The sequence below is a fragment of the Notechis scutatus genome, chromosome Z (assembly GCF_049901735.1).
Source record: "Notechis scutatus isolate UNSWTSFEM ecotype Mainland chromosome Z, rNotScu1.2, whole genome shotgun sequence".
NCBI lineage: Eukaryota > Metazoa > Chordata > Lepidosauria > Squamata > Elapidae > Notechis > Notechis scutatus.
This window is the reverse complement of record NC_142025.1, coordinates 32,984,282-33,128,460: the sequence shown is the minus strand read 5'-3', so window position 1 is coordinate 33,128,460 and position 144,179 is coordinate 32,984,282. Positions and strand designations below refer to the sequence as shown.

Sequence of the window (144,179 nt, the reverse complement as noted above, 5' to 3'; positions counted from 1 at the left end):
TCCCAGGTCTCACCAAAGATCATCTAAAAATGTAATCAATGCAGTCTCAATACTATATCTCAGTCTGAAACCCAACTGAAAAGCATCTAGAAAATCTGCTTCCTTCAGCACCCTCTGGATATCAAAACAGACCACCTCAATAAAAAAGATAAAGGTTTCCCCTGTCCAGTTGTGTACGACTGGTGCTCTTCTCCATTTCCTAGCTGAGGGACCCAGCATTGCTCAAAGATGCTTCCATGGTCATATGGCCTGCATGGTACGCCAAGGTGCATGGAAAACTTACCTTTCCACCAGTGGTGGGATTCAAATTTTTTTACTGCCAGCTCTGTGGGTGTGGCTAGGTGAGCATGGCCATGTGACTGGGTGGGCATGGCTGGTTTTTTTTGTTTGTTTGTTTTGCAGTTACCCCCACCCCACCCATTTTGGGGGCCTTCTGGGCCTCAGAAGAGCCTCGGGGAGGCATTTTTGCTCCCAGAAGGCTTTTCTGGGGCTCAGGAAGAAAAAAAAAACCGGAGCATGAGAGGGGCATGCAGCAGCACCCTCCACACTTCATTTTGGGGCCTTCCTGGCCTCAGAAGAGCCTCTGTGGGGGGGGGGGTTTGCTCCTAGAAGGCTCCTCTGAGGCTCAGGAAGGCAAAAAAATGGAGAGGGGGCTGAACTCCATTTTTTGCCTTCCTGGGCCTCAGCAAGGGGAATCCCGGCACAGCTGATCGTATGACAGCTGATTGTCGGGGAGGGAAAAAAAATAAATGCTTTAAGGAGCCAGTGCCAGGTGGGTGGGGTGAGCGAGCATTGAGCGGGTAGGGCTAGCGAGCCAGCGGTGACCAGGTGACTGTATCAGGTATTGCCAGCCAGAACTTACTACCGGTTCAGCAACCCACACCAAATCCTTGCTACCGGTTCGCCCGATACAGTGCAAACCGGCTGAATAAAACCACTGCTTTCCACCAAAGAGGTAACTACTTACCTTTGCATGTTTTCGAACTGCTAGGTGGCAGGGCTAGAATGGGTGCTCACCTTGTCACTGTATGCTTGGGTCTCAAACTGCCAACCTTCTGGTCAAGAAGCCCAGCATCTCAACCGCTAGGTCCCTATGCCCTTTACTTTCTTGGTAACCTTCCCATTAAAAGGAATACAGGATGAACTATTTCATTGTCCGTAGAATTGGCTCAAGTAATTATTTACTCAGTAATTACCTGTTTAAAAGTCAGCAGAACCATTCATTGGGATTCCATTCACCACCACCTGAGTCCAGCTGATTGTAATACACAGGTGGTTACATACTTACTTCAAGGATTCTATCCATTTCCTTAGGGCCAACAGGTTTGAACTCTTCTAGATAATCAAGCCAAACTGCATTTCAGTCAATTCCAAAAATCTGCTATCAGAATACGAATCAAAATTTATCTGACTTTATTCAACAGATGTCTTCAATAGTTTTCATCATAATCTTGCAAATGTTCCATTAGGCCCATTCAGAGGAATCAGGTCACCTTGAACGGAACCACTGGCTGGCTACCTGTGAATACAATAAAAATGAAGAATCTTTACATTTTTTTGTTCTGACTTCATGAGGTTAAATTGTTTAATATTAAGTTTTTAATCTGTAGTTAATTGGATTCTTTCTTTGTTTCCCTCCAGCAGGACACTCTTTCACCATCTGGGGTTCCTTTGAAAGCCAAGGAACTCTCTGGGATCCAAAGATATGGAAAATTTACACAGATATGGTCCAATCTAAGACCACAGTCTCCTCTTTTCAAACAGTACCTGGGGCCTTGACTGAACCATGCATCAGAGCCTTAGGGACAATCCAAGTTATACATGGAAATAAGTGGGGGTCCATTAGTGTGAGGCCACAGAGAACTCCAAGGCTATTAGAATGTGAACTGACCATAATCAGGATTTACAACATCCTTCAGGACTAAATCACATCACTGCCCCAACACAAAAACAAGGATTTATGTGTGATTGTTGTTGTCTTCAGTAATGTAGTTCAGGCCTATATTTGCCATGGCCTGACTTATATCATTAACTCCTAAATTGCGTCAGACTCAGATTCCAGGAAGGCAGATTAAAGTCCCCCAATATAAGTCCAAAGCCAATCCATTCATCAAGCTCAACTAGGGAAGCTACTATGTAGAGGAAAATATGCTACAGAGGCAGTAATTTCCCCTAGTCTCTAAAATTCAAAATTATCAATAGCGTCTCCCAATGAGTTTCTTTGAATTTTTTTATTTTTTTATTTATTTATTATTTGATTTGTCAGTTGCTTACAAGATACAGGTATAAGAATAAATATAGTTTTGAATACATGAGATAGATCCTTATAAGAAAAATAAAAAAACAATAGGACAGGGACGGCAGGCATGATTAGTGCACTTATGCATGCCCCCATAGGTCTGACTGTAATCCCCCTACCAATTCTGCATTATGATTATGGCTGGTGATATACTCAGAACCAAAGTGAGAATTTCTTTATGCTAACTAGGTTTAGGTAATTAAGTTGAATTGAATTGAATGCTCTATTTCAGGGGTCCCCAACCACCGGTCCCTGGACCGGTACCGGTCCGTGGAACAATTTCTACCGGGCCACCGGTTTGCTGGGTACCACCATCTTGTTTTGATGAAAAAGTGCTTCCGGTGAGCTTTTCCGGGTAGAAAGCGGTGTTTGGGTGCTGAAAGAATCCTTGCGCCTTAGTTTCATCGGGGAGGGGGGGCGGCTTCGAACAAAACTAAGGCGTGAGGATTCTTTCAGCACCCATGGCAAGGCAAGCCAAGCGACCGTCCCAAAGCCATCGCGAAGCCCATTGACACAGGTACAAAGGAGGAGTTGAAGGTGGCGGGGACAAGCAGGGGACTTGCCATGCGTGCCTTGCCATGCGTGCTGATGCCGGTACCGGGCCACGGATGATTTTGTGATGCCGGTACGGGCCGCGGATGATTTTGTGATGCCAGTACCGGGCCGCGGCACAAAAAAGGTTGGGAGCCACTGCTCTATTTGACCAAGCATGATTAGACACTCAAGGAATTTGTCTCCTGTACAGAAGCACTCAACATACATGCAAAGTAACAGCGAGAATAATACTAATAACAAAAAAAATTAAAGAGGGAAGTAAGTAAGATAATAAGGACAAGTTTTCAGTAGGTAATTTAAAAGGTCTTCAGAGATATTTTTTACTTGATAAATACACTGCTCAAAAAAATAAAGGGAACACAAAAATAAGACATCCTAGATCTGAATGAATGAAATATTCTTGTTAAATACTTTGTTCATTACATAGTTGAATGTGCTGACAACAAAATCACAAAAAAATATCAATGGAAATCAAATTTAGCAACCCATGGAGGTCTGGATTTGGAGTTACACGCAAAATTAAAGTGGAAAAAAACACTACAGGCTGATCCAACTTTGATGTAATGTCCTTCAAAAAAGTCAGAATGAGGCTCAGTAGTGTGTGTGGCCTCCATGTGCCTGTATGACCTCCTACAATGCCTGGGCATGCTCCTGATGAGGTGGCGGATGGTCTCCTGAGGGATCTCCTCCCACACCTGGACTAAAGCATCCCCCAACTCCTGGACAGTGTGTGGTGCAATGTGGCATTGGTGAATGGAGCGAGACATGATGTCCCAGATGTGCTCAATTGGATCCAGGTCTGGGGAACGGGCGGGCCAGTCCATAGCATCAATGCCTTCATCTGCTGACACACTCCATCCACATGAGGTCTAGCATTGTCTTGCATTAGGAGGAAACCAGGGCCAACCACACCAGCATATGGTCTCACAAGGGGTCTGAGGATCTCATCTCGGTATCTAATGGCAGTCAGGCTACCTCTGGCGAGCACATGGAGGGCTGTGCAGCCCCCTAAAGAAATGCCACCCCACACCATTACTGACCCACTGCCAAACTGGTCATGCTGGAGGATGTTACAGGCAGCAGAACATTCTCCATGGCATCTCCAGACCCTGTCACATCTGTCACATGTGCTCAGTGTGAATCTGCTTTCATCTGTGAAGAGCACAGGACGCCAGTGGCAAATTTGCCAATCTTGGTGTTCTCTGGCAAATGCCAAACATCCTGCATGGTGTTGGGCTGTAAGCACAACCCCCACCTGTGGACGTCGGGCCCTCATACCACCCTCATGAAGTCTGTTTCTGACCGTTTGAGCAGCCACATGCACATTTGTGGCCCACTGGAGGTCATTTTGCAGGGCTCTGGCAGTGCTCCTCCTATCCCTCCTTGCACAAAGGCGGAGGTAGCAGTCCTGATGCTGGCTTGTTGCCCTCCTACAGCCTCCTCCACGTCTCCTGATGTACTGGCCTGTCTCCTGGTAGTGCCTCCATGCTCTGGACACTACACTGACAGACACAGCAAACCTTCTTGCCACAGCTCGCATTGATGTGCCATCCTGGATGAGCTGCACTACCCGAGTCACTTGTGTGGGTTGTAGACTCCGTCTCATGCTACCACTAGAGTGAAAGCACCTCCAGCATTCAGAAGTGACCAAACCATCAGCCAGAAAGCATAGGAACTGAGAAGTGGTCTCTGGTCACCACCTGCAGAACCACTCCTTTATTGGGGATGTCTTGCTAACTGCCTATGCTTTCCACCTGTTGTCTATTCCATTTGCACAACAGCATGTGAAATTGATTGTCAATCAGTGTTGCTACCTAAGTGGACAGTTTGATTTCACAGAAGTGTGATTGACTTGGAGTTACATTGTGTTGTTTAAGTGTTCCCTTTATTTTTTTGAGCAGTGTATATGTTTCTTCATTCAAAAGACTTGTACTAAGAACTGGTTTGTAACCATGCCCTAAAATAGTCTGTGTGCTTACTGAGGTTTGAGTATGAGTAGACATACTAGTACAAAACAAAGCTTATATGGTTACAGTTTCAGCTTTCTAAGGCGTTGGTTCCTTTGGTTATTGTAGTTATATTTCTCACTCAGACCACCATCAAAATAATTTTTAGTTGAATTCTAAGTTCCTGGCCAATGCCATTTTCTCTAACTAAATTTTATTATATCTCCTTTATCTTATTCATTTTATAACTTTTAGAAAGAAGCTAAAATTGTAGTTCTAAGTACAAATATCAGGAAATAAGTCCCATTGGAATCCATAAGATAAGACAGTAGCACTGTTGGTCCTTCCGGTTTGGGCTTCTTCGGTGATGGACCGAAATCCACAATCGTGCAGTTTCGATCCGTGCTCACTGTCAGAGCACCCTGATCTTTTGGATTCGGGACTGAAGCCACCCCGTAGAGGTGGTGAAGAGTGGGGAGACCACCAGCTGAGTTGAGGGGAGCCGCATCTCTCCTCCTCGGCTGGCCATTACTCCCTTTCCTGAAGGCGATTGCAGCTGTGATCAGAAATGGCCACCTCAAAGAGGAACCCGACTAGACAAGATTGAGCAGGAAGGAAGACAAAGGGGAGAGCTTGACAGACTGGGCTAAGTAGAGACAATATCTATGCAAGGTACCCTAGAACTAAAAGTATTAAGAGCGTTATTCCTAAAAGAAGATTTTTAAAGCAGCAGAGAAGAGAGGGGAAAAGGAAAAATTATTTTTTTTCTTTCTCACATTGACAGTTACAATCGGATTTGAATGTTAAAAAGAAGAAATTTAAGTAAGAAATTAATATACTTTGACACTAACAGGTAATTTTAAACTGAAATTAAAGTGTCAAAGAGAAAATAAAGATTTTCTGGATACTCTAAAGCCCTCAAAAGGAGGAAAGTGGGAGGAAAAAAAGACAGGGTGGAACTTGGAAACAACAGAGTGCCACTTGGAAATAAAAGGAATTAACAGTGAAATTTTAAAAAGACTTCCAAAAGATATATTGTAACTGAAACTTTGTTAAAAGATAACAGAGCCTCCGGGAAGGAAAAGTGGAAGAAAGAAGCAAGAAGAAACAGTTTTGGATTACTTGGTTATTTTTGGAATTTTGGGTGTTGGATTTTTAGCGGTTTGAATTAAAATCAATCGGGTGGTTGTTTAAAAGTGTTTAAAATGGCAGTACTCCTTGAGGAATTGAAAATGGAACTTTAAAAAATGAAAGAAGAGTCACAAGAGGGAGGAGGATCCTTTGGCTTAGCACTTCAATTCTTAGAAATGGAGATTTTGAACTATGGAAAACAACAAATGTTTGAAGAATAAGAAGGGTTGGACAAAGAAGAATACATCTTTAATGATCAAACAATGCAATGTGGGGCAAAATGGAAAAGGGGGGGGAAAGGAGTTAAAAATTCAAGATTTGAGGAAACAACTAAGAAAAAGAATAGTTGAAAAGTAAACACAACATTAGGAGGAAGCAGAAGAGAGGATTACAGAAGGGAAAATCAGAGAGAGGGGAACAAAAAGGGTGGTGAGAAAAAAAGAGGGGACGAAGATTTTACAGAAAAAAAGGAAAAAGATTTTACAGAAGACAATGTTGAAAAAGCACTATGCAATCTAAAACCATCTCTATATATTGGACCGGACGGAATATGTGCCTACTTCTTAAAAAAGCTATCCACTGCCATAGCAGAACCTCTAAGCATAATCTTTGAAAAAATCATTCAGGACCAGCTCCTTGCCTAACCTATGGTCACAAGCCACGGTCATCCCCATCTTCAAAAAGGGAGACCCCCAGCCTAGTTGAAAATTACAGACCAATCTCCTTATGCTGTGTCACCTGTAAAATCATGGAATCAATTATTAACCAATCCATTATCCTCCACTTAGAGACAGACAACCTACTCTCTAATAAACAATTTGGTTTCAGAAAAAAACTATCCTGTAATCTGCAACTCTTACACTGCAAAAACATATGGACTACACAACTCAATCAGGGCAAAACAATAGACGGAATCTACATAGACTTCTGTAAAGCCTTTGATTCAGTGGTACATGACAAACTACTCCTAAAACTAAAATCTTGTGGTATCTCTGGACAACTGCATCACTGGATAGAAGCATTCCTGTCAAATAGACACACAAATGGTCAAAACTGGGAGTGTCCTATCAAATTCTGTACCTGTCAATAGTGGTGCCCCCAAGGCGGTGTTCTAGGACCAACTCTCTTCATGCTCTACATAAATGACCTCTGTGATCATATTAAGAGCAACTGCGTTCTCTTCGCTGATGATGTAAAGCTGTTCAATACCACAAACAATACTGCTACCCTTCAAAAAGATCTTGACTATGTATCAGAATGGTCAAAGAAATGGCAACTTCAAATCTCAACCAATAAATGCCCTGTCTTACATATTCAATTAAAAAAAACAGAAAATAAAATACAAGCTGAATAGTCAAGACCTTGTGTCAGCTGGTGCTCCATTCAAAATCCAAATAAGAAATACTTAGACTCCTTTAATCAGAGAAAAGATATCTTTTACTGGAAATCAAGTGGTAGCAACAAAATAATTCTGAATCTGAGAAAATGGGCGCATAAATCACATATACAAAGTAATGGCAACGTTCCCACTCCCAATAGTTCAATTGGTTTATCCAATTAAAAGTTGTGTATATCATCATGTGGGCATCTCCACGTGGTGATGAGGCTTCTGTCCATTGACCTTGACATAGATTGATAAAGAGTTGCAGCTGCGCATAGCATAGAATAGAAACCTAAGCAAGAATGTACCCCCCCCCAGTTTATACAGTTCTGGTTTGTAACACCTCCAGCTCACTTCCCATAACCATTCTCCCCCTCCTCCCCCCATTACTTATGGCAGCCGAAATATGCAAAGCAAAGGGAGAAAATCTTGAAGGCTGACACCTTGTTGATGATCCAAGCTCTGTAAAGGACCTTGGAATATTCATCTCTTATGATCTCAGTGCGAGAGCCCACTGTAACTACATAGCCAAAAAGGCATTAACAGTTGTTAACCTAATCCTACGTAGCTTTTTCTCTGGTAATATCACACTACTAACTGGAGCATACAAAACATTTGTTAGACCAATACTCGAATACATCTCATCAGTCTGGAACCCACATTATGTATATGATATTAGCACAGTTGAGAAAGTCCAGAAATATTTCACAAGAAGAGTTCTCCACTCCTCTACTCGTTGTAGAATACTTATGCCACCAGACTTGAAATTCTAGACCTAGAAAACCTTGAATTATGCCATCTTCTGTCTGATCTAAGTATGGTATATAAAATCATACATTGCAATGACTTACCTGTCAATGAATACTTCAGCTTCAACCATAACAACACAAGAGCACACAATAGATACAAACTCAAGGTTAACCGCACCAAAGTTGATTGCAGGAAATACGACTTCAGCAACAGAGTGGTCAATGTCTGGAATACTCTACCTGACTCTGTGGTTTCTTCCCCAAACCCCAAAAACGTTAACCTTAGACTGTCTACTATTGACCTCACCCCTTTCCTAAGAGGTCTGTAGGGGGCATGCATAAGCGCACCAACGTGCCTACCATCCCTGTTCTATTGTTTCTTTTATTTTTTCTTATATATAACCATGTCATGTGTTCATAACTATGTATATACTATTATCTTGTAAGCGATTGACAAATCAAAATAAATAAAATAAATAAATAAAGGGAGAATCAGAGAGAGGGAGACAAAAAGGGTGGTGAGAAAAAGAGGAGAAAGATAAAAAGGAAAAGAAGTTATAAGGGACAGAAACAGGAGATAAAGAAACAGGGGAAACGTATAAGGATTAAAGGTATTAGCCTACTTAAAAGACATAGAGATAATGGTTAAAATATAAATTAAAAGAGAGGATTCTGCAAGGGTAAAAGAGATAGTGTTATATTAGAAATAGTAATGAGCTAGAAAATATGAAACATAGGTGATTAAAGTGAAAGACAAAACTGGTATTGTTATGTAATGGAATGCTTACTAATAATTAAATGTAATAAAGAGAGACAGGGAATAAAAGTAAAAGAAGTGGAAATAAGAGGAAGGAATGAAAATACTTTAATTGTTCTTAATGATTTATAAAATACAATTGAAAAGAAATGTGAAAGATTTATAATAAAATCAATATCAGTTGCCAGGATGAATTTGAATAGAATAACCATTTTATTCATTATTTTTATATATTTTTTCTTTTTTTAGAATTAATGTGTATTCTTAAGGGAAAGTACCAAGTGGAATTCGGTTGATAAGAGTTATATGATATGAAATAGATATTTGGAACTGAATGTTATAATTGTATAATATATAATATATAAATTAAATTGTATAATATATAATATATAAATTAAAATGTTTAATGAGATCTGAAAGGATGATAATTATAAGATTTAAAGGTGACACACTCTACTTGGTAATCATAGAGGAAATCTTGCTTTTTAATGCCTGGAAGGGGAGGGAAATATCTTTTTTTTCCTTTCCCTTTCGGGATGATGATGGAAAAAGAATATATGAAATTGTAAACAAGACAGACAAGTATAATGACTAGAAAAATATAGAAATTTAGAAAAAGATATGAAATTAAATTAGAAAGGAATGACAGAATCATAAAGTAAGGTTGAGAAAAGTAAGGGAAGGGAAAAATTATTGAGAAATTGATAAAATAGTGTCAAGATATAAAATTGAATATATAAGATGAATATGTAACTGAGATTATGTCTGTATGGAGATGTGATAACTTGGAATCATGCTGTTCTCAAAAAAAGCTGTTTTATTTTCATTATGTTTTGTGAAAACCCAAATAAAACTTTTACCAAAAAAAGAGAGAGTAGCGCTCTTCTTTCAATTAATCAAAATTGGAAAATACAAAAAGAATAAAAATGAAGACATGTCATAGTATAAGCTTACATTACAACTCTAGTTTTTAGCTAGAGATGGGTTATTTAATGTCCATTCTAGAACAGTGAAAATATCAGAGTGTATATTAAGTCAGATTAGTGTATATCAGATCCTGGCCTTCTCTTTCACACTCATATGAAGCATTTAAAAAACAGTGAAAATAACAAGATATTTTTCTAAAATTGATCGCTATATTTCAGAGAGCTTCTATTCAAATTTTGCATCACTTTTCTATAGTAGTAATCCTATCTGATTGCATGATGCTGAGTGTTTTGAGGGCAGTTAGTTTTTTGTGGATCGTTCTGGTTTTATTTTTTTTAACCAGGATAGCTGTTTTTCATGGAACATTGCTCTCTACTAATTTGGGACAACCTGTTCTCTCATTAGTGGTAATTCTTATCTCACCCTTGGCTCCTAGAGTTAAGGTAGTCATTTCCTGTTCCTCTCATAGTATTGTTTAGAAGGTACCTTCCCATCCTATCATTGCAATAATATGTAAGCAAGGTGGTAGTTATTGGAGGAAGTATTTGGTTTCACTTTACCACCATTTTTGAAAACAAAAAATGTTTTAATGCAGAAAGATTTGTCTCATTGCAGCTAGAAAATTTTGCAGCCAAAAAACTTGGTTTGTGGCAACCACTTAAAAGATTTTGCAAATGATCAAAACAAACAATGTTAGACTACAGTGGCTGCATATACAGAAGTTATAGAACAACATATTTAGAGGGCAATAGAATGGGGGAGGATGGTGTAGATTTATACTAAAAGCTCTATTTAGCTAATAGCAAAGACTTTTCTATAGGTAGTAGAGTGCATGGCTGACATACCACAACATACTGTATGGAATAGGAGGGATTTTAAAAGAATTTAAAATCGTCAAGTGAGCCTCATATTAACTTACCAATTAATTACTGGTGCTTAATTTTTAAAACCAAAAGTAAGAAGGTTGTCCTTAAAGAAGCCCTGTCTCTTAATGTAAATATTTGAAAAGTTAATATTCTTTAAAATAGTTATAGACTTGCTGTATTATTATTTTTTTTCATGCAAAGAAGAAATGAAATTAAAATAGTGGTAAGCAAGAACCACAATGGCTTGAGTGGTGAAGTATGAAAGCCCTGAAAGTAAATCAGCAGTTACTCACTAACCTAGGCAGTGCTTCTTCTTCACTGTAATCTTCCTCATATTGTATAGAAAATAAGGAGATAGCAGAGCAGGGAGAATACAATTCTAAGTTTCCATAGGGAGGATAGAATATACATATGTTGAATGAAATGCTTGCAATAATTCCCAATTTAAAATATCAAGATGTAATGGGCAAAAGCATGTTAATTATTAATTTGTAGAGTTAGCTACAGCCTTATACCACCAAACTATTTCTGATTGAGGACATTACCAGTTAAGAATTCATTACAATTTACTCTATTAGTTTCACAAAAAATGTTTGCTGTAACAATTGCAGAGTTAAATAAATGGTGCTACTTCACAGTGTTGCTTGTTTTGTTTTGGTATTTTATATTATTTGACTAAACTGTGGCTTGTAAATCATAGTTTAACTATAATCTGAATTTAGCCACTTGTTTATTTAACAAACTATAGTTAAGCAAAGCAAAGCTGTGAAGAGTTTAAACCAATTAGCACTCAATGTTCTATAGCAATATTCTTGCTTCTTGAATTATTAATGTCTTCTCAGTAGGGTGTTGTGAGTTTGTCACTCTCTCTTCCTTGTTCATAGGACTGCAATTTCTGTAAATAATGGTTTCTTTATATGTTCTTGGTATTTAACATGTTTCATGCCATGCACATTTAAACATTATAGCAGATCTATTTTTAAGGCAGGGCTCAAAAGATTTCTTTTCTGGTTGAACAGGTTCTTTTTAAAAAAAAACATCCTGAACTTGTACATTTTTATGCCAAGGTTTCACAGAAAGCTTGCTCCCATATGCATATAATTACAACTGCAATACTCTTGTTAATTCTACTGACATATTAATATTATACAACTTACTCAATAATATGCTTGTGTTTTCAACTTTTTCAAATGGCTTTTTATTCCTATATGATAAGATGCTCATCCTGAAACTTCAAAACCACATATAATGCCGAAAAATTATGTCTATAGCTCTATGTATTGTTACACAATTGTAACTTTTAATGTGATGGAGAGAAAAATTGTTCAGTACAGGAATCATTGTAACTCCATGTTGTAAATGAAATATTATCAATTTAGGTTTTGTGCAATCTTTAACAATTAAAATATATTTAATTAATTTTTATAATGCAGTAACTGGATTTATGTATAGGCCCTTTTGAAAGTTGAAATATTTATACTGAGATGACTGAGATTACTATATTATCTTGTTTATGTTATAATCACATAATGTATCCTTTATGTAACATCAGAAAGTTGAGCCAGAATAGCTATAAGTTAACCAAGGTCCATCTAATTAATTTTCCAACCATTTTGGATTCACTTTGTTTTGGCTTGGTTTTTGTATGAAAAAGGTGGTAGCTTTTTTCCAAGATTGAAACATTCTCTTGAGCTTTCTAAAACAATAGCTTAAAATTCTCTTCTGAGGGTAGAGAACAGAAAAAATATTTGGTTTTGGGAACTGGAAAAAAAACCCTTGAAACTTATCAATTAAATGGAATTAATCAAATAGTTTAATTTAGCTGCCATAATCTGTGCAAAAGCAAGCATAGGCTTGGGTACACTATTTTGATGTCCACATTAACTGTAGCCACTTCAGCCACAGGTCAAAGAAGCATATAGTGTGTAGTAGCTACAACATTGGACTAGGACTACTAGAGAGGCTGTGCACCCTCTGCTGTGTAAATATATTGGGTGATTTGGAATTAATTTCTCTCAACTCAACTTCAGATGTTTGTTGGTAATTTAAAAATGAGGAAAGGAATATTGTGTATGCTATCTTGAGCTGAAAAAATATAAACACAACAATATTCAAAGTATTCAAAGGACCAGTATATATTTCAACTGTTAGCATGGGAAAATGGCCAGACAGAAGGAAGAGAGGGGGACAAGATTGCTTGGTTATTCAAGGAAAAGCCACAGAATCCAAGTCTTTCTCGAGCCCTTTTTTTCTTTTCCTTCCTTGAGTATTGCAGCAACAAAGGCACAACTATCCTTATCCACTGAAAAAATAAATCTAGGAAAAGGGCTAGTCCTATGTAATAATAACAGATTCTTTCTTAAAACTGTAATTTCCAAAATTAAAATAACTGTGATTAAGATCATGAGAATAGTCAGGATGGATCCATCTTGGTGGCTTCTTAAGGGCAAAGCCCACTTGAAAAAATGCAAAGGAGTTCCCTCAAACACACATGCATAAACAATTAACTATTGGCCTTAAGGTCTATTCTTCCAGGAACAACAAATTTCTCAGGATGTTTATACCACGTGTCACCATGAACTGACCTTGGTATATGTGGAAATTACATTTTATTCATTATTGTAGCTGTTGATGAAAGAAATATATTTTATTATTTCTTCTTTACATGTCACAAGTCATTGTCACTATATTTAATTACATGATCGCCAGCTCATATGAATCTAAATGTATAGAAAAACATGGATTATGAATAAGGGATAATTATGTTTTTCTGAGGGAGAATAAGAATGAACACAAGCTAAATTTTGAAGTTGGTCCTGGAGTTTAATTTAGTTTCTTATATAAATCCAGAAATAATGAATGAATGATAAACAAGACAGCAAGTCTGTCATATTTATGGCTAATATCATGCATGGTTAATTTGTATAACCATGTGCATTAGAGGACATTTTGTTCTATCAGTGCAATTTGAAAATACTGATTTTTCAAAATATTTCATTGTCATAAAATTATAACTCAAATTAATTGTAGCTTCCTACATGTGTACTTGTAATAATCTTGGTAAAGAAGACTATTTGTATTGGATGTCTGGCTACATTCTTGCATGGTTATATCCATGTCATCAGCTTTCAGTTTTAGATATGTTTAGTATTTTCTCTATTTTTCCTGCTCTCCATCAGTGTCATCTTCAGTAGATGTCAGTGAATTTCTTCCATCCAAAGGGCTTTGTTTGATTTCTACAGCCTTTTTCCTTTTCCCTTCCCCCTTTTCTTTCCTTTCCCTTCCTTACCTTATATTTTGCTTTTAACTTTTCCATGCACATCCTTTTGATCCCATTCTTTCCTCCTCACTCTTTGATTATACTTTTATATACAGTGTGGGAGAATTGGTTTTCATAGTGTAACTAGTCTGCTATATATACTGGATATTGATTTTACTCATAGTGTAACTAGTCTGCTATATATACTGGATATTGATTTTACTCTATGTGTCCAGTCCAAAAATCAATATTTCAGTAGACTGAACAGAATGCGTACAGTGTAATGGAGCTCTGCCTTCTAATGCTACATGCAGGGGTCCTCATTCAAAGATTGAGGTCAGTCACTAAATGGAAATGTATTTTCTTAGTTGTCTATTTCAGAAATAGCATAAGGATCAACATATAAGCTTAAAGTTGTGCTCTACAAAATATATCACAGAGCTCAAATTACAGAACATATACATATTTTTTCAATACACTGTTGATTTTTTAAAAGAACTTTATTGCATTTAAATAATAGCTCTCTCTCCCTTCATTTCATATATTTAATTTGCTCTGTTAAATTATTGAAAGACATGGCAGAAATGCAGAGGAAAATTCCATAATTTGGCCATTGAAGGCTATATAACCAGAAATAATTTTGGTTGAGTGCCAAGACTGGGATTTATGCCAAGAAAATGGTTTGTAAAATTGCAACCTAGATTACATATCAATCCTATGTGTGTATAGCCTGATGTGAGTTTTATTGAATACTCCTAGGCACTGCAACCTATAGTACATGACTTAGACAGAAAACATGTGCATTTAGCCAGGAGAAATCCCATTAAACTGAGGTAAACTTTTTATTTCTTTAAGACACATTAGAGAGGGTTCCACACTTGTCACTGAATTTGAAAACTGCACATCTTTTTGGACCATATCTACTGAAAATATTTATATGCAAACTGAATATATGTTAACAAAACCTTTTCATTTTCAAATTGATATTCAGCTTCCCTGAGCAATCAAAGAGAAAATAAACAGACTCATGCACTTATTCGTTAGCAGATGATCCCTTGATCTATCCCATATCATTGAAGGGACCTCTAATTTTTAATAACTTGGTCACCATTCTTTGTTCACTGACTTTTCCAAAACAACGGCAGGTCATCCATTTTCTTTTTTGTCTGTCTGTCTGTCTTTCTTTTTTTTTTTTTCTTTTCTCAGAGAATTGAACAGAAGAGCAAGTACCACATTTCTTTTTTGAGATGCACCCTTTTGACATTCAAAGTTTCATACTAGGCAGATTAGCCCGCCTGTTGCAATACATCTGCACAATCTTTTCCAAGAGGTGGTCATGCTATCTGGACATGATAGGAGTTGTGGTTCAACATAGCTGAAAGACATTAGAATAGGAGATTTTTTTGTATCCTTTTAATTTCCTCCCACTCACTCTACTACCAATAAATAGGCTAGATGTAGAATATAATAGATAAATGTTTAAGGGAAGTATTGCAAAAGAGTAGGTAAACTTCCACTTTAACCTTCAGCTTCACACTTCAAGTCCTCAGTAGGTGAACACCTTGCTAGGTGAAAGTGCTCTCTTCTGCCTTCACAATACTCAGTTGACCCAACCAGAGGATCTCTTCTATCTGATGGAGAGCATAAGAAGTGGCTAGCAATCTGTGAGCTATGTCACTTGTTCTTTTCTGATAACTGCAGATAGTTTCCTGATTTCTTGGAGCAAGAAGAAAAAAAATGTCACCATGAGAGCAAGGAATTGGGAGAACACAAGAGTTCTTACTAATGGGAAATAATCTCAGACATAGGCACAGGATTAATGCTGCAAAATAATCCCTGTATCATTTCCTATGATACAGCTGAACCAGATCTGATGTCCAAAGAATTCTTAGTATTGGGAGTACGAGTGCAGCACCAGTCCCAAGTCAAGGAACCTAGAAGGGGCCTAAAACAAAAAGATGAATAAAGTCAGTACTAAGTAGTAGTTGAGGAACTTGAGAATGATAGCCAAAACATTAAAAAATAACTACAGAGAGGTTATGGTTATATTGTTCAATTTATTCTATTTAATTTCAGCTTTGTGGTTGATAGGTACCTTAAATAAGTAAAACAATCCATTCAAATACCTGATTACTCTGATCTATGTCAATTCTAGGTAATGTCTGTCTCTCATGACTCCTGCCTTTTTTGAAACAAGTCCATTTACTTCTATATTCAATGGAAAACTGGATTTATCAAATCTAATCTGGGTTAATAGGTTGCATTAAGACATGTTTGTTTCATCATGTTTTTGAACCATAATAGTATTTATTTGACATGCTAACCATAACATGTAATTAATACATTACAATATCTGGATTCACATATTATCCTAAGTCCAAAAAAACCAGATGATATTAGCGTTCATGAAATATATCCTTAGTAATTAATTTTATCCAACCAGTTCTAGTAATGAGATCTTTGTGATAAACTGAAAGATTATTACATAAAATCAAATTGAGGAGCAATAATATTCTATGTTAACTATATAAAATTAATGCACAAAATATATTCTGGACCAAAGCTAGAAGGAACATAGCTATCTTTCTAAACATTTAACCAATGTTGCATCAAATAAATACTGTTTTCAGTGTACGATAAGTAAAGGAATCTAACCATTCGGAATGTCCTGCCAACAATTTCCTCCTGTCATCAGTTTCTTCAAATTGGATATTGGGAGGGTCCTTGGTTGCCATGGAAATTCAATCAGATTGCTGTGTTTCAGCAAGACGCCAATAAAAGCTCCTATAATGCCAATAAAAGCTCCTATAATGTTGCCAGGTTTACTATCCAATCAAGTAAATAAACAGTATAGCTTGTTTTTCCAGTGATTAGTCCTCTCACCCATTCTTTTTCCAAAGCTGAGCTTGCAATATTAAGGTCATTGATATATCTTCTTGCAACTGATTGAAATAAGTGGAACATAATTGGGCAGAAATAAACCAAAGTTTAAAGCCCTAATGTATATGTGAACGGAAGTTGTGATTAATTGTTGCTTCACAATGATGCAACAAAGTCTTTTAAGGGTATAGAATAAGCTTATTAGAATTTCTGGGATTCTATCATTAAACTCCTTATGTGATGTGATGTGATGTGATGTATGTTATGTTTTGTTATGATACGATATGATATGATATTTCATTATGGATCCAGAATATAGTAATTGGCACACATTGGTTAAAATTTGTAAGTCTATCTGCTTTAAATATAGATCCATAATTATAATATTACATCTAGTAAGTTGAAAAGCATATCTATGGTTAAATTTTTTATCTATATTGCTGCCATAGATGTGCTAATGAATTATTACATAAATAGAGGATTTGTCTAGCGCTTTCAGTAATGGCATATTGGATAATTTCTATTTAATTTAATAATTAATTTTAATAGATGATAGATAGATAGATAGATAGATAGATAGATAGATAGATAGATAGATAGATAGATAGACGGAGGGAGGGAGAGAGAGGGAGAGGGAGAGGGAGAGGTAGAGGGAGAGAGAGAGAGAGAGAGAGAGAGAATTGGGTATTAAACATTATCCACAGACGTTTTATTTCTAAAAGCTATTTGCAGATAAAAATATACATGCAGATTGGAGGTTTTGTTGTGGTCAGTGTGAAATTTCATTTGGATAAGTAAAATAAATATGTAAAAAGAGAATTAATGGAGCAACTTTATTGTTGAATACAGCAAAAGCCCTTTTCCAGTATCCGAGTGAAAAAAAATATTATCATCCACACAGTTGTTAGAGCATATGAGTTCTGGTTGTCCTTAAAGGATGCAAACTTTCTTCAGTCAACCTGTGATAAGAAACTGAAGAAAGTAAACCTAAAACTTGATCCATCTGGATAAAGAATTCACACAACTCATGACTTATTAACTCTAGTTATTATGGAAACAATAAATGATAAGTCTGGTAAGAAAAATGTTCTTTGGATAACTGGAGAAAGATTTTAAGGTGGAAAAAATAAAAAATAAATCAATTTAATTGAAGAATATACTTATATGTATATTGTATTCTATATAGAAAGGTTTATTTCCAGGGATTACTGTCCATTCACAGCAGAAAAAGTTCATCTTTCTCCCTTCTTCCTTCCAGAACTGATGTTGGATATTGCCATTGGTCATCAGTGAGGTCATCTAGTCTAGTTCATGATACAGGATTACATGATTCAGGAAATTGATTCAGTTTTGCAGTGTTTTTAGTTATAATTTTGAGAGCCAATTTGATAAACTAATACATAGAATCATAAAGAAAACTCAGTTTGTCACAGCAATTTCTACAAGAGAGATAGAGTTTCAGTTTTGGTTTAATTTTAGTTTATTTAGTTTATTTTTATTATTCACATATTTTAATTCATGTGTTTTGCTTTGTTCTGAAAATCTTTCATCACCCAAATGGACAGAGTTTTACTGTAGCATAAAGTCTACAAACAGGAAATTTTGCTATTTCACTCAAAAGGAGGAGTCAAAGTTCACATACAAGTTCACAGCTACTGGTTTTCTACCTTTGTCCTAGTTTGAATTGTAACCACTATGCTATTCTGTTTGGAGACCATGAAGTTATTCCACTTAATGACTTATTTATTTTACATACACACAAATCAGTAAATTCACAGTAGTTCATGCTTTCCAAGAGCCTATTGTTGCCATGTAATTCCAAAATCCTGTTTGACAAGTTTGGCCTTTATTCTTAGCGCTTGCCTAATCCAAATGTATGGTTTTTGTTAAGTAGTTGATGATTAAAGATATAATAAGAGGTCTGTCTGATGTGGTTTCAAACAGAAATGTTTCCACTTATTGTTAAAACTGGATTAAAACAAAAAAAACCTTTCAGATCAAAATACTAACACATTTCATAGAAATAATACTTCACTATCATTCTTACAGTGCATCTTTTATTATAAATTATGGGGTTGATCATGGATTTGATCCTGTCTTGTGGCTATTTTGAATGTCAAAGAATTGCGGTGTCACACAATCTTCAATGCTAAACTTTTTGTCATTGGAGGTATCAGAAGATGGTTTCCTAAAGTAATATTGAAATAATTTTTATTGCTCAACTCGTAGCTTATGTTTACATTTGTTTTTGTCCATTCTTCCAGCAGACAGATATTAAGATATGGTTTGGTCCATGGAAATAGAACATTTATATGCTAGTCCACTGTCAACTAACAGTTTGCCAATGAGATCTAATATTCCAGGTATGATTCTTTTCCGTCTTTTTTTTATTCTTTATCTTTTACAGCAGAGAAAACTTCAGGGGCTTTCTTAGGAAGTTGCCAGGAGTCAAGACAAACTCAAAAGAACTCTCTCCAAAAAATGGAAAATGAATTCAAATGTAGTGTTTATGTTATGATCATTCTCTGTATACGGTGCTAACATGTCACAACTCCTAGCCTGTTTTTGCTTTGCCTCCAAAGGAATTTTCAAGTTTATTTTGAAACTACTATCTCATATTTTTCCATATTAGTAAGAATGTGGATTGGAACACATAGCCAAATAATTGAGAACCATTTTTTTTAATGGAATTCAAAAAAAATTCATAATATGTCATTATGCAGGTCTTAAATCAGAGGATACCAGTTTTATGGGAAGTACTTGTCAAATAGTAATTAATATAGCTGACCGAGGACATGTGATTACAAATGGGAATAATCTGTTTTAGCAATAAGCACAAGGATTGTCACTCCAGGACACTTGTACTACCATGCTTGGAAGAGTACGTGCAACTATTACAAGTTAGCATTATTGCAGTTGTGTTATAGCTTTGTGCAGTACAAAGAATGCAAGAAAAAACAACCATAATACTAATAGAGAGAAGATTCCTACATCTATCCTAGATTAAATGACTAGCTTATTTCTGGCCTCAGTTTAATTAGTCAGTATTTTGCCATCAAAGTTCTATGTAGCCTATAGTAGCTTTGCAAGCACAGTTCTTGTTTTCCTTTCCAGTTTGGTGAATAATACTAGTTTCATCTTGAAAGCCATGGGCTTTTTCTATTAGATTGTCAGTGATAAAGTAATGCTCATATCTTCTTGGAAACTATGGAAATCAAACATTTCCTGTTCTTATATAGCCACTTAAGCTTCTCAAGCATGATGGTTATAGTGTTTCTTTTTAAAAAGTTTCCTTTATGTTATAAATATTATATTATATTTTCCTTTCTTTTATACTAGAAATGCAGAAGCACACACAAAGATACACACACATACATACCAGACTACTCCCTGTTCTAGCAGAGGCTGCTCCTATTTATCTCCAAATATTTTGGATTTCTGCTCCTATCTGTTAGCAAGCCTGGACAATAGAAAAAGATTGTTAGGCACTGTATATGAAGGATTGTCTACTTTTGCATTATGAGATTATGTCCTAATTTTGCTGAGAAGTAATTACCAACAAGTAACATGGGTTGCCTCTTTTAGGTGGATTTATTTTGATGCACAAAACTCCATCTTACCGAACAAGTATATCTAATGATCCAAGGCCATAGGGGCTCAATTCAAAATCTTCATTGCAACCTTAGGGCCCATCCTTAAGTGGTCACCAGCCTGGCCTTTAGAATGACATTCCCCATAGGTCAGTGTAGCTGATGATGTTTTGGAAGTGTTTAAAAACTTGACTCCCAAGCCTTGGGGTAGGATGTGCTTGGAACTTTGATTGATTGTTCGATTCATGGTTGTTTAGAATTTTAGGTTCTTTTTATTTTATTTTATTCCATTTTTTGTGTTGCCCATGAAGTACTCTTTCTGGAGTCAGACAGTTTCTAAATCAATCAAATAAATAAATATGTAAATAAATATTGATTTTAGCATCACAAAAATAGTCGTGCTATACTTAATATAATTGACAGCCTATGCCCCAGTGGATCATCCTTTCAGAGATATTTCTTTACCTAAACAGAGAAACAGTGTGACCAGATTGCTATTGTGGAACTCAGCCTCTCACTTCAGTTTTGGTGACATGTAAACCACATACAGTATAGCTGCAATAGATATTGTCTTATTAGAAGGTTATTAAACTCATTCTCATAGCTCATTATTCTGTGTGCATAATAACATAGTCCCGTTAGTTTCTATTCATCATTTGGAGCTAATGATGCCAGCAATTATTTCTATGAGGAAATACAAGTTATGTATTGAAAGCTGTCATAGGAGTGAGGAATGTCTGAAATAATTTGCAAACCATTTTCTCATTCTTTCAACATAATGTGCCATGATGTCCTGTTTTGGTGGTGTCTGATATAATGACTGTGACTGGCAATTTGTACATTAAATTTTCTTTCATGTTTAAATGTTCGTCTCCAGTTAGGAACAATGAAAATGGAAAATGGAAATATCTCAAATTTGTTACTTTGCAAATTGAAACAACACAATGTATAAGTTACATTGTTGTAATAGTTTCTCTAATAATTCAAGAATTCATGTTGAATCCCATTATTATAGAGTACACTCATTTTCAACTTGCCACTCTCTTGAGGATACATAAAGTAAATTTGAATATATTTGGATTGCTGATTGGGATCTGGCATTAAATGTCTGATATAATAATAGATTTGCCCTTCAATAATCACAAAAAGATTTCCTCCATTCCTTACTGGAAAGACTTCTTTGGCACAAAAGGATGTCATTTATAGAAGCAGTTATATTCTCTGATGTTCTTCCTGAACCTTGTTGAATTAACAGATAACAGATAATCAGAGTTGAAAGGGACCTTGTAGGTCATCTAGTCCAACCCCCCGCCCAAGCGGGAGACCCTACACCATTTCTGACAAATGGCAGTCCAATCTCTTCTTGAAAGTCTCAACTGATGGCACTCCCACAACTTCCGAGGGCAAGCTGTTCCACTGGTTGATTGTTCTCACTGTCAGAAAGTTTCTCCTTGTTTCCAGGTTAAATCTCTCCTTGTTCAGTTTCCATCCATTCCATTCTGTCTTGCCTTCTGGTGCTTTGGAAAATAAGTTGATCCCCTCTTCTTTGTGGTAGCAGCCTCAAACATTGGAACACTCCTGTCATGTCACCCTTAGTCCTTCTTTTCATTAGGCTAGACATACTCAGTTCCTGCAACCATTTGTCATATGATTTAGCATCCAGACCCCTTCGTTATCGTTATTAAGATTTTTAAAAACTTTTTCATGGGGTGGGAAACATAGGATGGGGGAGAATCAAATATTTTTAAACTTTATTTTAATTGTGCTGTTTCATTTTGGAGCTTTCTGTTATAGTGGGTGTTCTGTACAGTCAATTAACATACTCGTAAACCCCGCGTCGTGATTGGCTAAAGCGCGCGGCAACCGGATTGGCCAAGCGAGCTGCACTGATTGGCCCGTTGAGAACCTCCCGCGACTAGATGGCCGGCATCACCCCGCCCGCGCCATTCAACCCGGCTACCGAGGACTGGGAATCGTACACAGACCGATTCCTAATGTTCCTCGAGTAGCAACTTGAAGGACGCGAACGGACAGAAGAAAGGGCCGTTTTCCTGACGCACTGCGGGCCCGCGTGTTCAAGATGGCAAAAGCCCTCGCAAAACCCGCAGATGTAAAGGCGATGGACTGGGCCGACCTTGCACCATTACTCCAGAACCACTACGCCCCCACCGTGCCCATCCTCATCCGGCGGGACGAATTCTACCGGCGGAACCAGCGGCAGGACGAGAGCGTCAGCGATTTCATAGCCGACCTGTGGGACCTCGGGGGCCTGTGTGAGTTCCAGGAATTGGACGACGTCCTCCGAGACCGCGTGGTCCTAGGTCTCCGGGACCAGGCACTGAAGAGCCGCCTGATGGCGAAGGGCGACATCGACCTCGCCACCGCCATGGCGGAAGCTTCCGCAGCCGAAGCCACCAAAAAGTCAGCGGCCCGACTGCGGAAGGCAGAGAACGTGGACCGCGCCGACAACCCCGAGGCAACCCGCCAAGAGACCACCACACACCACGGGGACTTGGACTCCGCCTTGGACACCCCGGAAGAAGAAGAAGACGTCCATCGGCTCCAGACAGGATGAGACCGACGAGATCAACGAGGTCGTAAGTCGGGGACCCAGTGCGCGGGGTGCGGGGGCAACCACTACCGATCAGAATGCCGTTTCATCTACGCGACCTGCCGGCATTGCAATAAGAGGGCCACATCGCCCGAGTCTGCCGACTCAGAAAAACTTACAGCCCCCGCCGCCGAGAACCGAGCAACTGAGGCGAGGCGACACCCCCAGGCACAGAGCGCCAAGCCGACAATCGCTGGAACCGAGACAACCGGGCGGCGAAGCGGGAAGACCGCCAGAGGAGGAAACCCACCAGACGGTCACGATTGGCCACGCCGAGACCACCGATGCCCGAAAGGTCTACGTGGAAGTGAACATCGGCGAGCCCTGCCGGATGGAGGTGGACTCCGGGTCCTACCTCTCCATGATCGCCTGGAAAGAAATCAGCGGCTGGTGCCAAACATCCAAAAGGCAGGGCTGGAGAGCCAAAATTGGTGGTCAAGGACTACCAGGGGAACCGAATCCCCATCATCGGGGCCGGACAATTTGAGGTGACCTTCAAGGGCCGCACCGCAAAACTTCCCCTGACAATCGTGGACCGGAACCGACCCAGCCTCCTAGAACTCCAATGGTTCGCACCACTTGGCATCGAGGTCACCGGAATAAACCACATCGAGGAAGCCAACTGGGAGCAGCAGCTGGCTAAGGACTTCAAGAAGTATTCGACGGCACCCTAGGCAAGTACCGAGGGCCCCCTATCTCCTTCAGCCTAGACCCAAACATCGCCCCCATACGCCTAAAACCGAGGCGGGTGCCTTTTGCACTATGGAAAAAAATAGACGAGCAGCTTGACAAGCTCGTCATACAGGGGTTTTTGCAGCCAATTGACCACACCCAGTGGGAGACCCCAATAGTCACCCCAGTTAAGCCAGATGGGTCAGTAAGGATCTGCAGGGACTATAAGGCCACCCTCAATTGCGCTTTGCAACAAAGCGCCTACCCCGTCCCAGTAGTGCAACACCTACTTCACTCACTGGGGGGGGCAAAGTTTTCGCGAAGCTCGACCTGGCGCAAGCCTATCAGCAGCTGCCGGTCGACAAAGAAACCGCCGAGGCACAAACGATAGTCACCCACCGGGGAGCGTTTCGTTGTAACTGACTCCAGTTTGGAGTCAGCGTGGCCCAGCGATTTTCAAAGCCTCATGGAGAGACTACTGCAGGGGATAAAAGGGGTGGTCCCTTACTTCGACGACGTACTAGTATCAGCAGCCAACCGGGAAGAACTAGAGGGTCGCCTAAAGGAGGTACTTAAGAAATTCAAAGGGCCGGTCTAAAAGTGAAGAGAGAGAAATGCCAGCTTTGCACAGAGCAAGTCGAGTTCCTGGGGTACCTCCTAGACCGACATGGCATCCACCCGACCGGAAACAAAATAAAAGCCATCAAGGAAGCCCCCATCCCCAAGAACAAAACAGAGTTGCAGGCATTTCTGGGACTGCTAAATTTTTACAATGTATTCTTGCCCCAAAAGGCGACCGCGGCGGAGCCTTTGCATAAACTCCTGGATAAGACGGCAAAATGGACCTGGGGACACGTGAGGACGCCGCATTCAGGAAAACCAAGGACCTGCTAACCTCGGATGCCGTCCTCATACAATACAATGAGACTCTACCCCTCGCTGTCACATGCGACGCCTCACCTTTTGGCGTCGGCGCCGTCCTCAGCCATACCCTGCCGGACGGAAGAGAAGCACCTATTGCTTTCTTTTCAAGGACACTTAGCAAACCAGAAAGAAACTACAGCCAACTGGACAAGGAAGCCCTGGCCATCGTTGCAGCAGTAAAGAAATTCCACGAGTACCTTTACGGCCGCCGATTCACCATTATCACGGACGACAAGCCGCTGCTGGGAATCCTGGTGGGGAACAAGGCCACCCCGAACATCCTATCCCCCAGGATGACAAGGTGGTCCGAGTTCCTCGCTGCCTACGACTACCGGCTCACACACCGCCCCGGTAAGACAATCACCCATGCAGACGCACTGAGCCGCTCACCATTACCCGACCTCGACGACGACCCGGCCCCACGACGACCACCCTCAGCATAGAGGCATTGCCCGACCTACCCATAACCACGTCAGACATTGCCCGAGAGACTAATAAAGACAAACGTCTGGCGCGGGTATTGCATTGGGTAGAAAAAGGGTGGCCGGAAAAAGACAACGACGAATCGTTCAAGATATTCCGAAACCGCCAAACAGAACTGTCTTTGCAAAAAGGTTGTTTGTTATGGGGGGACAGGGTGGTCATACCAGAAAAACTACAAGGGAAAGTATTAAAACTTTTGCACGAAGGACACCCGGGCATCGTACGAACAAAAGCCTTGGCCAGAAGCTACGCTTGGTGGCCAGGCATGGACAAGGAAATTGAGGCTTGGGTGGCCGGGTGCTCACGCTGCCAAGAAACCAGACCAAATCCCCCTGCCGCGCCGATACTAGAATGGGAGACCCCCAGGGGACCATGGTCCAGAATACATATAGATTTCGCCGGCCCCACAAGAGGAAACACATTCCTCATCACGGTGGATGCTTACTCCAATTGGCTGGAGGTAAGCAACATGAAAACCACCACAACAGAAGCTGTCACCAGGGTACTCAACAAACTGTTCGCGACCCACGGTCTCCCGGATGTCATCGTGTCAGACAACGGGCCCCAATTCACCTCGCTGGAATTCGAAAAAATTCCTAGCGGAACGGGGCATACGACACGCACTGACAGCGACGGCACATCCGGCGGCCAATGGTAGGGCGGAACGGATGGTTCAATTTACAAAGAAAACCATCCAAAAAATCGAACATGGGGACATACAAGAAAAAATAAATAAAATGCTCCTAATACAACATATAACCCCTAATACAACGACAAACAAAAGCCCTGCAGAATTACTGATGGGGAGGAAACTAAGGTCCCCACTCGACAGACTGCACCCCACATACAACCCGGAAAAACCCCCAGACTCATCAAGCAAACACCGGGCATTTGCACCAGGCGATGCAGTCTATGCAAAAAACCTTACCGGAGACCCACTATGGGTACCGGCAACCATAACCCAACTAACAGGCCCCCACTCCTACAGACTGCAAACAACGGACGGACAATCATGGAAACGCCACATCGATCAGTTAAGATCAAGGGCAAGAAACACAACCGACACGCAAGCAAGCACAGGCAACCCCAGTAACACAAACCAAGGGGGGAGGGAAGATACAGGGGGCCAAGAAAGAATAGAAAATAACCAGCAATACTCACCAGGTAACAGCCAACTCGAAGCCTCACCAGGGAGAAGCAGCCAGGCCAGCTCAACCAGCCCGGAAAGACCAGGCGGGAGAGGCGAAAGTCGCAGCTCGACCAACCCGGGTAGACCGGGAGGGAGCTGCAATGACAGGCCCGGCAACACCTTCCAGGCGATTCCATCGACGAGGCCAAGAGACACAGAGGCCCCGACCGAACTGGTCGAAAGCCAAACAACAACTAACCTGCGCAGGTCCAGTAGGCAGGTACGAAGCCCCGCCTACTTACAGGACTACGTTATGTAGGACCGAACCAAGAGGGGAGGGGTGTTCTGTACAGTCAATTAACATACTCGTAAACCCCGCGTCGTGATTGGCTAAAGCGCGCGGCAACTGGATTGGCCGAGCGAGCCGCACTGATTGGCCCGTTGAGAACCTCCCGCGATTGGATAAGCCAAGCGCGGGAGATTCAAAGCGATGCCATTGGTCGCGGCCGCCGCGGTTTGGAAATAAATAGCTGCAGTTTTTCCTTCCAATTTTAAGCTGTAACCGGAGCACAATAAAGAGCTGAAAATAGTCACTGACTCCGAGCTTCCTTCCTGCGCCGGACACGACAGTGGGGGTCATACCTCATTCAAAGGCATCAGTAGTTCAAAGGCATGACTGATGGCTTAGAACAGAGGTCCCTGATCTTTTCTGAGCCAGAGGGTCTATATAACATTTGGTAAGCTTTTTGCTGATGGTTGAAAATCAAGGCTGCCAGAGCTTATCATTTCACTGTGAGGTTGCTTTTGAAAGTACCCTTAATTCAGTCTGTTATGTATTAGCTCCTGCGACTTAACAAGTCAAGGATGAAGTTGTGATGCAAATACAAAAATGCCAGATAGTGTTGGAGCAGGAGAGGAGCAATCTAGCTAAAAACATCTCTGTGGTTCAAGGGCAAACTATCCCAACAGACATTCATGACGTGCATGAGATTACAGAAGAAACCATTAACATAGCATTAGCTTTCTCTTCCAGCCATTTTAATGGTGACAATAACTTCTAGACCTTAGAAACTTTAAGAGATCTGGACTTTAATTTTCAGAATTCCCCAGAGAAAAGGAGGAGGAGGAGGAGGAGGAGGAGGAGGAGGAGGAGGAGGAGGAGGAGGAGGAGGATTGGAAAGGAAAAATCCCCCTCAATTTATAGTGGCTCTAAGAGCAGCTGGGGAGTATGGTTTCTCATATATTTTTTTGAGGTTTTTAAAATTAAAAAATAGCATCTCATCAGCTTCAACAAAGGAGGTTGGAATATTAGCAAAGATAGCTGTTCTCAATGTAGTGTAGAAGTTTCACATTTTGCTGATCATCTGCTACTGAGTAACAGAGACATTGGGATCAATGGCCCATCCTTGTTCTATGTGTATTATGCACATGATGCATATACAGTAAAAAGGAACAGAACTTGGATGTTGTGGTTGCATCTAACTTTTTTAAACCTGTTTTATGGACAGACCTGCATTTACCCCAGGATAGCAGTAAACAGAATCAAATTAGCTTGTCATCTCCTCTAACTCAACAGGATTCCCAATATGAACACCAGCTTATTTCTATGTGCTCAAGGACACCTTATTAACAATCCCAAGCTTGGTGGGTTTTTGTACATTATTTAATAGCCTGTGGTTCTCTTCAAATGGAAGAGACACAGTGAGAGCAATCATGATAAGGGAATTATAAGGCCATTTAAAGAATGGATGATGCCATAATTTGCCAGATACCTTACTGCTGAAGCAGACAATGCCTTCCTCAGGACACCTCTTGCCCATTGCTTTTCTGTTTTTCCTTATCTAGGGGAACCAGTAGAATTATACTTTCAAATTTGGATGGTCGATATGCAATAGTAAACCCAAAGATCAGAAGATAGTACAAACCAGATTGATCTGTTCTAAATCCAGAAGCTAAGTCAATCCAGGCTTGCTTAAAACTTGGCCAGGAGACAACCAGAGTGTCTCCTAGGCTTGGAAGAAAGAAAGCTATGGGAATCATTTCTATACTTGTTTATGGTGCAGTCCATATGGTCAGCTAGAATTGCATTTTATTTGCAGACATCTTCACTTGAACAGGCCATTTCAAATTGCTAGGTAAGCCCAATTTCCACTAGGTGGCAGCATTGTTAGCATTACTGGATCCACGGCAGTCCCACAATATTCAGAGCAAAGACTATACAGTTTAAATGTAAACGTTATGTTGGACACCTTTGTGGGCATTGTGATGTTGTTTGGATGAGGATATTCGAAACAACTTTTTAATATAACTGTAGAGTATTTAAGAATGTGCTTAAAGATATCTCTCTAATCAATAAAATATTGATTTTATGGACTAGTGTAGCATAGCTGACGGTGATATCCAGATTTTATTTCAGATGGCAAAATCCAGATTTTATTTCAGATGGCCAGGAGTCATAGAAAACTCAAATATTTTGAGCTAATTCAACTGTTCTCAACTAAAAAAAAAGTAGAAATGTAGCACATGTATTTCAAGGTTGCAAACCAAGATTTCAGATTTCTCTTATCACTCTTATCACTGGATCATTGGACTCTTCACCTTGACAAGCTGAAATTAATCTTTAAGTTGCTCATCAATCTTTTTTTTTAATTTTTTTTTAAAAAATTATTGGTTTTTAAGACAAACTTAGACAAACAAAACATAAAAACATCAAGCCATCTTTTTTTAAAATAAATAAATTTTATTAATTTTACAATTAAAACAAACAAACAACACATACAGGAATGAAAGAAAAAAAAGAAAAGAAGGAGAAGAAAATAGAAAATAAAAATAGAAAGCAATTAAAAACATTCTCATCTTCAACAGTTTGTAAGATCTTTTTTTTTTAAACCCTTAATTTATGCCACACACACACACCTAATCTTTACATATCACTGCTATGGGTTTATCCTATCCTCTTTTGCCTTATAGTGTAAAATTTATCTTTGGTCTATCCATTTGTACCAGCAATTCCAGCTATTGTAGTATATTGAGGTGTCTTTATTTTTTAGTGCCAAAGTTAATTTGTCCATTTCTGCACAACCTGAGATTTTTTGAATGATCATTTCCTCTGATGGAACCTGAGGCTGCTTCCAACATTGGGCAAAGGCTAATCTGGCCGCTGTCAAAATGTGTATTATTATGTTTATTATTATTATTAGCTTTTTTGGATATTTGTTTGTCAAAGATCCCTAACAAGAAGGACTTTGGTTTGTATTCAATCTGCTCTTTTGTCATTTCTTCCAGCCAAATTTTAATTTTCTGCCAATATTTTTGAGCTTCTGTACAGGACCACCACATATGGAAAAAAGTTCTCTCTTTTTTTTTGCATTTCCAGCAATTCGGACTCATATTGGGGTGCATCTTCGCTGATCTTGAAGGAGGAAGGTGCCATCTATAAAACATTTTATAGGCATTTTCTTTATATGCTACTGAGTTTGTAATCTTATTGTTTCTACCCCAGACCTTTTCCCATTCTGTTAAGGTGATGCTACGTCCTACATTCCTACTCCAGGCAATCATGTTTCCTTTTACAATTTCTTCTTCTAATTCGACTTCTAATAAATAATTATAATTTTTTTTTTTTTTGCCTGATCCTAATAAAAAAAATTTGCCTGATCCTAATAAAATAATTGCTGGAGTTTATTATTGATTCTGAATTCTTTATTGTCCTGTTTGTATCTACTTTGAATTTGAAGGTATGCCCACTGATCAATTTTTTGTCCTCGCTCTTGAAGTTCTTGCCTCGATTTCAAATTTCTTTGTGTATCCAATAGGTCCTTATATTTAATCATTTTGGTGATATCCGGATTGTTTGGGTGGATCATTGCCTCCATTGTTGAAATCCAGTTTGGTACTTTTAAATAGTGTTTTTTCCGTATTTTCTTCCAATTAGTTGATAATGAGTCTCTGATTAGATGTCTGTGGAAATATTTTTGACTAGTTTTCCCTACATTCCATAAAAAAGCGTGCCACCCCCTCTGCAAATCATGGCCTTCTAAAAATAATATTCTCTTGTTAGTTAAATTCACCCATTCCTTCAACCATACTAAAGAGGCAGCAATATAATACAACTCCCAATTTGGAAGTGCCAGTCCTCCCCTGCTCTTCATATCCTGCATTGTCTTTAAATTTATTCTAGGTTTTTTTCCTTGCCAAATAAATTTAACAGTTATTTTGTTGAGTTCTCCAAAAAAAAATTTGTGTACTTTAATTGGGATCGTCTGAAATAGATATAGAAATTTTGGAAGAATATTCATTTTAATGGCAACGAACCTGCCTAATAATGAAAGTTGCAACTTACCCCATGATTCTAAATACTTCTTTACCTGTTGCATCAATTTATCATAATTATTTTCCTTGAGTGTCTTACAATGTGCTGTCAACCATATTTCTAAGTATTTAACTTTCTTTGTCACTTGTATTTCCATAACTTCTTCTAGTTCTTTTTTCTGTTAAATTTTTAGTCATTAATTTAGTTTTCTTCCTATTGATTTTGAGTCCTGCTACTGCTCCAAATTGTTCTAATTCATTCATCAATTTTTGTCCTCTTTCTATTGGTTCCTCAATGAAAAAAATCATATCATCCGCAAATGCTTGCAACTTATATTCTTCTTTCTTAATCTTTAATCCTTTTATATCTGGGTTCTGTCTAATTCGCATTAATAATGTTTCTAATGATAATATGAAGAGCAGGGGTGGGAGTGGGCAGCCCTGTCTGACTCCTTTTTCTATTTTTATTGGGCGGGTATATTCCCCATTTATTATAATATTAGCTTGTTGTGTATTATAAATAGTTGTTATAATATTTTCAAATTTGGTGCCTAAATTCATATTATAATTTTTTTGGATTAAAAATTGCCAATTTAAAATGTCGAAGGCCTTCTCTGCATCTAAAAACATAAGTGCAATTTGTTTTTCGGGGTGAGCTTCATAAAATTCTAAGACATCTAGTACTGTTCTTAAATTGTTCCTAATTTGTCTGGTTGGGAGAAATCCATTTTGGTCTTCATGTATATGCACGTTTAGCATTCTTTTTAGTCTGCTTGCTATAATAGAAGTAAATATTTTGTAGTCAGTGTTTAACAGTGAAATCGGCCTATAATTGTTTATATATCAGGGATCCGAATCCTCCTTCGGGATCAGCGAAATCAATGCCCCCCTCCATGAGTCCGGCATCCTGGCTGCCAATAAAACATCATTAAAAACTTCCACCATAAGAGGTCCAATTTGTTCTGCAATTGCCTTGTACAGCTCCCCTGCAATCCCATCTGGGCCCGGGGTTTTGTTGTTTTTCTGGTTCTCTATTGCTGATTTCAATTCCAACCAAGTAATGTCTTTGTTTAATAGTTCTACCATTTCTTCCCCAATTGCTTTATCCTTCACTTCATCTAAATAGTTTCTTATTCTATCCTCATTAACATCTTCCTTTTTATATAAATCTTCAAAATACTTATGGGCAATTTCTTTTTTCTGTTCTATCTCCTGCTGTATATCCCCCTTTCCATCTATTAGCTGATATATCATCCTCTTTTCTTTCCTTTTTTTTAGTTTATAAGATAGCCATCTTCCTGGCTTATTAGCATGCTCAAAATAAGTTTGTCTAGTCAAGTTCAAATTTATAATCATTTTCTCTTGTTCAATTAAATTCAATTTGTGTTTAGCTATCATTATCTGATTTTGCAATTTTGAATCCTTTGGGGTACTAGAAATTGAGTTTCTAGTTCCTTAATTTTTTGTTGTAATTTATTTTGCTGGGCATATTTTTCCTTATTCCTCTTGGCATTATAAGAGATTGTTATACCTCTTATTACTGCCTTCATTGTATCCCAAATGTTTTGTTTCGTAGTTACTCCATTATCATTTTCCTTTAAGAAATAATTTAATTCCTCCTTGAGTTTGTTAGTGTATTCTTTTTCTCTTATTAATTGAGTATTTAACGTCCATCTTTTCTTTGGTTTTTCCCTACCCTTCCATATTATCTGAATTGGATTATGATCTGCCCATTCATTAGGTAAAATTTCAATCTCTTTTATCTCATTTCCCCATTCATTTCCCCATTCATCCATGCCATGTCAATTCGTGTCCATGTTTGATGGGGATTTGAGTAGAATGTGAATTATTTTTTCTCGGGGTGTAATCTTCTCCATATATCAGTCAAATTTAACTCCTTCATCATCCCCCTACAAATCTTGGAAAGCTCTCTTTTCCCCCCTTTATTCGTCCCTTCATTGCTGTGGTCTTTTTGATAATCAGTAATAGAGTTGAAATCTCCTATAATACAAATATTTCTTTTTTCCAATCCTACCATTTTTCCATAAAGATACTTAAAAAACTCTATTTGATCTCCATTCGGGGGGTCGATTACCACTAAGAGAATTGGGATGGCATTGATCCAGATCTGCAAAACCAGAGTTCTTCCCTCAGAATCTGACCATATTAACTCTGCTTTCAAATCCTCTTTAACATATACTGCAATCCCTTTCTTTTTTCCTGTGTCTGCTGGTGCGGTAAATAGCTTCCCTAATTTCGGACATTCTAAGCGTTTTTCATCTGTTTTCTTTATATGAGTTTCTTGTAGACATATTATATTGGCATTTTGTTTGATTAGTTTAGCTAGTATCCTTTCCCTTTTTATCGTTGAGTTTAAACCATTTATATTAATTGATAGTAGTTTTTTTTCTTCTTCCATTTAATTAATTCTGTTTCGCTCTTTGTCTTGTAACGACTCTGATCTCTCCTTGTGGCCAAAAGTGTGTAGTTTCTTCTGTCTCCTGATGTAAATGAGTATTTCCTTGATTTCCTACCATTCCATCTTTATTTTTGTAACAACCATGATCTTCCTGGGAGCTTGTTTCCAGTTCCTCCTTACTACTCTGGTCTTCTGGACCCACCAGCCGCTCATAGAATTCCTGGGCCTTTTCCATGGAATCTATTTTAATTTTCCTTTCTTTCCAAGACACTAACATCCCTTCTGGGATTAGCCATTTAAATGCAATTATTTTCTGGTTTTAAGTAAGCTGCTAAGAACTTGTAATCTCGCCTTTGTTCTCTTACTCTTCTCAGTATCTGTTTGAGGACCAAGATTTCTTTCCCTTTGTACGTGATTGTTCCATCTCTGGACATTCTATAAATAATATCCCGGACACTCCTTCTCGTAAATCGTATATGGACTTATGGTAAATCGTATATGGACTTATGGTAAATCGTATTTTGAGCATTTATGGTGTCTCGCATAATTAGTGCTAATTAGTGCATAATTAGTGCTAACTTAATCAAACTTCCTTAAGATGTCATCTTTGTCCTTTTCCAATAATCCAGCCAGTATTTCCGCCATTAGTTGTTCCAGGTCTTCTTCTCTGGATTCCACTACATTTTGGAATCTCAAGTATGTAGCCGTCTTGTCCATCTCTAGGTAGACCAGTGAGTCCTCCATTTTTTTGCTCGCATTCTTTAATTCTTCATCTACCCTTTCTAATTTCCTTTCAGTTCGTTCAGTCCTTTTCTCTACCTCTTTTGTTGTTGCTTCATTTTTCTCCAAGGCCTGCTGTAATATTCCAACTTTGTCCTCTACTTAGAGATGTCCGCTTTCATTTCTGCTTTTAATTTCCCCATCTCCTCTTTTAGTTCATTGATATCTGCTCTCGTCTCGTTATGGTTTTTCATCATTGTTTCTTGCAGCTTCATCATCGATTCCTGTAGAGTCAGCAAGATTGATTGGATGTTGGCATTCGAGATATTGGCTTGTTTCTCTACTGGTAATGTTTCTTCTATGGTTTTTTGTGCCATGGGCAAAGTTGTTGCCAACGTAGTTGTTAGTGTTGTTAGTGTTGGGGTGACCTTCCTTCCAGTTTTCAGAGCTGTAGTAGTTGTGGAAGTCATTTCTTTTAAGATTTGTTTCTGTTGTTGAACTATATTAAGTATATTATCCCAAATTAACATTCAGTGTTATAATCTCTATGTTAAGATTGACCGGTATCTAATTACTTAATCTATCTATCTGCTGGGTAGCTGTGTTCTTAATTGGTTACTGGAATATATATATTATTTTAGATCCAAATTCTAAATCAAATATATAATTTTGTAGGGTCTGTGCTCAACCTCTATACTTCACTTCATGTAATAAATATTTATATAATAAATATATCAAATCCAACTATATTTAAATATTAGAAATCTACATGTGTATTTATCTAACTTTATCTTAAATATTAAATATTCTTAAACACAGTCAATATTACATTCGTAATTATGGTCACACAATAAATTGTAATATTAATATATAGAATATATATTAGTTAATTATTAATTAACTAATACTTAATGTTCTTACTATTTCCCCTATATGTCTAGTCGAAATATAACTATCACTATCATAAATCAATTAAATCAATTATTTAACAATCTAATACAACAATCAATATTCCTTTACTCAGTATGCATATTTATAATCATTATAAAGAGAGAATAAAGAAAGAGAGATAATTCATCATAACACCAAATAGTAAAGAAAAAGGAATAAAAAAAATTGATCAAATATATACAGAAAACAGGAAGTAAAGGGAAAAGGGGAAAAAGGAATTTAGAGGTAAGATTTTGATTTTCTGTCTCTAAATTTAAGAGCTTTCACTCCAAACGCACCGGAAGTGGGGAGGTAAAAATGCTGAATAATGACTGCAGTTACACGGTATCTCCGCTCATTCGAAAGCTTCCAATTCTGCTTTTTATCTTAACGTTCCTAAGTTCAATTGGTTTTCTTCAGATGAAACCACCTCCTCAAATGGATCAGTATTCTCCCAAAGGTCTGTTAAGTGGTTTATATCGGTTAAATCAGTTATATTGTTACAACCACTTCAGCGTTTCTAAGTATCACCTATGGCACCGCGCTGTCTCTTTTCCGTCAACTTCGATCTTCTTCCCGTCTCCGCTTTAATAAAGTCTATCAGCATAAAGATCAAATGGAATAGTCTGAATCCTCCACGACTTCCAGGCTCTTTCCAGACACTAGCCTCCTAATCTCATAAATTTCCCTTTTTCTCGTTATTGTTCTCACTCTCTCCTCTGTCTGCCAAGCCCTTTCACTTTCACTTGTCTTGCATCCGCTTTTGGCCGCTTTCTTTTAGGGCTCCAGACAGACACTTGTAACAGTCTAATACAAGTCTATGACATCTTCCATATACATACATACAGTGTGTCGGTTGGTTTACAAATTGTTTTGTGCTTCCATTTCGTAGTCTTCAATTACAATTACATTGTATATAGTCTCATATTTTCTATCAAATATTAAATACATTAATATCATTGTTAATCAATCATTTGACTATACTTTTATTCATTCATGTTTTATGAAATAATCCATATTTTACTTAATTTGTTTTATGACAGTTCATATTATCATCTCAAATCTATCCTACAATCATTTTGTAGATATAATAAGAAAAGAATACATCTTTATATATTTATTATTTTCTAAAGATCTACATATTTCATTACCATGTTTTATTGTCTAACTATTGATAGAATAGATCCCAAATTTTATAAAATTGTTTATCATCTTGTTCTCTGATTTCAAATGTCAATCTACTCATTTCAGCACATTCCAATATTTTCTTAATGATTTCCTCCTGTGATGGTATTTTCTCATTTTTCCAGTTTTTGGCAAATACAATCCTAGCCTCTGTTAATACATTTACAATCAGGTTTTTCAATTCTTTACTATATATTTCAGGTAAAATTCCCACTAAAAATATCTCTGGTTTCAAGTCTATATGCTTTTTTGTCATTTTTTCCAGCCACGTGTGGATTTTAATCCAATATTTTTTGGCATCCGCACAAGTCCAACACATATGGTAATATGAGCCAGGTGTCTGATGACTTTTCCAACATTTTTCAGATTTGTTCTTGAACATTCTTGCTATTCTTGTTGGGGGAAAATGCCACCTGTAAAACATCTTATACAAATTTTCTTTATATGCTGTTGACATTGTCATTTTATAATTTTGAGACCACAATTTTTGCCATTTCTCTAGATCAATCCCATATCCAAAATTCTTCCCCCAAGCAATCATTGTTTCTTTAACTTGTTCTTCTTCTAGTTTAATTTCCAATAAATATCCATACAATTTTTTAATCACGTTTTCATCAGTACCTGTCAAAATCTTATCCAAATCAGTCAGTTTATCGTAGAAACCTTCTGTTTTATAATCTTTATCATATCTTGAATGTATTTGCGCATATGAAAACCAATTCATCTTTATACCTTGTTCCTTTAATTTTTGCATAGATTTAAGTTCACCATTTTCATTCATTATTTCACCATATCTAACAGTTTGTTCCTTTTTATATATTAGAGGATAAGAAAATGCTTCAACAGTCAATAGCCAGACTGGAATTTTCAAATAACATTGTCTTTTAGTCTTCTCCCAGTTTAACCACAGAGACTCCCGTATATAATGTCTTCTAAAACAGGGGTCCCCAACCACCGGGACGCGGACCAGTACCGGTCCGTGGATCACTTTGCACCGGGCCGCAAAGAAAATAAAAATTAAAAATAAAATAAAAATGGCGGCTTTCTTCGCCTTCGGTGAATGCTGCTGGAATCAAGGATCAAGGACACAAATGAAAGAAGGGGAGGGAGGAAGCAACCAAAGCCTGTCCTACTCTCTGGCTCAGTGGCTTCAGTTTCCTCCCGCCTCGTTCCTCTCTCAGTCGCTCTCTCGCTCCTCCACCAGCCCAGGAAGAAACTGCTTCAAAGAAGCCGGCAGGGGCTTTTCCTGTTGGTGCAGGTCCCCCGAAGCGCCCGTTCACCCCCACCCCGCCGCCAATCAATCCAGGTTCAATCCAGTGCTCCGTTCTGCCTGCGTGCCTTCGTTTCTGGTTGTTTCAGAGCAGCTTCGGCTGAGAATAATAACTATTCACCTCTTTTACTCAGCCGAAGCTGCTCCGAAACAACCAGAAACGAAGGCAGGCAGGCAGGCAGGCAGGCAGAACGGAGCACTGGATTGAACCACGGGCGGCGGGGTGGGGGTGAATGGGCGCTTCGGAGGAGCTGCACCAACAGGAAAAGCCACCCTGCCGGCTTCTTTGAAGCAGTTTCTTCCTGGGCTGGTGGAGGAGTGAGAGAGCGACTGAGAGAGGAACGAGGCAGACACCTGAGGGATGAGGCTGTGGGAGGGAGGGAGACACCTGAGGGATGAGGCTGAGGGAGGCAGGGCCGAGAGGCGGGGCTTCTCAGCCATCCTGCAGGGACTTGTCCTGAGCCACGGAGACAGCCGTGAGCCGCCGCCGCCCAGTGCTCAGTTTTGAAGGCGCTCCTCAGCCAGGCGCAGTTCCTGAATCTGCAGCTTTTAACCCTCCGTTTTAAATGTCCCAATAGAAGAGAATATCTGTCGGTCAGGGTTGCAATGAGGAGGCATTGGTGCTCCCTGAACTTGGTAGTTTGCTGGCAGACGTTTTATTACCCGACTAGGTAATAACATCAGATGTTACCTAGTCAGGTAATGAAACGTCTGCAAGCAAACCACCAAACTCAGACTCCCCCCCCCCCGGTCCTTGAAAAAGTGTTTCTGCGTGAAACTGGTCCCTGGTTCAAAAAAGGTTGGGGACCACTGTTCTAAAATACCCCTGTGTTTTAGTTCCTTTATACCATGGAAAAGCATGCCATCCCAACAACAGATCATGTCCTTCTAATGTCAACAATCTAGTATTTCTTAATGTTATCCATTCCTTAACCCACATCAGATTTGTAGCTTGGTAATACAACTCCCAATTAGGCAAACCAAATCCTCCTCTTATTCTGGCATCTTGCAAAAGTTTTAACTTTATTCTCGCTTTCTTACCTTGCCATATATATTTCAACACAATTTTATTTAAATCCTCAAAATAATCTTTTCCAAGCCTAACTGGAATTATTTGGAACAAATATAAAATTCTGGGTAATATATTCATCTTGATTGTTGATATTCTCCCTATTAATGACAGTTGTAAATTTTCCCATTTTGCCAAATCTAGCGCTATCTGCTGTTTAAGTTTGATATAATTATTCTCTTTTAGTGTACTACATCTTGCTGTCAAATATATCCCCAAGTACTTGATGTTATTCATGACCTGAATTTTCAATAGAACCACCAGTTCTTTCTTTTGTCTTGATAGCATATTCTTTGTCAAGATCTTTGTCTTATCTTTATTTATTTTCAAACCAGCCACCTTTCCATATGCCTCTATCTTTTCTATCAATTTTGATGCTGTTTCTAGTGGGTCTTCTAAAATGAAAACCAGATCATCTGCGAATGCTTGCAGCTTAAATTCTTCCTTTTTAATTTTCATCCCTTTTATATCCTTTTCTTCTCTAATATTTCTGTTTAGCACTTCCAAGGTTAACACAAAGAACAGAGGTGATAGTGGGCACCCTTGTCTTGTTCCTTTTCTTATATCAATAGAGTCTGTCAGTTCTCCCTCTATCATTACCTTTGCTGTTTGCTTATGATATATAGCTTCTATTGCTTGAATAATTTTTTTACCAAAGCCCATCTGTTCCAACATGAATCGCCAATTCACATTATCAAATGCTTTCTGTGCATCTAGAAATATCAAAGCCATTTGTTTTTCAGGGTGTGCCTCATAGTATTCCAAAGTGTCCAATATTATTCTCATATTGTCTTTAATTTGTCTCTTTGGCAGAAATCCATTTTGATCAGGATGGATAAAATTGTTTAAGTATTTTTTAAGTCTTTCTGCCAATATTGAAGCAAAAATTTTATAATCTGCGTTTAGTAAGGAAATAGGTCTATAGTTCTTGATTTGTAATGGATCGGCCTCCTCTTTTGGGACAAGTGTAATATAAGCTTCTGACCATGATTTAGGTATCCTCTTCTTTAACATAACTTCATTCATAACTTCTAGCAATGGAAGGTTCAACGATCCTTGTAGTGTTTTATAAAATTCTGCCGGGAGTCCATCTGGGCCTGGTGCCTTTCCATTGTTTTGCTTCTTGAGTGCTTCAGTTAACTCTATCATCGTTATATTGCTTTCTAACATTGTTTCAATCTCTTTAGGTATCTGGGGTAGATTAGCATTCTGTAAGTACTGTTTAACTCTTTCCTCATCAATATTCTCTTGTGTGTATAGTTTCCCATAATAGTCTCGTATGATTTCCTTCTTCTCTTTACTACCATAGCAAACTTGGCCTTGGTCGTCTATTAATTGCAATATTTTCCTTGATACTTTCTCCTTTCTCAATTTATATGCTAACCATCTACCTGGTTTATTTGCATCTTCAAAGTAGTTCTGTTTAGCACCTCTAATTTTCTGTGCTAGTTCTTCTTTTTCTATTAGACCCATTTTATGTTTGGTTATATCCATTTTTAACTTAATGTCCTTTTTCTGTGGCATTTTCTGTAGCTCTTTTTCGAGTTCTTTATACTCCTCCTCTAATGCCTTAGAGGCTAGTCTTTTCATGGTATTTCTTTTCCTTGTATAGTCTATTATTATCAAGCCTCTGGCATATGCCTTCATTGTATCCCATACGTTCTGCATTGATGTATCTTCTTTTTTGTTTTCTCTAAAGAAGAAAGCCAGTTCTTTCTCCATCCACTGTGTGAAGTCTTTTTCCTTTAATATAGTATTGTTTAACATCCATCTAGATCTTCTTCTTTGTCCTTTCCATTTAATTGTCATTGGATTGTGATCTGCCCAAGTACTTGTTTCAATATTTATTTCTTGAATATTAGCTAACAATTCTGTTGACATCCATATCATATCTATTCTGGACCATGATAAATGTCTATTTGAATAGAAGGTGTATTGTTTAGTCTAAGCATTTCTTTCTCTCCATGTATCTTTTAAATTTATTTCATCTATCATTTTAAAAAAAGATTTAGGGAGGGTCTTTCTGTTTTGCTTTGTTGTTTTCTGTGCTGTGTAGTCCAGTTTATTATCTACAATTCCATTAAAATCTCCCATCATAACTATATTAGCATAGTCCAGTTCAATTATTTTCATATGTAATTTTTTATAGAATTCTTCTTGATTGTCATTCGGGGCATAGATTGCAATCAGGAGTGTTTTCATATTATTGTCCATTATTTCCACCATTAGTATTCTTCCATCATCATCAGTATAGATCAATTTCGCTGGGATAATATCTTTAATGTATAAAACCACTCCTCTTTTCTTGCATTGTGTCAAAGAAGTAAATATTTTCCCTAGTTTTGGCTGTATCAGCAATTGTTCATGTTCCTTTTTGCTATGTACTTCTTGTAGGCAGATTATATCAAATTTTAATTTCTCTAATTTATGGAAAGTTTTCCTTCTTTTAACAGCCGAGTTAAGTCCATTTATGTTAATTGTAATCAGTTTTTTTTTTCTTCCATGGTTATATTTTGTAGTTAGGTTTAGCAGCTCTCGTAGATCTTGGTTCACGTTGTTCTTTGACTTCCACCTTTCCACCTACTGCACCTTCTTTTTCAGTCGCCATTTGGCAGTCCTCTTGGAATTCAATTAGTGACATTTCTTTTTCTGCCTCCTCCTCTTTCCCTCCAATATATTCTGTGTAAAATAATTCAGCTTTCTCAATTGAGTCAATTCTATGTCTCTGTTCTTGCCATGTGAACATTAAACCTTCTGGAATCAGCCATCTATAATTCACCTCTTTTTTAAGTAGCATTTTGGTCAGAAATCAGTATCCTCTTCTCATCTCTCTCACTCTTCTGGGTACTTGTTTCAGGACCACAATCTCCTTGTCTTTATATTTCAATGTTTTCTCTCTTGCCACTTACAATATTTGCATTTTAATGGCTTTCTTTGTAAATCTAATGTGAACTTCTCTTGGTAAGCTATTTCTCATTGCATATCTTGTGAAGACTTGATAAACCTCATATATTCTATCCATCATCTTCTCTTCAGTTATTTCCAAAGCTTCAGCCAATATTTCTATCATTATCTCAGCTAGGTTTTGTCCCTTTTCCTCCTCTATGTTTTGGAATCTAAGATAAAATTCTGATCTGCCCATCTCCCATCCCAACATCCCACTTTTATCTTGTTCAACCACAGTTAATCTGCTATCAATATCTCCAATCTTCTTATCTGTTTATCTTCTTTTTCAATTTTTTGGAATCTCTCATCATACTTCATCATCATTTGTTGAATGTTCTCCACCTTTTCATCAGTTTTTCCTGTTCTTTGTTCAATGTTCTCTGTTATCTTTTCAATATTCTCTGTTCTTATTTGAATATTTTGAATTCCTTGCATAATCATCTACAGGGTCACTTTTTCCTGTTCTTTTTCTTGCTGTAACATTGTCTGTATTGAATGTTGTCCTCCAGATGGTGAAGAGGAAGAAGTAAAAGTTGAGGAACCAGGGACTGTTAGTTTCCTACTCATTTCAGACAATTCAAAATCTTCAGGTTCTTCTAGACCTTAATCCACTTGTGAAATAACCAATTGTAATTCCAAGTAAAAATAGTGGGGAAAAAGAAAGCAAATAGAAACAATAATAATAATAATTTTAAAAAAAATTCTTCAGGTTCTTGTATACCTTAATCCAATCGATTGGTTAGATAGCAGTAAAAACTCAAAAATGGGAGAAAAGACCATAAATACACACAAAAAAAAAGAAAAAATGGTTAAATCCTGAAAAAGGCGGAAAAGTAAAAAATAAAAAACTAAAGAAGAGAAAAGAAAAGTTCTTCAGGTTCTTCAACACCTTAATCCAATTAAAAGGTCTCAGGTATAAAAGGATGCATAAGAAAAAAAAGAAAGCCAGAAAAATAAAAAAAATAAAAACCAATATGGAAGGTAAATAGAAAAAAAATACAAGGGAGGGAGAGAGAAAAAAGAAAAGAGACTACTCCCTTAAAAAGAAAAAAAAGGAAGGAAATCATTAATTTCCTTTAAAATAAAATGCAAACATAAAAATTAGACTTCAAAAGACGAAAAGAAAGAGAAAAACAAGTTCCAAAAGGCCAAAAATCCAAATAGCTATTACAAAAAGTAAGCTAGTAAGGAGAGGGTTTGTTAAAGTAAGAAATAGCCCAGCTTAAAAAAAATAAAAATAGCATACTGCACCTTGTTTGGTTATCCAAGGGTTTTGTTAAAATTTATAATTCTCTTCTCCAGAGTCTTATCATCTTTTTTTTTTATAAACTTCAACACCAGACTCCAGTTATTGATAGAAACCCAGAAGAGCACTTGCAATAATACTCTCCCATGCTCTTCCCTCTATCTTATCAAACAGCAATGCCCTTGAAAAAAAGTCTCAGTTCTTTCTCAGCTTTGTCTGGTCAGGAAGAAAAAGAGATAGAATATTTCCAAGCCTCTAGTTGGCAGTGTTACAAAGTTTCTTCTGCTTTCACTTTCCCCCTCCTCTTCTAAACAAGATATAATAAAAATTAATTAAAAAGGGAAAAAGATATTTAAAAAGATGACTAAAAGGGAGTCTCTAGCCTAGAATATTATAAAGTCAAAAAGGAGAGAAAGAATAGGTGGAAGAAGAAGAAGAAAAACCAGTCCAGTTTCAAAATATAAAATCATGTATAGAAAATCCAGCACAGTACTATCTAACATTCTCCTGATATAGGTCACTCTGCAGCAGTCAAGCCATGCAAATTTCCCCCATGGATTTAATTCTCCAGCAGTGTTGGATCTTTCTCTCTCTCTCTCTTCCAACCTGCCCCCCACCTTGAGGCTGGAAAGAAAAGGCACAGCCATGCAAATTTCCCCCATGGATTTAATTCCCCAGCAGGTTGGATCGCTCCAACACACTCACCCTCTCTCTCTCTCTCTCTCTTCCTTCCACCCCTCCCCCAACCTGGAGGCAATGGTCGCTGCAGTCATCCGGCAGAAGCACGAGCAGCAGCTGCTGCTTTTCTTCCCGGGACTTTAATGCCTAGGGTGACTATGAACTAACTGAATGGCTACATTGATACCCCTGTGTAGCTACTCGGTTAGTTCCTAATCCGCCTTTCTTTCCCACCGTCAGCAAGCCACCCCTCTCCCCCGGCTTTGGCCTTACCTTCAAGTTGCAGGTCGCGTGGTTCTCTGCTTCTCAGTCAAAGTGAGTTTTGCACAATGGTCAGCAGGTGGGGGAGCATGTGGGCGGAGCAGCCTTATTTTCCTGCACGGCCCAGATTAATTGCTTTTTGAGGCCATTTCTTCTGCGGCCCACCAAAATTTTGCTGCAGCTCACCAGTTGGCAACTGCTGATCTAAACTATTTCACTGAGCATTAGGTTGATAGCAAAGTTGAAGTTGAGATCCACCAGGCACTAATTGTCACCTCAAATGGTTGCTAATGTGTTGCCCTACCCTCAAGTTATTGGCAGTACCTCTTTGGTCATTTTGGTTTTGGCTATAGGAGATATCTACCACTTACTATGCCTGATCAGCCCAATATATGCCCGTTTTTATTTGAGTCATTGCTGACTTCTCATGGCTTCTAATGGACAAGTTCCTGCAGTTTTCTTTGCAAGATTTGGAAGTAGTTTTCCACTGCTTACTTACTATGGCTAGGAGGGAGTGACTGACACAAGATCTTCCAGAGGGTTCCATGTCTAAACTGGGACTAGAATTCACAGCTCTCAGTTTATAGCCTGGTGTCTTAACTACTATAGAGAGCCCTCAACTTTCAAATATAATTGAGCCCGAAATTTCCATTTCTAAGCCAAGGTAGTTGTTAAATGAGTTTTGCCCCATTTTACAGTCTTTATGCTACAGTTGTTAAGTGATTCACTGCAGCTATTAAATGAATCATGTGTCACAAAGAAATCTGGCATCCCCCATTGCTTGTTGGAAGCTAGCTGGAAAGGTTGCAAATGGTGAACTCATGGCCTTGGGGTAGTACAACTATCATAAATGCCAGTTGCCAAGTGCTCAAATTTAGATCAGATGACCATGGGGATATTGCAATGGTAATAAATGTGAAAACTGGTCATAATTCACTTATTTCAGTGTTGCTGTAATTTTGAACAGTCACTAAATGAATGATTGTAAGTCAATGACTACCTGTACTCTAAACCAGGGGTCCCCAACCACCGGTCCGCAGACCGTACCGGTCCATGAACAAGTCCTACCGGGCCGCTGGCTTGCTGGCGCCGCCATCTTTTTGATGAAAAAGTGCTTCCGGTGAGCTTTTCCGGTAGAAAGCTCACCGGAAGCACGCTTTCATCAAAAAGATGGCGCGCTTAGCGCTTCTGGTGAGCTTTTCCGGTAGAAAGCTCACCGGAAGCACGTTTCATCAAAAAGATGGCGGCGCCAGCGCTTCGGTGAGCTTTTCCGGTAGAAAGCCATTTCTACCCGGAAAATCTCACCGAGCGCTGGCGCCCATGCATTTGATGAAAGTGCTTCCGTGAGCTTTTCCGGTAGAAAGCTCACCGGAAGCACTTTTTCATCAAAAAGATGGCGGCGCCCAGCTGATGCCGGTACCGGGTCGCGGCGTAAAAAGGTTGGGGATCACTGCTCTAAACTGTCTCTCACTTTTCATATAGTTGAGTCATATTCATATGTGATTATTTTCCCCTTTTTGTTAATGCATTAAATAGCTATCTAATGTCCAGTCTAAGGTAATATGGGGTCTCAGTTCTAAGTTGTTTTCTTACTGATTAGGTTGATAAATTAAATAAAACTATGGGTGTGGGTGTGCTGTCTTATATGTTACGGTATGTGAATCCAGTCATGGTTTGTTGTGATGCTTTAACCCTATCAATTATGGCTTTTTGAACAAAACATATTTAATAAAGTCTTGGCTGAGAAGTAGACAATTAGAAGTCGACAATTATGTCATGATTTCCCTTCTTTCTGTCTTCTTTTTGTCTTTCATATTACAGACATACATGATTCATTTTATTTTGCCTGATGAAGAATTCTGAAGCATTCAAAGGCCTGAATATTCCTTTTCTAGATTTTTATCTGTTTTGTTTGATTATAATTAAATATTTGCGGCACTACTGATATTGGATTTTTTTTAGCTAATCAAACACTGATATCACTGGGTTTTTTATACAACCCAACTTAGAATTATATTTCCATATTAAGAGGTCTGAGTACCTGGAGCTTCATATATACCAATAAGACAAATCACCTTGATTTGATTTGAAATATTTATTTTTAGCTGTTTGTAAAGAATGTTGTGTTCTTTAATTGTACAACTCCTTTTGGGATGTTATAAACACAAAATACCTTGTGGGAAGGAAGCTACATCCCCATGGTGGTTAAACATAGGCTACAAACTTGCCCTGCCCTACCAATCTTTTCTTCTCCTTCCATGTCTCCAGTTTTATCTAAGAATAAAACCGACTCAGGGAGTCTTTAGTTACACATATTAAAGCAATGTTTCCGTCTTTATTCCAATAACACTCAAATGCAGACTAACAGTATGTAAATGTTGCTTGATTTTGTCAGTCTTTACTTTGGAGGGAAGAAAAGTGATTGCAGTGGTTGGGATGAAGACAGATTAGAATTATTATTCTAATAATAAGAGTTATTTCATCAATTTTCTCCTGACTCAAAAAGGACCCAAAGGTGCTTTTTTTCAAAAGGCAACTGAACTTTGTTTTTCCTTGAACACATTTTGCTTCTCATCCAAGAAGTTCAATTGCCTTTTGAAAAAAGCACCTTTGGGACAACCATGACTGAATGACTGAGAATCTCCATAGAGACTCAAGAAGGTGAAAAGTACTTATTGGGGGAAAGGCCCGAAAAATGTATGAATTATCTTGGATCTTCTATCTCTCACTTTTCCTTCAAAGTAAATACAATGATATTAATATGATCTACCTTAGGTCAGATAGACCATTTCTTGCATTTTCCAATCTACAGATTGAAGATCAGTTACGCTGCCAGTGAAGAATTATACTCTGCCATAACTTTCTGTGAGAATCAATGATACACCCACTGGAATGCTGACTGGAAACAGATGCCGATTGATGCCAACGGGGCAGATGCATCATAATTACTATGGACCTTCACAAAAGCGTGTGTATCAATTCACACACAAGTAGAGATGAAACAGAGACCTTATACGGTATATTTCAAGTGCTCCCCTCTCCCCCCAAAAAGTTTGTAGAAGGAAACAGAGTACAGAGTGTGCATTTACATCAACTTCCTCTGTCTTGTGCTAACCAGCTGACTGGATATTCTGGCTTAAGCTGACTCACCTTAATGGCACAAGCACCGCCATTCAAGAAATGGAGTGATACTGCAACAGTGTTGGGTGTGAGCATCAAGAAAATCCCCAGTCCACAACTAAGGCAGCTGAAAACCTATTTAGCTGTGCTAATTTTATGGTAGTATTTTCTCTTCAATATAATTTGTATCATGGGCATGGTCTAGTATGCTTCATCAATGATGTATACAATATTTGCTGATGCAGCTGGATTGGGAGCTATTGGCAACTTTAGGTTGCTGTATATTTGCCCTCTGGCCATTGTGGCTTAGGTTGCATGAGAGACCAAACATCTGTTTTTCACAGTAATTGGCTTGCATAATATCTGACTGAGTCTTTCCAAAGCGCTTGTCAAGCCTTACATAGATTCCATAGGAGTCTGCATTTCTTTTTTATTTTAACCAGTGCTGGGTGTTACTTCTGCCACCACAAGTTTTCCATTGCTTCTAGCAATATGTTAAACTAATTTTATTATTTCGATTATGATGCAAAATTTGCCAATCCCTACTCCATTTTGCCAAATCCCAGGATATTTGCATGCATTTGTTTCTGTGCTTGTTTGCTGTCAACATTGCCATTGCCAGCATAAATTGATGATGTACAATCAATATGATATTTGTTCACTACTGATAGTGGCCCTTCATTTCACTTCACACTCTCCTTTTGCGCCTTTTAGTCTGATAAAACCAGTCAGAGATGTAAAAGTAAGGAGAAACAGAAGATGCAGAAGGTCCTCACAACTCTTCCTTTGTTCCTTTGACATGTCAGTGTTCAGAAATATCCCAACTGAGAGGTTCCTTGGAATCCATTAGTTGGGCAACTTAACAGATAGGTACACCTGCAATTAAAGGCACATGCCTACACTTGTCCCACCTCACATTAAGAAAATGTTTGTGTTGTGTCTGTGTTCCTGGCAGCCAGGCATGATTAGTGAGAGAGAAAAGAAAGCCAGGGGGAAATTAACTTTCCAGATGTTGTCCTACATTAAGGCATAAAGGATAGCACAATTTTTGCCAACTAAAGAAACAAAAATCTCAGAGATTTCAGAAAGATGCCTTTAATGCAAATCACAAGTAAAAACAAAATCTTCAAAACAGGCTGATTTATGAGTCAGTGAATGTGCAGTCTTTCTTACCACAGCCCCCACATCTGTATTGTATTGTCTCTTCTCACATAAAATGAACACAATGCTGAAGTGTACGATGATATACTTTTCTGCTGTTACAAGGATTAGTGATTACGTTTTAATATATTCATCGGGCTTTCTCCTTCTGCTGGCCACCAGACAAAAAATCCAAGGAGTGTGCAGGTGAGGACTATAAAAATGTTTGAGTATCTTACGAGGAGCCCTGGAAATATTAGATGGTACCAAATAGGTCCAACCGGTCTTATTTCTCAGACCAGTCAAGATCAGTCAGATGCTGCCATCTGCTGTAGTCAGTTAATATGAATATTATTAGGGAGTAAAATAATGGAAGTAGCCATAATTGCTTTTGATGGATAACTGATGTTACTTAGGTAGCACTAAATGGAGACTGGTTAAAATCATGGTGGTTTGGACTACCCACAAAGTCTTCTGTTGAACATCTAGGTTTAAAAACTTCTGATTGTCACTCTCTGGAGAGGAGACAACAGGACAATTCTTGCTTTCATGCTGCATGCAGAGAGGTCTACAGAAAGTCCAAATAACTCCAGCTAAATCAGAAAGGGTTTTGACTTGATCCTTGATTTTTACCTTAAGTAACATATATATGGAGGTATCTATGGAGCAGGTATATCTGGAGTTTTCTGGAAAATTAGGACAAGTTCCCATCAATAAGCTAGTAGAATATTGTGGGGAAAGAAACAGCAGTCAAAATACTTAATTCTTTACCTATGATTACTAGGAGGAAGAGCCAACAGTCGAATACTCAGTGGGACATCAAAGTATTTGCTATAGCTGTGCATGCATTATTTTGGTTGAATAATACAGACGATCAGGTTGCAGGTTCCTACGAAGACTGTTTGAGACTTCAAATGAGCTACTAAAGACCCACAAGGCTGTGGACTGATTTAACTGCCTGTGAGTATCCAAAACAAGGTACGTGGGGACTCCTGGGAGCAGCAGGATGGGGTTTGGGGGTTCTCCGAACTGCACAGAATCTTAGCTAGGGGTTCTCCCGAACCCCTATGAACCCCCAGCAGCCCACCCCTGCAATGCAGCTTGTGCTGCAAAGGTGTTACGTGCACCATTCTTTGAGTGTCCAAGATAGCTGATGCAGGAGCATTCCGTACTAACTGAACTTCCAGAAGCTTTTTCAAGAGTAGCCCCATGTAGAGTGCATTGCAATTGTCAAAATGGGAATAACCTGGACATAAGTGATCCATAGATTATGCAATGGCATTATGATACACAATATAAAATTGAGCAAAGGGCACAGCTACCATGACTCCAGGAGGACTCCGAATTACACACTGGCTCCATCTGGTAGTGCAGACCCAAGACCAAAATTGATAAACTCCCAGAGGCAGAGAGGCCTGCCCCCATCAATCCATTTTACAGGGTTCAGATGAAGTCTGTTGTTCCCCATCCAGGTCCCCACAGTTTCCAGATACCACAAAAGAATGACTATAGTATCACTCACTTGACCTGAGATGAAAATATATAACTTGCTATCATCAACATACTAATGATACCTCATACCAGGTGATTAATTATTTCACTCATTGGTTTCAAGTAAATGTTAAAAAGAAAGTTAATGAAGAAAATACTAAGCCCTTCCACACTCCACAAAGCAGAGGCATTGAGCTGGATCTCAACATCAATTGGGACCAGTCTCAGAGGAAAGAGGTAACCAGCACAGAACTGTGCTACTCATTCCCAACTCCCTAAGTCAGCCCAAAAGGATACCATGATCAATGGTATCAAAACCACCCAGAGGTCAAGAAGAGCAAGGTTGGACACACCAGCTCCATCCAACTCCTGCCAGAGGTCATCCATGAGTGCAACAGATGTTATTTTTGTCCCACATGCAGGCCTGAAACCTGATTGAAAAGGGTCAAGATCTTTCCTCCTATTGCTCTTGTGTTGCAATGCCACCATCTTCTCGGTCACCTAAAAAGGCAAGTTGGGTGACTGGCTGAGGAGAATCTGAGTGACTCTAAAAAGCACCGCCGGACAGCATTCTGTGGATGACATAAGAACGGAGGAAGTATTGGCACTTTTGTCACTCATACCTCCAGGAGATAGGCCTTAATAGAGACATTCTAGCTCCTGTTTGGTCAAATTTGTTCCTCCTTGTCCTCCAGCAGTGCTCTGGGCATCTCTTGATGCTTTCCAGTTCCCTCAAATGCTCCATGAACCATGGGAAGTAACGGGACTAAGAGAAACCACACAAGCACAATCCTGTCCAAGGCTTCAGCCATTCTCCTATTTTAGGCAACTACTGGAGCCTCCACAGGACTATATTCCAGATCAGCAGGTATTTCCACCAGCTCCCTTTGAAACCAATTGAGTCCTTCGCTCACCAGGAGTGGACCAATCAAATATGTCCAGTCTCATTGTGAAGGAGGTAGCACAAGAGAACTTTCTACACCCCTCTGCCATTCTTCTGTCCTTAATTATTGCTCTTTTTGTGGGCACATTCCTCAACAAAGAACTGAGCTGCAGTCTTTTTTTTCCCCATTTTGTAAGAGTTCCTTCTGGTTGTATATGGTTCTAGAAGCATTCTTGGAAATGAAGATCCTAAGTCAGAAATCAGAATAAAATTTTATCTCTATATGCAGAAAATCATTTTCTGAATCTGTTTAAGTCAATGCTAAATAGTGCTGTTCTGATTTCTAAATCTCCCAACCATAGTAGCTAAGGTGATGGGTTTGTTTCTCTGGTGTAGCTGCCATTTTACTTCTCCCACATTAAAATAATGCTCAATAAAGAAATAAAGAGGGGGACCAGGGCAGAAATACCCTCAAGGACAAGGGAAGCAGAGCTGCAGCTGCAGTTATGTATGGTAAAAGAGCTAACATTTATTAACTAACTGCTGGTGAGAGGCAAAATGATTGAAACTGACAAATATAAAGAGATTTTCAAATAAGTAATAAAAGCCTGGTGGACACAATGAGGACAACGTTGTATCATCAGGTTGGACAATTAGGGTTGTCAAGAGTGTTGCAGTAAAATGCAAGTGGGAACAGTCCTTCATTTATGTTTGACTTTTTAATTTTAAAAATCTAAAAATCAGTTAACCTATGGCAATTTAGCTGAAACACCTTCAAGAAAGTAGCTATGGATATATTAGTGGCTATAGCCATCAGATTAGGAACCAGCTATTAATCAATATTTCAAGAAAAAGGCAGCCCTAGAATTGAAGAGGGGGAAAGGAAAAAATAATTACAAATGATCGGAGATATTCAAAGTTGTTTGTCTCGGCAACTCCCAGATAAGTTTCCTGTAATCATAATCATTCATTGACATGCCCACAGAGAAGCAATATACATTAGGACTAGCTAGATTACCTAGAAATATTGTCCTGCAGTCAAACATGCCCTATGCATTTAATTTTAGTCACTTGATTTTTCCCAAAATCATTGTGTTTTGTTATTCTAAATAAAACCAATAAGGTGTATTTTCCAAGATAAAACAATAAAAGACTATAAAAAATATTTCATAAAAATTATAATGAAAAATTTTATCTCATGGTGTTAACCTCCTGGAATGTCACTGAAAACAGTGACTTATGATCCATTTCCACACTTAAAACCATTGCAGCATCTGGTACCATCCCCCCTCAGTCCTGAAGTATGATTGGCCTCAATTCTATTTATCTAATAAATTGATTAATGAATTAAATGAATAAATAAAAAGCCACTGAAAGCAAATTGTAAAGAAATTATGCTAGGATACTTCCAATTCTTAAGCTTTTTTAAAAGCCTAACTCCAACCCTATCCAAAAAGGGGAAAAATGAATAATGTCTCAAGTTGTATTGAGGCTAGGATAATGTGAGTTTGAGAAAACTTCCTTATTCTTCAGAACTCCTGTCAAGTCTCACATTACCTGTATGAATAGGAAATTTATGAGACCACAGAGAGTAAAGCTCATGAGGGAAAATTGCCATTATGGTCTTGCAAAAGAAGGATGTATAAACCTGATTACTTATGCTTTGCTTTCCATTCATTTCCATCATTAGAACAAACGTCACTGGGAATGTTTAGATTAGAGGATGCTAATTCTGCTATTGTTAACATATCTCAGTGTAAGACTCAAGGAAAAAAGAGCTCCACATGGATCAACATTTAGCACCTGAATGTACATACTGTGCTAAACCATGCTGTGCTTAATCATGATTTGTTGGATGTACCACAAATGATTAGGGCCACCTAATATGCGGGGAGATAAGCCATTATAAGCTACAGTGTCTGGATTCATGCCAAATTCCAAGGTACAAGCCACATTTTAGCATGCCATGTTATATAAATTCAGTCAATAATATTGTGCATACTGTATAATTGTCCAGACAGTCTTTGACTTGACTCTACTCATGGCTGAGCATCTGCAAATCAAAGTGCCTTTTGCTAATTTTGACTAGACAAGTATCAGTTGCATCCTTTACTGGAGAAACATGGAGCATTCGTGGTCATTTATGCATATTAACCTTTAAACTGGGTTACTGAAGAGATGGCCACTACTAAAGAATTCAGAAATTAACTACCATAGATATGCTTAGCTTAATAAAAAGAAGTCCAAGGAGATGTGATAGCAATATTCCAATACTTGAAGGGCTTTCATGGGGGGAGAAAGTGTTGACATTCTCCATAGCACCTAATAAGACAAGAAGGAATTGGCAGAAGCTTGGCAAAAGGAGATTCAACTGGAAATAAGGAGGAATTTCCTTACAGTGAGAACGGTTAAGCAGTGGAAAAGCTTGCCTCCCAGAGTTGTGATGCTCTGTCACTGGAACTTTTCAAGAAAAGATTGTACAACCATTTGTCTGAGATGGTATAAAGATTCCTGCCTTAAGAGTAGGTTTGGAATAGAAGACCTCCAAGGTACTTTTCAATCTTATGGTTCTATGAAACATAAGCAAAGGTATATAATTCTAGTGTCATTTTGATTTGCACTGATTTTGAACTTAGTACTGAATTAAATTTAAATTAATTAAATTACATATTTATTTTCAGCAGTGCATAAATAGCCATTCTATTTTCAGCTTCTTCTATTACTATATTTGTTTAAAATCAAAGAGAATTATGTCACCTCACTTATCTGTGGCCAAAAATTCAATATGAAATCCATTTCCTTGCAGAATCCATCAGCTTTCTGATTTTGAATATTTCTGTGATCTTCTAAATACCACAGAGAGAGATTATTATTTTTGCAGGGTTGGTCATGATACAAAAGGATATCGTCACCCATTTGCCTGCATAGTCAGACAAAACCAATCTTTTAATTGTAATATTACAAAAAGCTACAAGAGTACCGTACATTTTTTCCCATTTTTACAGTGTAAAAATGTACTTTTTTGTTTAAGGTAATAGCAAACATCTACGATATTATCAAGATTCTAAAATTGTATGTTTTATTTATGAAACTACAGATAAAAAACCATCAATAGATACTGATAATCCCTGAATATAATTTTCAAGAAGAATATAATTGAAATCTTTTTTTCACCATTTTTTATCATCTCTATAAAAAACATGGCTTTTTGATAGGTATTGAACAATGTGTGAACAAGTACGCTATTCTTGTTGTCCATTTAATATTACCATTCAAATGAAATCAATGCTTTGGGATTATTTCATAGCTAAACCTACTTTCTTACACTGAATTCTGATGTCAACACATTATTGCATGGTATTGTCCTTAATTGGCTGCCTCCATAGTCTCAAGATGAGATACTGTAGTTAAAGGAAAATAATTATTATAAATCTTTGCAGAAAATATCATAACTTCAGTGTACTAGGTGCAAATCATATAATAACATTCAGTATTCAATATTTTGAAAATTAAAGAAATAACTTTCTATTGTCAGACATTTATCCTGGACTATTGTGAGACATTTATCCAGTATAAATTCTGTACATGTCAACATTTTCCAAATGTTGAATGTTCACCATAAGTATATCATTCACTGTGAAGCTAGCAGATGTCTTGAGTCCATAATTAAAGGATAACATGTGATAAATTTAGTATGTGCATATCCAGGTTCTCTGCTTAAAGTCTGTATTGTTTGATTCATCATAACATGTTTAAATAAAGTAATTAAATTCTTCCTCATTTTTAATGTTATTTGAGCCCTTTAATATGATTTGATGAGCTATTACAGTTGTTACAGCTGCTAGTTTTGCCCTCAATACTGATTTCACTTATGACCTCAGCCAAAACAAGATTTAAAGTTGAGATGATGTAAGTGAATAAGGTTTATTAAATTTATTCATGGGGCAATTTAAATAAGAATCTGCCGAGGTTAGAATAAGATCCGAATGAAAAATGCATTTGATTTATGGACCTGTCCATTTTAAAGATTTGTATATAGCTTAGGATGATTAAGTAAGAGACAGACCTGATTATATGAAATATGTAATTTTTGTAATGCAATATTGGAAGCAAGCCACTAAACAGCAACAGCATAACAATGACTGGTCAAATATTATTATTAAAAGAGAACTGCATAGCTGGAATGCAGAGTCATGAGAGTATTGAATACACAAGCCTCTGTTCTTTTGAATCTCATTTTCTAAAAAAGGTAGAGTGACATGTTTGAAAGAAAGCGAAAACCTTTATGTCCTGACAATGAAGCAGTGTATTCATTTGTTTGTCTGCTTGCTTATCTGAGCCACAATAATTAATTTCTGCTGTTTGTTTCATTTTAGATATATATGATACATATATTCATTGCAAGGCCATGTACCTTACATCAAAATTTCTAAGGCTGATGCAATGAATTTCCAGAAATATTATGAGAAAGAAATGTAAGAGTCAATTACTGTACATTTTAATTATTGTTTCCTAAAATGGTTTATTTATATTTTTTGAACATTTAATACTTTAGGAATAAGACAGATCCATTTAATTCTTATCCATCCTGCCTCTGGATTTTTTATCTTTTGGAGGGACCCATTTTGCTATTTTAAGGGAAGGGAATTTTTAAAATTCCTTTTTTATGTATATGTTGTCAGCCATACCAGTTAGATCAGACAAGAAACAAGAAGATGAGTTGATTCTACTTTATTGTAAGGCAACATTAACAGAATTTTGTTAGTCTGAAGGTACAGTTATTTATTTATTTATATTTTATATTTCCTCTTCCTCAAAGAGGAACTCTGAGTGGTATACAAGTACAATATCAAAATATAAAGCAGTATATGAGAATTAAAATGTTCAGTTAAAATTTAAATTTTAAAAGATTATAAAATTGTGAGAAATTTCAAAGAGGAAAGTTCAAGGAGCCAATTCAACCCTGTTAAAAATTGGTAGATAAAGGCCAAGGAAGGCCTCTTACAGCACCAACCTCTTATTGCATGCTTCTTTGGGCTTCCCATGCAAGACTGCAGAGCCATGTTTTCACCTCTTTTTAGAAGGCCAGGAGAGTGGGAGCTCACCTCAACTCCAGGGGAAGAATATTCTATAGGATGGGGGCATTGGCAGGGAAGGCTTTCTTCCTAGACTCTCTTCCTGCCAGTCAGAATTCTTTGGCAGACTGGATCTGCAACATCCTTCCCTGCTTGTTCGGATGGGATGATGTGATAGGAAAAAGCCAGTTTCAAAGGTACGCTGGCCCTATGCCATGAAGGGCTTTATAGGTCATAACCAACACCTTGAAGCAAACTGGCATCCAGTGCAGTTAATGGAGCAGAGGTGTTACATATGCTCAGGGGTGGGATTCAACCGGTGTTACTACCGGTTCGGTACTACCGGTTCAGTACCTACGTTTTGCAAAAGCTATGACTCCAAGAGGAACCCCCAAGTTGCACATTGCATTTGTCTAGGAGAGTACAACCCCATCTAAAACGAAAGATGATAAACTCCTGGATACAGAGGAGCCCATATACAGTCCCTGCCTCTTACCAGGGTTCATCTGAAGTCTATTTTTCTCTATCCATGCTCCCACAACCTCACAAAGAACAAATGTAACAATGCATCACTCACTTCACCCTGGGCAGAGACTGTATAACTGGCTGTCATCATCATATGAGTGATACCTCATCCCATGGTTATAAATGATCTCACCCAGTGGTCTCATGTAGAGGTTAAAAAGGAATGGACAAAACACCAAGCCCTGTGGCACTCTGCAGAACAGGACAGTGATTGGGATCTCACTCCCTATTAAAATTGACTGGGACTGGTCTTGGAGGAAGGAGATGAACCAGCAGAAGAATATGCCACCCACCCTCAATTCCCAAAGTCAGTCAAAAAGGATATCACAATTGATGGTATCAAAAGCCACTGAGAGGTCAAAAAAAGAAAGGGCAAATGCATTACCTCCATCTTGTTCCTATCAGAGATTATCCATGAGTGCGACCAATGCAGTTTTGGTCCCATATCTGTACGTGAAACGTGACTGAAATGGGTCCAGACAATCCAATTATTCCCCGTCTCCTTTATAACCTGAGAAATTAAAGGACGTCTCTTCTGACATTTCCACTATCCAGCTGCAGACTATGCTGCTTCTTACCTGGCTGTTCTTTATGAAGTGTCCTTAGGCCCAGTCTTCCAAAGTTCATTCTCATATGTTATTACATAAGCGCATATATAGTGGGAAAAGGAGAAAGAAATGGACAATCATCCAGAAATACAACCAAAGCATTGTAAGCCAGGAATAGAGTATGCAAAGTGTGTTTTAAAAAATTAAGATGTCAGTGATAATAAAATGAACAGTATTTCAATCGTAACTTTTTGGCAGCCATCTTAAGGTGTTTTTTTTTTAACCATGCCCTATAGACACCCTTCCTAGGAATGGATTTCCCTTGACTGAGAACCTCGAGTCAAGACAAATGAGGGAAGTATAGCAATAGCAATAGCACTTAGACTTATATATTGCTTTATAGTGCTTTACAGCCCTTTCTAAGCGGTTTTACAAAGTCAGCATATTGTCCCCAACAATCTGGGTCCTCATTTTACCCACCTTGGAAGTATGGAAGGCTGAGTCAACCTTGAGTCTGGTGAGATTCGAACTGCCAAATTGCAGGCAGCTGGCTGCATCAGAAATAGCTTGCAGTATTGCCCTCTAACCACTACGCCAACGAGGCTACTATATATAGCCAGTTTTTACTTTCAGAACTTCTACTTTCATAATAGTACAGCTATGCATATAAGAATAGTTTTCCTGGAAAATCTAAATAACATGGTGGGATATTTTTATTTTTCCATTCCTTCTCTAGCAGGCTTTATAAATAAAAATGAAAAAATCCTAGCTACTATTCTCAGTGCAGGAGGATGGGAGTAGGAAGATGGCTCAACATTAAATTGAATGCATACAAAAAATGTATGCAGGGAGAGGGCGGAGCCAGCGTCGCAGCGGTACAGCATGCGATCTTTAAGCTCTAAGATCATTGCTGATATCTCCGTTGCAGGACAGTCCCAATGAACCTAAACCGTCCTGTGGAGATGGTGACTGAGGAGAGCACATCCTGTTGATCCCAGGGACATTGCAAAGTCCCTGGTAGATCCAGGAGAAGCCCTTTTTTCCCGTGGCGGAGAGGCAGCCATTAAAGCTGTTGAAGCTGGGACAGCTCCGGAACGGAAGAAAGCTGGAAAGAAAGTATGTCAGGTTGGTGAGATAATTTTCTACTTATTTTTTTTCTGGAGAGAAGACCCTAAAAGACTAAAAATTAAATTTAAAAGTGAAGATAAAAGTGCTCAAGCAACGAGATTAAGCACAAATTAAACCTAAAGGTTTTTTTTCCCTTTTTATTGGAACTTTGGATTTTGTAAAAACTTTTCAATTTTTAAACTGGACTGGTCTTTCCTTTTTAATTTTAATTTTTTCCTTTCAAAATAACTCTTTGGAAAAGTCTTTTTTCTTCTTGTTTCTTCTCTTTAATAATTTTAGACTCTTTATTTTTTTTTATTCCTGGTTTTAATACTAGAGGGGAAGGGAAAGAAAAGGGAAATAAGTAGCGCTGCTACCTGGAGGCTTGGATACATCGTTTTCCTTTCTTTCTTGTTGATACATTTGGTGTTACATTCAAGGACTCTGTGCTTTTTATTGAAAAGATAGTGGGAAGAGCATGTAAATTGTTTTTGCAGGTGCTCTTCTGTGGAACTACTGATAGCTGGAGTCTGGATTTGAAATTGAAGAAAGAAGATTGAAATGACCTTGAAAAGAGAACTGGAAATTTCGTTTTTTTAATTTAGTAAAGAGCCTCGAACATTTAGTGGCAGTGCTTTGCTTACTGACAGAATTGCATTTTCTCTTTCCCTTTTTTTCTACTCCCCCCACCAAGTTGGATTATTATATTTGGACTTGAGTCCTTTGATGCAGGAATAAGATTATTTTTCCCCTCCCTCCTCCCTTTGTTCTACCTTTTTAGCAAGGGGAATATACAGATTTCTATCTTTTTAAATTTTTTCCTATTTTTTTATTTTTTTCATCCTTTTTCCATTTTCCATTTTCTTTTCTACCTAATTGGAACCAATTGGATTAAGGTATTCAAGTGCCTGAAGATTTTTTTTCCTTTCCTTTTTTCCTTTTATTTTTTCCTTTTATTTTATTTTTATTGCAGTGGCAGTTGGCTGCTCTTGCTTTTTCTTCTCAATTTTCCTATTAAGTATTCTAAGATGAGCAGAAAGATACCAGCCTCAGCTTCTTCAATCCGGACTTCTTCCTCCTCACCACCTGGAGGACAATGATCAATAGAGGTGATGTTACAAGAGAAGGAGAAAGAAGTGACACTGCAGATGATTATGCAAAGAATTCAAAAGATACAAGTAAAAACAGATAATATTGAAAAGAGAACGGAGAATATTGAGCAAAGAACTGAAAAGACAGATGAGAAAATATTCAACAGATGATGCAATACGAGGACAGAATCAAGAAAATTGAAGAACAAGATATACAAAGAGATAAGAAGATTGGAGATATGGATACCCAATTGAGTGAAGTGGAAAGAGACAAGGGAAGATCTCTGCAATCATTGGGATGGGAAATTGATAGATCAGAATTCTATCTTAGATTTCAAAATATAGAAGAAGAAAAGGGCGAAAACCTTGCTGAAATGATGACAGAAATCCTGGCAGAAGCATTAGAGGTAATTAAAGAGAAGATGATGGATAGAATGGATGAGGTTTTTTGTGTCTATACAAGATACGTGATAAGAAATAAACTGCCAAGAGAAGTTCATATCAGATTTACTAAGAAAAGAATTAAATCACAAATACTGCAGGCGACAAGAGAAAAAACACTAAAGTACAAAGATAAAGAAATAGTGGTACTGGAACAGGTACCGAGAAGAGAGAGAGAGATAAGAAGAGAATATTTATTCTTGACCAAAGAGTTACTTAAGAGAGGAATAAATTACAGATGGCAGATACCAGAAGGTTACATGTTTACCTGGCAGGAACAAAGACACAGAATTGATACAGTTGAAAAAGCTGAGTTATTCTATCTGGAATATTTCAGAGGAAGGGAGGAAGATACAAGAAAAGAAGAGTCATTAATTGAATTTCAAGAGGAATGTATAGCAGTAATTGAAAAAGAAGAAGGAGCCATAGGTGGTGTACCCAGAGCAACGAGAACCAAGATCAACTAGAGCAACAAATCCTTCTTATAAAGTCTAAAATGGATGGGAGAAAACTGATTACAATGAATATAAATGGACTTAATTCAGCTACTAAAAGAATAAAAATATTTCATAAATTAGAGAAATTAAAATTTGATATAATCTGCCTACAAGAAGTACATATTAAAAAACAACATGATTATATATTGAAACAACAAAAATTAGGGAAATTATTTACAGCGTTAACACATTGTAAAAAGAGAGGAGTGGTGTTATACATTAGAGATAGAATCCCTGTGGAACAAATATATACAGATGTTGATGGAAGGATTTTGATGGTGGAGATAATGGACAATAATCTAAAGACACTTTTAATAGCAATTTATGCTCCAAATGATAATCAAGAAGATTTTTACAGGAAATTACATAAGAAAATAATTGAACTGGACTATGCTAATATCTGTCTGATGGGAGATTTTAATAGAATAATAAATGACAAATTGGACTATAAAACACAAAAAACAGCAAAGAAAGCTAGAAAGACATTGCCAAAATCCTTCTTTTGAATGGTAGATGAGATAAACTTAAAAGATGCATGGAGAGAGAGAAATGCAGAAAATAAACAAATATACCTCTTATTCAAATAGACATGCATCATGGTCTAGAATAGATATGATATAGATGTCAACAGAATTGCTTTCTAACATACAAGACATTGAAATAGAAGCAAGTACATGGGGAGATCACAATCCAATAACACTTGTATGGAAAGGATCAAAAAAGGAGATCTAGATGGACTTTAAATAATACAATATTAAAGGAAAAAGACTTTAAACAGAAAATTGAGAGAGAATTGACTTTTTTATTTAAAGAAAACACAAAAGAGGATACATGAACCTCTGGGACACAATGAAGGCTTATACAAGAGGCTTGATAATGGACTATGCAAGGAAAAGAACAGAAAAAAACCTTTAAAATATTGGAAGATGACTACAAGAAGTTTGAAAAAGAACTACAGAAATTTCCATAAAAAAGGACATTAAAATTAAAATGGACATAACTAAACATAAAACGGGGCTAATGGAAAAAGAAGAAATAGCACAAAAAATTAAAAATGCTAAACAAAACTATTTTGAAGATGCAAACAAACCAGGCAGATGGCTAGCATATAAATTGAAAAAGGAAAGAGACTCAAGAAGGATAAATCAATTGATAAATGAACAAAGATATATATACTATGGAAACACGGAGAAGAAAAAAATTATTCAAAATTATTATGGAAAACTGTACCATCAAGAGAATGTTCAGGAAGAAAGAATTCAACAATACTTACAGGAAGCAAATTTACCTCAGATACCCAAAGATATTGAAATAATGTTAGAAAGTAACATAACAATGATGGAATTAACAGAAGCTTTAAAAAAGCAAAACATTGGAAAAGCACCAGGTCCGGACAGTTTGCCAGTGGAATTTTATATGACATTCCAGGAAACATTGAATCTTCACTTATTAGAAGTTATGAATGAAGTTATGACAAAGAAGAGAATACCCAAAACATGGTCAGAAGCATATATCACACTTGTACCGAAGGAGGACATAGACCCACAGCAAGTTAAAAACTACAGACCAATATCACTATTAAATTCAGAATATAAAATTATTGCTTCAATTCTGGCAGAAAGACTGAAAAGATACCTAAATAATTTTATTCATGGTGATCAAAATGGATTTCTGCCGAAGAGACAGATTAAAGATAATATGAGAATAATTTTAGATACTCTGAAATACTATGAGGCACATCCTGAAAAACAAATGGTTCTGATGTTTTTAGATGCACAAAAAGCTTTTGATAATGTTAATTGGCATTTTATGCTGTTACAATTGGACCAAATGGGCTCTGGTAAAAAAATTACTCAAGCCATAGAAACGATATATCATAAACAAACTGCAAAGGTTATGATAAATGGAGAGTTAACAGACTTTAAGAAGATATAAGAAAAGGGACTAGACAAGGCTGTCCACTGTCACCTCTGTTGTTTGTGTTAACGCTGGAAGTGCTGAATAGGAACATCAGAGAAGAAAAAGAAATAAAAGGAATGAAAATTAAAAAGAAGAATATAAATTACAAGCTTTATGAATGACCTGGTATTTATATTAGAGGATCCATTGGAGTCAGCACCTAAACTGATAGAAAAGATAGAAGAGTATAGGAAAGTAGCAGGTTTGAAAATAAATAAAGATAAAACAAAGATTTTAGCAAAGAACATGTTAGTAAGGTGAAAGAAAGAATTGGAGGAAGTTTTGGGGATCCAGATCACAAATAAAGTTAAGTATTTAGGGATACATATAACACCAAGATGTAGCACACTTAAGGAGGATAATTATCTTAAACTTAAACAAAAGATTGCAACAGACTTGATAAAATGGGAAAATTTACAATCATCACTGATTGGGAGAATATCTACAATTAAGATGAATGTATTGCCTAGAATCTTATACTTATTCCAAACAATTCCAATCAGATTAGGGAAATTTTTTTTTGAAAATTTAAACAAAATAGTGCTAAAATACATTTGGCAGGGGGAGAAAACAAGAATAAAACTTAAATTGCTATAAGGTGCAAGAATAAGAGGAGGATTTGCTTTGCCCAATTGGGAATTATATTACCAAGCAACGAGTCTGATGTGGGTAAAGGAGTGGATAATACTAAGGAATACTAGACTCTTGAATTTAGAAGGACATGACTTGCTGTTAGGGTGGCATGCCTTCCTCTGGTATAAGGGAACTAAAACGCAGGGGTATTTTAGAAGACATTATATTCAAGAAGCATTGTTTCTAAACTGGAAGAAGATAAAAAAGCAATATTATTTAAAAATTCCACTATGGTTATCTACTATTGAAGCTTTTTCCTATCCAATAATATATAAAAAGGAACAAACAGTTAGATATGGTGAGATATTGAATGAAAAGGGTGAACTTAAATCTATGCAAGCGTTGGAAGAACAAGGTGTAAAAATGAATTGGTTTTCATATTTGCAAATACAATCTAGATTTGATAAAGATGTTAAAACAGAAGGTATCTATGATAAGTTGACTGATTTAGATAAAATTTTGACAGGTACTGATGAAAAAGTAATCAAAAAACTTTATGGACATTTACTAGAGTTTAAATTAGAGGAAGAACAAGTTAAAGAAACGATGATTGCTTGGAGGAAATTTTTGGATATGGGATTGACTTAGATAAATGGCAAAAATTGTGGTCTCAAAATTATAAAATGACAATGTCAACTGCATATAAAGAAAATTTGTATAAGACGTTTTACAGGTGGCACTTACCCCCGACAAGAATTGCGTGGATGTTCAAGAATAAATCGGATAAATGTCAGAAACCTGGTTCATATTACCATATGTGGTGAACATGCTCAGATGCAAAAAGATATTGGATTATAATCCACACATGGTTGGAAAAAATGACAAAACAACACATAGACTTTAAACCTGAGATATTTTTATGGGAATTATACCGGAAATATATTGTAAAGAATTGAAATATTTGATTGTAAATGTTTTAACAGTGGCTAGAATTGTATTTGCTAAGAATTGGAAAAATGAAAAAATACCTATGCAGGAGGAAATTATTAAGAAAATCATGGACTGTGCCAAAATGAGTAAAATGAGTACATTTGAAATTAGAGAACAAGAGGATAAACAATTTTATATGATATGGGATTTATTTTATCAATGGTTAGATAAAAAGACATGGTAAAGAAATAGATTAGTAAGCCTTACAATAAAAGTTAATAGATTGATATAAAATACAATATAAAATATATAACCATTGGATGAATGTATAAGATTAAATCATAATGAAAATTAGAATATCTCATATAAAATGATGGAAAATAGTTTAGTCAAATGAATGTTTAATAATTGATATTACATAAGCACAAGCTAGATTGATAAGGTGAGAATTTATATAACTTGTGAGTAATGGTTAAAAAGGATAGCACAAAAGATTGTAACCAACTGACATACTGTATGTATATAATTGAAAGAGGGTTTTATGTTTTTATGTTTTGTTTGTATGTTTGTTGTAAAAATAAAATCTTTGTTTAAAAAAATTTATGCATGTATGCTGCATGTATATACTACCTTTAGCATTTTTAGGGCATAATCAGGTCAGTAGTCAGTGGCATGATTTCCTGACAACTTGAGCTAGAAATGTATAAAGCCTGCAGTATTAGCCCTAAAATAAATGCAACATTGTTAGGGACAAAATCCAGTAAGAAAGGTATGGAATAAATTGTAATTGTCTAGACATTTGTTCAACTTATTAACTTATAAAGTTTGGGTTCACACAACATATTAAGTTTATATGTATTGTTATTTGGGTCATATCAAATAATAGCTTGTTATTCTTAAAATATGAGAAAGAAAGGCATGCATGGGCTATCCCAAAAATCTTTTCTGCTAGTTTTCCTTTCCATCCCAGCTGTTCCACCAAGTGTCCTGGGGGGAGGATCCTTAATGCAGAAAATCGTCTCATGTATCCTTCTTGACAGGACTTTTACTCTGAGGAAAGACCTGTTTTGATTCTACTTCTGATGTTGTACAATTGAAGAATCTTACTTGGAGATGCCAGAGGTGAAGTACTAAACTGCCACATGCAAAACCTATCTTTCTTTCCCATCTGTCCCAAACTGGAATAACCATATTTGGGCTGAAAAAAGTCAGGATAGCAGCAGAGACGCAAGAAGACAACAGAAGCAATTTAATGCCTGATGCTGTCAGCCCTACTAAGTAGATCAGACCAGAAAATTAACTCCACAAGAAGATTGTGAGAGGAAGGTTAAATATGTTTAGTTTTAACATTATTTATAACAACATAATTTTGCAGCTCTGATTATGCTGTTTCTCCATCTTATAATTTGGAGTTAGGAGACAGCTGCTTGAACCATTTCTGAATATAATCATGCTGTTCTGAATTTAAAAAATATTTTAGTCCCTTTTGCCTAGAATGGTTCTTCCATATGTTCATTAAAGCAATCTTGCATCTTGGGTTGAATTTTCACAGCCCAAATCTAAGAGTCAGACCAAAAGTGCACAGTTTAGATCAAGTTAATCCTAACTTTGGACCAAGCTTGATAAAAAAAGATGAATGTAGAATTACATTTTAAATCTCTTGCTTACTGTTCTGAATCCTGTTGTGTTGAGCCATGAGACTCAGTTTGCAAGTTTGCAAATTTAAGCACAATAAAGCTATAAATGATTCTATCTTTAGAATTGCCCTATTTGATCCAATGGCTAGATTGACAGATCACATTATAACATAGAATGTTTGTTTTTAACATATTATATAAATAAATAGTTGTACTTTGTCAATCATGATTTATTATTTAATATTTTTTAATCCCGGACCTTACTATTCAGTAAACCATATTAACAAAATATGATTCAGCATGTTATTTGAACCAAGTGCCAACTCTTTTAGGTTGTCATTAGTACAATGAGTATAATAATGAATTAGTGGAAAGTTAGTTAAAACTAGAGTTTTACACATACATACATACACATACACACATACATACACACACACACACACACACACACCTTTGAATGGAAGGCCAATCAAAAATGTCATAAGCAAGAGTAGAAGTGCTTCTATTCTATAGGGCAGAAAAATCCATACTGCAGCAATTAAGTTTAAAAGTTTTTGACATATAAGTGAAATAAATATACTGCTGATAAAGTAATTCAAGGGATTGTATCAGTAATGTAATCTGCTGGGGAAACAGAGTTGCCCCAGAAATTTCTAATCTAAATCTTAACCTGATTTGTAAAGGGTAATTTTATTTATTTCCTCCTATAGTACATGGATTTTATCAATTATTCCAATTAAATTGTCCAACAGATTTACTGGCCAGTCATTTTCAAGACAGATTCTTTGACATTGTTCCAATGTCATCAATTGACTCAATCTGTTTAGTTTCACATTTCAGTATCTTTGTGTACATTGGAAAGTAAATAAGAAATATTTTTTAAAAGATGTTTGTTTTAGTACATTTTGATGAAAACAGCCTGAAAATTATCATTGGTTTGGGATATCTGCAATTCTAGAATATGAATTAATTAATTTTCAATCATATGAATGGGATTTTAACTGTTGGGAATTATGCATGTTTAATTCAATTTTGTTGTGCAATCTTGGATCCAATGTCAAATAGAGATAAAATAGCTTGATAAATAATTAAACCTGTATATTTAAAAAAGCAAAGCATGGATATTGTTACAAAGTAAACAATAATGATACAGTCAAAAGTGTAAGTCTATCGAGCTTGAAAAATTGATGATTGGAGAAAAAGGAGGGGAAAAGAAAATGAAATATCAATAGGTACTACAAACATCAACGATTCAAAGCAAGTAATAAATGGCTACATATGGTAGAATATCATACGCAAGCAATGCAATATATAAACTGGATAAAATGGAGAGATAAACAATGGTCAACCTCAGATCATACATTTATAATCTATATTGTAGATTGTAGAGCTAAAAATTGGGGAACACTGTCACATTTCAATTAATATGAACTATGCTATCAGATATCAGGTGCAGAAATCCAAAGAATCTCTAGAGGGGAGCAAAGAGTACCGGAAAATCCTGCAATTGAATGGTCACCCAGATTTTTGCAGACCACATCTAGTAGTTCTTTTTATTTTTAAAAAATAAATTTGGAGATCTTCAATTATTTCAAATTAAAGTCCCTCCCCCTCCAGTTACATCCCTGGAATAAGATTTTCTTTGATAAGCATGTGACTTCCATCTGCTGGAATTCTAGAAAAGCTTACAGAAATGGATGTTCCCCTACAGTAATTGTGGCCCCTACGGAATGTGTGTGAATGTGGTTACAAGGCCTTTGCCACCAAGAACAGAGGTCCAGAGGTATATGCTCCTCTTGGCCTCCATTCTCAGCAGTAAAGCAAAGACGGCAAAAGGCTTTGCAATGAAAGGAAGGCTTCGATGCTTCAGGCCTTCCCTTCATTTGCCAAGCCTTTTGCCACAGATCTCATCCAGGCCTCCGTTTGAAGAGAACAGAAGCCTAAAGTACTGCGAGATCATGCAGTACTTTAGGCCTCCATTCTCTGTGAACGCACTGAAAGCCCGAAACACCGAGGCAGGCCAAAGGCTCACTAGATCTTTGTAAGTTGAGTATCCACAGGCCCAGTGCCTCTGGAGACCCAGACAGGGGAGGAAATAAGTAGGGCGAATGTTGGAGTGCCTTGCAGTCATTTGTAAAGGTGAATGACTAGTGTGGTGCTGCAACTTTCATAACTTTGGTATTGTGTCATAAATACTTGGGGGGTTATGTCACAATTTTGAACGGTAGCTAAGTGAAATGTTGTAACGCAAGGATTACCTGTACTGTTTTTTCTGTAACTTGGTATTCTTCAACACCTTTAGCTGGTGTCCATATTTACTTGAAAATATGTCCAACATTCAAAGGGACTAATTACACATACTTAAGAATAGTCATGCATCTGTCTGCAACATTCATAGATGTGATAACTAATGTCAACCAGTAGAGGTCTCTCTTTCTTTTATATTGAATACAATACAAATTTAACTTTGAATCTGACAAAACAATGGCATGCACTGTACATACAATTGTTTCCCAAATGATAAACATGGTACAAAGTAATCATTTATTTATTATATCTATATCTGAATTATAAAATCTGTCTGTCACACCTACCCATTTATATCACTAAACTTTGTAAAGTAGCTTGAGATTGAGGTGATGATGATGAATTAACTACAGAGCATCCTAAAAGTGTGTTTACTGAATCACTTTCAGTTAAGAATTGGGCCAGGACATCAGATAAAAACAGCATTTATCCTTGTTCCTATTAAACTTCTTATTGCCCTAGTAGTATAGATGGTACTGATGGTACCATCAACCATGATATTCTTCTGGACCATTTGCAAAATCTAGGAGTTAAGGGTACAAGTTGATATGGTTCTGCTCCTAACAGAATAGATGATTCAAATCAATTGTCAAGGAAGAAGAGCAAACAAGACCATGATTATATCACTGTGGAATGCCACAATGGTTTAATCTTCTTCCCTAATAAACAACTATATGAAATACTAGAAGAGATCACCTGTTGGTTTGGAAAGAGGTATTATCAGTAAACCAATGATTCTCAGTTACACACAGGGGTGGGATTCAGCCGGTTCGGGCTGGTTCAGGCGAACCAGATGTTAGTTTTACATCTAGTTCACTGAACTGATAGTTCTGCCTTGCCTTGCCCCGTCCCACCCCTCCCAGGAGTCCTCACGTGCCTGGTTCTGGCTCCCAGGTAAGTGCACAGCATCATTCTTGGTTGGGCCAGTCCAAAGATACTATAGAAATCTTCCACTGGCATGGAAGCAGTATTAGGTAGATGGGAAGAATCAAGTTCAGATTAACTTTTAGCAAAATGAAGAATCTGGTCTTCTGAAAATTCAGTCCTAATAGTTGTTCTAGACAAGGTTGTACTTCCCCAGGTTCGTGATTTGAGAGATCTCCTGAATTCACAACTCCTCCAGAAAAACAGATAGACCCTAATCAGGACTAGGTTTTTCAGCTTAGTTAAGCTGACTGCCACAGTTACAGCTCCATCTAAAACAGTAAGTCCTGGCAATAATAACACATGATTATTGTATGTACTCAAAGATAAATTGAGAATTTAAATGCCAAAATGCACCCCAAAATGAGTTTTGGTTTATTATCTGCAATTGGTCTCCCACATTATGAAATATTCTAGCCCCAGTCTTGATGTTCCAAAAGCGGTAAAACTTACTTTGTCCTAATGGACTCTTGAGGTATGCTATGGTCAGCCATTTAATGTAATTATATTGTATGGTGATTACCTGAGTTTTTTACTTTTATATTGTGCAGAAATTCTTAGATTAGGATGGTATATTAAATGAAATGAAATAGGTTATAGATAAATAAAAATAACTAAATCTCTGGTGCTTATTTTTAAAATTTACAAAAAAACACCATTAAGACACAAACATTCCTCTTCTTTGCATATCATCCAGATGTTCAAGACTAAATGCCAGTTAATATAGCAAAGACCATATGAGAATTATAATTGAAAACATCTTAAGAGTATTAGATTGCCTGCCCTTACCCTACAAGATATAAACAATCCAACATTTATACTGCAATTTTTGTTAGCACTCCCAGGTAAAGCAGACAGGAAATATAATTTGATGAGCTAAATCTATTTTGTTTTGCAAAGCTATATTAACAAAATCTTGCAAGTCTGAAGGTACAAATTTCCCAGCAGCACTAAGATTCTTTCTTTGACTGTTAAGCGACAGCAGGATGCTCTCTTTCTTATCTGATCATTTATTAGATAGTATCTCTTTCCCTCATTCCCAAAGTCATCCACATATTCCATTAAAGTCCTTGACTTTGCTGTATTGCTTAAATCTTGATCAATTCTCAAAAAACATAATAAAGGAACACACTGTAGGCATACAGTGCTTTATAGATTAAAACACCCAGCTTGAAGTATTGATATTATTTAATAGAGATGAATCAACTCTTAATATAGCAAGCATGCTATATCTGGGCTGAAGAAATCTGGATGATACAGAAAAGAAATAAAGATATCTTCTTAGCCGTTAACTTTTTGCCAGGTTTTTGTAGTCCCAATCTGTTAGACCTACTCGTTATCTACTTTGATTTAATATATTATAATCTAACAGCCATGAAGATACCAGAGAGTAAATTCTGACTTGATTCCAAACACTTTTTCCTTTTTGGCATCCCAAATATGGTGTGGCTGCTAAAAGCTTTTGAATAAATCCTATAAAAAGAGATTGTCAAAAATGCAGTTCAGGAGCCCAAAGGATTCTAACAATAAAGAGAACTTTCATACGTCAAATCGGATTACAATAAAATGGAATTAGGTCATTAGCTTTTACACAAAGCTTGCCATATTATCCTCTTTCTGTTTTTCAGAAAGGTTGTTCCCTAAGAAGCCTTTCTGGAAGAAATCATTTTAGTTAGCTCAGCTGAATAGAAAACCAAGTGTTAGTTTAGCTATACAATTTCCTAAAAGCATTTATTAATATACTTAATGAAATTTTCCTATCCTTGTGTAATATTTAATAATTTTGCTTAAGAAATATAGAATATTATAGTCTTTCTTTTTTACACAATCATAAAAGTGATTAATTAAGAAATCACAAATCATGCTAAGTTTTAATGTGGTTTGTTTCTTTTTAACATAAACCATAATGACTCCAGTAAGCAATTATTTTTTTAAGTTTTTCTCTTCACCTAACCCACTTTTCTTCTTGCTCAAGGCAATATAAAGTAACCGATGAAACATCTGCCATTATGGTTTCATAATTATGTAAAATTTAATGAACATACAGAGCTGACAATTTTCCCATAAGTTGCTGGTTCATAATGTGATTTCTTCATGTTAGCTAACTGCAAACTCAGTCATTGTGGTGTATGAATCATTATGTATAACTGATCCGCTTCACATGTATTACAATGCAATCATGGTTTACTCAATAAATCAAAACTGCCTTCCACACAATTTGCTAACCAAAGTGACTTATAAAGTCATAAACCATAATGACTTGTATAACACAAGCTAAGTTAAAGCAACCCTTATGGTTTAATGAAATATATAAATCTTTAGTCATTTTTATCCAAAATCATGATTAAACAAATCATGGCTAATCAATATTCTGACATTTCATTATCTAAATGATAAACTTTTCTGTTGGTCTCAGTGAATCTCAAGATGGTTATTAATTAAACTATTTAATATAAGATGCTGTTATTACCCTGTTCCCGATCAATGGAGGTATGTGGATCATGCTAAAAGTAGATGAATTAGGAAATTCTTATAAGAGCTAGCAATTTCCTTTCCAATCAGATCTGATGGCCAAGAAAACTTTGAAACAAAGAAGTTATTGATGTGGCTGCCCAAGATAATATTGCAGCACTTAAATATGTTAAGTTTACAAGTCTTACAACACAAATTATCCTCCCATTTAGGAAAATATTTAACAACTTATATGCTTCAATATCTCAATATCTTCAATATCTCCATCTTACCATGGAGTTTAGTTGTTTGAAAAGAACTCCACAAATTCTTCGTGGAGTTCTTTTCAAACAGCTAAACTCCATGGTAAGATACGACCAAGTTCCAATTGAAGAGAAAACTGCATTTGTGGAACATCAGCTGTTGAAGACTTTGGGCATACTCTTTTTGATTGCAAACTGTACTCTTTAGAAAAAGCTGCTTATTTAGATTCTTCTTTAAAAATTAAAAAAATACTAGAGCACCCAGGAGATATTTCTTACTTTGCGCAGGAAATGAAACTGCATATCACTAGGAAGATCACAATTTTTATAATAAAGGTCATTTTAAAGTATATTTAGATCAGATTGGGGTTAAATGTAGTTATTCTTATTATGAATGTATTCTATTGTTTGCATCTATTTGTATATTTGTATTCATTTTATACTTTGATACAGTCAAATGACTAAATCAATAAAGTTTATATTCTACTACGATATACTCTAAGATTTTACTAAAAAGCATATGTAAATAAATTGCATTGCATTACAGTTTGGCTTAGAATTAATCTTATTTATTGCCTACCAAAATCAAAATCTATATACTAGTAAATGCCAAATACTACTAACACTTTCCTATCTGTTCGTTATTTTCAATTAGCCAAAATTTTGCACTATGGAGCAACATGTTTGAATTAAAGTATCTCAATTACACTAACTTAAAGAATGTGTACAAAATTATGACCCATCATTCCTGTGGAATTGAAATTTCAAACCAGTTGTATCCACAAATTTGTGGCTCCTGCAAGGCTGCCACGGACAGTTATGATCTCATAAACATGATTTCTAATGCTCCCTGCCAGCTTCCTACAAGCAAAGACAATATGGAAGCCAGCAGGAAGTTGGAATCACTTCTGCTCTGGGTGTTTGTTTGTTTTTTTCATTGCTCATTTTATTTATCTCTTTGGGTAATAAATATTGACAAAGAATGCGCCAAATGGTTGTAGATTGTCTAGATTGCAGATTTCAGGCACCATTGTTGTCTATTAACATTTATTTTGGGACAAACTGAAATGGGAAGTGAGATGCAAAATATTTTTGGCAGTATTATACTTCTGCAAGTATTGATTTGTTACACTAAATATTTAAGTAAAACACCTCTTCACCACAAATTATTTTCTGCCAATATATTGCTTTAGTGCATTCTCTATTTGAGTAGTTTGTCTCTGGCAAAACATCTTATGTGCTTACCTATCAGCCAGTCTTTTGCTGACTGTCATTAAACATATGTCTTTATTTTCTCCTTTATTGATAATATATATCTTCATCCATTCCTCCCCTCCAAATCTGAAAATTATACTTCCTTTGCTTATATCTGGGAGCTACAACATGGTATGTACAAACAGTTTTCTAGAAACTGCTAGACTTCTTGCTGTACCAACTATTTAAAAGGTTCACATATTCTTTAAAAAAATACTTAATACGTTTTCATATTTTTGTAACCGGCTAAACAGTGAAAGTTCTACATTTAAGAATGCTGACTGCATGCAACAAGGGCCCCACAGGTAAGCTCATAATTTAGTAAACATAGGTACTTACATCGCAGTGATTTGTTTAAGAAGAGATTATTTATTATTCAGAAGCTCAGAATGACTTTTAATTAATACCAGAATTTTATTTCCTCCTGCATAATTTCTCATCCTTGCCTTCCAAACTATCCATGGATGTCTGCTATTTATCTTTCTGTTCTCATATTCCAAAACATAGAATCAAAAAGCTGCTAAATGCTCTTTAAGCCACATCCCACTCCCTGCTTCTCTGAAGGCAACCTTTTAATTTTTTCCTGCTGTCTTTTTATTCCAAACTTCTCCAACAGTATGAAGCAATCATAATTTTTAGAAATGCCTCCTGGGAAATAATCATCCCTGGAAGGATTTCACAACTAACAATTCCATGTTAGAAATAAGGCCACATAGTTATTATTGAGGGGCCTACATATTTTCCTCCATCTGCCTTTCCTTTTATATCTCCTGCCTTTTTCCTCTCAAATTTCCTGCTATCAATTTTTAGACTGAAAGTCATTTGCATTAGGAGGCTGTGAAAATTGCTCTTTTTAAAGTATTATGTCCATAGTTTTTTTTAATCTTTTTCTCTGCAGACTGCAGGTATGCAATTATCTATAGAGAAAACTACATTTCACACATCCCCCACACACAGTTTGTCTGTCTGTCTGTCTGTCTGTCTGTCTGTCTGTCTGTCTATCTATCTATCTATCTATCTATCTATCTATCTATCTATCTATCTATCTATCTATCTATCTAATTTTATCTATCTATATCTATAGATATAGATGTTCAGCTTCACTCACCTGCCTCAAAATATGAGAGTGACATAAACTAGGACGGTCATGCCGGCTGAGACATCACCCAAATCAATCTGTGTCAAACGTTGAGGAATCAAGAGAATCTGATTATATGTGGGCTATTTGAACAAACCTTTCATAAATGAGACAAAACAACCTAGAATGGATAAAATGATATTATTGTACATTCTATCCCATTACATACAGGTGACATACAATGAGACATGAGAGGGGATATACGGAGCAAATGGAAGAATTATGGTGAGACAGAATATCTGCAACCTCATTAACTGAGAAACAACTAGTTATCCAATGCTTCAACACAGTGAACAGAAAGCTGCCATCACAACTGGAGAAGAACCAACTACAGATTACATCCCATACTCAAGAAAACCTGAAAGAACAATTAGATGTGCAGCAACACCTGAGGATGGGCCATTATAACCCTCTCCAGCTACAGAGCACAGTTGCTGATATGAAGCATAAAACCGTGGTAAACTAGCTATAATCAACCCTCAAGACCAATTACCAAGGCTTGGTAGAGAAGTAATATCAGATAATATGTTAAAAGATGCCAATAGCCCCCTCAATAATCTGTACTACCAAGATAACTCAGATCAATTATGTATGCCAGAGCTGCTGTAATCCTGGAGATACAGATCTAAGTCATAGAGAGGTTAGTCAATTGGTGGAATTATAGAAAGGAGTGAAGAGATTGGGGATAAGACGTCACTCTGAAAAAATCCAAGGGTCTAACTCCATCTGAAGCCTTCGAGACTGCTAAACAAAGGCACTGGGTACCAGGCTAAGGAAATACACTAGAGAAGCAGGGGCCAAGAAAATAAAAGCCTTGTTCCCCAAAGAACCATCCGAGGTATACTCAAAATTGTAGTACAATAACATAGTAACAGTACAGCCAAAGTACAGCAGAAATTGAACAATACTGGAAGGACATATGGCAGAAAGAGAAGACCTATAACAGCAGTGCAAAATGGCTGCAAGATCTAAGAACAGACCATAGCAATCTCCCAGAATCAGTCACCATCATAGTAGCAGACAGCTACAGGACCATCTGGGCCAGTATACAAGCACAGTTCAAAAAGGCTTTTGGACCAATATTAAAGCAGCTCAAAATACCAGTTGCTCATAAATAGAGAAGTCACCCAAGAATCAAAATCTAGACAAACCAATCTGAGCACAACTTGGATTGACTACAGGAGAAGCCTGTGATTCAATGCCACACACACATGATCTATGAATGCCTGGCACTATACCAAGTTAACAATACAGTAAAAACTTGTCTCAGGAACTCAATGTACTGTGGAAGACAAACTAGAAGCTGAATCAAGATAATTCACACAAGTGACCATCACATTGTGGGTGCTCCATCATGGGAGATTTTCAAAAATACACTGGATTTGATTGATCAAACATACTATTTAATTGAGATGGCATAAGGCTCCTGTCTTGAACAGGAGCTTGGAGTAGAAGACTTCTGAGGTCCCTTCCAAATTTATGATTCTATGTGGCATATAATATGTGTGGAATAAACCAAGGGGACGCACTGTTCCCATTGTTTTCTACATATGCTTAAACCCAGTCACAAACACTGGAAATGGATACAAGTTCAAGACTGGACTAACATCAATCATGGATGACAGCAAATTGTATGCAAAGAATGAACAAGAACTCAACTTGCTGACCCATTTGACATGGATCTATAGTGGGAACATCAGGATGTCATTCAACTAGAGAAGTATAGTCAGATGGTAATCAAGAGATGAAAAGTTAAGACTAATGGGATGGAATTACCAGTGGGTCACATGGACATGTAAGCTCCCAACGTGAATACTCAGAAGCTCCTCACTATATGCAAAGATTTCCACTCGAAGTCCAAGAGACTGTATACCAGATGGAAGGATGATTGTTGGGATCTGGTGAATGTCAAAGCCAGAGTTTCCATGTCCTTCTTTGTCCAGTTCACTATGTTGGCAGGGTATCTGATGACTGGCCGTGCATCCATGTTGATGGCATGGATCTTCTTCTTTCCATTGAGCTGGCTCTTCAGGATCTACTTGGATATTGCTGTCTTCTTTGCCTTCTCATCATGGTTCCAAGTAACTGTTAGGATAAAAAGGTACCTGTAACTGGTCATGGATAAAACCCAGAGCATCTACGAGTACATTAGTCAGACAGCTCTTAAAGACAATCTGCTGAGAGAATGCTTGAAGCAGCAGAAGATGTGGAAGAAAGGTCAAGCAATGGAAATGCCATGGCAGGATAAATCCCTACCTGGGATTAATAGTTAGCTGAGGTAGCAGGCATTGGGAAATCCTACCAGTGCCTGGAAATGGCTGGACTAAAAGACAGCACCAAGGCAATGATTGTAACAGCCCAAGAACAGGCATTAAGCACTGGATCCACAGAAGTGGGTCTACCACACTAGACAGGACACAAGGTGCAGACTATACAGAGAGGTCTCAAAGACAGTCCAACATAGGGTGGCAGAGTGTAAGATGCAAGCAAGACCAGCATACTCTGAATAGCACAACTAAGTAGCTGGCATTGTGCACAATATCTTTACAGAATGTGGGCTAGATCCTCCTAAGCCTTGATCCACAGAATGGTTTGGAAAATAAGAGGACTATGATGCTTTGGGACTTCCAGATCCAGACAGACAGGCAGGTACTGGCCAGATATCATGATAATAGACAAAGATCAGAAGGCAGCAGTTATGATAGATATAGCAGTGTCAAGTGACTTTGGGAATTATGAGCAACTAGAAAAGTATCAGGGCCTGAAAGAAGAAGTGGAGAGAATGTGGAAAGTAAAGGCCAAAGTGATCCACATAAAGGTAGAAATAATCAAGGCTGTGACTTCTAAGCTGAGAGAATGGGTCAAACAAACCAATCCCAGGAATGATGTCAGAGCTCTCTTTACAATTTTACCTGCCATTCCACTACGAGGATGCTGACCATTTTTTTCCTTCTTGCCACAGTAATCATATACTGAAATAATGTTTTATGGCTTTTTTCTGTTTATCAATCTTTAAAGGAAAGTTTCTGGTTTTAATATTTACACACCAAGGATACCTCATTTTATTTAAAAAAAATCTTTTTAAAATAATAGAATGAAAAGTTTAATCCATTTAACCACATATTGATTCATCTGTATACTATAACCTAAATTCTTAGCCCACTTTTTGAAGATTTCCCCAATATTTCCTAATAGGGCACATATCCATAGAGTTCTTTCTTGTTTGTAGTAAACAGGCTGAATGAAATTGTATTCACAGGAGCCATCACACATTGTGTCAATTGCTTTATACTACATTCAAATTTCACAAGATGCACAATGCTGTACAGCTTAGCTTATCTAAATTTTGATGGTGTGTAACAAATCATCTGCATGTATCTAGATTCCAGAGAAGAGATGCATAAGAGGAGCCTGTCATACACTGTCATCGTTATGACATCACTGGATTGGGTGGGATTGAAATGTTTAGTCTTTTCCTCCATTTGGGCTTTAAAGGGTCTTTTCAGTAGCAAAGGCACTAATTTGGCATTCAGCGCTCCCGTCCCCACCCCTTAAAATCCGAAAACGGCTTCGAAGACTGCAAATACAGTGCTGGCAAGCACAGCATAGCCCTCTTCTAGAAACGGAAAACCATTTGAGTTAGTAGGAATTGTGGCGTTCGGAAACAAGGAAATCTAACACACGTCTGAAGGGAAACAAGTTAGCAAGCCTGATGAGCCTTTCTATTCCATCACCGTCTGCCCCCAATCCTTTTGACTCCCCTTTACATGCGCGTTGGTCTCCGACCTTCGTCTTCTTGCTTCCCCTCCCCATCTAATTCTAATGGCGAAAAAGTCCAGGCTGAGGATGGTTGTGGCGAAACCGCCACGAAGAACAAGTTGGGAGCTTCCGCCTCCCGGACACTTCTCCGCCCCATGGAAGACCTTCGCGGCGGCCACAGAAGTAGAGACAGGCAAAAAACGGTAGAAAGGGAGGACACGACAGCTGCGACAGCCGCGCTCCGAGTTGCTTTCCCCTTGGACAGCTTCCGCACTCACGCCCCATTCCGGTCCCAAACCGGGTGCAGGAAAGCGGGATGAAAATCCCGAGTGGGAGTTGACGCCACACTTCAGAAGAAGATTGGCTGCAAGACACTCTCCCGCTTAGCCTCGCCCTTCTGGCATTCCGGGGAAAGCTTCCTTCGGGGATGCCGTTCTTCTCTCACGAGGAAGACTCGAAACTGCTGGAGCAATGCCTCCGGCTCCGCGATGTGCAAGCGCTGGGGACGCGAAGCTTTCCCGCCACGCGAGTGGTTCCTCGGCTTGCGCAGGAGGAGGACAAGGCTCCGGCGTCCCCCACCTCAGACGCGGCAAACCGTGGGAATGGGTACTGTCGGGAGGCACGCGAGCTCTTCTTGGCAGCCCAGGGGCAAAGCCGGTGGCTGCAACCGCCCCAAGAGACCCTGGAAGCAGAAGTCGCCTCGTCTGACCCTGGAGAGAAAAAGCTAGGCTTCAATCCGAAGGTAAATCAAGGGCGGATGAGCGCTTCTAGCCAAACCACTTGAAGTAGGAAGAAATTGGAGAAATAGAGCGCAACGCAGGTATTAAACCAATAAAGGAGAATATTTGTAGCTTAGAGTTGAAATGCGGGGGTCCTTGGTGCTCTCGTGAGTTTGCCTGTTTTCTGGCAGACGTTTCGTTACCCAAACTAGGAAACATAATCAGTGCTAATCACTGGTGTATTACAAGCTTGAAAAGCACCGCTCTTAATCAGGTCTGGTTTACCAGGTTTTACTAGCCCCTCTTCTAAATGACAATCATATTTTCACGGGATGGAAATGTAATAAAAACCAGAGTGTTATGCAGGTCATGGAGGTTTCCTAATCCCTTGTCAACATGACTTTTTCCCCAAACCTAACAGAGTACCCCGAAAACTAGCAAAGGACATGGTTACCCTTTGTCTCTAAATCCAATTCTGTTTGAGAAATTACTTGTTTCCCAAGAAACAGTTTTCTGCCAGGAGTTCCAACTGAAGAATGATTTAGAATTTTGGACTGCAAATACTTGCATGCTTTGTGTTGGTTTTTTATTGTTAAGAAAACTATTAATTTTAATGTAGAACAGGGTAAGTAAATAGATAGCATATGATTACAGGAAATAGAAGCTTTTCTTTCTTTCATTTTACATATGCAGGGGAAATAGTTCAAATTTAAAGAGACAGTGATTTCCACTTTTTGAAAGTAGAAAGACCAGTGTCAGATACAAACAATCCAGGTTCAGGGTGGTTATTTATATATTCATTTTACAGCAATGCTGTCCTGTTCTTTGGACTAATATTTAGGTTTCCATTAAATGTGATTGTGTCTTGCTGCAAAGCAAGTGGTTTTTGTGTGAAAAAGGAGACAAACATACATGGATCCAAGGAAATAAATGAAAGTAAGGACATAAATCAATTCAGTGGCAGAAACAGGAAGTGGTCAGCAACATTTAACTTTTTCTTGGGACCCGGCTGAAGTGTCCTTGCTAAGGTTGGGATGCAGTTCATCTTGAAGGTTGTATTCCTTGAAATGGTCTCCAGGCTTTATCAGGACTTGATAGGATTAAATACTTCAGTACCTTTTTACAGTCTGGAACAAAAGATAGTATAAGAATTCCTAGGTAGCTAACTGTTATATGCTGTAGTTCTTTTTCTTTTTGCAAGAAGTGTGGGAGGCAGTTCTACTTGCTCTTCCTAGTCCAGCCTTCCCCAGCTTTCAGGTTTCCTGTTACCTCCAGGCAACTTGAGAATGACAAGCAACCTGTTGATTATGAAATTTGAAAATTTATCCTGTCTTGAAGGCTTGGAGATGAAGCAACTTACTCTACTCCTTTATTTGTTAAGGCTAGTCTGTACATGTTCAGAAGCTGTTCTTCCTTCGCTGACATGTATTTGGGCTGTATTCAGGATTAGGTCTTGAAGAAATTCTTTAATTTATAATGTGCTTGTGATAAAGTGGTGTGGCAACTTATTATTTGCCTGAAATATATCAGTGATGCCAAAATGGTTAGATGTGACTTTGGATGTTACATTCAAGTATCTCTGTGCTGAAACCTGCTGTCAAAGGGGCATCTTTACTTCCTTTTCCCTGCATTCCTTTTGTTTTAGAGAAAACATGAATCCAGGTTTACCTATTTTAGAGTCAAACAAATCCTTTATAAGTTTGCAGAAATAAATTCTACCACAGTTAAGAAATTTATTTCCAATGGAAACATACTATATGGAATAAATAATAATGAAATCATGTTTGGAATTGAGAGAGACTGATATTTAAAAATAAGAACTTGTGCAGAATATGGACCATCTTTTAAATTGGGCCAGGTTTTGCTATTCTACACTATAAACCAATAGATGCCAGAACAATGCATTTCAAGGACATGTGAAATGCCAAGTATTGCCTTTTCAAGTTAGGGGCACATTCTTACACATGCTTATTTTTCCAAGTTAACAAGTAACATGGGAAACAGTCAGTCTCTTTACTGATGCATTTTCCCCCAGAAAAAATGACCTCCTACCTTCCCTGCTATTTTGAAATTGTATTTATCTATGGTCAATGATAAGTGAAATAGCTGTAACAATAAAAACACAATAAAATGAACAAATCTCTATATAGACCTGGCAGTTAAAATTTACAGAAATAAACAGTAGACAAAATAGAACAAAACAAATTAGATAAAAATAAAGACGAAAGAATGTGATATTGTTCCAAGATTACGACATCTTAAATCTTCTTAGAGCAGTAGGTGCTGATAAGAATTTGGTATGTTTAGAATACCAGGATTATGGTGATAAAAAAATTAAAATTTGATTTCTGATTGAAATTGGTACACAGATATATTATGGTGTAAGATCTCATTGAAGGTTTAGTACACTAAGATTTGAGATTCACTCTAGCCACAGAGACAATTTATCTTGCTAAACGTGATTTTGTGAAATCCACTATTAAAGATGCCTGGGATAGAATATTAAAATGGGCTTTAAAAAAAGCTGTATAGTTGCTAGGTCTGAAAGATTTCTATAAAGAAACCCACTCTTGTAACACGCAAGTCTATCTGATGTGTAATATTAACGATTTTATGTGTGTGTGATTCTAAGTTTTGGTTTTGTCTAGACCTACAGTAGGAAAGAGTAGATAAAAAGGTTGCAATGTCAGCTTATTTCAATCTTGAGGCAAAGTTATCAAGAATAGTGATGAATGCACCATCAGAAGTTTGAATCAACATGTCAATAAACACAAAATCTGGCTATTATTTGCCCCTATTATTTAGTTCTATTTAATTTCTTGATAAAAGAATTCAGGATGTTTGCAGACATTACTATAGACATTACTATATATTTAAATATAGCTGCAAGTTAATCATGTTACATGATCCTGCAAAGAACTTACTATATATATATATATATATATATATATATATATATATATATATATATGTATGTATGTATGTATGTATGTATGTATGTATGTATGTATGTATGTATGTTTGTATGTTTGTATGTATATGTATATGTATATGTATATGTATATGTATATGTATATATATGTTTTCTGAAGTTTTCGCGGGTACTTACATGTATGGCCTTCAGCTTTGTTGGGTATTTTCCACGTCATTATAGTTGTGCTTTTAAAGTTGTAGCAACGTTTCAGCAGAATCTCATCTGCCATCATCAGGCTTCTGTATTGTGTCCGTCTGTGAGTCATGACTCACAGACGGACCTAATACAAGCCTGATGATGGCAGATGAGATCTGCTGCTGTGCTGCAACTAAGCAAACTAAATGGCGTGAAATACGAAGCTGAACCATAAATATACACACACACACACACACATATATATATATATACATACACATATATATACACATATATATAATGTATTATATTTATTATATTATAATTATTATATTATATTATTATATTATATTGTATTATATTAAAATAGAATATGAAGCTTTTCTGCACAAAGGGGCATGCTTTATTTAGTAAGGTTTCAAAAAGTAATCTTTACAATATAAAAGGCTGTTTATTAATGGGGAAAAAAGTATTTTCAGTGTAATTTCAGTCATCCATTAGTGCAAAATTGAGTGTCTGTCATATCTCTAGGTTGGTATCTGTTGTAATCTTTTATATTTAAATGTATATTTAAATTTAAATGTACAGTATAGTAATTTTGTACAAATATTTGACCATTCTACATGAGCTTTGAATTTTTATTTTTCTTTCTATTGAGTTGTCCTGTAAACCTAAAACCATTTTCATCAGTAATAGATTTATCATTTATGTTCTGTTCTGAATTTATACTGAATTATACATTAGGCTAGCTATTGTAATTCTTACCAAGAAAATAGTCATGCAAAAGTCCCCTAAGACATTGCTTTTACATTGTACTGTTCCATCCCATTTAAACATCTTGACACATATTATACTTCAAGTATAATAAAGAAAATCCAATTTCCAAAGTTTTTTTTAAAAAAATTGTATATTATAGGAACTTTCCAAGAAATCAGATTTAGTATAAAGTATTAATGTAGATTTAGTATAAAGTATTAATGTAGATTTTAAATTATAAAGATTTTATGTAAATTGTACACTATTTTTAAAAACATTTTTACCTGATGTAATGACATTTGAACAAGTATTTACTTGGCCCCATTTGCTTCTACAGTAAGCTGTAAAACAAGTTTCTCCACTTTAATCTATAGCAATCTTTCAAGTGGTACAAGAGATGAGTAATTTTTAAAGAGATGGGTAATTTTTCCATCTACCAACTTTTCATGAGAATTTAAACTGGACTGATGAAAAAGGGATAGAAAATCTTCATTGCTTATTTGAGACATAGCTTCTAACATTCTGTTCGATCATACAGATTCTTATCAAAAAACATACATAAAAGCAATTCAATTATATTTTCTGATTGGTTAATTTTAAATATTCCTACCTTCCAAACTAAACATGTTAAAAAGTCATAGGAAATCCTAACAATATAAAAATAATAGTTTTATTTCTCCTGCAAAAGGGAACCAAGTTTTGTCACATTGTTCTTTTGAAGCTCTATAAGCTCACTCCATGATTTGGTAGCTGCAGCTTAAAGGAATTCTGATACGTATCCCTAATTGGACAGCACAGGGAAATCAGAACTTCTGCATACCTAGAAGAAAACTTTCTCTTATTGTGGCCCAATTGATTATTCTTTAGGGCTTTAAAAGCCCACAATAGCTGTAGGGTATCATACCATGGATATCTCTTGTAGGTGAAGAGCCATATTAAGTCTATTGAATACCTATAGACAAAGAAGCCATTCTAACATCTTAACAGATGTCAGGGGCTATACTTTTCCTTAAGTTTTCTTAATTATGGAGTCAACAAATTAATTAGTGCAAAGAGCATGAAAAAAGTGTTAAGTTCTGACCTAGATATGTGAAAATCTCTCTGGCAAAAGGCTTTTTAAAGTTTAGATTACTCACCATAAATATATGAGATGTCTGGGTCCTTTTATATAAAGAACATTATTAAATAAAACACTTTTTAATTTTCTAACCAAAATGTTAGGGATGGTCAGTAGAATTAGTAAACTATTGCTTAAAGGAGACTGCACATTATACTTTTAATTTTCAAGTATTAGTGATAATCAGATTTGCAGTGCTGAAAAATTATCTTTTATAATTTTGTTTTATTCCATTTATAGGTTTTAGATTTAAAAGGAGGCCAGAGATATTTGGAATACTGCTATTTGTTACCAAAGGAAAATGAGCACTCAGAAACTCAAGAGGAAGAAAAACAAGAGTCTGATAAGAATGAACAAGCTAATTGGAAGGAGAGGAAGAATCTCATTTCTATCTCCTTGGTGAGAAGAAGGAATAACCCTATTCTTCCTTCTTGCAATTTACCATAGCAAATATTACTGCATTTGCATGCTAATCTCCAGCATGGTTTCGGGAGAGGGAAACATAATAGAAAAGGGAAACTAGAAAAAAGATAATTGATAAAAGGGCATTAAATAATTTGAAAACATACTTATTTCTCTTTTTTTTTCTATATTAACTTTTAACCATTTTTTAAAATGTTGCAAGTAGCTGGCTTAAAATCTTAAAACATACTTTGTATTGGTTTTTTTTTTAAATAACCAAGTTAACTAAAATTTAAAAATGATGCATTTTGTAAAGCAAGCACATTTGTCCCTGTTGTCCCAAAGTGCTTTTTCAGAAGGCAAATGGACTTTTTTACTTTTTCACTCATTTAAGCTTTTTCAGCTCTGACTGGATGGTGGAGGATGGAAAGATTTATATTCCTTGCAGACAGCCAGACATTTCTTTGGATGCACCTGGACAACTGAGAATCTCTAGTCTGCACATTTGTCCCTATTCTATTGCTTTAGATTATTACATCCTGCTTTTTCTTCTGAAAGTGATGAGTATTTATTAAATAGCCAGTTTGTCCAGTGGCTTAGTATAAATATATTGTGTAATAGATGTAACAGATGTGATAATTTTTTACATGAGTTGTGTAATTTCTAGGTTGCTAATGAGATTGAATTCATTTAGTCTTTTAAGCTAATTGTTTTCAGTTTAAGTCCCTAACAGAATAACAGGTAATATATAAAGTCAAGATGAAATGGTAATACAAACAATAAAAGCAATAAAGCATTATAAATCATTAGTTAACATGCTCATTGCTAGTGAATTTAAGAAACTTGCACATCAGCGGGATTCATTTAATATTTCAAGTCCCAGTCGCTAGGCTTTTATTTCATACCAAGCCAAAAATTAGAAACCTATGGCTTTGTATAATAGCAATTGCACTTAGACTTATGTACTGCTTCATAGTGCTTCTCAGTCCTAAGCAGCTTAGTCAGCATATTGCCCCCAACAGGGTTTTTCTCTTTTGCTATTCTCATTTCAGCTTTAAGCAGCCTATTATTTTTGGAGACATAGCAATTTTGGTGTGTACCATTTTGTTTTGCATAATCACAGTACTATTGACTCTTTTTACTCATTAGGTTATTTTCCAGTTAATATACCCGAGATTACTTTGGAACAAGTGTGAAAATTAGGGCCTAATGTTATGAAATATCTCAAAGACAACTCTGTAACTTATTTTAAAATATATATGCTAGTTGAAAGCAGCAGTTTCCAAAACTCTAACAATTCTTCGTCTAACAATTCTTATTACACTGGATCAAACTGTTTTGTCTAACTGATCCTCAGATAGGTGAAAATTTTTGTATTAAAATTAGCTGCCACTATTACCATTATTTCCTTTTCATATGGGATCTAAAGGCAGAATATGTGGTTTATAGTTTGTGTTCATGCCCCAAATATGGAGGTTTTTAATTAAATTTTACGGCCATCTAATTGATGTTCATATAGTCGAAGTTATGGTTTTCCTGAAGAATTAATGCTTTCTAATTGTGGTGAAGATGACTCTTCAGTCTCCTTGGGACTGCAAATCAAACAATCCTAAAGGAGATCAACCTTGGCTGTTTGGAAGGACTAATGCCACAAATATTTTCGCCAATAAGCCATTGGAAAAGACCCTGATGTTGGGAAAGATTAAAGGCAAAAGATGGGGATGGCAGAGAATGAAATGGTTAATATTAACACACTGCACATGAATTTGGACAAACTCTAGGAGATAGTGGAAGAATGTGAGTTCTGGTGTGCTATAGTTCAAGAGGGTCACAAAGTGTTGGATGACTTAAATGACTTAACTGACACTGAAGTCTGGGCTGCTAACATTCAATTAACCATTAAACACAAACCCAAATAGCCATTGTGCTAAATAAATAGGCTTACCCATTACCTAGATCCAAACTTCAGCAAAGTGCCTGCTCTAGGGCTACCTGAATGTCAAGGAGTGGGCTATCCTATAAATAGGGAAATGCTATAAGATAAAAAGCACTCCTTGGACTGATTAGATGGCAATCCTGGGGGATCTGGAGATACCTATCCCACTTCCTACATTCTCATCCCACTTCCATAAGTGAGAAATAATTGGAGATGGACAATTCAACAAACACAACCCTTCTTGAGGGATTTTATAAGTGAAAATTTGCTCCCTGAATTGCACCTGTTAAGTCATGGTCATTTATTTGCCAATGTTTTTAACCAGAGGAATGTGACACATACTGCTTTAAATCCTTTAGTCCAGGTGTGGCAACCTTAAATACTCAAGAGCCATTTGGACTGTTTCCCACAGAAAACACTGGGAGCCACAAAACCCTTTTGATATCTAAAATGAAGGTAACACTTTTACGCTAACACTACCTTTATGCTAGGTATAAAAAAGTTGTATTTAGGAAATCAATGTACTACTACAGAGTAAACAAATTTTTATTTCTGCATGCAACAAAAACATTTTGAACACCCCAAAAAAGGACACTGGATTGAAGATTATTTTGAAATAAAATATTCAATGTCTATTTGAGTCCTCATATTTATGAAATAAAGCCCAACTTAATTTATCCACCTGCAGCAAACAAAATGCTGTCCATTTCTGTGTGCCATCATCCTTTTATCATGCATACTGGTGGGTTAATGTGATTTTTGCTCCTGAACCTCAACACAGCAGAGGCATATCTATTTTTCTGCACAATTTCACTCGTTTTTGAAGTCCAGTAGGTGTATTGAAATCATGGTTCTTTTATGTATCTCCATTTGTGAACAGCTTCCGGTGCCTATCTCTTGAGCGGCCACCAAATTAGCACATGTAGTTGAATTTGCAGACTTCATCCATTTCTTGAAACTTTTGCTCAGACCAACTTTCCGCATCAGTTCCAAAATGGCTTTTTTTTTCTCATCTCCATCCTGATATTTTCAGCAAAGGCTGAGTTTTTATTCTGGAAATGTCTTGAACCATTTGACTTTTTGTTTGCCAATTTCTCACCACGTATTAAGCATACTGGTGAACCAGTCTCGTCAGCGATGAAAGCAAATAGATCTGATCTGCCCGTGTACCATTAAACATTTTCTTCTGCAATTTTTGTCCTTAGATTTATCCAGGCAGGGTTGGCCGACCGGGGGTTAAAAAGCTCAGTAAATCGTGTTGCACATTGACAGTTGAGGCACATTTTGAGCAACAGGGAGCCTCAGCAGACGAATTAAAAAGCCACATGCAGCTCCATAGCCGTGGGTTGCCAACACCTGCTTTCACGACAATCTTTTGCTGCAGAAGCCAGAGCTGAAGAGTCGCTATGCTGAATACTGGTCATAATGCAGTCCCCAATACAGACCAATTTCAGCACGACAGGTACAAATACGGCATGTCAATTTCATCAAGAGAATAAAAAAAAACCGATGTCTTGTCTTGAATACACTGCAGTCCTGTAGCAAAGATGTGGTAATAGACCAAGGATTCCTTTGGAAATAACTGTAATTATCTGTTCTAGAACACCTTTGAACCTATGTTCAACCTGGTAATTTTTTCAAATGACTTACATGATTCACCTTTAACAAACTTTTTTTTACACCCTTTCAGGAACAAGCGAGCAACAGTGAAGATGTGAATTTGACAAACTTTCATCAGATCCCTACAGATTTAGCCCAAGCGATTAGTCATGATGTGAGCCTTCACGATGCCACAGTGATGGGATCAGATCACACTAATGTAACAGACGTGGACAGGCTAGAGATTTTACCCAACTTAAATACATCTCCAATGAACGAGACCAACATGTTAGAATTATTTGCAAATGATCATTGCTGCACAAGTCTTACAAACCAAGATTTCTTTTTCAGCCTGAATGAAAATGGATATGAGAAAATACATTTCATGCCATTAACCATGGAAGGAAATTTTGACTTTGCAGAAACCTATCATTTTGAAGAACGAGATTCAGATTCTGGACTTTCTTTAGACTTAAATTACAGTAATGCATCCCTTGTATTGTCTTCTGACAAGGATGCCAACTTTGGCATATCAAATGATTCAGTAGCTGTAAGAGATGGTTGCTTACAATATTGCCATACAAAGCATCAAAGCAATTATGACTATGGGACAAAATTACTAGTAGGTATATTCCATGATCATACATACAATCAGGATTTACAACAGCTGACATTCTCAGTATCAGAGGATTACTTAAGATGGCCAGAAGAATCCAAAAGAACTGAAAATGAAAATGATACAAATCAAAATTGTGAATACCAGGCAAAACCTCTGAAAATTCCATTCTCTGTTTATGATATAGTGACCTTGCCTGTAGCGTCTTTTAATAGCATGTTATCAAACTACTACCTAACAGATAATCAACGGTCACTCATTCGTGATATAAGACGAAGAGGAAAAAATAAAGTTGCTGCTCAAAACTGCCGTAAACGTAAACTAGATGCAATTATGAACCTGAAAGATGAAGTGTATCGTCTTCAGATGCAGACTGAAAAGCTTGAGAAACAGAAAGCACAATACAAAAGGTCAATTCGCAATATAAAACAAAAACTGAATGATCTTTGCTGGAACGTTTTCAGTAAATTGAGAGATGACCAAGGAACAATTAATACAAGCCAATGTGCCCTTCAGTGTTGTGGAAATCGTACTGTATTATTCTTACCTAAAATAGAAATCAACCAGGAGTCCCCAAACTGAAACAATTATGATAGGCGAAAATTTAAAATCGTGCTTAAGGATTGCATTTGCAAGAAGCCAGAAGAAAAACTTCAATTGTATTCCTTGCCTAATTTTACTGTTTTAAAGAATTTCAACCTAGGTAACTTTAAAAATAGACTAAACCCATTTTATATTTGTTCAGTATAATTTATTCAGCTTGCGCATGGATACGGATGTTAATGTGCTAACTACATGACCACAGAAAATCCTATCACCCGCAATTTCACTAGTTGCAGATAAGGGAGCTTTTAAAAATAAAAAATATCACTGCTTTTCATGTACATTGGGACAATGGATGTTCCTAAGAGTAACCATGCAGGCCTTCACTAGCTATTGGCAGTTGGGGCTGAGGTATATGAGCTAGCCTCCCACTCTTTCTGACAAATATTTGCTTTACTTTCCATGCTCAGCTAGTTAAGTCTCACTTTTACAAGAATTGGTTATAGATAATTTTTCAAATCAAGGGTGTATTATTCATTTCCAGGGTGTAGACAGTCCTCAATTTACAATTTATAGTTACAGCAGCACTGAAGTGACCTCTGACCAATCCTCATAATCCTCACAACATCCCATGGTCATGTTATCAAAAATTGGCCACTTGACAACTGGCATGTACTTATGGTTAACGATCCATGGTCATATAATTGCCATTTGCAACATTCCATACTCCCTCTAGCTACTTCACCCATCTGTACTATGCAGCACCAGTGTCCCACAGCAATCATGCCATTGCTTAACACATGAAGTCCTCGTGTGTTATGATGCTTTATGATTGCATCACTCAGTAACAGAATTTCCAATCCCAATTGATGCTATAGCCTAAATGCTACATCTACTACTTACCGTATTTTTCACACTATAAGACGCATTTCTCCCCCTCCACCCCAAAAAAGTGGGTGGAAATGTCTGTGCGTCTTATAGAGCAAATGTTGAAGCCCCACCCACCCTCCAGTCCCCACCCTTCAACCTCGGCCTCCAATTTGCCTCCTTGCTGTTCAGCATAGTCTGATTTAGCATGAGCAGCTGATTGGCTATTCCAGGCTGCGGGGATCACCATCGCCGCCTCCATGTGCCCCATTTTTGGCCCATTCCAGGCAGTGGCTATTGCCATCAAGCCAAAAATGGGACGTGTGGAGGTTGAAAATGGGGCACGTGAAGATGATCCCTGCAGACTGGAACAGCTGATCCAAACACCAATCAGCTGTTAGTGCTAAATTAGGCAGTGCTGAAGCTGACCAGACTGTTTGCTGTAAGGAGGAAAATTGCTGGGAGGCAGAGGCAAATTTGTTTTCCTCCCCAAAAGCTAAGTGCATCTTATAGTGCAAAAAATACGGTATTTGGAAGCGTTATCATAACAAAGTGCACACACTACAATATGTCTCATATTTCTATACATTAGCATACATAGCACTGTATTTTACATTAGGGAAGTTCCTGAGATGTTAACATTACAATTCTACCCATAGATTCCATGAGCATGAACTTGTACGCACGGAAATGCAAGAGATTGTATTTGTATACTGAATAAAATAAACAGCACAGAATTACTTTTTACAGAAAACCGAGCTTCTGTATTTATACAATTTATACAATTTTACAGATGTCATTACTTTTTTTTGTTGGGGGGTGTTCCTTCCTAATCCCAATGTTAATTTGTATAATATTGTTAATACATAGCCCAGTGAACCAATTTGTATTTACCTAGGCTGTACTGGTTTAGCTGTTTTATACAAATGTATCTCTGGTAAAAACACTGATGATTTTGCAAGCATCATTTCCAATCTGCTTAAGATTCCTATATTGTTTGAGAAAATATTTTATATAAAACACAAAGCTATGACCTTAATTGAGCTCACAAATTAAGTCATGCTTGGTTGTTAAGCAAGTCATCATATGAATGTGCCCAATTTTAAAATATTTGTTGCAGTTGCAAAAGCATCCAATCTTAAGAACTATCTTAAGTACCAGCCTTGTACCTAAGAATGTTAATACAGCCATTTATTTCAGTCTTTTAAATAAAATATGCCTTAAGAATTAGGGTTCATAATGGGCATACATAGAACCTCTGGTCACAACCATAATTTGTTCCATAAGTTTGGCGATTTCTTTGTCTTCTAATGTTTCATCTTCAGGAATTTCTGGGTCAGGGGTCGTGTTTGATCATCACCCAAGTATTTGTTCATGACCAGATTCAAAAATTTTGTGAACGTTTTGGTTGGAAGCCGATTTGGTCGTGGTCAGAGGCTTCTACTGTATGCAATTATTCTATCATTACCTTCAAAGACCAAATTAACTATATTCCACTTATTTTATTTTCCTATCCATAAGAATCCCATACTTCAAAATGTACTGAAAAAATTGGAAGTATTATCTTCTATAAATCTTACTGATTTAAATTTTTAGTTCTTAAACAGTGATGGAAGACAGAATTATCAGCTAAATACATTCTTAATAACACTGGTATTTCCATGCGTTACACCTAATGTTTTTGCAGTTGCTATTGTATATATTGTATTATGTACTAAACATAAGGATACAAATAAAATTACCAGCCATTTTGCCCAACTCATTTTTGTAACTAGATTCTTACAGTTTATTGATTTTCACTTAATGCTTAAGCACCTTTTCAGAATATTGTTGCTTTCCCCAGCAGTATAGGCAGTATTTTTCTTTAGATGCTAAAAAAGTAACCTCTGCCTTAAGATGCTAAGGGACAATATGTCCCATTTTGTAGGATGCTGTAGTATTTCCCAGTTATATTTGACTTTTATAGAATTATTTCTGCAGCTGTTTCTTCATTCTTCTATGCTTAGGTTATACTATGCTGCAGTCACTGGGCATAAAGGAAGATAAATGGATAGATACGATCCCGAAAACTCTGTAGTTAAGCATAGTATTTCCTCTCTTCTTAGTGCCAATTTTGTGCTATTTTTCCATTTCTTATAGCAGTATAATAGTACACACAATGATGCCGGCAAGTATGTAATTTGGTACAGTCCACACTGCATTGAAGAACTGGTTTTTTTTAATCATTTGGGGTGTTCATAAAATGGTAATATTGTATCAGACTAGGAATATTTTTAAACAAAAGTTTTTATTATAACACTTATAAAAGTCAAATATTTACATTATTCTTGATTTCCTGTGAGTCTGAACTTTAGAAAAAGTGTACCTTTCATTTTGTAAAGCTTTGACTAAATTACAATAGGCTGCAACTGAAACCATAAACTATAAAGGGTTTAATAAAAACCAGCAAAACCAACTATTTTGTGAAGAGAAAAGAAATATCTTATTTCTTGAAGTTTCTGTGGTTGACCACTTCTTCATTAGTTACCTGCAGCATTGGCACCTTCCTGCCAAAGAAAAAGAAAGTATCTGAAGAAGTTTATCAGAAGCCTCTTTGTATCACAGGAAAAAAAATTCAGCAAATGGCTAGAAAATAGATGAGGCAAGGCCAGGCTTTTAAGTGTGCAAAAGTTGTACAAAGCAAAATAGAATTTTTAAAAGGGTAATATAAGAGTATTTAAAAACTGAAGATTCTGGAATTAAAACCTTAATTTATATTAAACAGAATATCCCTCTAAATAAAAAAAAATTCCATGTCCATCGTATTGAAGGTAATTACAGCATTCAATAACAGAATAATTTTACATTGTGCAGTGTTAGAATATACGCAATGGAAACTTTTGTAAGCTAGCTGAATTTGAATACCACATGACACTTCAATTCTCTAAATTCATATTGCTATATAGTGTTGACAAGACCAGTGAGGGGAAGAATTCTGTATGCAAATTCTGCATAAACTTCACTTTCACACATAAAATTCAAACACAAATTCTGTGATACTAAAATATGTTGTACCGAAGAACAGATATGCAATTGTCCTATTCTGAAGAGCCATAGTTTTCAACTTCAGGTTTTAATATATAAGAATGGGTAAAACAAGATATTGTACCATTTTAAAAAGCTGCGACATACCATTTTAACTACCCATAGCAGGGATGGAACCCTTGCAAATCATTAGACACTTGGCTGGTTCATTTGTTCAGCAGGTCTATTGCTTGTCCATGGTGTATAAAGCTAGATTCCAGTAGGGAAAAGATAGGTTAAGCAGCTGAAGTTAAAAATAAATCAAAATATAACAGCAAAAAATGAAACCAACCAACAAATGAAAAACAGAGTAAATACCCAAACCCCCAAATCAAAACAAGAAATTTTTCCAGTGCACAATTATTAACTTGGTTCATTGCTATGTTAAACTAGATAATATAACCACTATACTGAAACAGTACACTGTCATATAGTAATAGTTTCTTGTTTTTGGAATATTAAAAAAAGTAAAAGTAAATAAGATCTTACCTAAAGTGGTTTAACTGAAGCTTAGAACTATTTTGCTCTAGAACCCTCAGCTCTCGTTGGCATCCTTAAAACTACTGTAGTTAAAGTTTTGGAGAAGTACAGCACAGCTTTTAAGACTGGCTGAACTTAATTGCCGTTCTCAAGAGTTCTTTTGCACTAGACCTGTGTCCCTGGAAGAGTACCTCGCTGGGGATATTTCCTTTACTTGCCATTGAAGAAGCAGCATCTAAAAGATCTAAAAAGGTGTTTCTCTTTGCAGAGATATCCCTTAAGTTATCTATGTATTAATCTGGTAATTTACAGAAAACATTATCTAACCAACATATTACATGTACAACAACAAATTTATAGTATTTGTGGGACCTTCTACTACCCACTCCTTGCCTTAATTTACAATATATTTTAAATAAATCTATAATTACACAACATTTCCTTTAGAATTATTTTATTAAATCATAAATGTACAACAGCTTCTTAACTCTACACACGTACTTAAAATTTTTTCAAAGGAAAACGTTATGTCTTATTACACCATGATCCTGGCTAATAGCTTTTCAAAACTTTTAGAGAAATTTTTTTAAAAAAGGTTTCACATGTCACCTGAAACTTACAAATTTAACATTATCAAAGGAATGCTTCTACACTCTTACAAAGACCACTAAAAAGAAACAACAATGAAAAAGCTAAGAAACTGTCTCAAAGGCATTTTTACAATCCTTCCTCCACAGTAAGGTATGATATTAAATAATCCAATCCATTCACAAAATGGCTCTCTGCATCTGCTCTGGTGTCTTCTGCCATATCACTGCATATTTATGCATGACTGAGATAAGTGTTTCCTTAACAAAGTTATTTCGAAAACCTGAAGCTGTTCTGTTACCTCTGGGCTCATCCTCTCCTATTTATACAGTGAAGCCTGTTTCAACAGAAGTAAAGAGTAAAAAAATAGGTTATGAAGTTATCCCAATTGTCTTTTTAAAGGAAAGATAATATGACCCTAAAAAGCTTTTACCCCTGCAGCTAAAACTAAGAAAAACTGCAATTTTATATTAAATGTACACTCACCCATGAAAAGCTTACAGAGGTTCAATAACGACTCCTCCCTCCATATCCCCCACTTCCACCACTTCCTCCAGGACCATAGTTTCCTGAGTTAGTAAAAAACAGAAAACAATTAGTAACAGAACTTTCCACTAAACAATTTATTTTGCCAAATCTCTAAGATTGTTAAAATTGTCAGATTGCTGCTTGCTAAAAAGCATTCCATTTATTCTATTTGATCAATCAAGTTATTACCCAAAAACTTGTAAAATACACTTTCATTTTAGTGTCATTTTGATACTTGTCAATTATAATATTCCCTTTTCAAATATCACACAGGCCCAGATATATGAACATTTTATGTGAACATTTAATTCTACAAATATATGTTTCTAGAATTAAATGGTCTAAACAAGCATATCTCTAATAATTTTAATTAATCAAGCAAAGCATTAAAAATAACTGAATACATAATGTTTAGGATTGTCAAATTCTGCTTATTTTCTACTGAATAAAATTTAGGGGTATAAAATATACATAGAATGATGACTGCTTAAATCTTGGGAGGAACTTAATTTCAGAAGATAGAGCAAACCTGTTGGCTTACATTAACAGAAAAGAGCAGCTTAGAAAAATAGATCTACCTAATTTGTTCTGTTTTGGTAGTAAAATCAACACAAATGCTAAGAAATCAGAAGATACTTTTTGTTCTATGTTACCTCCACCATATGGTCCTCCCATGTTCCTGCTTCCACCAAAATTTCCACTTTTCATTGGACCATAGTTTGAAGGCTGTTGGTTATAGTTTCCAAAGTCATTGTAATTCCCACCTCCATAATTGCCTGCATAAAGAAGTATTTTGTTCATTTCAAAGATAACCTTAATGTGAATACAAGAGGTGTAAACAAGCTAAGACACCAGCTTTTAACAAGAAACCTGATCTTTTGGGGTGGGCCTAATAAGCTTTCCAAAAATAAGCTAGGGATGGGAGTGGCCAGCATGAATGGCAGTGAGCACTGTCTGGCAGCCACCACAGCCTGCCGGCCCCTTGATGCAGAGAAAATATCAGTAAGTCCAGGCATGGAAGCTGCAGGAGAAAGACAGGTGATCCAGAAGTGCTCTGTGGCTGCCTAACTCATGGGAGATTCATGCAGTGGCACTGACAGCAGGCAAGGCATGCAGTCGTGTGGGCATCTGCTCAGTGCGGCTGCAGGTAAGGGGACGGAATGGGCGCGTGTTGGAATTGCCTCTGCCTCCACCTGACTCTGATGCACACTTTTCACCCAGAGATGAAGCTCTGGCTACTTGCAAAGTGAACATCTTGAAATGGAACTAATCACTCCATTTCAAAGCGTCCCCTTTTCAAGCAGATGAAGCTTCATCTCCTTCTGGGCAAAAAGTGTTTGGGCAGATAGCACTGGCTTTGCCCTCTCTGTTCCACTGTCTGCTTTCCTGTGGCCTCAAATCAGGGCCAAGCTCTTGGCACACCCATCCTGCCAGGGTAAAAAGAGCCCACGCTAGGCCAGCAGCATGGGCTGCCAGCATGGTGCCTGCCACGGTTGAGAAGTGTCCCAACAGCAGCTAGACCATTGTTGTGAAAAGTCATGCCAATATGTTTTTTGAAATTTAGGCAAGATCAATACATATTTCTTAACTAGTTTAGGAAACTATTCTCATTTCAAATGTTTAAATAATCATTACCTCCTCCATAGTTGTCATATCCACCTCCGTAGCCCCCACCCTGGTTGCCGTACCCAGGTCCTCCTCCACCATATCCACCTCTTCCTCCTCCATAACCAGGACTGCCTCCAAAATTGCCACCTGTTATAATGTAAAACTACATAAATATGCTTGTAGTATAGCTATCTACAAATGAAATCATCTTAAGATAGCAATTACATTAATCTCAATAACTATAATTAGACAATTTGGAACTTTTTTGGAAAATTCCAAATAGAGGGCTTTTTTCTCTGGCTATAGATTTATTGCCTGTGGGCAGTAATGTCTTTTTAGTCCTGCTTTCAATTAGAAATAATTTCTCATGAATAGCTTCTGACCAAGAGGTTTGGCTGCAAATCTAGCTTTGAATTGGTGCTCTTTCCCCCATATTTGAATTTTGCTGTCAAATCTATTGTTATTTGAAGTATTTTTACATCCATATTCCATTGGTTGGTTACAGAAATCTGTCTTTTGATACTAAACTATTTACATCAATATTGTAATACGCAATTTTTTCATATATTATTGAAGTAAATTTATGATAACATTGTCTATGTCTTGGATGAGCAATGCATTAATTATTGCTTGTTGGAATACTTGCACTATGTAATAATATATGACAATATTTATAATATATTTACATTAATTTCAAATGAGCCTTGACTTCTAGCAACTAGACCAGTCCACGCCATTTTCTTGGCAACATTGTAAGTTGGTTAGTTTGCTTTCTTCCTAGGGTTGACAATGAATGACTGGCTCAAAATCATTTGTCTGGCTTTATGCTTAATTCAGGACTAGAATTTATAGCCTTCTGGTTCCTAGCACAGTACGCAACTACGCCAAACTAGCTCTCTATCAGTATTTATACATGTATAAAACTGAACAGAACTTATTAACAGACGAATTATCAAATTATATTAGACAATGTCTGCATGACCTACAATAGATTTTAGACGAAGAATGACTATTATGAATATTCAACTCAAAACAGAATAGATATAAACCTCACTGGAGGACCCAACATATAACATGTTAATTACTTTTTCAATGCAAACAAAACATCAACTAAAACATCAACTTGTAAATGATGTTGCTATTTCAATATTATTTTTTAAAAATCATTTCAATATCTCAAAAATAAAAATATTCAGAATACTAACCCCCTGGTCCCCCTCCATATCCATTGTATCCATCACCAAATCCACGACCACCTCCATAGCCATCTGTGGAAAAAAACATTTTTAAGTTTCCTTCATTATGAATCAAATAAAACATTCAAAGTCTGCTTAGCTGCGAGGATTTAGTTTTAGCTGTTAATCTTATGAAGTCCTGGATCAAAAATATGCAATGGAAGATATTAGAAAGTGTTTATCATGAGTGATTTTCTGACTTACCAGATCCACCTCTGAAATTGCTTCCTGGTCCTGGACCAAAGTTTCCACCACCTCCACGTGAATCTCCAAAGCCAAAATTACCTGAAAATGTTTTTTAAAAATTACCTCTAATATTATTTTTAAAAATAACTAATTTAAATATAATACAATTCAAACATACCTCCCCTCCCACTCCTTGAGCTTTGAACTTCTTGCATTTCTTGCCTTGATAAAGCCTTTCTTACTTCTGCATTATGTCCATTGATTGTGTGGTATTTCTGCACTGTTAAAATATAAAATTTTAGACAAACAATAAAAATTTCAACTTAACTTCACAGAGTAATGACCAAGCTTACTAGCAAAACAAAATGTAATTGTAACCAAAAGATGTAATTCAATTGAATCACTGGTTACATCAAGTTTGAAGAGATTTTTGAAATAATTGCATATGAAAGATGACCAAATCTCATCATTTCATTTTCATGCATCTATCCCCTATGTTAATTTTACAATTATTCAGTCCAAAAGACTATGACAACTCACAGTAGCCAGATGGACATGGCCAGATGGTCACAGCTGGGCTGCCATGACTTGGGTCGGGACAGAAAAGTCATATTGGCTAACCTGACATGAGGACAATTTGGTACCCACAAGCTCTCACCTTCCCAAACTGCTGGCAGCCATTCTAAATTTGGGGATTTTTATCCAGAGAAAGGAGAGGGCCTTCTCCCCAAGCCCAGGCATGATTGGCAGTCTGCAAGCTCAAATATAGATAAGTCTCCAAGCTTGGAATGGTATGTGTGTGTGGAATGTGTGTGCGCGCATGTGCACAGAATGCCAAATGAGGTGTTCTCCCAATCCCAGATATCATTGGTGTTCCCTGTCTGGTGCCCTCTCCCAGCAAAGCAGGAGGTGGCTGCTGCTGCTGCTACATATGGAAGCACAGAGGAAAATTTTTTGCAGGAAGCAGTTTCCTCTGAATCCCAATTTCTATCTTGACATCTCTGGAGAGCAAGAGGTGGCGGCAGGGGAGCAGCACTCCCTAGTCCTGCATGAGGCTGGCCCTTCTCAAAAGGGAATCCCTGTTTCCAATACGTGTGTGGTAAGGATGCTGGCTTGTTGGGGCAGCCTTCCCTCAATCAACTCCCCCATTATGCAATTTGCCCTCCAAGAGATTTGTCAAGGCAGAAATTGGACTTGAAGGAAATGGCTTCCTGCAACCTTTCTTCTACGTGCTTCCACCCAGCAGCACTGTCCTCCACCTCCTGTGGGGGGCCAGGCAAGGCTGAGAGGGGGGGAATCTGGCAGTCTCCAGCAAAGGAAGGTGAGACCAGGGCGAGCACCAAAGCCCCATCCACCAGGAGCCTTGCTGTCCCTCTCAGGCCAAATGGAGGACCCCAGACAGCAGTGCAGGCTGTCAGGAGCCCTGGGCAAACAGAGGGTAAGCATCCACTGTGGCCCTTGAGCTCCCAGGCCACCAGGATCCCGCAGCCCAGCCCAGCCCCACTTTCCCCGAGCACTTACCTCATCCTCAAGGCTGCTGCTGATGTGCTTGCTCTCTTTGGCCAGGTTGCTCATGGTGGGTGCGGGAGGGCAAACTGCATGGGTCAGAGGGAGGCCCACTCCCTCTCCATGAGAAGAGACCCGGCTTTGTAAGCAAAGTATCCTCAGCGATAGGATGGGAGACCACTAGGAGGGGAGGGCAAGGGGAGGAGGACAGATCCTCCCTCCTACTCATTCCATTTCCCCTCCCTCCTCCTTCCCTCAGACCCTCCCTCCTACTCATTCCAATTCCCCTCCTTCCTTCCATCCCCACCTCCCCTCCCTTCTCATTCTCATCTCTCTCTCCTTCCTTCACCCGCCCAGGACAGGACGAGCAGAGGGTGGCAATGGCTTCCCCATGTGGTGGGCAGGAGCCATCCTGATGAAAGGAAAGTGCTTGCGGGTTGTGCTGTCTTGCCCCACAGGCTGACTGTGTTCCGGCCAGAGTGGCTACCACAAAGTTGTATATCAGCGTGTGGAGCCCCAGCAGTATCTGCCAAGTGTCTCAGCCTTGCCCACTGGTCCCACAGCCCGCCAGCACTTCCTTTCACCAGGGACGCTAGCCCCTGTGCGCTCAATGCCTCCTGTGCACGTGTCTCCAGAGTGGCCTTTGGGCCAGATCTAACCACATCCTTGAGTTTGACATGTCTGACATATATCATTACAGTATCCCCATGATCACATAACCAAAATTTGAATGCTTGGCAACTGGCATGTATAGGTAGTGCTCCATTTATAACCACAATTAAGCTCAAAATTTCTATTGCTAAGCAAAATTGCATGCAGTTCAGTGAATTTTGACCCATTTTATGACTTTTCTTGTCAGTTATTAAATGAATCAATTTAGTCATTAAGTTAGTGACATGGTTAAGTGAATCTAACTTTCCCACTGATTTTGCTTGACTGGTCACAAAAAGTGATCACATAACCTGGGTCACTCCAACATGAGCCACTTACCAAATCCAAATTTTGATCACGACCATGGGGATGCTCCAGCAGTTGCTAATTATGAAAAATGGTCATGAGTTTTTTTCAGTACCATTTTATTTTGAACCGTCACTAAATAAATGTCTCCAAGTTGAGAACTACCTGTATTTATCACAGCTACACTGTCCCAGTTATGTGATCACCATTTGTAACCTTCTCAGGAGACAAGCAAAGTCAATGGGGGAAACCAGATTTGCTTAATAACCAAATGATTCACTTAACGACTGCAGTGATTCATTTGTAACCATGTCAAAAAAATCATAAAATGGGGCAAAACTCACTTAACAAATGCTTTCCTCAGCTACAAAATTTTTGGGTTAAATTGTGGTTGTAAGTAGAGAACTATCTGAATATCCAGAATGCCTTAAGTTTCTTGATATTGGCCTGAAGTCACAAGCCAGTTTTCTACACCTTTCCTGCTCTGACTTTTTAACATCACTGTCCAGCAAAGCTTAATATTTTTGTCAATTAATTACCAAATCTGGCATCACCCCATCAATTCTCCAAGTACTAAGTATAGCTACTTTATTGAAACATTCTTATTGAATACTAACCAATTCATGTTAAGTGTTTTTTCTATTACTTGCCTCTGATTGTTACCTAAGTTTGCAAGTAGCAAGATAACAAACTTGCTTTCAGACTAACTAAAAATAACTAGTAACAGTAACACAAATTACTTTAGTAATAAAACCCCATCTGGTAATGGCTGCAATACACACAGACACACAAACAATTTAACTGCAACCTTAATGTCTCACTCACATACCTGTTTAAAATATTTCTGGATACTTACACACAATTTTATCCACAGGATCATGGTCATCAAAAGTTACGAATCCAAAGCCTCTCTTTTTGCCAGATTGTCTGTCTGTAATTATTTCAATTGTATCAATTTTTCCGTATTCTGAAAAGTAGTCTCTGAGGTGATGTTCTTCAGTGTCTTCTTTAATTCCACCAACAAACAATTTTTTTACAGTAACATGAGCTCCAGGCTTCCCAGATTCCTTGAAAAAATAGTATATTGAATTTTTTTTAAAAAGGGACATCATCTTTCTCCCTGGGGACAATTAATAGTGTTATAAAATTAAGGGGTTCTGGTATTGGGTATAGGAGAGAAATTTTAAACTGATTTATTCCATGGATTTTGAAAATCAGGAGTTTCATTGGTAAGGATCTGAAAAACATTTCCCATTCCAATCATATATAAAACATTTCAATCTCAAAGCAGTCTTGTTTCAAGGTCAGGACAGTTTACCTATTGGATGTAATGATATTATTTTCCTATGAAGTAATTATCTACAATTTGGAATGTAGCAACATCTGAAAAGCTTAAAACACTGCCCCATTTATTATAAATGTTTTAAAATCATTGCCTTTATAAAAGGACACAGTAGAAAAGAGCATTTTGTAATGCTGCTCCACACTTCAAAACTTACCTCTCTGGCTACAGCCCTTTTTGGTTCAACTACTCTTCCATCAATTGAATGAGGCCTGGCAGCCATTGCTGCATCAACTTCAGCCATAGATGAAAATGTTACAAAACCAAATCCTCGTGAACGTTTGCTTGCAGGATCTCTCATTACCTAAAACACGACAAATTTAAAACGATCTCCTTCAGTTATTGAAATATTGCCAGGCATTTCCAACATTTATATTATTGGTTATATCATTGATAAAACCTTCCACATTTTTTAAAAATTAAAAATAATTGATTCACCTTCAATTTTTAGAAAAAAAAAAGTTTTAAATGGAAAACTCAACAATGTATATAGTAATATCTACATTTGATTGAAAGATATTTTGTGTACACTTGCAATTCACTATTAATCTGTGTAGATTATATTCTCAATAGTTACTTGGGAATTTATATTAAAGCCCATATTTAATTAAATAAGTTATAGGGGCAAAAGTATCAGACAGTTACACTAATAGGCAACAGTAAATTCAATAACTGTGCTAAAGGCCTACATGAATGTTGGGTATAAGCATGGTTCTCAAAAGAAATTCAGGAAAAACCAACTGGGGTGATCTTGGGCCAGAGTCACCCTCTCTAGCCAACTTATCTTGCAAGGCTGTATTTGTGGGGAAAATTGGAGAGAGTATTAGCCCTGAATTTCTGTGCTATCATAGCCTTGACATATCCATGCAGTTTACATCTCAAAGACTTTATTCTAAATTAAAATGTTACACTATCCAGTAACTCAATATTATTTGATTAATTAGCCACATTTCTTCAGAATTATTAAACTAAATCTAGGACATACTATGCAGCTTTTTGTGTGCTCTACCATCAGCATATAATCCCAAAATTATTAAGTTATTAATTTAATTTAATGTGGACAGATACTCCAAAGAAAACATGCTTCGTAAATCACTATATGGGATCACAATACTAAAATAACCACCAACCATTATTTTGGTTTACCATCCTCTTCATTTTCAAAACATGGCAGAAATAGAAATTGTTATCCTACAAACCACAGGATTAGACAACCTAAATCAAGTAATCAAAAGAAAAACACCACACAAAGAAAACTTACCACACAATCTGTTAATTTCCCCCATTGCTCGTAGTAGTTTCTCAAGCTTTCTTCTGTTGTTTCAAAGCTTAAGCCGCCAATGAATAGTTTGCGGAACTGCTCCTTTTCCCTCTGATTAAAAAAAAAATCTCAAAGTTTTACACCTTTCACGATACACTGTATTAGCTTTTTTTAAAAAAATGAGCAATATAACTAAACTATATGATAGTCTACATCTTGGGTGTTTAAAGATAAACTTAGGTTGTGCCTGTGTGTAATACACACACACCCTACATTTTATGAAAAGGTTACAGTAAAATAAATTTTAAAAAATGTAATTCCTACATATTCATATGTTTAATATTAATGTTGGTTTTGCTGTACACTTTTGAATCGCAAGGTGCCATTATTAATCTACCAAATCACCTTCCCAAAACATGTAACTAATTTGAAAGGAAACATTAATTCAAATGTCTTGAGGTCGGTCTTTATTGTGAGGGATATTTGAATAAAAATGTGTGAGTAGGCCCTTCTGACTAACAGGGTTAAATAAAACAACAATGTAGCTAACAAATGAGTTAAAAAAATCTGACATTTGGAATATTAACATCACATTTTTGAAGAATAAAATTTAAGTGGCATTACTATCTAAAATTTTAAAGCATCTGCTTAGATATGTAACCAAGATGATGTGGAAAACTGGTTAGTCCTCCACTTCAGAAAATGAATTGTAAGTAATCAAATAAAGACAATATAATTCTGTTTTAAAACAGATATTCTAAGCTGTTCTTTTCAGCCATATTGTTTTTGCACTATCTATCATTAATTCTAATAGAAAAAGGATTCAAAGGAACTGTTGCAGAATTTATAGTATAGACTAACAACTCTCACAATGTTATTCCATTGCATAATTTTCTAGACTAAAACATGGATACTTAATATCATGCGTAAATTAATATGCAACTCCCTGCATAAGCAGACATTAAAATGTTAAATTTGTAGATACCGATTTATCCGGCTACAGTCCTGAGTGTGATTCTAAAACGACAAGAAACCATTTGAAAAAAGTAGGGTTCGCCTGTGAAGCGGTTAACTTTGAGACCAGTTGAGTCTCCGCCTCCCAACTGAAGATGGCTCCGCCATGTGACGGTTCCGACAACCCGAGGTCCTCAGCGGACTGTAAGAGAAAATGGCGCCGACGAACACCGAGGGAGGGGAGGAGACTCGTTCCCAGGAGAACGAGTACTTTATTCTCTTCTGCGCATGCGCAGAGCCCTTCCTTTGTAGTGCTGTATTAAAGAGGTATCAAAGTTGCGCTTTCGCCCTAGATGCGTTCATTTAGAACTTCCAAGTCCCTTGTCCTGCCGTCATCGTTTGTAGAACAAAATCTCTCTCCATCTCTCTATCGAATTTAAAAAAACGAATTCGCCATAATTGTTCCCTCCTTTTCTTAACGGCCGTCGGCCCTTCCAGAACCTTCCTCTCCATTAACGTCTTCCTTGTAAGACACCAAGTCCCGCCAATTGCGCCACCAAGTGTTCCAACGAACAAGTCATGCGTCATCTCTAGATCCTACGCTAATGGCGTATTGTGCCGCATTTAGTACCCTAACAGGCACCAACGCGCCATCCAAATAGCCGTTTCCGTAACAACCCTACGAACTTTATTTCCACATTGTATCAGCTACACGTTTCGCGTAATGCCGTTTCAGAATACGATTCCATCACTAATGGCGGCCTTAACTCCTGCGTATTTAAATATTCACAGAACCCTATTTTAGGGCTATAACCACGTGAAACCTTGTCGTGTATATAATTTTGAATAAATGCTTATTCGTCAGACCGATAGTATGCATGGAAACAATAGTGTTATTAAGCAGACCCAAATTACTTCAGTGTATTGTTTGCGTATATTTATATACAATAAAAACGTGTAGTATAATTAAATATATCAAAAATGCATTAATAAAAATTGCCTCGTCATCAAGAATTCGCAACCGGATGCAATCGGCTGCTTTCGAGCACAGCCGAAAAATCAGTGAAAATCAATTATTATTCATCATCTGGACCCTTTTCAATAATTTCCCGAAAACCCAAAAGCAACGAAAGCATATCGCCAATTTTTCCCCGTAAATTGCCTCAGACTATCGGAGAACAATAATCGCGCCAAAATGTTAAGGATAATGAAGACTCCATCTTTCCCTTTAACCTTTTTTGCTAATCGACGGTAAACTTATAAATGAATTTTTTTAAACATCTAAATATACTAGGAAAAAAAGCCGCCCGTCCATTGTTTCCGTGTTTTGCATTTTATTGTATCTGTCGGCCAGATAAGCGCCTGAGGGAAACATTAAAGCAAACGTGCAACAGGCCGCCATTAAAAACACTCATGGCTTCGCCTGCCTCCCTCCACAATCTTCCGCGCCGCTTTTAAAAGCGTTGAGAATCGAATATAGCCCCCCTCCTCCTTCGCCCCTCGCCCGCCATTTTCTCTTCCTCCTGGCTTTGGAAGACTTACCCGCCCACTGCCCGCGAAAGAACCCGTTAAGGGCACAATGAATGTTGGGGGGAAGTCGGCCATTACTAAACCACGCCGTCCGTTACCTCACTCACCCAATCGCTCTCCCGATCTCCACGAGGCATTTCGGCCGGCAATTAATAAAAGGAAGTAAAGGAGTACGCAAACGTTTTTCTTCTCTGGCCGTTGCAGCTGCTGAAGCGACCCTACCGGCTCGCCTCTGTCCGACGACCTACTCGGTTGGGCGCGGCGTACGCAACGGCGGCGGCAAGAAGAGTGCGCCGATCGGCCAACGACTCTGCTGGCGACGCAACGAAGGGCGGGAACGAAAGAGGGTGGCGTTTGCTGCGCCGCCCCGCCTTCTGACCAGGTTGCCGCAGCACTAGCAGCCGCTCCGGGCGGGGCTGCCTCTGCCGCCCTCCCACCCCCTTCTCCCGCCCCTTCTTATGTCGCTGCTGCCTCAGAGCGCGCCAGGAGCCAGGAGACTACAGGGGACCGGAGACGTTGGGCACCATTGAAGTCCGTATCTTTTCCTCCCTCCTTTTCCCCCTCTTCAAGTCTTTCCTAATTCGGTGATAAATAGTAACGTAGCAGAGAACTGGCGGGGGATCTCTGTATTTGCATGTTTGTGTGTGTGTGTCTGTGTGTGTGTGTCTGTGTCGTGCCGAGCTTACAGTTTATGTAACTCCTGAGAAATGCCCAGGCGTGGCCTCGTTTTGCTCTCCTCCATTTTCTCTCGCGGCTCCCTCTCCCGGGCGCATTGACAAGCTTGAAAAGAGGCGCGGGGTTTCCCAGTGCGGCCCTTTCGACTTCTTGACGGGCCTTCCCCCCTGCTCGACGGTTTCCTACTAGCGGGGACGGAGCGGTCGAGCTCCGAGACTGGCAACCCGCGCGGTATTTTTTATTTTTTTATTTTTTTACCGCTGAAGTGCAAACACCTCTGAACCCAACAAGGCACCATCATCACACGAGCGAGTGCAGAGCTTTTCCCTCCCCCACGTTTTCCTGCGTGTCAGCCAGGTCGAGGCCGCGGGCAAAGCAGGGCTTGGAGGCGTGGACTTAAAATTTTCAAAAAAGAATTAACCGCCGAGGCTTTTAGCATTTCAAAAGGCTGCGGTGGTGGGGCGACGCATGAGGCGTTTTTCGCAGCTTATCGAAGTGGGGTAATACCGGGGAGTCGCCCTGAAGGATCCATGGTGGTTTGGTGTTTTCCACCTTTCCTGGACCCAACATCCTGCGCTCTTGGTTTATGGGATTCTCATCCGGGATCATTTCCTTCCCACCGGTCTTAGCTTGCGTGCCTCGTGCTTAAGGGCGCCCTTTACAGTTTTCCTTTACGGCAGGCGTTTCTTAATCAGGCGTCCATTTATTCTAAAGAGGAAAACACGGTGGCAGAATCTCAGTGACCTAAAACGACCGTGCAATAATAGCCTCTGGAATATACCAGGCTTTGCGTCTTGGGGTTTTTTCCCCCCTTTGCTGAATCTCAATGTTCTTCATAGGTTTGCAAAAAAAATCACTCCGAATTTTAAATTGTAGAGAAGTTCGAGGTGATGCAGACGTCCAATGGCTTATGTATTAAGTTAAAATTGTATTATGATTACCATATTTATGATGCACCATTCTATCTTATGGAGCTATAAAATCCTTTCAATGATTATTATTCAATATTGAAATAAAATCAGCGTTCTACAATGTTGCATCTTACCCTTGAAAATATATTTTAGTGTAGCACATTGTCTTACAGTTTTGAAAATAAGGTTTTCCTATAAACTTCTATTCAGTAGTAGATTAGCATATATGATATATACAAAGTCGTGAAAAGCCAAGGTAGGTCTTAGCAAACTCCAAATAATGGCTAGGATAATGGAAACAACTTCAGCCTTTGTTAATTGTGTATTTAAGTAACTAGTCTGAATAGAAAAAGAATTATATTGAGATGTCTTCCTTTGCATAATGCAATATTCCTTTTGTTGTACATTTTTCTAGTAAAAGTTCAGCAAGTCTTCAATAAAAATGGCTACCAATAAATCAACATTGGTAAGTTCTTGACCACCTAAAATATGTAAGGATTTTACCATCATATTTCTTCAGATTTATTTTTGGCATCTCTATGCAAAAAAATACATCCACATGTCTCCTCCACAGCATAACTAAAAATAAAGCATGAGAAAGTGTATAATCCAGGTTTATTAGGGAATAGTTTCAGTAGTGTGATTGTATATTTAATTTGTTTTTCTTATATTGAAAAGCAAAAATTGTGTAAATCTTAGGTGAAATCTCAATTCAAGTTCTGTTGATAACTTAGTGGAATGTCCATGCAGTTTTCTTTGCAAGAGGACAGAAGTGGTTTTCCCCTTTTCTCTTGGATATTTTTTGACTTCCCAATTTAGCCAACAGCTCAAGAGGCTTCCCATTCAAGTATTAAGGGCTGATTGCGCTTAGTTTCTAAGCCGAAATAAGATCAGCCAAGTATTATTACCTGCTGAGTTGTGTAAGTTATTATAAAGGCTATAAATGATGTATTAGAACAGTGAGCATCACTAATGGCGAGAATCAATGGGCAAGGTCTATTAGCTGATAAAGGAGAATATTTGTAGCTCAGGATTGAAATGAGGGGTCTTTGGTGCACTTTGATCTTGGTTGTTCTCTTGCAGACATTTCATTACCTAAATTAAGTAACATCACTACTAGTGAAGGAGTAAGGTTTGCTCTCAATTTAAATTCTAGTACTTTGGTTGGGCTGTTTACTATTGGCTTCTTTGGCAGTTCCTTGATTGGGGTACTGTTTATTTGATTGTTTTTCTGGTGTTAACCTTGAAGTTAATATTCCTGATTAATTGATTGCCAGTGGGAACATGTTTTTCTTTGTTCCCTTTTTGGTTTCTTGGTTGTCTCTTTTGCATAGAAATTCCCTAGCATTTTTGAACTTGGCTTGGTTTAGAATGGTCACAGTTAAAACTGTTCCTTTGATCAAAAAGTGCCTGACACTTAAACTAATACAGCAGAAGGAACATAAGCCTAAAAAATAGTAATATTGCTATACATCAAGAATATCTCAGAAACCACTGACTACTACAACTCTGTGGATCAATGTAGCACACAAGCCAACTCAAGCCCTTCAAACATCCCAACTAAACTAAAAGACCCAGCAGCCCAGAATAAAAAAACAAGAATCAACTACAACAAAGTGTAATGGCTGCAACAGCCATTACATAGGAAAAACTGGCAGAATGCATCCATGAACATCAACTAGCAGACAGAAGACATAATTAAAACTCCTTAATTTCACAATATATGGATAGACTTAACCATAGGTTCAACTTGGAAACTGACCATTCTAGACCAAGCAAAGTCCAAAGACATTAGGAAATTTCTAGAAGCCTGGCGCTCTGACAAATTAGCCATCAATAAGCACATAAGCAGTATCTATACTATGCAAAAGAGCCAATCAACAAGCCAAAAAGGGAACAAAAAGACCAAAACATCTTCCCACCAGCAATCAGCACCCAGAAGAGCATGGATTAACTCCCAAGATTAATAACAGACAATAAATCAAGTAAATTATACTCTAATCAAGGAACTGCCAAACCAGCCAACAGTAAATAGCCCAACTAGAGAGTGTCTAAGACCCACCCCCTCACCAACATAGACAGGATTGCCCTCTTTGGTTGGGCTCTTTACTTTTGGCTGGTTTGGCAGTCTGGCAAACTGTCTATGTCCTTTAGCCTGTCCACTAAACAGAACAAACTGTACTACTTACTGTCACTAATGATATTACCTAGTCTGGGTAATGAAATGTCTGCAAGAAAAAACCGAGCTCAAAAGAGCAGCAAGGACCCAACTATTAGCTGATTTTTAGAATTTGTTCCAGTATGAATTTCCTTTTATTTGAAGGGCTTTAATTCCACAAGAATATGAATGGGACTGCAGTTGTCTTGGACAAGTCCCTGTTAAAAACAGTGAAATTTAATTCTTCATGAATTATTGTGGTTTATTGGGTGGGAGAGCTTGAACTAAGAAGATAAAGCGAGGTCCATTGTTGTCATTCCTTGACGAGCAAGTCTAGTCATTTCAAAATCCATTTCAGAATACAATATATCCTTACTAGTGTCTTTAATATATTATTGCTCTTGGTAGAGATAAATTGCTTCAGATGTGGAAGAAGAGAACAGAATATGATTTATTTTTTAGGCACACTTTGCATCTACTTTCTTTTTAAAAATGTGCATTAGGTAATAATTTTGGAACATTTGAAATAGTATCTTGAAAATGCTGTTTATATTAGAGAAAAATATATTAATTCCGGTGCCAATAAGTACTATAAGATACTCTGAAGTATAAGACGCACCTAGCTTTTGGTGAGAAAAACAAGGAAAAATATCTACCTCTGCCTCCCAGCAATTTGCGTCCTAACAGCAAATAGCATGGTCAGCTTCAGCACTGCCTGATTAGCACAATTAGCACGATTGGATTGGCCTCCTGAAGATCAGCTGTTTCAGGCTGTAGGGATCCCATTGCCAATTGCCATCTCCGTGCCCACCATTTTCAGCCCCATCAGAGGCCAATCCTACCGACAATCAGCTGCTTGTGCTAATCAGGGTGTGCTGAAGCTGACCAGGCTGCTGCAAGGAGAAAAATTACTGGGAGGCAGAGGCTGAAGGGTGAGGGCTGGTGGGTAGGCGGGGCTTCGGCAACATTCACTGTATAAGATGCACAGAGATTTCTTTCCAACCTTATACAACGAAAAATATGGTATTTTCCACAAATCTTACGATGTACACCTCACATTTTATATGTACTTAGAAAATAGGATTATTTTATTAGTAATCCTGTATATTTTATTTTTTGGTATATCAACTAAATGAAAATAGGATTGTATTTTTGAATGAAGAATAGAAACTGCCTATTCTTTTGTATATTATCCTAGTCTAGAAAAGAGAGCACTAATGTTGCCTCTAAATATTTGCCAAGATTGCAAATACTGAAAGTCAGTTTGACATACAAGTTTAATTTGATAGATTTGAATAAATATAGAATTAAAATTGCATAACTACTGTGTTTCTCACATAATAAGGCCGGGCCTTATTTTTTTTTGAGCCATATAGAATTAAAATTGCATAACTACTGTGTTTCTCACATAATAAGGCCGGGCCTTATTTTTTTTTGAGCCCCGAAAAAATGGCTAGGCCGTCTTTTCGGGGGGTGACTTAATTCCCCCCCTTGTATCCTCGCCAACAGCCGCTCCTAACGGGCGATCATGGCCAAGCACAGAGAGCTCCCTACTCCCACCTTTGCTGCAGACACCTTTGGCACCCGCCACTGTTGCTTTCCCTTCTGCCCATTCTGCTGCCACGTTTGGAGCTGCCGCTTCCGTGTTTGGAGTGCCGCCGCCATTTGGAGCTCCAAACGCGGAAGTGGCAGCTCCAAACATGACGGCGGGCGATCTTTTTATTTTGGTCCGCGCGAAGTTCAGAGCGAGCAAGAGAGGGAGACTGCGATGCCTCCATCCGAGATGGCAACCTCACTAGTGGATCACAACGTGGCTGGAAGCCCGAATCGGCGGGATACGATGGCAATCTTTTTGGAGCGAGAGGAAAGGGAGAGAAGAGTTGCGAGGCGTAATTTGCAGGAGGAAGTGGGTGTACCCCACGGCAGGGAGCCCAAGGAAGAAGGGCTGGTAGGCAACGGAGAGCATCCCGTAGCTCCGGAAGCAGCCTAGAGACGCGCCCAGGAAGAGGCGCAGATGCTGCCTTGTAGTCCCCAAGCCAACTGCGTGCGCCGCCTTTAGTTATGTGCGCTCCGCGCTTTGGGCATCTCCGTGTGATCGCGACCCTGTCCTTTCCACCTGGCGCCCTTGCTGCTTTCTGGCTCTTTAGCAACCGGCTTCGTGTTTGGAGCACTGCCGCTGTTTGGAGCTCCAAACGGTGGCGGAAGCTCCAAATGCGGAAGCTCCAAACATGACGGTGGGCAATCTTTTTATTTTGGTCCGCGCGAAGTTCAGAGCGAGCATGAGAGGGAGACCGCGATGCTTTGTGTGTTTTCCCTAGGAAGCTCCTGTAGTCCTTGTTTAGGGATCATTCAGAGCTACGATGGACCTCTAACATCCAGCCCAGGAAGAAACTGCTTCAAAGAAGCTGGGGGGAGGTGGCTTTTCCTGTCGCCGCACCTCCTCCGAGCGCCCGTTCACCCCCCACCCGCCCGCCCACGCCGCGGGTTCAATCCAGTGCTCCGTTCTGCCTGCCTGCGTTTCTGGTTGTTTCAGAGCAGCTTCGGCTGATAAAAAGAGGCGAATAGTTATTATTCTCAGCTGAAGCTGCTCCGAATCAACCAGAAACGAAGGCAGGCAGAACGGAGCACTGGATTGAACCGCGCGTGGGTGGGCGGGGTGGGGTGAACGGCGCTCGGAGGAGCTGCGGCGACAGGAAAGCCACCACCACCACCCCGGCTTTGAAGCAGTTTCTTCCTGGGCTGGTGGAGGAGCGAGAGAGCGACTGAGAGAGGAACGAGGCGGGAGGAAACCGAAGCCACTGAGCCAGAGAGTAGGACAGGCTTTGGTTGCTTCCTCCCTCCCCTTCTTTCATTTGTGTCCTTGATCCCTGATCCCAGCAGCATTCAACAAAGGCGAAGAAAGCCGCCATTTTTTTTTATTTGCAGCCCGGTACAGAGTGCTCCACGGACCGGTACACTTTTTCAAGGACCGGGGGAGAAGAATCCGAGTTTGGTGGTTTGCTTGCAGGCGTTTCATTACCTGACTAGGTAACATCTGATGTTGTTACCTAGTCGGGTAATAAAGCGTCTGCCAGCAAACCACCAAGTTCAGGGCGCCTCCGCCCTGCCTCCCTCAGCCCCATCCCTCAGGTGTCTCCCTCCCTCCCTCAGGTGTCTGCCTCGTTCCTCTCTCAGTCGCTCTCTCACTGCTCCACCAGCCCAGGAAGAAACTGCTTCAAAGAAGCCAGGGGGGTGGCTTTTCCTGTCGCCGCACCTCCTCCGAAGCGCCCGTTCACCCCCGCCCACGCACGCGGGTTCAATCCAGTGCTCCGTTCTGCCTGCCTGCGTTTCTGGTTTCGGAGCAGCTTCGGCTGATAAAAAGAGGCGAATAGTTATTATTCTCAGCTGAAGCTGCTCCGAATCAACCAGAAACGAAGGCAGGCAGTCAGGCAGAACGGGGCACTGAACTGAACCGCGTGCGTGCGGGCGGGGTGGGGGTGACCGGGCGCTTCGGAGGAGCTGCGGCGACAGGAAAAGCCACCCCCCGGCTTCTTTGAAGCAGTTTCTTCCTGGGCTGGTGGAGCAGCGAGAGAGCGACTGAGAGAGGAACGAGGCGGGAGGAAACCAAGCTGCTGAGCCAGAGAGCAGGACAGGCTTCGGTTGCTTCCTCCCTCCCCTTCTTTCATTTGTGTCCTTGATCCCCGATCCCAGCAGCATTCACGAAGGCGAAGAAAGCCGCCAATTTTTTTTAAAAAAATTCTTTGCGGCCCGGTACAGAGTGCTCCACGGACCGGTACCGGTCCGCGGCCCGGTGGTTGAGGACCCCTGCTATATAGAGAGGGGGAATGGGAAAATATAGTAAAATGCCATTTGTATGTTATGTTTTAACTTTTGAATTTTTTTGCGGTATACCCAAGATTTTAAGTAACTTCGATAAAAAATATATTCCAATTTTCTCAAAATTGTAATGCCATCCCATCAAAGCAACAATCACCTTTTTTCATTTATATTTATTTAGAAATGTTGATCACTCATACATATTTTGTTAGTATTAGTGAGTGAAGTATTTAATATTAGCCTTTATTAACGTTGCTCAGAATCTAAAGAAGCTATCATTGATTTCAAAACATTTTGATAATCTTCATTTTCAAAAGATGTCATAAGAACACAGCTCTAGAGAAAAGATTATGGCTCTATATTGAAATTAATGAAACTTGAAATTGGGGGACCTTTGCATTGTTTCTCGTAATCTGGTTTTTCTCATATATTTGTGAGGTGTAGTATGGTCCCTTTACTGTCACTGTATTATCTATTTTGAACTATCCATTATGGTTTGAATCCAAAGTTGTGTCCAGGCTCTGATTTGTTTCTAATAGAACTTCAACTACTTCTAACATTACAATAATAAACTGATTTTAGACAAATTACAGACAATAACATCTTGCTGAATTGTGTTTATTGAAGTTGGAATGTTTGAGGATGATGTGGATGTAATAATTTGCTATCTAATAATAATTGACTGCTAAGAGCTTTTCTATGGAATTTAATTTACAAAAGGTGTTTGTGTCAGTCAAGAGGTTTCAATCAAATTCTGTGAAGAATTGCTCTTGAATATATATCCAATGTCTAATGAAAGTTAAAATGATGCATGTATGTAATTATAAGATAAATGTTTCATACCTAGCAGTTGAAAGCTTCAAAATTACTTTTAACTGCTGATGATTGCTATTAGCACTGCAATCTATGGATGCTACCTCTAGGAACTTCTCTTTCTAGTATTTACCCCAAATTTGTTTGGTTTGCCTTCTGTTTAACAAGTTTTTTTTAAACAATCCATAAAAATGGAATGGCTAACAGCAATTCTGAATAAAATATTTAGGATGCTGGAATAAGAAATAGATAAGAAATGTACAGACCTCAAAAGCTCTTGTTTAAAATAAATCTAGGTCTTACTGAAAAGAGTATGGAAGTTTTTGCTTGGTTGAGATAAAGGTGCAGCAGGGGTATTAAATATATGTGTGCAAATAATTTTGTTTTATAGCATAAAATGGGAAAGAAACAGAATGGCAAAGGTAAAAAAGTTGAAGAAGCAGAACCTGAAGAATTTGTTGTGGAAAAAGTCTTGGACCGGCGTGTAGTTAACGGCAAAGTGGAATACTTCTTAAAATGGAAGGGATTTACTGAGTAAGGAACTTCATACATTTTTTTTTCTAAAATATTTTCAATATAAGTGTTAAATTGAAGAATTCTACAAAGATACGGTATGAAAAAATTGCTACCACCAATTTCAAGAAAAGTCAAGTTCATATACTGTACTCGGAACGTCTGGATGTATGGAAAATAGTCAGGATATTTTAATATAAAATTGGCTTCCCTGGTTAATATTGGTAGAGTTGTGGTAAATGCTGCATTTTCCACTAGATTGTGCTTTGGTTATATAGCCTATGAATAATCTGTCTGCTGCAAGTATTCAGTGTACAATGCAATCCTAAACATGTTTGCTAAGAAATCAGCATCGTTTTGTTCAAAGGATTTATTCTCTAGTGTGTACTGTTAAAGCTTTAATATTTCTTCCAGTAATACTCTTCAACTGCAGGGAAGAAAGCAGACAATGTATTAGGCATGTTAATATTCAGACTATCAGTATTGACCCATTCTGTTTTGGAAATTTAAAAATGACTTCATGCTATCAAAATATAATGCTCATTTATGGCATATGAAATTACTCAAATCAGCAGAAAAATGTTTAAAAGTTAATAGTAAGAATTGACTAATTTTTTCCTTCTGTTGATTGTAAATGCTTTACAGTATTGGGTTACAATATACTGCAGCAATTTCAGGAAAAGAAAACAAGTGGTAAATACTCTAGAATTCATTTTCCTGCTTACTAATTTTTAAAAATTCTCTTGGATTGTTATTTTGATTGTATTCTATAGGCCACATGTCATATGACGTTGCATTGTTCAGATTGTAGATGAGTTGAGCAACATTTTAGTAACCAGATGGCCTCAATTTATATTTTTGAATGAATTGAAGGAATATTGTTAAAGCTATATTATTATTTTTCTGGATTTCTAGGTAAAAGATGTTTTTCACTTTTTTCCAGAAAATGGTATATGTGTGTCAGAATCTGGAAGATTGCCTTTATCAAGTTTTAGCAGTAATAGTTGACTGCAAAATCACTGGCTGGGAACTGCATGTGACATTCTATAACATAGTTAATACATTTTGACTGAAATAATTATCCAGTATAGTTTCAACTTGGTTTAGCTATTATAGGAACCAGTCTACAGAAATGGGTTTTGAAAACAGAGTCTTGAGAACTGAATTGTTTTAGGAATTAAGCAGATAATCTGGATTTCATGTGTAACTATGACTTGTAGACCTTCAGATTTTTACTTTTTATTCTTACCAAATTGTTTTTTTAGTGCTGATAACACATGGGAGCCTGAAGAAAATTTGGATTGTCCAGAGTTAATAGAAGCTTTTCTGAATTCTCAGAAAGCTGGTAAAGAAAAAACAGAAGGTACCAAAAGGAAATCCCTTTCAGATAGTGAATCTGAGGACAGCAAATCAAAGAAAAAGAGGGATTCTGTAAGTTAATGAAAACATTAAACAGACATTCAGATCTGAATAGAGAAAAGGCAAGGGAGGACCATATACACCAGGAATAGTTATATCTTAACTCCTTGTTAAAGGCTCAATTTTCATGGATCATTCTTAACAGTTATATGTCACAGGCATAATGCACTTCTACTTTACAAATTTAATCCTCTTTTACATACACATATGCCAGATCCCTCTCCGTGTTCCCAGTTTTTTCTTCAGCAATCCTGTCTCTGAAGATACTTTATTACCATTAACTTACTGTCATTTCATTCCTGGGAAATTTCTTGGGAAAGGATTTGAAACTAGGATACCTCAGTCCTAGAATGATAGGGGGAATGGTAATATTGAACTTCTCTAAAAGATGAAAATAATAAAAAGCTGGTCAACAGGATGCTTAAAACTTGGGGCAGGATCTGCAGCAAATTGCAAGTCATCTTTGAGAAATGTATGTGGTCCATAGGCCAGCTCTATTTTATACTGTTCTGAATGTATTGATAGGTCATGTGCTGATTTTTTCCCCCATAAATCAGAAAATAATGGAAGGATTTACAATTCTCTCTTTACTTCAACAGGTTGATAAACCCAGGGGATTTGCACGAGGTCTTGATCCTGAGCGAATAATTGGAGCCACAGATAGCAGTGGAGAACTTATGTTCCTTATGAAATGGTGAGCAGTAGACTAGAATGTTTGGTTTACAATGTGGCTTCGATTAAACTTAAGAAATATTATTTTTTCTGTTACTACAAACTAGCCAATAAAACATTTAAGGGATACTTTTAGGTTGGTTTTTCTTTTTTAGTGTTTAGTAAATTACACCATGCTACTTAAGAAATCAGAAAACGTATTATAACTTTATCACAGGTAAACAATCTGACTTGTAATATTACTATATATGTCCATAGATATTAAAATTATTTTGTTCTTATGTAAGGCATACAAGAACCTGGGTGTACACAACAAAAGCCTAATTTCTTTCTACTTTGGGGGAGCACATTACATGCCTGTGTAGTGATTAATTCTCATTAGATCTTTAAAAATTGGTAACCACTCATAAATTACCATTTTACTCCTATTGATTTAGAATCTAGTCAAAGTTAGCTATCAGCCATACTTCAGCCATCACAGACTAACAGATTTTGAATGATTAGAGTAGGAGTTCTTAAAACTTTTGTAATTCTCTTATTTATATAAATAATATCAGAGCTGATATTCCATCAAAGCAGACGCTTTGAAATATATAAAAATTGAAATCATTGAGGCAACATCTTTTTTAGACTATAGCATTGATGTAAAAAGACATGACTGTTTTTAATTATTTAAATACTTATTTCATAGGAGCTGTTGTACATTTCAAAGCATCTCTTATACATTCAAATCTGCTTCCCTGAAATTTGAAGTAGAAATGCACAGATTTAAACTATGCAGCATTCGCAAAATGTTAGTACTTGTGATTAGCACTCCAGAGAAACAAGTGGAGTTTTTAATTTCATGCAATTGAGCCATGATTAGAGGGAGTTCTAACTAAAGAAATGAAAAGCTGTTCCACATAGTATCACTGACTTATAATACATGATTTATATGTAATTTATACATATGCTTAGTTAAAGTAATAAGATCACCAAAGCTTAGGGATAATAGTGGATTATAAATGTCATAAATGCTGCTAATGATAAGGCCAAAGGGGAAGGATTATTGTATATCACCTAATCATTTTTTGTGAGATGGGCAGCTGTACAAATTTATTAAATAAATTGTAAAGACTAATAGTAGGACAGAAATAGGGCTATGTGAGTCAAGGGTGTCTTCAATGGACATTAGAAATAGTTTTAAATATATTAATTGGACATTCTTTCTTAAAACAGGAAAGACTCAGATGAAGCTGACCTGGTATTAGCTAAGGAAGCTAATGTGAAATGTCCTCAGATTGTAATTGCTTTTTATGAAGAACGATTAACTTGGCATTCTTGCCCAGAGGATGAAGCACAATAATTGTTTGGATTTTATTTTTTCCTTCCCCCTTTTTCTTAATATATGTATGATATTTGACTTAATACATGTGGAAAACTTAAATCCTATTGAGATAAGTTTGGTTACTTTTAATATGTTTTGCATAAGGAAGAAAGCAAAAGTGCTATTCACTTTGTCTATTACAAGAAAACATTTGATACTGCCTTCTGCATATTACATCAAATGTTTTATAAAATTTGGTAGTTAATAGTGATCCTTAATGGCAACTTATTCAGATTTACAAGTGTTTTGTAAGCTCTCTATACAAAAAAATGTGCATGCATTTTTCCCGTCATATAGTCTGTAAAACCATTTTATTTAGTATTTGTGGCAAATTGGTTCAAAGGGGACCAAGTGAAAATTTTGTTTTTAGTTTGAAAGTGCATATTGTATTTTATTGTATATACTGCTGAACAGCTATCAATAAAATAGTTTCATATTCTTGTGCTTTCTTTACCAAACTACAGGAAGTTAAGAGGTTTTGAAAGCCATTTTGGTTTGGAAAATATCCAATAAAGGATAGAGACAGTTTTGCTTTTTTGCAAAACAAAAAAACACCTTGTTTTTATAGGCAGTTAACATGAAATTTATAGTTTTCTCCCATAGATGTTTATAAGTTGTTTACCAGAATTAGCAAAATAATAAAATGAACATAAAAAACTTATGTGGTGCATTGACTAATTAATTTTTTTAAGACTAGTATGCAGACTTGGTTATCACATTTATAGTACCAGAATATGTGGTTGAGTAATCAAATCTTAATCCCTTAAACTGTATATCAAATGCTTTACAACAGGGGTGTCAAAACTTGCAGGCTGGATGCGTCACACGGTGGTCATGCCAATCCCCGGTTTAGCAAAGGAGGGGGGAAGTTGCCACTTCATGTGATGACGTGTCATCGTGTTTTGACACCTGCTTTACAAGTTAATAATTTATTGATACCTTAATCTTGACTTCTTTAGAAGCCATTAGCCCTAATCCCAATATACATTCCAAATAAAATTACTGATTGCCTGATAAATTTATGTATTTTTAAATACAACTGCATGTAAATAGCATTCATTTGATTATATTCTGTTTGGGTGAGCAGTAAGGAATCTTGTCATGTAAGATGTAATTGTCAGATTATTTGGTTTCTAATATAGTTCAGTGATTCCATGCACATGCTGGATTAATAGAATGGATTATTGAAGTTCACCATAATAAGTTTTGTTTTAAAATCAACGGAATAATTACAATTCATCTCATTTCTGAGAATTACTGTAAAATATGATACCACACTGAAAAAGACGGGAGCTCTAAACATGAAATCAGTTGATTGCCTTTCAATAAACCTATTTCCTGATACCTGTTGAGGTTCCCTTCAATTTTTTTCGTGTTTTGCTGATTTCTATTTTGTTCAGTATTTGTGTTTCTGCTTATGTTGTTGTCAAAAAATTATTAAATTTTTATTTATATAGTAGCCTCCATAACCCTTCTATATCCATATTCGATTTATCAAAACAGTACTGTAAAGGACATTAAAAATACAAGTCAAAATAGTCAAGAAAATAGTAATAGAATACTTATCCACTCTGGACGAATTAAAATCAACAGGTCTAGATGGATTACATCCCAGGGTTCTTGAAGGAGCTGGCAGACGTGATCTCAGAACCACTGAACACAATCTTTCAAAGATCCTGGAGCATCAAGAAATACCAGAAGACTAGAGAGAAGAGCTGACATCGTTTCCATCTTCAAAAAAGAGAAAAAGACCGAAACCATAGACCAATCAGCCTGACATCAATGCCTGGGAAGATCCTGGAAAAGATAAGCAATGAATCTGAACACCTAAAGGCAAGCAAAGTTATAATCGGAAACCAACATGGGTTTGTCAAAAACAGTTCATGCCAGACAAATCTTGTTGCAGTTTTTGACAAAGTGACTAAATTAGTGGACTAGCAAAATGTTGTGGACATAATTTACTTGGACTTTAGCAAGGCATTTGTTACAGTAGACCTCAACCTACTACTTGGTGAGATAGAAAAATGTAGGTTAAACAGCATCACCGACAGATGGATTCATACTGGCTGATCAACCACACTCAATATGTAGTTCTTAATGAAACTATATCTACATGAACGGAAGGGGGGTATCTCAAGGTTCTTAGTCTTCAACATCTTCATAGATTATTTAGATAGGTTAGAAGGGGAATTAAACAAATTTGCAGATGACACCCAACTTGTAAGAATAGCCAACACTCCAGAAGATAAAGGAATAGCTACTACTTTATAAGAAATTTAAAGCTATTACTTTACAAGATAGAAAAAGATCTTGATAGACTTGAACACTGGGATGTATCAAAAAATGAAATTCAATAGTGAGAAAAGTAAGGCTTTATACTTACTTAAAAAGTAAAGGTATAGAATAAGTGGTAGCTGACTGAAGAGCAGTAACAGAGATATCTAGAATCTTTGTCTCTAAGTGGAGCAACACTTAAATATGAGCCAGCTGTGCGCTGCAGCCACCAAAAAAGCCAATAGTCTTAGGCTGCATCAATAGAGGGATAGACTCAAGATCATGAAATACTGCTTTATAATGCCTTGCTAAGATCACAGTTGGAATATTGCATACGGTTGCCATGATACAAAAAAAAAAATTAAAAGACTACAGAAATAGCAACAAATTAGGAATGGAACCTAAAATCGACAGTTATGTGAATTGGGCTTCTCTAGTTTAAAAAAGGACTAGGAATAACATAATTGATCTTCCAATATTTAAGGGGCTGCCACAAAGAAAATAGGATCAACCAACTTTCCAAAGCAACTGAAGGAAGGGCAAGAAGCAAAGAATGGAAACTAATTAAGGAGAAATCCAACTTAGAAATATGAAAAAAAAAATTCCTGACATTTAGAACAATTAGTGGAATTTCAGAAGTTGTGTACGGTAGATTTTTGGGAAGAGATTAGACAACTTTTGTCTGAAATGGCATGGGATCTCCAGCTTGAGTAGTGAGTTGAAGTAGAAGACCTCCAGGGTCCCTATCAATTCTTATTCTGTTTTTCTATGGTAGCTTTAAAAGAGGAACATGGGGGAGACACACACACACACACATATACATTACTCAATGCTATTGCTCAATGGTGTTACAGGAAGAGGTATATAAAATCTCTCTGAAATGATGTATGTGTATACACACACACACACACCATTCTAAAGAGATTCTGTATATCCCTTCCTGCAACACTATTGAACAACAGGTCCTGGACAGCTATTAAAGCTAATGCATGGTGTACAGTATACTCACTTAAAATGGAATGGCACAAAAGGCAATATGTGAAAAGAGTATGGATGTATGGAATTTAGGATGAGAAATACATTGTATTATCTCATGCTTATAATTTCTTCACCTTAGTACAGGCAGGTCATGATTAGTGTGAATTTAAATAAAGCAATGTTCAATTTACTATGAATTGTTCATTGATACCAGGTTGTATTCAAAGTGAACAAAAATTCAGGTTCAATATGACTAGCGGGTTGGCAACCAAGATTAGCATATGTAAAGTTGTCATTGGGATTTTACATGCTAATTTTTCTGTATGCAAAATAGAAAAGGATTCCATCAGAAGAAAGTTTAAAAAGAGGCTCTTTACATTAAAAAACAACAAAAGATGTTAAAGATCTGTGGTATAGTTTTTTGGTTTTGATTTTACTTTATAACTACTTTGTGACTTTGTTAACAAATTTAAAAGTATATTCTTATTATCCTTGACTTAATATTCCATATACATACAAAAAGTTATATTTAAAAGTTTTTATTGTCCATTTCCCTCACTGAGAATTAATCGTTATATCACTGAATAATGCAAATTGGAGAAATGCAACCATTTTGTGAGATTCATTAATCATACTAATTAAGATCCAACTATATTTCTCTAACTTGTACTTTTTGCATAAAACGTATATTAAAAAATGAGTAGCTTGATGGATATGTATAAATGTATAATAGCTACCTCACTTTAAATCCTCAATTGAGGTCATTTACATGCAAGTTAAAGAGTATGCTCCCAAAGCATAGGAAAAAACTCCCCCATCTCGGCAGTGTTAGAATTTCCAACATAGTCCAATTTTTCTTAATAAATGTCAATCGATGGCAGCAATTGTGCTTTTGGCTATGTTGATGTGATATTTTGTCAAAGGCCTATCAACAATTCAAATGCTCAGTATCTATTGTATTATGCCACCCACTTTAACATATTTGTTAACACAAGTTAAATGAGGATGCAATGGCTCAGCAGTTAAAGACATTGAGCTTGTCACCTGGTAGGCAGCCCGAGTTGGAGACCTAGGACATACTTTTTAAACTATTAAAATTAAATTTTAATTTGGTTGCTTGGGGTATCATTAAACACAATGGGATTGAAGAATGTTGACTTAGATCAGGGGTGTCAGACTCACATCACGTTGGTGTCACGTGATTTATCGGGACTTTTCCCCCTTTGCTAAAATGTGTGGGTGTGGCCAGCACGTGATGCATCCAACCCGCAGGCCAGGAATTTGACATCCCTGACTTAGATGCTTCTTTGTTTTGGAAACATGCTTTTTGTTTTGTTTGGTCATATTGGACTCACATGCTTGGGGTCACCCCTCAGCAAAAATATAGGATATGATCATAAATCACACATATATGATTTCAAAATTTTATTTAATGTGTGTGTGTGTGTGTGTGTGTATTTGTTTTCTTAAGTTTTCGCGGGTACTTACATGTATGGTATTCAGGTTTGTTCGGGTATTTTCCCACATCATTGTAGTTGTGCTTTTAAAGTTGTAGCAACGTTTTGGCAGAATCTCATCTGCCATCATCAGGCTTCTGTATTGTGTTTGTCTGTGAGTCAGACTATCACAGCCATTTCAGTTTTAAATTTGGGGCAGCCTACTGCTGTGCCAGAATGTTTTTTTCTTCATCCTGATTGGTTGGGAGTCTTGGTCTGTGTTTATTGGTCTTGGAGTTTAAAATCTCCACATCACTAGCCAGGCAAACACCTGGGCACAAACAGATCCCCCCTGATACCTCCAGCTCAAACACACCCCAACCAGGCACCCAGATGAAACCTAGCTTCCTAACAAATGATAGCCGTCCATTTACTCGGAGCCAAGCTGCACTAAAGGCCTCCAATAAAGGAACACAATGTTGCCAGCCAATCAAGACACAAAAAGAGCCACAAAACAGACAGAAGATATTAGAAACACCAATCAAGCAGAACACAGCAAACTCCAAGACCAATAAACACAGACCAAGACTCCCAACCAATCAGGATGAAGAAAAAACCATTCTGGCACAGCAGTAGGCTGCCCCAAATTTAAAACTGAAACGGCTGTAATAGTCTGACTCACAGACGAACATAATACAGAAGCCTGATGATGGCAGAAGAGATTCTGCCAAAACAACTACAATGACGTGTATATATATATATATATATATATATATATATATATATATATATATATATATATATATATATATATATATATATATATATATATATATATATATATATATATATATATATATATATATATATATATATATATATATATATATATATATATATATATATATATATATATATATATATATATATATATATATATATATATATATATATATATATATATATATATATATATATATATATATATATATATATATATATATATATATATATATATATATATATATATATATATATATATATATATATATATATATATATATATATATATATATATATATATATATATATATATATATATATATATATATATATATATATATATATATATATATATATATATATATATATATATATATATATATGTGGGTGGAAATGTCTGTGTCTTAAAGAGCCACCTGCCAGCCCCCACCCTTTGGCTGTTTTGGCCTCCGTGTGCTGTTTCGGCCCGTTACAGGCAGAAGGGATCCCGCTGCTGCCAATCATCGCCACCTGGAACAGACCAAAACGGGATGTGCGGAGGCCAAAAGCAGGACATGCAGAGGCAAAAAATGGGGAGTGCAGAGGTCGAAAACGGGATGCGCAGAGGCGGCAACAGCGGCAATGGGTGGCAATGATCCCTGCAGTCTGGAACAGCTGATCGGCGGTATTCCAGGAGCCAGATCCAACCACCAATCAGCTACTAGTGCTAAATCAAGCTGCAATAATGTGCTGAAGCTGACCAGGCTGTTTGCTGCAAGGACAGCTAGCTAGATGAATACCAATGGATGCTGGGAGGCAGAGGCAGATTTTTTTTCTTGTTTTCCTCTCCAAAAGCTAGGTGCATCTTATGGTCTGGAGCATCTTATAGTGCAAAAAAATACAGTAAATGTTACTTCAGTAATCTTAATATACTTGCTGAAACGAAAAGCAAGAGAATATGACTGTTGTTTCTGTGAGCAGCATTGATGCTTACTCAGAGATGGCAGTCTTCAATGGCATGATAAAAATTATTGTAAGTCTGTATGATTGCAGTTCCGATTCTTCAACATTTGTCTTATTGGCTGGGTCATGTTATATGATAATTGAGCATGGTTACTGTATAAAGATAACCAGTGTAATTAATTTATGCTGCTGGCATATTTAATTCAGTAATCCATGATTCAGCTAACCATGATTAATTCAGTTGGAAATTCATTATGCTTTCTAACTGTTCTGCAGAACTGTTATAATTGTCTTTCTATTTTTTATCTAAAGATGCTGTTGGCTTGTGACGATTAACTGAGTTGCTTCAAAAAGTGATTCGAGTTATGAAGAATTACTTTTTAATCTTTAGCTTTAGCTGGGGACTAAACATTTGAGGATTTCTACTTTGATTTATTTTATACATTTCTATTCTGCTTTATCAAATAAGTTCAAGGTTCATAAACTGTTCTCTTATCCCGGCCCATTTTATTACTAATCCTTAGTCTAACCTTAGCTGTATAATTTGCCATTGTTCTTCCCAAAATAGATTGACATGGTTACACTTCTAAAAAGACATTCAAAACTAAATGCTGAACTACACAGGTTCCTCCACTCCATCTTCAGTTTGCAGGTTTCACTCTATTATAGTGTGTTTGAATATCTGATTATCTCAACTGGTATATGAGATATAAGTTTCAAAGTAAGAAAACATTTTTTTTTTCATAAACTACTTTATTAGTTCATTCTCTTCTGGCAAACAGAAAAACATATGAAATGTCAAGTTGAATTATCTCCCATGAAAAAGACAAGCTGCAAGAGGTAAGTAAAATCTCTGCTGAAAATTGTAGAGAGCTGCTGCAACCAACATAGATAGAAGATATAAACCGAGTAAATGGGCCACTGTAATCTACTGATTTCGATCAGTATAAATTAGCTTTATAATTGTATACTGCAATAGATGAGATTATTTGGGCAAATATAAAAAAGAGATTAATATGTTTCAGTGTTTGGAATATTGATGTAGAATTCCATATTATGCACACACATGGATGCTTTCTGTAGGGTGTTTGTAACCCTGTATGTGTGTAGGCTTTAAATGTAACAAAAGAAAGTTGTTAAAAGAGGTTGTTTGTGAGAGTGGTTGTGGCTTAAAGAGAATGTGGCAAAAATATGGCAAAAGTAGAGATCATTCAAAGGAGAAGTTATGCTTAAAGAGATAGTGGAGAATAGTTTCATTAGTTTCCATTCAGTGAAATACTATTTTGTGACTGGCTGCACCAGCATGGCATCCAATTCATGAATATGGTAGTCCTAACACAAATTTCAATAAGGAAACAAGCATAAAATCTACATTTTAAATTCACCCATCAGGCTACAAAAGTTGTCTAGCCCTACTTTAGAAGGATGTGATACAAAGTATTCATGCTATTTGTAATAAAAGGATACTTTGATATCTTAACAGAACTTTTAGAATGGAAAATTGAGATGTTTAAATATATTTTAATTCTTATTATATTTATTTAATTTATAAGGCTACAGAAACTGGTAGAATATCCATAGGAATAAGGCAAGCAGTAGCTGAAAAGATTTTAACCAAGCTATGTGACAAATCTGGAAAATGGTATGCAGGTAATCCTTGATTTATGACCACAACTGAGTCCAAAATTTCTGTTGCTAAGTGAAATACTTGTTAAGTCAATTTTGCCCCATTTTACAACCTTTCTTGCGCCAGTTGTTAAGTGAACCACTGTAGTTTTTAAGTTAGTAACATAGTTGTTAAGTGAATCTAGCTTCCCCATTGTCGTTGCTTGTCAGAAGGTCATAAAAGATGATCACATGACCCCAGGACACTGCAACCATCTTAAATATGAATCAGTTGCGAAGCGTACAAACTTTGAGCACATGACTATGTGGATGGTCATAAATGTGAAAAACAGTCATAAATCACTTTTTTCAGTGTTGTAACTTTGAATAGTCACTAAATGAATCATAACTTAAGGACTACCTTTAGTAATAAATAGGAAGAGATAAATCTACATTCCAATATTTAAAAAAAAGCTCAAAATCTGTGCAAGATATTGTTAGAAAAGAATCATTTGGTTCAAACCAGACTGGGTCTTCCAAACAGCACATAATCATAAATTGCTTGAAGCAGAGGCTAGTTAGGCAAATAAAAGTGGCTATAAAATTACAGTTTATCAAGGAGAGATTCAATCTAGAATTAAGGAGAAATCTGTCAGTGAAAACAATTCAACAGTGTAACACTGTGGTTCCCCAAATGGGTGGTACCACTCCCTGGGGGTAGGTGGGATGCCTTAGGGGGGTGCTAAGAGTCAAGGGGGCTGGCAGGGAGCCGCTAAGAGGTGGCAGGGAGGCATTTGAGGCGCCAGCCCCACAGGCTCACCCCATTGACTGTTGCACCTCTCCAGAGCCAGCACCTCGAATGCAGCAGCAGCGGCACGTTGGGAAGCTCTACTTTCCCAACATGCCGCCACAGCTGCGTTCAAGGCGCTGGCTCCTCAGAGAGGGGAGGGAGAGAGAGAGAGACCTCCACCCTAAAAAATTACTTTTCCCCAATGTATTACAGTGCCAATTCTGAAGAAGGCAGAACCAAAATGTACTGGTAAATTACAAGGAGAACACACACGGTCCCTTCTAGCCCTGCTGGAGCACGTGATTGGACTAGAATAGATATCTCATTATCTTTCTCCTCCCTCCCTCCCTCATTTCTTTTTCTTTCTGTCCCTTACTTCTATCCCCCCCTCTTTTTTTGTCTGTTCCTTTTTCTTTCTTTCCCTTTTCTCTTTCTTTTCTTCCTTCTCTCTTTCTCTCTCTCTTTCACTCAAGCTCACCCTATTGACTTGCTGCACTGCTCTGCTCAGACTTGCTTGGGCAGGTCCCTCCAGTGCAGCGGGCTCAATGGGGTGGACCTGCAGGGCCGGCACCTAGAATGCGGCAGTGGCGGCACGTTTGAAAAGTAGAGCAAAGCCAGAGGTCAGTAATTTTTGCTGCAAAGAATCACAAAAGCTTCTGGGCTGTGCACAAGAAGGGACACACATGTCAATGCAATTCAGCAACATAAAATAAAGAAATACAAATAAAACAAATCAACAAGAATCGGCAAAGCATCTCTGATTAGATTCTATTCACTACTAGAATCTAATCAGAGATGCTTTTCCAATTCTACTCCAATGCTCCAGCAGGGTTAGAAGGGTTAGAAGGGAGTGTGTGCATGGCTGTCAAAACTCCAAAAACAGGTCAAGTAGCTCTGGGGAGGCTAGTCATAAATTAGAACACATGCTAAGCAACCGGCCATTAAGTGAGGACCACTTGTATTTGGTTTGCCAATCACCTGGCCACGCCCACCCAGTCACGTGGCCAGCAAGCCATGCCTACCCAGTCACGTGGCCAGCAAGCCACACCCTCAAATTAGGCCACGCCCACAGAAATTTGAATCCCACCCGAGTGGGGGGCACTGAGGATGAGTTTGTAGCACCAAGGGGGCAGTGGACTGAAAAAGTTTGGGAACCACTGGTGTAACAGCTTGCCTCCAGAAGTTGTGGTGCTCCACTGGCGGTTTTCAAGAAGAGTTTGGATAGTCATTTTTCCAGGATGGGGTAGGGTATCCTGTCTGAGGGTTGGATTAGAAGACCTTCAAGGTCCCTTATTCTATGTTCTGTATTCTATTCCTTATTTCACATGCTACCAAATAATGCTCAGGATCCTCCAATGTAGATTAAGCCCAACATGGAAAAGGAGATGCTAAATGTCTTTTTAAAAAAAAGCTAGGAATGCAAAATATTATGCACACTGGATTGGAATAGGAAAAAATAAATAAAGTTGAAAACTTCCTCCATTTCTGCCTGCTACTTTTACTTTATTTTTACTTTAATGTAATTAAAAATAGGATCAGCCCAAATATACTGCTTGATTCCTTTCCAACTCCAGAACAATTACTTGCCAATTGTCAGGAAAGCCCTCTTAATCCCATCATGGCTAAAACAATGGGAAAGCCCTCACCTCTCCATCTAAAGTAATCTAGGGGGCTTTAGCTTTAACAAGGAACTTCTGTTAATATGGGGAGAAGCACAGGCATTCCATTATCAAGTACCACCCCCCTCCCTTATCTCAATGATCCACCCTCTTTAACAATTGAATCCTCTGCACCATTGTCTAGTGAAGAGGCACAGCTTTTATTTTAAAATAGAAAAATATGTTTTCTTTTGTTTAACCCCTGTCTTACATTGTAAGAACTTGTAATGAATCAGATTACTCAGATTCCCTAACTCTTCAACTGCAAAATGTGTAAGAATCTCTGCCTTTCTATTTATTCATGGTCCTTCTTTTTTTGTCATTAAAGATCAATAATCATTGTACAAAGAAGTGGCAATTTCTCCTTGGTCTTGTACTCTTTACTTAAGTAAATTCCATTTCAGGATAATTAAGAAAAGAAAAGATCTCCCAAGTCAGTATTTATTCATTATAAAGGGTTTTTGATTGTTTCCATCACTCCAGGCTATGGAACATCCTTATAAAAATGAGAACTCCAGAGTATCTCATTGTCCTCATGCAAAACCTACAGCTTATATTACAGGTCAGGAAACTATAGCTGGAAAAGAACATGGTGAAACAGTCTGGCTCCAAGATATCAATGGAGTGAGAGAAGTATGCTCTCTCCTTATTTATTCATCCTATATGCTGAAATACATTAAGGGGACTGAGAAAAGATTAATATGGTTTTAAAATTAGAAGAAACATAATAATAACCTCTGCTATGCTGATTGCCCTACTCATATATGAAAATGCAAAATTCCTGCAAGCTTTAACAATAAAATACATAACAATAAAAGGCACAAGTGCCCAGTGCTCAATTTATTATACTTAGGTGACATTATATAAAGATCTAGTTGTTTGAAGAAAGCTCTAATGTTGGGAAAACTAGAAAGAAACAGAAGAAGAACAATAAGATGGATGGACTTGGTTGTTGTGGGTACACTGTTGGAAAAACCATGTGACTGTGAAAGGAAAATCATTTTGGAGAAAATCTTGCCTATGTGGTTGAAATAAGCTGTCGCTGACTGTCATTGACATAATCAGTTAAGAACAATTCGTAGTTCTTTAGTGCTTTAATATGTAATATATACAATATACTTAACTACCTATAATTAATTCATGTTGTTGGAAGAATTATCCTTCTGAGTTCAGTTCCAGGGGTAAGGATCTTAGCTAACTTTGTAGACTTTGTCTGGACCACATGGCTTCACCGAGCGCTGGCTGATGCAATCTTCCCAGGCAAGAGATAGGTAGAGGGCTTTGTTATGTAAAATAGACTGGCCCAGGCCAGAGTAATGGTCCATTAGCAAAGGCTGAGTTTCTGCCTCTTAATTTCTACTTTTCTTTTTAGGGGAAATTCTGCCTTTTTAGTATATCCTAAAATATTTCATTTTCCTAGGAGAGGGGTGGGTTAACTTCCAACAATATATTAGAAAACTATGTCTGTGATGTCTTAAATCTTTTGTTTACTTGTATGATATTTTTATTATTTCAATTTTCTCTTTTGTACTTGCTTATACATTTTATTTCAAATATTCAGTAAAAATTATCTTGTGTGTTTTTATCCCAATTCTTATTTAATTTTAATTATTTATTCAGTAAGAATTTCACATAAATTTGTCTGAAATATTTTGCTTTTAAAATTGTTTAGAGGCAAGTAAGAATTATGTAAATATTCTGTCTTTCATTGTACAATCTCATGTCCAGGAGGTTGCATTTTTCCTAGTTTCTAATGTTTCCATTAAATCCCAAGGAAAGATGACATGAAGAAACTTGCCTTGGGTTTTTTTTAAACTGGAAAATGTGCATAACAACATCAGGAGCAGCTTCCTTCAGCAAAATAAACCTTGTAATACAGCAAGAAAAGTGTGAAAGAAATGTTTGACAACTTTGAGAATACAGTAGAAAAACAGTAGCCTCTTTTGCAAGAGAAAAAACCTTGAGAAATTACAAAGTGAATTTCAGCACAGCACAGCACAATCACCAACAGGCATGATACATTAAAAGATTTTGGAGAAAGCTAAATCCCTTCCTCTTCTGAATTTTACCACTAGGACTGTGTTTCTTGAAAAGGGAAGCAAGAATGTCACCTTTTCCACTTCAAAAGGATTGTAATTGAGGTGAGGAAAGGGCCTGTCTATGAAGGTTTCCAGTGTGGGCTGAGAGTTCCATGCTCTTGTTATATACAATATTTTTCAACAATAAGGAAATATGTCTTTATTAGAGAAATTCTCATCAAAATCCCAAACTAAATTTTAACTTTTATTACTCCATACATATTTATTACAGGCCACATGCAGAGATTCCACTGTTATAAATTAAAGTAACATAGTTACTAAGCAAGTGATAAAGATGTGTCTTAATTTGCAGAATAGATAAAAAATATTAGTTGGATATGTATTGATCCAAATCATTCAGATTATGAGGAATGTACAGGATGTTTGGTGTAGCAATTGTAAAGGAACAGAAAGAATGCCATGAACCAGAACTGAGCAGTGTGGAAGGTCATCAAAGGTCTGTCTTCTAATGTGAATATCAAAATCTTTGTGCTCCATCAGTTGATTATATGCTTATTTTAAAGTAATTTCACTGTGCTGTTTAGGTAGAAAACAGCTTATAACATTCAGAAACTAGACATGTTCCTTTGTTATGGATAAATGCATATATATTACCTCTTCCCTTAAAGCTGTATTTTCACAATGTAGCAATTCTGTTGTAAGGAATGGGACTTTTTTCTTGAAACCACAGTCTTGTTATTTTCCTCATTCTTTCCCATTCAGCACTATGTACAATTGCAACACCATCTGGATTGCAACTATACTGGTGCCTGGAGTTGTTCCTGAAAACATCTTGGTCCTAAGTAGCAATAGTGACTGCATTCTGCTGTTATCTATTATAGAGTGGATAATTGCAGCACAGAATTGGTCTAATGACAGTTGTTTTAACTATCTTGCCCTCCCCTGTCATATCTTTGCCATTGTCAAATTCTTTCACAGATGAAGCTTTGGCATAGATACTAATTACCACATGATTGATCCTACAAGTATTAAGATAGTTAATTGATATCTAATCATGAAAGGACAATGTATAGTACTGTATGATTTAATTTGATGCTTCTTTTGAAAAGAAAGCAGAGAGAAGGGAATTTAAACTAATACTTTTTAAAAACAAATTATTATTTTTTAAAAACTATTAAATTCACGATCCAACTGGATGTGTTTTATTCTTAATCTATAAAACAATTTATTTTGCCAAAAAGTGGGGAGAAATATATTAGTAGGCTTTCTTAGTTCAAGTAGAAAGGATAAGCCCTTCTTATATGCTGCTTTTAGTTTTTTGATTCTGCAGACTAGAATGACTTAACCTTTTATTTTCACTATCTATACTTTTTCCAGCAAAGGGACTGGGCTACACATATATGCAAAGGCAGTTGGGCCAAAGCAGTTTCCAAAGCAGTTCAATTAGCCTGGAGAAAAAAATAGGATGCTTTAATGATTTAAAAAATAAATGGTACAGAGTTATGTTTGCATTCATATACACTTTAAAACATCTCTTGAAGATTAAAGAAAATCATGCACCATTTTGGATTCAAATCTCCAAAACATAAAGACATAATATGTGCATGTGTAAAATGCAATTCATTTCAATATTTCCAATATATATGTGATCTATAGATATATGTAATTTGTAAAAAAAGTATAAATATTCTATAAACATATAATGTGGTGATAAAGTTAATATTGTTTTCATATTTTATTGTTTTATATTGCCATTTTTATTGTGAGCTTCTTAGAGTTGCCTAATGTATAGCATATCAATTTAATAAATAATAAATCAGTAGAAACATCAGAATCTTTGTACAAAGATTGATAGCATAATGGAAGACACAATTGCTGGTCAATTGTGATAGACTGGAAGAGATTAATATCAAAGCAAGAATCTTTCAAAGTGACTTACTATCATCACTGCTGTTTGTCATTGAACTGATTCTCTGTCAGTAACACTGAACAAGTCAGGCTTTCAAACATCTGCCACATTATCTCATCTCCTTTACATGAATGATCTGAAGCTATATGGGAAAACATCATCTGAAATAGAATTGCTGTCAACATTGTCCATTTATACAGCCAAAATATTACAGTGGAATTTAGACTGGACAAATGTGCTACCCTGATCATCAACAGAAGAAAAATAGTGAAAATTGGCAGAATCAAGGTAGAGCTAGAAGGGATTGGAAGTCTTTTAATCCAGCCTTCTGCCCAAGGCAGGAGATCCTTATATCCTGGACAAATGGTTATCTAATTTTTTTCTTGAAAACCTCCAGTGATGGAACAGTGTCAACTCTGGAAGGCAAGCTGTTTTATTTATTAATCAAGTTACTATCAGGAAATTCCTTCATATTTCCTGGTTGAATCTCTCTCTGACAAACTTCTACCTACCTATTGCTTCTTGTTCTGCCCTCAGGAGCTGTGGAGTATAAGTCAACACTGTTGATAGCCCTCCAAGTATTGGAAGATTGCTATCATGTCCCACTGAGTCATCTCTTCATTAGACTAAACATACCTAGTTACCTTAGCTGTTCATTGTATGATTCAGCCTCCATATCCCTTATCATCTTTATTGCTCTTCTTTGCACTCCTACTATAGATAGTCTCAGCATCTTTTTAAAAACGGGGTGACCAGAACTGGATGGAATATTCCAAATGTGGCCTCACTAGTGCAGTACAAATAGGTACCATCACTTCCTACAATCTTGATGCTATATCTCTGTTGATGCAGCCTAGAACTGCTTTGGTTTTTTTGGCAGCTGTAGCACACTGCTGACTCATAATTAATTAGTGATCTACTGGGACATATAGATCCCTCTCACAGTTACTATCATTGAGCCAGGTATCTCTTATTTTATATTTATGCATTTGTGTTTTCCTACTAAGTGCAGGATCTTACTTTTCTCAGCACTGAACTGTTGTTGTTTTTTTTTTTTTTTTTTTGGGGGGAGGGAATAGGGCAAATGCTCAGGTCTGCTCAAGTCTGTCAAGATCCATCTGAATCTTGAGTCCATCTTCCAACATTTTGGCAACTGCCCCAAACATAATGTTGTCTGCAAATCTGATGAGCTCCCTTTCTATCCCTTCATCTAGATCAGTGTTCCCCAAACTTTTTTGTACCAGGGACCAGTTTCACGCAGAAACACTTTTTCAAGGACCGGTTAGGGTTTTTTATTTTTTTATTTATTTTAATTTAATTTTTTTTTATTTATTTTAATTTTTTATTTACTATTAAACTATCAACTCACCAAAATTAACCAATGTTGGAGGATTACTAAAAATGTGTATAAATACAAGACTAGACTCCAATAAAGTCATCATGATTCAGTTGATCATGATCAAACAAAAATATATGTTTGGCAAAAATATATGTTTTCTCCAAAAGCGTTTTGTAAGGTAATAATCCGCAATTCAGATTTTTACATTTAGGATGGGTTTGATCTCCCATATGGTCTTCAGCTTTCCACAATCTCAACAATTGTAAGGTGTGTGGGGAATTCAGAGAGTCCAAGTCCACACATTTTAAAGTTGTTGAGGTTCAGAAATCCAGGCATATAAGGAATTCTGGGGATTCATTCCAAATACCTGGAGAGCCCACTTCTTTCCGGATCTGTCTCGCGCCATTTCGCTGCAACCCCTTGGCAAGCAGAGCATTGTCTAGAATTCTTCCAGCTGAAATAAGACTTTCAATTACCTGGGAATAAATCCATATTAAACCAGTCAAACTTTTAGTAGATATTCACTGTGTAGCTTGGCTAAAGCAACATTCTGCCCTGTGTGTTTTAGGATTCTTGTCTCTTTCGCTCTCTTCTCCTCTCCCGGTTGTTTCGGGCGGCGACTGCCTTCGCCTCCACCCGGCGCCTTTTGTCGCACACCCTCGTCCTCCCCCAGCTGACAGCTCCGCCGCCGCCGCCGAGCCATGGCCCGGCGCCCCTCCAGCACCCCGGACAAGCACAGGGCTGCTTTCGGTGGCTCCCGCGAGGGGTCTGGATCGGGATCTGAGCCCCTTCATTCCACCCCACTCCAGCTTTCGGCTTACACGCCTCTCTCTCGCTTTCGCTCTTGCTCCCTTTCCCCAGGCGGAAAGAGACGCTTCGTGGCGGAGCCGCTGAGGCGAGCTTTCTCCCGACCCCGCGTTCCTTTCTCCCTCAGGCCGCCGACTGGCGCTGCTGAGGGCAGACTTCGAAACAAGATAGCGCCCAAGCAAAGTAGGCGGCCCGGTCCAAAATGATCCACGGACCGGTACCAGTCCGGAGACCGGCGGTTGGGGACCCCTGATCTAGATCAGTGGTTCCCAAACTTTTTCAGTCCACCGCACCCTTGGTGCTACAAACTCATCCTTGATGCCCCCCACCCAGGAGTGGGATTCAATTTTTTGTGGACATGGCCTAATTTGAAGGTGTGGCTTTCTGGTCATGTGACTGGGTGGGTGTGGCTTGCTGGTCACGTGACTGCCTGGGCATGGCTTGCTGGCTGGGCATGGCTTGGTGCCCAGTCACGTGACTGGGTGGGTGTGGTTTGGTGGTGATGTGACTGAGTAGTTGTGGCCAGCTGATCAGCAAACCAAATACAAGTAGTCCTCACTTAATGGCCAGCTGCTTAGCAAGTGTTCTAATTTATGACTAGCCTCCCCAGAGCTACTTGACCTGTTTTGGGAGTTTTGACAGCCATGTACACACACACACACACACACACACTCCCTTCTAACTCTGCTGGAGCAGGTCATTGGACTAGAATAGGCAAAGCATCTCTGATTACATTCTAGTAGTGAATAGAATCTAATCAGAGATGCTTTGCCGATTCTTGTTGATTTGTTTTTTTTTTTGTATTTCTTTATTTTATGTTGCTGAATTGCATTGATATGTGTGTCCATGCACAGCCCAGAAACTTTTGTGATTCTTTGCAGCAAAAATTACCGACCTCTGGCTTTGCTCTACTTTTCAAACGCTCCGCCACTGCCGCATTGTAGGTGCCGCCCCCACAGGTCCACCCCATTGAGCTTGCTTCACTGGTGGGACCTGCCCAAGCAAGTCCGAATGGAGCAGTGCACCAAGTTAATGGGGTGAGCCTGAGAGAGGGAAAGAGAAAGAGAGAAAAGAAAGAGAGAGAAAAGAAAGAGAGAAGGAAGAAAAAAGGGAAAGAAAGAAAATGGGACAGACAAAGAAAGAGGGGGGGATGGAAGGAAAGGACAGAAAGGAAAAGAAATAAAGGAGGGAGTGAGGGAGGAGAAGGATATCTATTCTAATCCAATCACCTGTTCCAGCAGGGTTAGAAGGGATTGTGTGTGTTTGTGCATGTGTGTGTGTTCTCCTTGTAATTTACCAGTACATTTTGGTTTTGCCTTCTTCAAAATTGGCACTGTAATTTAACATTAGGGAAAAGTAATTTTTTAGGGTGGAGATCTGGTCCAATGGATCCAGTTTAAAGCCTCAACAAAATGTGAGAGCTTCCTGATAGTCTTGACCATGTTTTCTCCACAAAACCTTTAAATAGAAGCCAAAAATGTTTCAATGTGCTGGCAAAGATGCTGGCAAAGATGTTTCAATGTGGAAAAGGGCCTCTAAACTAGGCCTCATTTCAATCTGATGCATCAGGTCTCTCTCTCTCTCTCTCTTTCTCTTGTTCCCTCTCTTTCCCTCTCTCTCTATCCCTTTCTTATCCTATCTACCTATTTTCTGCCCAGGCAGGCCTGGGCTAATCCTGCCCGGGATTAGCCCTTTCAGAGCCCTTTCCCCTTTCAGAGGTCCCGGCCCTTAATCTCCCTGTTTCCTCACCCATGACTGCCTCTTTCGTCGTCCCATGGCCATGACTTTACCTTCCTCCTGCGGCTGGTTGCCAGGGAAGGCAATCCAGGGCTGAGCCATTGTTGTCTCTGGGCTCCCCGCCAGCCCATGTCACCCTTGTCATGAATGCCTTCAGCGGCCACATTTTTTTCGGTGCAGCTGGACTGCATAAATTAGGCATGACTCACTTAATCATCTTGTTTAGCAACAGAATTCTGGGAGCAATTGTGGCCATAAATTGAGGACTATCTGTGATATTATTTGCTGTAGCAAATAGAAAGGGTATTTACACTGGTTCAATTGATGAACCTCATTGATAGAAAACCAGAGACACTGTGGAATAAAATCAATTTTATTTATTTCCTATATTTATAGCACACCTTAACTGTATATTACTGAAAGCTGTGTTCTCTCTCCTTTCTTCTCCACAACAACCTTGTTAGGTAGGTTGGCCTAAGAGAAAGTGACCCAGGCAGCTTTAATCCCTAATTGAGCAATTCTGTTTCTAAGTCAAAATTAAGGACAAAGACCACAGAATTTCAGAGAGCTGTTAGCAGAGACAAGCAGTATTAGAACAATATCTGTAGAGACACTGAAGAAACAGACATGGAAAACCAAGGAAAGTTATCCAAAAGTTCTCTGAACTCAGAAGGAGGTCACAGACACAAATTGGGTAGTAAAGGATGCTAATGGACAGATAGTCACCAGTTCAAAGGAGATCAAAGAAAGATGGAAGGAGTATGTGAAAATACTATACTGTACAGTACAAATGTCATCATCCTTATATACTCTTTTCCTTATATATTCCTTATATACTCTTTTCTTTCTATGATCGATAATATTTACGAACTTTGAATGCTGCCCAGCTCTCAATGCCACTCTACCATGCATCTTGAAATCTAGCCCGGTATAAACTGGAGATGCTGAAGGTGTGGTTAATGACTTAAAATTTGGTATAATTTTACAATGCAAACCTAAACCATTAGGATGGTTAATAGGTTACCTAACCCAGATAATTAGGTTAACTTATGCTGTGCTTCAGCTAACCATGATTTAGCGTGAAAGCCAGAGGTTTTCCTTTGCTTTTCAAAACCTGGCTGCCTTTTTGCTGGAAATCTTGGCATAATGAGAGAGGGGACATACTTCTTGCCTTCCTCGCACCCCACCACTGCTCCCCGAGGGAACCCTCTTCGCCCGCCTGCGGAGGAGGCTTTGTCTCTGGCCGCTGCCAGTGGCGCCGGGGAAGAAGTCCGGCTTTCCATCTCTCTCTTTCCGTGGCTCTGGGCGTCACTTGTTGAGCTTTCTGGGTGAGTCGGAGACAGCGGCGGGCCAGGAGAACTGCCCTGCCGCGGGTCCATCCCATCAGCCGCTGGGAGATTTCCTTGCAGCCGGCTTGACTTGGCCCGGGTGGGGACCTGTTGCAGCTCGGTGCAGGCAGCGTTCCGGGATGGGAAGGTGAATCCCGCCTACAGCGCTGCGCTGATCTCCTGTGCCTGCAAAAAAAATCTCCAGCCGCTGCGTGTTTTTTCGGTGCGGCTGGACTCCAGCTGCACCGAAAAAACACACAGCGTCTGGATGCTTTTGGAGCAAAAATTACCGACCTTCGACTTTGCTTGCTCTGCTTCTCCAACGTGCCGCTGAGGCCGTCAGCGATTGTTGTGCATGTGCACAATGTCGTGTATGCACAATAAGGACTGACTGGCCAGGAAACAGAGGAGCGGACGGAGAGGAGCAGGGCCAGGCAGGGGCTCGTTTACCAGTTCTCCAATTACCGGAACTGTTCTGTACAGTCATTTACATACTCGTAAACGCCCGCGCGGTGATTGGACAAGACGCACGGCGAGCTGATTGGCCGGCGAGCCGCAGTGATTGCCCGCCGTGAATCTCCTGCGATTGGTGGAAACTAATCGCGGGAGATTCAAAGCGGTGTCATTGGCCGCGGCCGCCGTGGCCAAAGAATAAAAGCCGCCGCTTTTTCCCTTACGAGCCGAGCCGATCTCGGAGCAAATAAAGAGCTGAAACTAAGTCATTGGCTCCGAGTCTTTCTTCCACGACGGACACGACACTGGCGACGAGGATGGGATCCCAAGCCTAAATCCCGAAAGCACGTGTCCGGAGGAAATAAGACCGACGAGATGGCCAGCATCGCCCCACCAGCGCCTTTCAACCCCGCTACTGAGGATTGGGAATCATACACCGACCGATTCCTGATGTTCCTTGAAAGTAGCAACCTAAAGGACGCGAATGGGTAGAAGAAAAGAGCTGTCTTCCTAACGCACTGCGGGCCCGCGGTGTTCAAGATGGCGAAGGCCCTTACGAAACCCGAAGACATGAAAACGATGGACTGGGCCGATCTCGAACCCTTACTCCGAAACCACTATGCCCCCGCCGTGCCCACCCTCATCAGGCGGCATGATTTCTACCGGAGGGACCAGAGAGCGGGCGAGAGCATCATCGATTCATGGCTGACCTGCGGAACCTTGGGGGCATGTGTGGCTTTACGGACATGGACGAGGCACTCCGAGACCGCGTCGTCCTAGGGCTCCAAGATCCGGTACTGCAAAGCCGACTAATGGCAAAAGGCGACATCGCCCTCGCTGACGTCCTCACAGACGCCACCGCGGCGAAGCAACCCGGAAGTCGGCGGCTCGAATGCGGAGACCCACCGCGACTACCTACGGGCCCGACAACTGAGACACGCGCCGAAGCAAGCCTCGGGAGACCACCACCACACACCATGGCGACCTCGACTCCGGTTCCGACACCATGGACGAGGAAGAGGACATCCATCGACTCCAGACGGAACGAGACCGGCGCGATCGGCGGAGTCGTAAGTCGGGGCCCCAATGCACCGGGTGCGGAGGCGACCACCCTCGATCGGAGTGCCGATTTTTGATGCGATATGCCGGCACTGTGACAAAAGAGGGCACATCGCCCGAGTCTGCCGACTTAAGAAAAACCACAGCCCCGGCGGAGAGAGCAGCAACCGGAGACGAGGCGGCACCCCCCCAGGCCCAGAGACCGCCAATCCGAAAATCGCTGGAGCCGAGAGGGACGGGCCGCCGAAATGGCGACAATCAGCAGAGAGAGGAAACCCACCAGACGGTCGTCATTGGCCATTCGTCCAGCAATGACGCCCTGAAGGTATATGTGGAAGTGAGCATCGAGGGCGAACCATGCAAGATGGAGGTGGACTCTGGATCCTACCTCTCCATGGTTGCATGGCAGGAAATCAAGCGCCTGGTGCCCAAAATCCAAAGAAGGGGATTAGAAAGCCAGAAACTAATCCTCAAGGACTACCAGGAAATCGCATCCCGGTAGTCGGAACAGGCCAGTTCGAAATAAAATTCAAGGGACGAAAGGCAAGGCTCCCATTGACGATCGTGGACCAAGACCGACCCAGCCTTTTAGGACTACAATGGTTCGCGCCACTCGGGATCGAGGTGACGGGCATCGATCACATCGGGGAAGCCGATTGGGAGGAACAACTCGCAAGGGACTTCCAGGAAGTGTTCGACGGCACCCTAGGCAAGTACCGAGGGCCCCTATTTCTTTCAGCCTAGACCCCAGCGTTCCCCCAAGACGGCTAAAACCACAGCGGGTACCTTTCGCACTCCGGCCCAAGATCGATGAGCAAATAAACAAGCTCGTCAGTCAGGGGTTCTCGAACCAATTGACCACGCCAGGTGGGAGACCCCCATAGTCACCCCAGTCAAGCCCGATGGGTCAGTGAGAATCTGCGGGGACTATAAGGCCACCCTCAACTGCGCATTACAACAGAGCGCCTATCCCGTCCCAGTGGTTCAGCATCTCCTACACTCACTGGGGGAGGCAAGGTTTTGCGAAACTCGACCTGGCGCAAGCATACCAACAACTGCCGGTCGCGCAGAAACCGCCGGCGCAAACCATAGTAACCCACCGGGAGGCTTTCCGATGTAAGAGACTCCAGTTTGGAGTCAGTGTGGCACCAGGAATATTCCAGAGCCTCATGGAGAGACTCCTGCAAGGAATCAAGGGGTGGTGCCCTACTTCGACGACGTACTGGTGTCGGCAGCCAACCAAAAAGAACTGGAGGGCCGCCTGAGGGAGGTCCTAACGAAATTCAAAAATGCGGGGCTGAAGGTTAAAAAGGAAAAATTCCAATTACATACCGAGAGGGTCGAATTCCTAGGGTACCTTTTAGACCGGCACGGAATTCACCCAACCGAAAAAAAAATCAGAGCGATCAAGGAAGCCCCCAGGCCGAAGAATAAAACGGAACTACAGGCATTTCTAGGGCTGCTTAATTTCTATAATGTTTTCCTGCCACAGAAGGCGACGCGGCAGAGCCTTTGCATAGGCTCTTGGACAAAGCGGCCCGTGGACTTGGGGAAACGCGAGGAAGCCGCCTTCAACAAAACCAAGGACCTACTCACCTCGGATGCTGTCCTCATCCAATACAACGAGACCCTACCGCTAGCTGTCACATCGCGACGCATCACCCTTCGGCGTCAGCGCCGTCCTCAGCCACACTCTCGCTGACGGAAAAGAAGCACCCATCGCCTTCTTCTCAAGGACCCTCACCAAACCGGAAAGAAACTACAGCCAGCTGGACAAGGAGGCCCTGGCTATCGTTGCCGCCGTAAAAAGGTTCCATGAATACATCTACGGCCAGACGTTCACCATCGTCACCGACCACAAGCCGCTGCTGGGAATCCTAGCAGGAAACAGGGCCACCCCAAACATTCTATCTCCAAGAATGACAAGGTGGTCCGAATTCCTTGCCGCCTACAGTTACCGGCTCACACACCGACCCGGTAAGACAATCACCCACGCAGACGTCCAGAGCCGCACGCCGCTACCTGACCTGGACACCGACCCAGCACCCACGACGACCACCCTTAGCATAGAGGCTCTGCCCGATCTACCCGTAACCGCGTCAGACATTGCCCGCGAAACTAATAAAGACAAACGTCTGGCGCGAGTGTTACATTGGGTAGAGAAGGGGTGGCCCGAAAAAGACGTCGACGAAACATTCAGGACATTTCAGAACCGGCAAACAGAACTGTCATTACAAAAAGGTTGTTTACTTTGCGGGGATAGGGTTGTCATTCCGGAAAAATTACAGGGAAAGGTATTGGAATTGCTGCACGAGGGACACCCGGGCATCGTGCGGACTAAAGCCTTGGCCAGAAGCTACGCATGGTGGCCAGGGATAGACAAACAGATCGAGGCTTGAGTGGCAGCATGCAACCGATGTCAGGAAACCAGGCCTAGCCCCCCTGCCGCCCCAATCCTGGAATGGGAAACCCCCAGGGGACCATGGTCCAGGATTCAGGTTGGAGGTAAGCAACATGAAAACTACCACCACAGAGGCTGTTACCAAAGAACTCAGCAGGCTGTTCGCAACCCACGGCCTCCCAGACATCGTCGTATCTGACAATGGGCCCCAATTTACCTCGCTAGAATTCGGAAAATTCCTAGCAGAGTGGGGGATATGACACGCATTAACAGCGCCGGCACATCCGGCGGCGAACGGGAGGGCGGAATGGATGGTTCAATTTACAAAAAAAAACAATCCAGAAAATAGAAAACGGGGAAATCCAAGACAAAATAAATAAAATGCTTTTGATACAACACATAACCCCGAACACAACAACTAACAAAAGCCCGGCAGAACTATTAATGGGGAGGAAATTAAGGTCCCCATTAGACAGGCTGCACCCCACATACAACCCAGAAAAACCCCCAAACTCCTCAAGCAAAGACCGAACATTTAAACCAGGCGACACAGTATACACAAGGAACCTTACCGGGGACCCACTGTGGATACCAGCAACCGTAACCCAAGTGACAGGTCCCGCTCGTACCGTTTACAAACAACCGACGGACGAGCATGGAAAGCGACACATCGACCAATTAAGGTCAAGAACTACCACGGGAAACACAACCGACACGCAAACAGACACAAACACATACCCAGAAAAGAAGGGGACCCCCAACACAAACCAAGAGGGGAGGGAAGACCCAAATAACCAACCCACACCAGAAAGAAACTGGGAATACTCACCAGCAAACAGCCAGCTCGAAGCCTCACCAGGAAGAAGCAGCCAGGCCAGCTCAACCAGCCCAGAAAGACCAGGCGGGAGCGGCAACAACCGCAGCTCAACCAGCCCGAGTAGACCGGGAGGGAGCTGCGACGAAAGGCCCGGCTCACCCTTCCAGGTGGTTCCATCGACGAGGCAGAGAGCAACACAGAACCCGACCGAACCGGCCGGGAACCAAGCACCAACTAACCTGCGCAGGTCAAGTAGGCAAGTACGAAGCCCCGCCTACTTACGGGACTACGTTACGTAGGACCATACCAAGAGGGGAGGGGTGTTCTTTACAGTCATTTACATACTCGTAAACGCCGCGCGGTGATTGGACAAGACGTACGGCGAGCTGATTGGCCGAGCGAGCCGCAGTGATTGGCCTGCCGCGAATCTCCCGCGATTGGTGGAAACTAATCGTGGGAGATTCAAAGCGGTGTCATTGGCCGTGGCCGCCGCGGCCAAAGAATAAAAGCCGCTGCTTTTTCCCTTACGAGCTGATCTCGGAGCAAATAAAGAGCTGAAACTAAGTCACTGGCTCCGAGTCTTTCTTCCACGATGGACACGACAGGAACGGTAATGAACCGGATTGCGCCCTGCGAGGGGTCACCTCCAGCACCCCCCTGGTGACTCTTAGCACCCCCCTGCTGGCCCCCTTGCCTCTTAGCACCCCCTTAAGGCATCCCACCGCCCCCCAGGGGGCGGTACCGCCCACTTTGGGAACCACTGATCCAGATCGTTTATGAAGATGTTGAAGAGCACCAGGCCCAAGACAAAATCTTGAAATACTTCACTGCATGTTTCCATCCATGTAGCTGTAGGTTTATTGAGGACTACATGTTCAGTGCGGTTGGTTAGCCAACTGCAAATCCATGTCTATGCCATGTTCTATTTACCAAGATGTAGGCTTTGGTCTACTTTATTAAAAGTCTTACTGAAGTCCAGGTATACTACAGTATATCCACAGTATTTCCCTGATCCTGTAACTTAATCTTTTTATCAAACAAGCAATAAGGTTTATCTGGCAGGATCTCCAATGTTTGATTATATTTTCCATGATTTTCCCAGGTATTAATCAAACTGATTGGTCCACATTTTGCCCTTTTGGAGCACTGGAACCACATCAGCTCTTTTCCAGGTTCCTGGCAGTTCCCTGTTGCTCTAGGATCTGAAAGCTTTCATTCAGTGGTTTCAAGATCACATCTGCCAGCTTCTCCACCACACACACACACACACACACACACACACGTATATATATTTGTTTTCTTAAGTTTTCGCGGGTATTTATATGTATTATATTTCTTAAGTTTTCGCGGGTATTTATAATGACGTGGGAAAATACCCGAACAAAGCTGAATACCATACACACACACACACACACACACACACACACATTTGTTTTCTTACGTTTTCACGGGTACTTACATGTATGGTGTTCAGCTTTGTTCGGGTATTTTCCCATGTCATTATAGTTGTGCTTTTAAAGTTGTAGCAACGTTTCGGCAGAATCTCATCTGCCATCATCACAATAAAGAAGCCTGATGATGGCAGATGAGATTCTCTGCAAAACGTTGTTCTTACAACTTTAAAAGCAACCATAACCGATGGGGAAATACCGAACAAAGCTGAATACCATACATGTAAGTACCTGCGAAAACTTAAGAAATATATATATGGTATTCAGCTTTGTTCGGGTATTTGCCCACGTCATTGTAGTTGTGCTTTTAAAGTTGTAGCAACGTTTCGGCAGAATCTCATCTGCCATCATCAGGCTTCTGTATTGTATACATATATATACATATACATATACATATACATATACATATACATACACACACACACACACACACACACACACACACACACATATATGTTGCGACTCCGGGTTTGGAATCTGCTCCTGTGGCAGATATGAGTTCGAGCGACGAGGATATGGCAGCAAAATATGAGCCAGCATTGCTTAGTGACTTGGATAGTAGCCAGGATGAGGAGATGGATTTAACAAGGGGAGATAAACCTGATTTATTGGAGTTGTCAGGACCTTCAACCTCCTCTGGTTCTTTATCTGAGCAGCAGCTGGGAATGGCTAACAAGGAAGGCATGTGAGAGTTTTCCAGCGGGGAAGACAATTTGGAGAACTTATGGCTTGACGTCAGAAATAGAAGGAGGCTGAGACGCCAATCTCAGTTAGAAAGGAGGCGTCGAGCCAGTAACTAATTAGGGAAATTAACACGCTCCATAAGTGGATAAAAGGACACGGCTGGGCTAGTGGAATTCGCCAGAAGCAAAGTGACTAAATGGGAGTGAAGACATGCAGCAAACTCTCTGAGGCTTGTGAATTACTGCCACGCCAGGATTGCCGGACAGAGTGTGGACTTCAGCCGTTCTCTTGTGGGGGTTTGTTTTTGATTTGAGTTAATTCTGAAACGGCTGAATTTTGTTTTGCTCATCTGAAATTAAAGGGGAGACATGACATAACACACACACACACACACACACACATATATATATATATATATATTTTCTTAAGTTTTCGCGGGTACTTACATGTATGGCCTTCAGCTTTGTTCGGGTATTTTCCCACGTCATAGTAGTGGTGCTTTTAAAGTTGTAGCAACGTTTCAGCAGAATCTCATCTGCCATCATCAGGCTTCTGTATTGTGTCCGTCTGTGAGTCAGACTTTTACAGTGGTTTCAGATTTAAATTTGGGGCAGCCTATTGCTGTGCCAGAATGGTTTTTTCTTCATCCTGATTCTCCCAACCAATATATATGAATGACTGTGCATTATGAAACATATAATTATAAAATTATGTAATCTAAATAATTCTTTATAATCTAAAGCAGGGGTCCCCAACCACCGGTCGCGGACCGGTCCCGTCCGCGGAACAAGTCCTACCGGGCCGCTGGCTTGCTGGCGCCGCCATCTTCTTTTGATGAAAAGTGCTTCCGGTGAGCTTTTCCGGGCAGAAAGCTCACGAAGCACGTTTTCATCAAAAAAGATGGCGGCGCCACACTTCGGTGAGCTTTTCGGGTAGAAAGCTCACCGAAGCACGTTTCATCAAAAAAAGATGGCGTGTGAAGCGCTTCCGGTGAGCTTTTCCGGGTAGAAAGCCATTTCTACCCGAAAGCTCACCAAGCGCTGGCGCCGCCATCTTTTTGATGAAAAAGTGCTTCCGGTGAGGTCACCGAAGCACTTTTTCATCAAAAAAGATGGCGGTGCCCAGCTGGTGCCGGTGCCGGGACATGGCGCCCAGCTGATGCCTGTTCTGGGCCGCGGCGTAAAAAAGGTTGGGGATCACTGATCTAAAGGACTGTTGCCATTGTCTCACTGCTATAGAAAAAGAAACACAAGACAAGCAAGGCAATAATTTTATTGGACCCAAACACGTGAGAACTCAGGCTGATATTCAGAAGTTGTTTAACAGTTCATCATATCTTCTCAATTAGGCCAAGCCTGCAGCTATTTCAGTTAAACTAGATACTTAGCCATGAAGAACTTGATTATGTTACAGTTAAGCCACACCAGCAGTTTCAAGTTACTAAAAAATATTCCGTGACTTAGAAAGTAAACAATGCTTTAACTAGGTTGACTAGCTTCATGCTTTGTTTCTTAATCCATTTATCACAGGAAAAAATCCAGTGATTATTAATTTGGGATACAATTTATGCATATATACTTTTATGTATGTGCCATTGAATATGTAAGATTTTTGTATGAAGTATTAAAAGGCATAGGGTGGGGCAGAGATTTTGCTAAATCTTAAAAACAAAATTTTACATGGTAGTTATATAATACAAGTAGTCGTCAAGCCTGTCCATTCCATTCTTAACCCAAAGATTTATGGGAGTGAATCTTATACCTTGAACGAGATCACTCCCTCCTTTCGTGTACACATTTACTAATCAAATGTGAATCTCATTAAGTACACATGAGGTATTTCAGGGTGAGGAAGGTGATGGGGTGCCTACTGACGGTACAGGCCACCTGCCTAAGATCACCCAAGGCCTCTCCGTTCACCAAAATATCTCATTCCCCCCAAATTGCTTTCCCCCACCCAACCTGCTATGATGGGTCACTTATCTTGTGAAGATCTAGCATGAAGTTTTCTCTCCAGCCTCGTGTGCCCCTCTGGAGTTCTGTTTGGGCCTCTGCAGGCCTCCTCTGGCCTATTGCAGGCCCAAATGGGACTTCTGAGGGGCAGATTCTCCCCTCAGAAGGTCCATTTCAGCCAGCAA

At 38.3% G+C, this 144,179-nt stretch overlaps 3 protein-coding genes and 1 long non-coding RNA gene across 15 annotated transcripts; 2 read left to right on the top strand and 2 right to left on the bottom strand.

Moving 5' to 3' along the window:
* Positions 1-47,393: 47,393 nt before the first annotated feature.
* Positions 47,394-58,469, bottom strand: LOC148128812 (uncharacterized). Of its 3 annotated transcripts, XR_015745545.1 has the most exons (3): positions 57,461-58,469; positions 56,007-56,056; positions 47,394-52,398 (listed from the first exon to the last, which is right to left on the bottom strand). It is a non-coding gene; the product is annotated as an uncharacterized LOC148128812 (long non-coding RNA). The 3 variants fall into 3 exon arrangements; XR_015745544.1 differs by lacking the exon at positions 57,461-58,469 and having other exon boundaries at positions 56,007-57,229; XR_015745546.1 differs by lacking the exon at positions 57,461-58,469 and having other exon boundaries at positions 47,394-50,076; positions 56,007-57,229.
* Positions 58,470-75,213: 16,744 nt separating this feature from the next.
* NFE2L3 (NFE2 like bZIP transcription factor 3) lies at positions 75,214-87,381 on the top strand. Its single transcript, XM_026673615.2, has 5 exons — positions 75,214-75,366; positions 76,648-77,049; positions 82,249-82,402; positions 83,518-83,600; positions 86,037-87,381. The coding sequence occupies exons 1-5, from the start codon at positions 75,214-75,216 to the stop codon at positions 87,141-87,143; spliced, it is 1,899 nt and encodes a 632-aa protein (XP_026529400.2). The 3' UTR covers positions 87,144-87,381.
* HNRNPA2B1 (heterogeneous nuclear ribonucleoprotein A2/B1) lies at positions 84,879-103,583 on the bottom strand. Of its 5 annotated transcripts, XR_015745542.1 has the most exons (13): positions 103,317-103,553; positions 100,726-100,836; positions 99,622-99,768; positions 98,979-99,189; positions 95,838-95,939; positions 95,678-95,758; positions 95,444-95,506; positions 94,266-94,385; positions 93,284-93,406; positions 92,589-92,671; positions 91,524-91,758; positions 91,143-91,244; positions 84,879-90,517 (listed from the first exon to the last, which is right to left on the bottom strand). XR_015745542.1 is itself a non-coding variant. In XM_087944858.1 (11 exons), the coding sequence occupies exons 1-10, from the start codon at positions 103,344-103,346 to the stop codon at positions 92,610-92,612; spliced, it is 1,050 nt and encodes a 349-aa protein (XP_087800984.1). In that variant the 5' UTR covers positions 103,347-103,553; the 3' UTR covers positions 91,067-91,244; positions 92,589-92,609. The 5 variants fall into 5 exon arrangements, 3 of the variants coding, with proteins under 3 accessions (XP_087800984.1, XP_087800985.1, XP_087800983.1); XR_015745543.1 differs by lacking the exon at positions 91,524-91,758; XM_087944858.1 differs by lacking the exons at positions 84,879-90,517; positions 91,524-91,758 and having other exon boundaries at positions 91,067-91,244.
* A 100-nt stretch (positions 103,584-103,683) lies between these two features.
* On the top strand, positions 103,684-119,684 carry CBX3 (chromobox 3). Of its 6 annotated transcripts, none has more exons than XM_087944862.1 (6): positions 103,684-103,740; positions 105,211-105,261; positions 111,974-112,116; positions 113,361-113,526; positions 114,114-114,208; positions 117,146-119,684. In XM_087944862.1, exons 2-6 carry the CDS (start codon positions 105,238-105,240, stop codon positions 117,174-117,176), a joined length of 459 nt encoding a protein of 152 aa, XP_087800988.1. In that variant the 5' UTR covers positions 103,684-103,740; positions 105,211-105,237; the 3' UTR covers positions 117,177-119,684. The 6 variants fall into 6 exon arrangements, with proteins under 6 accessions (XP_087800988.1, XP_026529403.1, XP_026529404.1 ...); XM_026673618.2 differs by lacking the exon at positions 117,146-119,684 and adding an exon at positions 115,405-116,896; XM_026673619.2 differs by lacking the exon at positions 117,146-119,684 and adding an exon at positions 115,405-116,896 and having other exon boundaries at positions 103,684-103,822.
* Positions 119,685-144,179: the final 24,495 nt, after the last annotated feature.

What these genes read in the sequence shown, in the direction of transcription:
- CBX3 (XM_026673618.2), top strand. Translation starts at nt 105,238, where the DNA reads ATGGCTACCAATAAATCAACATTG. An exon ending in CTACCAATAAATCAACATTG is followed by an intron (nt 105,262 to 111,973) that starts GTAAGTTCTTGA and finishes TTTGTTTTATAG; the next exon opens with CATAAAATGGGAAAGAAACA. An exon ending in AAATGGAAGGGATTTACTGA is followed by an intron (nt 112,117 to 113,360) that starts GTAAGGAACTTC and finishes TTGTTTTTTTAG; the next exon opens with TGCTGATAACACATGGGAGC.
- HNRNPA2B1 (XM_087944857.1), bottom strand. Translation starts at nt 103,346, where the DNA reads ATGCCTCGTGGAGATCGGGAGAGCGATTGG. An exon ending in GAGATCGGGAGAGCGATTGG is followed by an intron (nt 100,837 to 103,316) that starts GTGAGTGAGGTA and finishes TTTTTTAATCAG; the next exon opens with AGGGAAAAGGAGCAGTTCCG. An exon ending in AAAGGGCTGTAGCCAGAGAG is followed by an intron (nt 99,190 to 99,621) that starts GTAAGTTTTGAA and finishes TATTTTTTCAAG; the next exon opens with GAATCTGGGAAGCCTGGAGC.
- NFE2L3 (XM_026673615.2), top strand. Translation starts at nt 75,214, where the DNA reads ATGATAATAGACAAAGATCAGAAGGCAGCAGTTATGATAGATATAGCA. An exon ending in CCAAAGTGATCCACATAAAG is followed by an intron (nt 75,367 to 76,647) that starts GTAGAAATAATC and finishes AGTGGGAGTTGA; the next exon opens with CGCCACACTTCAGAAGAAGA. An exon ending in CCGAGATTACTTTGGAACAA is followed by an intron (nt 83,601 to 86,036) that starts GTGTGAAAATTA and finishes ACACCCTTTCAG; the next exon opens with GAACAAGCGAGCAACAGTGA.